The 144,179-nt window shown below is 35.2% G+C and overlaps 9 protein-coding genes across 9 annotated transcripts; 1 reads left to right on the top strand and 8 right to left on the bottom strand.

Moving 5' to 3' along the window:
- Nucleotides 1-16,088: 16,088 nt before the first annotated feature.
- LOC138309600 (E3 ubiquitin-protein ligase TRIM71-like) lies at nt 16,089-17,717 on the bottom strand. The gene has a single exon (XM_069250823.1). It carries the CDS (start codon nt 17,715-17,717, stop codon nt 16,089-16,091), a length of 1,629 nt encoding a protein of 542 aa, XP_069106924.1.
- A 725-nt stretch (nt 17,718-18,442) lies between these two features.
- On the bottom strand, nt 18,443-19,630 carry LOC138309599 (uncharacterized). Its single transcript, XM_069250822.1, has one exon. It carries the CDS (start codon nt 19,628-19,630, stop codon nt 18,443-18,445), a length of 1,188 nt encoding a protein of 395 aa, XP_069106923.1.
- A 10,691-nt stretch (nt 19,631-30,321) lies between these two features.
- LOC138309022 (E3 ubiquitin-protein ligase TRIM71-like) lies at nt 30,322-32,975 on the bottom strand. The gene has a single exon (XM_069250116.1). It carries the CDS (start codon nt 32,545-32,547, stop codon nt 30,961-30,963), a length of 1,587 nt encoding a protein of 528 aa, XP_069106217.1. The 5' UTR covers nt 32,548-32,975; the 3' UTR covers nt 30,322-30,960.
- Nucleotides 32,976-38,556: 5,581 nt separating this feature from the next.
- On the bottom strand, nt 38,557-42,244 carry LOC138308947 (uncharacterized). The gene has a single exon (XM_069250003.1). The coding sequence runs from the start codon at nt 41,846-41,848 to the stop codon at nt 40,259-40,261; it is 1,590 nt and encodes a 529-aa protein (XP_069106104.1). The 5' UTR covers nt 41,849-42,244; the 3' UTR covers nt 38,557-40,258.
- Nucleotides 42,245-50,513: 8,269 nt separating this feature from the next.
- LOC138309412 (uncharacterized) lies at nt 50,514-53,433 on the bottom strand. The gene is made up of 3 exons (XM_069250601.1): nt 53,264-53,433; nt 51,411-52,100; nt 50,514-51,124 (listed from the first exon to the last, which is right to left on the bottom strand). Exons 1-3 carry the CDS (start codon nt 53,270-53,272, stop codon nt 50,570-50,572), a joined length of 1,254 nt encoding a protein of 417 aa, XP_069106702.1. The 5' UTR covers nt 53,273-53,433; the 3' UTR covers nt 50,514-50,569.
- Nucleotides 53,434-55,803: 2,370 nt separating this feature from the next.
- On the bottom strand, nt 55,804-58,643 carry LOC138309598 (uncharacterized). Its single transcript, XM_069250821.1, has 3 exons — nt 58,635-58,643; nt 56,816-57,502; nt 55,804-56,532 (listed from the first exon to the last, which is right to left on the bottom strand). The coding sequence occupies exons 1-3, from the start codon at nt 58,641-58,643 to the stop codon at nt 55,978-55,980; spliced, it is 1,251 nt and encodes a 416-aa protein (XP_069106922.1). The 3' UTR covers nt 55,804-55,977.
- A 4,256-nt stretch (nt 58,644-62,899) lies between these two features.
- Nucleotides 62,900-77,256, bottom strand: LOC138308994 (glycoprotein 3-alpha-L-fucosyltransferase A-like). The gene is made up of 3 exons (XM_069250078.1): nt 77,098-77,256; nt 65,175-66,431; nt 62,900-64,522 (listed from the first exon to the last, which is right to left on the bottom strand). Exons 2-3 carry the CDS (start codon nt 66,354-66,356, stop codon nt 64,466-64,468), a joined length of 1,239 nt encoding a protein of 412 aa, XP_069106179.1. The 5' UTR covers nt 66,357-66,431; nt 77,098-77,256; the 3' UTR covers nt 62,900-64,465.
- A 9,913-nt stretch (nt 77,257-87,169) lies between these two features.
- Nucleotides 87,170-131,751, top strand: LOC138309208 (aquaporin-1-like). The gene is made up of 7 exons (XM_069250358.1): nt 87,170-87,278; nt 99,695-99,929; nt 115,212-115,399; nt 122,733-122,937; nt 123,334-123,414; nt 127,347-127,458; nt 127,777-131,751. Exons 2-7 carry the CDS (start codon nt 99,711-99,713, stop codon nt 127,875-127,877), a joined length of 906 nt encoding a protein of 301 aa, XP_069106459.1. The 5' UTR covers nt 87,170-87,278; nt 99,695-99,710; the 3' UTR covers nt 127,878-131,751.
- Nucleotides 131,752-133,563: 1,812 nt separating this feature from the next.
- On the bottom strand, nt 133,564-136,022 carry LOC138309737 (FMRFamide receptor-like). Its single transcript, XM_069250956.1, has one exon. It carries the CDS (start codon nt 136,020-136,022, stop codon nt 134,913-134,915), a length of 1,110 nt encoding a protein of 369 aa, XP_069107057.1. The 3' UTR covers nt 133,564-134,912.
- Between the last annotated feature and the right edge of the window lie 8,157 nt (nt 136,023-144,179).

The raw sequence follows: 144,179 nt of genomic DNA, 5'->3' as shown, positions 1-144,179 counted from the left end.
GTTTAAGTTTCTCTACTACTTTACCCTTCCTGTCGAGGAGAGTTAGTGTGTCCGAGAACTTGGTCCACGCCTTACCGTCAGTAGTAGGACATATAGAACTAATATCGCAAGGAGACCTCCACTTCTCCAGTATCTTGGTCTGAAGAAGTAGGTGATAACCCCGATTCGTCACTTCCTTCTCTGTACCGTCTGTACCCCTGTCTATATCAGACATATGTCGGTGAGCGTGCGGTCTCTCTTCCTTCTCTGATGCTGACTCTTGATTTTTACCGTCTGTACCCCTGTCTATATCTGACGTCTGTCGGTGAGTGGACAGTCCTTCTTCCTCGTGTGATCCAACAGTGAGATCACCTCCGGGACGTCCATGGCTCTGACATTTATATAAAGTCTTCATGTCCCCGAGAGCTTGTTCTAGATACCTCTGAGGGTCACTGTTAGGAGTGAAGCTAGCGATAGCAAAGTTTTAGGTGTGACAGGGAGGGAGACAGAAGAGTTTTTATCAAAGTCTTTATCATAGATTTGTATGTCAGAACCGCGCTGTAGTAATTCCTTACATTCCTCTACCTTCTGTTTGAGCTGATCGCTGTACATCTCCAGGTCCTGTTTGTAAGTGTGAAGTAACTTAGCGTTATCCTCCTCCATTTGTTGATTAAAGAGACAAAGTCTGGACTACTAGTAGGTCAAGATCACCTTTTATTTTTTGCGGTGTGTGTATTCAACTGTTCTGAAAGTTGTTCAAACACAATTGATATTTTCCTTCAGAGAATTATCAACAGAATTGATAAAACTCATCTATTTCCACAAGATCAACATTTTCAGTTTTGTCTATGAAGCTTCGAATGTCTTGTTTCTTCTCGAAAGTTAATTGATTGAGTTCCAATAAAAGATGACCGGCGTGTGTAGAAGATATGCATTTGATACATGCTGGTATCTCACATGTTTTACAGTAAAGATCCAGTTGTCTCCCTTATGATAAATACACGTTGATTGACCTGGAGGTCGCTGAGGAATCTGACCTTCATAGACGGGGGGGTCGCCATCTTTTAATGTTGAACTAACAGTCACTTTAATTAAGTGTCCGAATTAATTCCTTAAACATACCAGTTGTGGTCAAGGATAATCATAACAATGTAAATCCAGTGGTCATCATCATCGATATATTGTCTTATGTCATTCTTGTCCATTTACATAAATACACACAGGTCACACATAGATTACATACATGTATATCCATTGTAAAAACTGTCCATACAAAGAATGTTTATCTCCCGAAGTTAGATCAGCCAGACCCTCGACTGATGGACTGATCTATCAAACATGAGGACAATAAGTTCTTAACCAGGTATTTTAATACTTGCCGAACATCACATGACAATCACCAGAGATACGAATCCAATATGATCAGCTGATACAGATAACCTAGTTAGGAGATAAATATAAAATATATAGATAGAATAAAGGTATGATACAATGTCGTCTGATAACATAGGCATTAAAGTTCGTATTTTTTTAAGGACGCGCGTCATATTGAAATATCTGTCCAGCAAATGCAGATTACACACACATATAACAATTATTCCTTATATTTTACAATTCAATCGACTATTTCTTTTAAATGTATTGTTTCGATAAGATAATACTTCGTTTTCTCAACGTGATACGATTGATGTAACAGCCGGACAATTGATGGAATCCTGGAACAGCTGGCTCCAATTTGTGGCGGGAAATGTTGTCAAGTTCAGAAAGTAAACAAAATATAGTGCCACAATCACATTATCTTTTTCATTCTATTGATGCAATATTTCTCAATTTTTTTTTTCTGAAATTAAATATTTAAAATTTTCAATAAAATCAAATTATTTATATTGAAGACGTAAAAGATACAGGAACAATAGGCCAAATCTTTTTTTTTTGTGTTTTTTTTTTATTTTTGAAGTTTTCATTAGACATACATTTATATCATGACAAAACATATATGACACACCACACTACACATATACCCTCACTAAAGAGACTCACTCTAAATCTACACACACATATCATAGTCATTATACTTATATTTGTATACACATCCAACAGCCATTTACACATCACACACTCTTACTCCCCCTCAATACGCATGTAACATCTCATTAAATATATGTACACCTGTTAAACATCTCAGACTTATATATACTACAGAGAAATAGAAAGTATATATCAAAAATGTATATGTCTATATAACGCATCAACATGACCAACATCTACACATAATTACATGCACAAAAACGTACACTCCACACACCAATATTTCATACATATAGGATTTCACATAGAAATATACATTCACATTGTTCTACCTCTTTATACAACCAATATGTAACTATCTCACATACACACACGACACTCACATTCACACACACAGAGACATTCATTATACCATTAGAAACATGATTACAATAGAACATAATATGTCCCAATAAATTACCTACAAAGTTTAAACCTTCACACAAAAATAGTTTTTATAGACCACTTAGAAAATATAATATAAAAAGCATAATTTATTTTAATATATTGAAAATAAGTGATGTAGATTTTTGATATTTTTGTACTTTTTGGGATATAAATCATTGCATTATTGGACATAGTATGAGTATAACATTGATGAAAAAAAACACCAGAAAAAAAAATTTAAAAAAAAATTGACAAGCAACAAAAGTAAATAAATAAGTAAAAAATAAATAAAATAAAAATATAAAATTAAAAATAAAACAAAAATCAGGACATAAATAAAGTCATTGTGGGTTAGGAGAACTAAATAGAAAGAAAAAAGAGAAGATTCGAAAATATAAAGAAAAATGAAGGGGAGGGGGGGTTAAAAGAAGTAGAGGGAGGGGGGGGGGTGTTGGATGCACTGTGTATTATAATTTGGTTTAATGAAGGAACAGCATATTATCATAGATTATTGCAAAAAATCAGGGTTGACATTTTATACATAATATAAAGACATATGCATTTGACACACCATAGGGCGGCCAGTATACATATCGCTAGACAAACAAACCTTTTACCTATATACATAATATGCTAAATCTTTATGAGGCGGTAAATAATCAAATCAAATAAATTATTAAAGATCTAGTAAAGGTTTCCTTTTCTCCATTCCATCTCAAACATTTTTATCTTTTTTTCACTCTGATAAGATATATTATTAAATATTTTTGAACATTTATAATTATCTTTAATATTATTAATTAAGGCATTTATACTCAATGATTTTATAAAGACATCTTGTTTTGTACATATATTGTTTAATAATTATCAATATTTCATTATCAACCTTACTACATTTTTGTTCAACAATTCCAAAGGAGGAAAGTTTCTTTATTATAAGCAAATGGAATAAAAAGTACATCCAGCTAAGATTCAAATTGTTGTAATAATGTTTGAATCTCATTACACTCCCATAAACAGTGTATTTATTGATTCATTCTCCAAATTACAAAAAGTACACACATTGAACTAGGTATCAAGTTGATCTTAAATAGAAATGGATGTTTGTCACCAAAATATGATGATTAATTCTTGCCTGAAACCATATAAGCTTTGAGTTAAATTAGTAACTGTCTGAAAAAAAGGCAATTTATGATTTTTTTTCCATTTATTATCGTCAAAGTCAAACTCTCTATTCCATTTTGTAGTGCCAGTAGGCCTCGGTTGGTGTTACTAACATACAATTATAAAAGTCTTTACACCCTCATTGACTTTTAAGGACCAACTCTAAATTTAATGGTATAATAGGATTCACGGTAATGTTTTTTTTTTATTTTTATCAATATTTTTTAGATATTGTTTAATTGCCATTATCATTCCATGATATTGTAAGAAATTACAGTTAACATTAAACATTTGTGAAAAATTTTACAAAACATTTTCTTATCAAGGGTAGATATGAAGGTAGCCATATACATTAAAAAATGTCCCATTTTCAGAAAGGAATGAATTACATATTTGTACTGTATATAAATATATTGAACGCGACCGTAAGTTTTGTATGTATTTTTATCACATAATCCGCCTGATATCCAATGAAAATTGCCCGTGTATTGTTTTTTTGCATATGTTTTTGCATTGGCTGAAAAACCATTGTGGACGTCAGACAGAAACAATAAAAATGACGTCAGACAGAAAAAACGACGTGACGTCAGGATTACGATAACGGCGGGGACAAAATGGCAGCCTCTGCTTGATTTTTTGGAATACGTTTTGACGTGAAATTCTTTGTTTCATGTAGGTATTTGGAGTTATGATGATAAAAAGTATCTGTGATTTTGATCATTTCACATGAGATTTTGTTATAGTCGTCTCGAAGTTTTAATTTTATGCTCGTCAAGGCTCGCAAAAATAAAAACTTCTTAGACTCGTTTCATAACATCTCATATACAAATGAACACTCATGTAAAAGATCCTATATATTATATATCAAAATGACAAAAGAATGCTGACCTAAATAAATTTGTTTTATAATTCCTTACATAATATATACTAATAATAATTAAAAAATACTGTTAGAGGTATCTTCATGATTCCGAACTGTGTCCGAAATCAGAATGATTTTTTTAGTGTTCCATCAAAAGATTGTATTTTATAATTTTCTTACTTTCTGAGAAAATCAACTTTTTTATGTCCCTGTTCCCCCAATGCAAAAATTTACTTGGAAGGTCTATATCACTAAGGTGTTGATTCCGGTTGAAAACAAGCGTTCTGACGCCCTTCGAATTTTGCGAATGGGAAAAAACTCAACAAAAGTAGCGGAACAATATCAATAAACCAAATATTTTCAGCACTAATATCGAGATTAATCAGGCATAGAACTCGATACCAGATAATAAGAATTTCCTGGAACAGTTGCGATAGGAAAATATTACGATGTGAGTAAATAAATATTTTATTTCTTTACTCTTGTTACCATTTCTAAATTTGACGATTTAATCCCGAACATTCCAGTGACGTCACTTTTTAGTCCTCCCGGGTGATTCGACCTTGCAAGCTGACGTTTGGAAGGAATAAGCATTCATTTGTGGTATTATGGTGGCAATTTGCACTCATATACATCATAACATAGTTTAAAATAATAGTGTTACTTTATTTTGAAACGTTTCATTATTTGAATGTCACTTTGACAGTAGAATTTAGGCCTAGCTAGGCTACAATGAAAATCTTACAGCGTTTGTGGACACAATGCTTCGTTTAGTAGATGAAATTCATGAAATATTACACAAAAACATCATTAACATGCCTCTAAAACATATAATTAATGATTTGAATTGAATATTGTTTGAAATTGTGTGTAAAAAAATCTATTTTGAGTCTTTTGCCTTCGAAAACCGATGAAACAAGTCCAGGTACCATTACAGTTGGCCGAGGAGGATTGTCATGCGAGCATCATACATGCCATACCTCCCGGCGTGAGACAAAACCTCCCGGATACTTTTAAAAGCCTTTGATGTCTCACGGCAGGGAGAGTCTAAATGGCCCGATTTCAGCGTAAACTTCTTCTGTTTATGTTTTTTGGTTGCCACATATGTGTACATGCAAAGTGTTAATTTTAAGCACGAGAGTCAAACCACCCTGACCCCCTGACCAACACCCAAGTGGCCTAATTAGCAGCCTTGGGCTATTTCCAAGAGTGTTTTTGGTTTGTGGTGTCACTTTCAACTCACGTCTGTGTATTAAAGTTACGTAAACTGAAGTCAAGCAAGCCTATCGGCCGCCTAGAAAACAATCAGCTGAGGGCCTTTCAATAAATTTTATGACTGGCAAGTTAGGTAGTGAGCATACATTTACAACAAAACAAAAATATTGGATACAACTGTGAATGATTTACCTCACGTTTTTAATGTTAAAATAGGCCTATCTGTATTTGATGGATCGTCACAAACTTTGGCAATCGTAATGGCCGCCATTTTGGGTAATTGCATAATAGTATGATCCGGATTTTATAGAATTTACATTTTAAATATAATAGTATTATCTTTTTTAGAATTTCTGTGTGAATTTATTTTTAGAGAAAATAGTAATCATTAATTATAAAGAATTTATCAGATACAGTATTACTGAATTTAAATAAATAAAATTAAAAAGAAAATTTAGCTTTTTTTCTCTCATGACAGTATTAAAAATACATTTTTTGAATACTACTGTAACGATTTGTTGTTTTTTTTTAATATTAGTGCTTGTAACATTTAAGAACTCTGATCTAAGTTAATTATCCGTTATTGTGAATGATTATTAAAAAAGCCCAGTCTAATATTTCGAACAATAAAACTGCTCCAGAACTGGGTGTATATAGGGATGTGACTACTTTTGCAAAACCACACATTCCTTTATTTCAGTAAAATTCAATATGAATGCAGAATTTCATCATAAAAAAGCAGATATTTAATTTATTCATATATGTCGCGATATAACCTCCCTCTTTTGAGACCAATATCCCTCAAAGTCACAAATGATTATCAATGCTCCCCTCACCATCACCTAGAAAAATATGGCATGTATGTAAGCATCTATCGTTATTTTTTCTGGTTTTTTTAATCTTATTCATTAACTAAAAAGAGATCTTTGAAGACTTTTAAGACTATCTCTGTCAAAAGTTGGTTTCGGCAATTAGCATTTTTTTTTTATCATTTGAGTTGAATGCATCAAATCGGGATCTGTTCCCGACAATCGACTGTGCAAGTTTTGATAACATTCTAGGCCTACCTGTACATGGAGTCTGCAATTTTACGATGACATATCAGGCTAGGAAAGATCTAATCTAAAAAAGATTGTATTGTAGCCAATTTCTCATTGCATTATCGATAGTATAAGTTGTATATTTAACTTGATATTCCATGGTATAAAATATAAAAACCTGTCGTTTTCTCCGTGTCCCCGTAACACGAGCCTGTGCTTCGATAGCTATCGAGCCTGTGCTTCGTCTCGGCGAAATCTAACTCATTCCTCTCAGGGGTGTCTTCACCGACGTTCGAAGCATATCAGAGAAAAAAAACCAATAAAATAACAAACAAAGATTATCGTATATATCAGATATGCCAGGTATATTAAAGAACAACGAAAAAAACATTGTGATTTGTGATCAGTGTGTTATTATCCATTTTTTCACTTTCTTCATGCTGAAAACAACAGCTACATGCACATTACATTTACAATTTTTATTTTTTCCTATTAGGAAATACTCAATCATACATCGAAAAAAATTAACAATGTTATCTGCTTTCTTTCTTAAAAAAACAGAAATGATCAGTGAGAGATTCTCACTCACCCGGAGGGCAAATTTTTTTTCGTTTTTTTTTTTTTTTTTTTTTTTAATATATCATGCAAACATGCCTATTCAAAAACTATTCACAATATCTGGCGAGGGCTACCTGCTACATGTAGCTCTATTACTACAGAATAAATAATTATATATCTGAGGATTTACATCGGATATATACACGGTCAGTATCTTACAGTAGCTAGGCCAAGGACGTCACGTTGTCCTTGAATAGTCCTGTTAGTTTTATTTTGGTGTTGACACGGAAAGACGAGATGAACTTGACTCTGGAGAGTCTCCTTGAGAAATTAAAACAAATCATTTATTTCATTAGGCAAATAATAATTTTGAAAATTCCACATACCGCCTGCAAGGAACGTCCTAGGCCTATCGCTATAACTCGAGACAATACACTCGATCGTAGGTCTTTTTATTACATATGTATTAGTTATCATAGAATATACTGTAACTTTTCATCGATAACTGGTTTGATTCAGATATATCTGCCTTCGACAGGATATTTAGAATTATCAATATGTGGAAGGAAATGCAGGTGTACAAGATAAAAAAAACCCATCTAAACTGCTATTCCAGGACCGTGAAATGTAATATTGGTCACCTCAGCCCAAGCACAGGGGGCACGCAAATTATTCATATGTAAAATAATTGCTATGTACGTCGTCATGTACCCACATGACTATAAAAAAATTGCTGCGAAAAATGAATTATATATATATGTAGATATCGGTTAGCTTGTAATAATAATAATAAATAAGTAATAGACATTTATTTAGAGTCGATAACACTTTGAGTCAGTAGGACTCGTCTTCCAATGTTGGTCGACATAAAGAATACACAATATTTACAACATGGAATATATCATAGACAATACATAGAGGGAACAAGTTGCACGTGATACATGTATTATTATAATGGATATCACAGTCAGATTATCACAGAAAATAGTAAAAATTAAAAAGGCACTCATAAAGCTCATGTGCATAAATATATGGAAAAATAAAAAACACATCTTAATGCTAAAATTAGTGTCTAATATACATATATGCCAGATTAATGACAAAAGAATTAAAAATTAACAGTCAATATATGCTAATTATATATCATGTATTAAAATTGATTTTGTTGTGATTAATTAACGATAGTTTATTAAGACAGCCGGAAGATTAAAAGAACAAAAGTGCTGGATTTACTAAAAATGGGTATTAAGAAGCAAATGAAACAGAGTGATTTAATTGGGAGACATGATGAGGAAGTGTTTTTTTTTTGGCATTCGTATTTGAATTTGGAGAGTTTTAGTATTTTTTAGAAACACTTTTCTGGTAGATCCATTCCATAGTGATGGTCCACTATACTTAAATGAGCTCTTAAATTTTTCTGTTTTAAATCTTAGAGTAAATAAGTCTTTCCTTTCCTGAAGTGGCTGATCTAGTCTTCTTTTCATGAATAGATACTAAATAGAAGGTTACAATCTAAATAATTAGGAACTTTAAGTTAATAACTTTTAAACATAAGAATACTTCATTATATTTTACTCTTTTGCTAAAGGGATAGCCATTTTAATTTACAAGAAGTTCCTCACCTGATACATGCCTGTACTTATCCCTTCCCGAGGTGACACTAAGTCGACCTAAACTATCACATCGATATAGGAGAGTACAGAATTATGACATCAACATTTGTCTCTCTTTATACATATATTGTAATTGTAGAAAGTTTGACATTTAACCAGTCCAAAATTGACCATGAACAAATAATCCCTAAATTTCTTTCGGATACCAAAGGTGTATTTGACATTTTCATAGTACATCTTGGGCCTTGTGTAGGTATCCTGATATGCTGACCACGCCCACTGATGAGGAGGAGACGATTTTTATAACGGTTCCCTATATTTAGGTTACCACATACTGTCATAGATTGACAGTCAAAGGGATCAAATGATCCTGTCTGCTACCTGTTGGTGTTAGACATTGGTATATCACCCGTATATACAAAACCTTTTCCGTCTTTGATTGTCCATAGTAAGTGGAATTACATCTCCAGCGATTAACAACAGCGATGTTATGTGTAACGGGACACTCATACATCCTCCATGGGTCAAGTCACAAAACCGTCCTCAGTCTCTACAGTGGTCTGTACCAATTCACCGCTGGTGGTAATTTTGGAAGATTTTATTGTCCGTTCCTATGATGACGTGTTCACTGGCTGTAATACAGATGGACAGAGGTTCAGCAATTGGTACTAAATCTGGGTCTGTAGTCGTCCTGACTCCAGCTCTAGGATGTTTACACTTGCCACAGGCCACAGAGTGTTGGTTGTAGGAGAAAGGCTTATGTCACTTATCATGGTAGTCGTGTTTAACTTTCTCTTACTACTTTACCCTTCCTGTCGAGGAGAGTTAGTGTGTTACTGTAGATACTACAGGTCCAAGCCCGACCGTCAGTAGTAGGACAATATAGAACTGATATCACAAGGAGACCTCCCTCTTCCCCAGTACCTTAGTCTGAGGCAGTAGGTTATAACCCCGATTACGTATCTCCTCTTCTGTAGCGTCTGTACCCCTGTGAGCAGACGGTCCATTCTTCCTCAGTGTGATCTAAACAGTGAGAATCACCTCCGGGACGTCCCTGGCTCATGACATTCATATAAAGTCTCCATGTCTCCGAGAGCTTGTTCTAGATAACCTTTGAGGGTCACTGTTAGGAGTGAAGCTAGCGATAGCAAGTGTAGGTGTGACAGGGTGGGAGACAGAAGAGTTTTCATCAAAGTGTTTATTTTCATAGATTTGTATGTCAGAACCGCACTGTAGTAATTCCTTACATTTTCCTCTACCTTCTGTTTGAGCTGATCGCATGTACATCTCCCAGGTCCTGTTTGTAGGTGTGAAGTAACTTAGCGTTATCCTCCTCCATTTGTTGATAAAGAGACAAAGTCTGTGCTACTAGTAGGTCAAGATCACCCTTTAATTTTGCGGTTTGTGTTTTCAACTGTCCTGAAAGTTTTTCAAAGCAACTAACGTTTTCCTTCAGAGAATTATCAACAGAATTGATATACTCATCAATTTCCACAAGGTGAACATTTTCAGTTTTGTCTACGAAGCTTCGAATGTCTTGCTTCTTCTCGGAAGCAAATTCACTGAGTTCACATAAAAGATGACCCGCGTGGGTAGAAGATATGCATTTGATACATGCTGGTAGCTCACATGATTTTACAGAAAAAAATCCAGTTGTCTCCCATTGTGATGAATACACGTGGATTGACCGGGAGGTCGCTGAGGAATCTGACCTTCATGGAAGGAGGTCGCCATCTTGCTATGTTAAACTAACACTCGTCGACTAAATTGTCCTTATTAATCCTTAAACATACTCAGAACAGTTGTGGTCAAGGAGAATCAGGGCAATGTAAATCCAATGGTCATCATCATCGATCTATTGTCTTACGTCATATTGTCCATCTGCATAAATACACACAGGTCACATAGAATACATATATCCAGTGTAAATATGTACATACAAAGAAGTCTTTCCCTGTACACCTGTCCGGTCTTGTGTTGTCTGGTCGAACCATACCGACTTTAGATGTACATGTATATCTCCGGAAGTTAGACCAACTCTCGCCTGATGGGCTGACCTACCAAACCTGAGGACAATTAGTTGTTAACTTTGTCTTATATAGTTGTGTATTATCGATTTGACATGTGAACTCCGAAACTCATATGACAATCACTAGAGATACGAGTCCAATATAATTAGCTGATACAGATAACCGAGTTAGGAGATATATAAAATATATAGACAGAATAGAGGTATAAACAGTTTCGTCTGATAACATGGACATTAAAATTCGTATTTAATTGAAGTAATGATTGTTATTTTCTGTTGTTTACTGATGTATAAACTGCATTTGCTGGGCAGATATTTCAACATGACGCGCTCCATTTGAAATATATGTCCATCAAATGCAATTTATATACAGGTAAACAGCAAAAAATATCAATAAATACATATATTTACATTTTAATCGACTATTTTTTTAAATTTAATGTTCTGATAAAATAATACTTCGTTTTCTCAACGTTATACGATTTATGTAACAGCCAGTCAATTGATGGAATCCCGGAACAGCTGGCTCCAATTTTGCGGAAAATTTTGTCAAGTTCAGAAAGTAAACAAAATATAGTTCCACAATCACATGACCCTTTTCAGTCCATTGCTACAATATTTCTCAAACTTTTATTTCTGAAATATATTTAAAAAATTCAATACAATCAAATTATTTATATTAAAGACGTAAAAGATACAGGAACAATAGGCCAAATCTGATGCGCATTAACACTACTTGCGGAGTCAGTGTTCCGGTGTATGTATTCTTGCGCGACAACAGACTTCGTTTACACAAGTGTAAACGATTTCACAATTGGTAAGGTTATATAGCAAAGAAAAAACTGAAACGTAAATATTACAAAATGTATGTTAAGCGTTCAAATACAACGTATTTCTAAATACATGGGTATTAGGCATGTCTTTATTTCGTGGGTTTTAATCTTACTATTTCTATATTCATAGTATATCATTGTTGTAACTGTATTGTAATATGAGACGAAAAATGTTTTGAGTTTTCATCCTATCATATTTTCTATCACATACATATTTTCATCAGGGTTATTGCGAACGGAACATTAATAATTACGTAAATATATTTATTTGTTCGAATAAAAGAGACAAACTCATTATTGGTTCGAAATACTTTATTAGTGTATTAACTACAAAGGAGATTTTTTAAATGTAAACAGATGTATAACAAAATAATCCCATGTGGAGCAGTTGTCGGAAACTGGACGCTTGTCGGTGTTTTTTCACCGGGTACTCTGGGTTTCATCCATCATCAAACCTGGTACGTCCTTCAATAACCCTGGATACTAATAGGATTTTAAACTAAACAAACCAAATTCATCGACAAAACCTTCCCACAGAGCTTAGTGTTTACATGAGAAAATCTCAATCTCTATACAGTGGAACATTGAAGTTTTATTCAGGAGCGCTTTATTAGTAACACGTAAACTTATACATCTCTATATGTAGTTGTTGATGTCAGTCAGTATTTGGAATTACAAACGGGATCCGAATGAGGCAAGCTCTAGAATATCTGATGAGAGGAGGAGATTCACGACAGTCTAACCCGAGGCTTACCGAGGATAGCGATTCCCCCGTCCTACCCACAAGGTAGGGAACGATCCTTTTTCTGCCCCTGTGATTACCACAAAACACGTTAAACATAGCGCGACTTCAAAAAAAGGCAAATATTTCTTTTCATATAATGTATCAAATAGAGTTTTTAACCGGGTAAATGTCAATGAAATATGTGAAGACTTTCGATGATGATAAGGTCAGCACGCGCGTGAAGCACGAGCTCGGTAGCAAAGGTCCAATTGGACTGCACAGGTTAATGTTTACTTGCATATAACGTTTTACAACTTCTGGGTAATCACGCAAATATGTTCTACGCGTGCTGATTGTCTTGCCCTGGGTAAGACAGAGAAATTTTACCCTAATCGAAAATGCAGATATCTCTGTCCGATGGAGTAGAATAAAAGATCTTTTTCAAAATAGAGTTAATCCTGCTGGCTGAAAGAACCATTTCCTATTTGTGTCCTATTAAGAGTTTTTTTGCATATATGAACAGTTTTAGTAACATTCGGTCGTGTAAGATTTAAAGTGTCTATTCTGTCATTTATAATTTGTCTACACCTGGTCAGCCGAGTTCTCAGTCCACATTAGGAATGGTTATTGGACATTTTTTTCCTATGGTTGCTACAGTATTAGATATACAGTTAGACAGAACTATTATTACAACATCAACGTGATTCATCAATCAAATCAGTCAAATTCGTCACGTAACAATCCACTCACGTGTTGATAAGAGCATATATACCTGTAGCTTATTGTACTTGAACATTGTCAGTTCCGGGTTGTTACAGTAAATACTGATATCGAGATAATTTGACCTGGCGGCGCCTGGTACGATATATTTTATTCGGTTATCATATAACATGTCTCTTATTTACGGTTTTAGGAACATGGTGAACTGACATGAACAAAAATTAAATATGTTTTGTCGTAATTGTTTTGAATCAGTGTTCACTGTTTTAACTTTACTTTTCATGAAAAGTACCTACTGTTTACTACATAAGTAACACACAAATATACGCGATGTAATGTTTGTATGATATAACATGCAAATGCAGTTGATTTTCAAAGATACGATGGGACACCGTCGAACTGCTGTTTTAGCTGTAAGTTAGCCGTGTATCCTGGGCAAACTATCTGCGAATCAGCGAATCATCTCATAATGATATTTGCATGTATGGAAAGCTCTGACATCTACATAGAAAATAGCTTGGAAAGGAAGATAGTTTGATGGACAATTATTTTAGAACGATTCTTTGGGTCAAAGGAGCATCACCAACGAGGTTTTCCTTCAATATTATCTAAGATTCTTCCTCAGCAATTCTTGGCCCTTTCCAAAAATAATGATGTCGTCGCTGATGTTTCTGCTATTTGTAATTCCATTGAGGCAGTCGCGAAGAGCCGCTTGGGATTTCTCAAACGCAGACGAGTAAGCAAAAATGATCTGCGAAGGCGTACATGAAGGCGTACATGGGTGGTCAACGTTGAAAGATATGTTGATTCTGGAGCAAGTGTAATCCGATGCTATCCCGAGTTATGTCGAGTTTTGAGAAAACCATTCAAATCCATCAGACTGTCGTCAATGGTAGTGTTACTGTATATTTGTTTCATTTCGTGAGTGTAAAAGTTCGGAATTTACTGTTCAAAGTTACGTATTCGCGGTGGATTATTCTCTTTTATCTTTGGAAGCACCATCCATACGACAGGCTTCATTATGTAAAATAATGTTCTTGATTAAGGTTGCAAGACATACAATTTTGCGAATATGTATTATCAGTGAATTTAGCGACATCAAAATTATAGCGAAAATTAACAATTTGGGTATTTTTTTATACATATATCATAATAACACAAGAATGCTTAACTAAATAAATTTGTTTGATGTGCGCACGCATCTACCAAACACGTGATGTTAACCGTCATGGTCATTAATTGAACTACGTGTGTAGGAAGCCCGTATTAGGTTAAAAACAATTCAAATTATGAATTAAAAAATATTCTGTGAATCTCAATGTTTATGTTACATTGAAAAGTTATGATAATAACAATAAATATGTTACTGTAGAGTGAGTGTAATATGCACGTGTACACTAAAGATTATGTATTTCTAACTATTTAAACAAATCTGTATATTGTCTCAAAGCTGACATTGCAAGTAAAAAAGTATTTAATTGAGAGATTAAAAAGTACACTTGTATTTCAAGAATCGTTTATGAGACATCCCCCTGACGAGGTCAGCCATTTTTTTGTATTCTGCCGCTCTCACCGAACCCTATAGAAAGTGCGTGTATCACCTACTTATACGTAAACGGGACCCTTGTCTGTAAAGCTGTGATGGACTTGTTTTGGCAAGAAAACAGATCAACTTTTCTGAGGTGTCATTTAGATATTCCACAAAATGAAACTGAATAGAAATCCAAGTAATAATCCGTCCACATATCTCCGCGTATGTTATCGTACCTGATGTACTCGACTGGCCACGTGCACGCGAAAACTTGAATATTGAAGTATATTAGCTCATACTTCAATGTAAACTTATTAGCTGAGTACAGTATTTCCTTTCAGTTTGACAATGTTATCTGCTATTAGGAGTTCCGAGTTTGTTTACGTTATAATCAAAATGGATCTCGCACATGGAAAGAAGGTTTGTATTAATTCATCACTTTTATTCAACTATATAAATTAATGGTTCTTAATGAAACTTAAGTTGAGAAAATCTTGAATGTACTAACCATTTTATTCTGATGGCCCGACCTCAGGTTACACGTAAATACGTCTTTGGTAGATTGGACAGCGAGCGTTCGACTGATTGCACGTGTGTGTGGTTCAACGCACTTTATATAGTGGTCGGCCGGGGTGTCGTATCCCAGTAGAATAAAACAAAAATGGCGAATGCTCTACCTTAGAAACGCAGGAGGTTCATCTAGTAACGAATTTTGAGAAAAAAACTTTAATCTCAAACATTTACTGATCATAGATTTCAATCTTCATTTTATAACGTTTTATTCACTACTTCCTCAACATCAGGTTTGGATACAATGGAGGATACAAGTTCTGTAACTGGATTTAGTTATAATATCTTGGAACACATGTGAATCAGAAAATTTAAAGTCTGAGATGGCTGATTAGTGGTAATATGAGCTAGCCTTTTGGTTTATTGTTCACATGATAAAATCAAGAGATGAGTCGAAATCACTTCTTTTTATACCCTGGCTTGATACGGGTGTACATTGTTGTGCATACATTCTCGCATTTTCACGGATGGTAGGTAATGTGTCTCTGCTTACCTCTACAGGTGAAGAGCCTTTGTTACGTGTACCTGACGCCATTGTTAAAACAATTGATGTGTCACTCGCCTAAAGGCTCATGGTATATCAAATTATTGAACTCGTTTGATAAATTTCATATCACATAGCCACTCATGTAAGATCCTCTACATGTCATATTTTCTTCATCACAGAACTACGACTATAAACATCTGATTTCTCGTCGTCCTCTACAGACTCATCGTCGTCCTCTGCAGACTCATCGTCGTCCTCTATACACTAACCGTCGACCTATACTCATCACATCGATATAGAGTCACAGAATTATGACATCACACATTTGTCCTCTTTATACATATCGTCGTCCTCTTTATACATATCGTTGTATTGTAGAAGTTTGACTTTGTTCAATCCAAACACTGACCACAGAACTCCATGCCTGTCGATACCAACAGCCCATGTATAGTGGTCATCCTTGTGTATAATCCTGATAAACTGACCACGCCCATTGATGAGGAGGAGACGTTTGTTGTTACATTCCCCTATAACAATGTTACCCGTACTGTCATAGACCACATCCATGGGGTGAAATGATCTGTCCCTTTGTGTTGGTGTATAGACATCTGGTATATCACCCGTATATAGAAATAGTTTTTGGAGATCACTGTCCATAATAACAACATCACGCCAGTGATTAACAACAGCGATGTTATGTGTAACTGGACACTCAGACATCCTCCATGGCGAATTCACAAACTCCTCAGTCTTTGCAGTGGACTGTACTAAATCACCACTGGTGGTGAATTTGGAGATTTTATTGTCCGTTCCTATGATGACGTGTTCACTGGCTGTAATACAGATGGACAGAGGTTCAGCATTGGTACTAAATCTGGTCTGTAGTCGTCCTGACTCCAGCTCTAGGATGTTACACTTGCTACAGGCCCACAAAGTGTTGGTTATAGGAGAAAGGCTTATGTCATTTATCTTGGTGTCGTGTTTAACTTTCTCTACTACTTTACCCTTCCTGTCGAGGAGAGTTAGTGTGTTACTGTAGATATAACAGGTCCAAGCCCGACCGTCAGTAGTAGGACATATATTACTAATATCGCAAGGAGATCTCCACTTCTCCAGTATCTTGGTCTGAGGAAGTAGATGATAACGACGATTACACATTTCCTCTTCTGTACCGTCTGTACCCCTGTCTATATCTGACGTCTGTCGGTGAGTGGACAGTCCTTCTTCCTCGTGTGATCCAACAGTGAGATCACCTCCGGGACGTCCATGGCTCTGACATTTATATAAAGTCTTCATGTCCCCGAGAGCTTGTTCTAGATACCTCTGAGGGTCACTGTTAGGAGTGAAGCTAGCGATAGCAAGTGTAGGTGTGACAGGGAGGGGGACAGAAGAGTTTTCATCAAAGTCTTTATCATAGATTTGTATGTCAGAACCGCGCTGTAGTGATTCCTTACATTCCTCTACCTTCTGTTTGAGCTGATCGCTGTACATCTCCAGGTCCTGTTTGTAAGTGTGAAGTAACTTAGCGTTATCCTCCTCCATTTGTTGATTAAGAGACAAAGTCTGGGATACTAGTAGGTCAAGTTCCTCCTTTATTTTTGCAGTTTGTGTTTTCAACTGCCCTGAAAGTTTTTCAAAGCAATTTATGTTTTCCTTCAGAGCATTATCAACAGAATTGATATACTCATCATCAATTTCCACAAGGTCAACATTTTCAGTTTTGTCTATGAAGCTTCGAATGTCTTGTTTCTTCTCGGAAGTAAATTCACTGAGTTCACATAAAAGATGACCTGCGTGGGAAGAAGATATGCATTTGATACATGCCGGTACCTCACATGTTTTACAGTAAAGATCAAGTTGTCTCTCCTTGTGATGAATACACGTGGATTGACCTGGAGATCGCTGAGGAATTTGACCTTTACAGACAGAGGTCGCCATGTTGTAACGTCAATCTAACAGTTACTGTACTTAATTGTCCGAATTAATCATTAAACATACTCAGAACAGTTGTGGTCAAGGAGAATCAGGACAATGTAAATCCAGTGGTCATCATCATCGATCTGTTGTCTTACGTCATATTGTCCATCTACATAAATACACACAGGTCACACATAAAATCTAGATTGAATATATCCAGTTTAAAGATGTCCATACAAAGAAGTCTTTTCCTGTTTACTAACACCCGTCTGGTCTTGTGTTATCTGGTAGAATCATACCGACTTTAGACGTATATCTCCTTGAGTTACTGGTCGTATATACCCGTGTATTATCGATTTGACATTTGATATCAAACCCTGAACCTCACATGACAATCACCTGAGATACGAGTCCAATATGACCAGCTGATAAGATAACCGAGTTTGGAGATAAACATAAAGTATATATAGACTGTGTACAGGTATACTACAAGGTCGTCTGATAGCATGGACACCTTAAGTTCGTATTTTACGTCAACAAAATCGTTCAGTTGTGTCTGATATGCAGCTGATACAGATTGAAATGTGTGTTCATCCATGATTATAGGATAATTGTTTGTAGCGATTTCAACATTTCTTTAATCCGTAGTTTCGCATCAACAACAGACAGTGAAATGATGTTATGTTTAAAACTGGTGTGACACATCCAGTCATGGCATCCTCCATGGCGAAGTCACAAACCGTCCCTCAGTTTCTGGCGACAGTGGTCTGTACCAATTCACCGCTGGTGGTGAATTTGGAGATTTTATTGTCCATTCCTATGATGACGTGTTCACTGGCTGTAATACAAATGGACAGAGGTTCAGCATTGGTACTAAATCTGGTCTGTAGTCGTCCTGACTCCAGCTCTTGGATGTTACACTTGCCACAGGCCCACAGAGTGTTGGTTGTAGGAGAAAGGCTTATGTCACTTATCTTGGTGTCGTGTTTAACTTCCACTACTACTTTACCCTTCCAGTCGAGGAGAGTTAGTGTGTCCAAGAACTGGGTCCACGCCTTACCGTCTGTAGTAGGACATATAGAACTAATATCGCAAGGAGATCTCCATTTCTCCAGTATCTTGGTCTGAAGAAGTAGGTGATAGTCCCGATTCGTCACTTCCCTCTCTGTACCGACTATACCCATGTCTAGAACAGAAATCTGTCGGTGAGTGGGCGGTCCATCTTCCCCGTGTGATTTAACAGTGAGATCACCTCCGGGACGTCCATGGCTCTGACATTCATATAAAGTCTTCATGTCTCCGAGAGCTTGTTCTAGATACCTCTGAGGGTCACTGTTAGGAGTGAAGCTAGCGATAGCAAGTGTAGGTGTGACAGGGAGGGAGACAGAAGAGGTGACATCACAGTCTGTATCATAGATTTGTATGTCTGAACCGCGCTGTAGTAATTCCTTACATTCCTCTACCTTCTGTTTGAGCTGTTCGCTGTACATCTCCAGGTCCTGTTTGTAGGTGTGAAGTAACTTAGCGTTATCCTCCTCCATTTGTTGATAAAGAGACAAAGTATGGGCTACTAGTAGGTCAAGATCACCCTTTAATTTTGCGGTTTGTGTTTTCAACTGTGCTGAAAGTTTTTCAAAGCAACTTATGTTTTCCTTCAGAGAATTATCAACAGAATTGATATACTCATCAATTTCCACAAGGTGAACATTTTCAGTTTTGTCTACGAAGCTTCGAATGTCTTGCTTCTTCTCGGAAGCAAATTCACTGAGTTCACATAAAAGATGACTCGCGTGGGTAGAAGATATGCATTTGATACATGCTGGTAGCTCACATGTTTTACAGAAAAAATCCAGTTGTCTCCCATTGTGATGAATACACGTGGATTGACCTGGAGGTCGCTGAGGAATCTGACCTTCATGGAAGGAGGTCGCCATCTTGCTATGTTAAACTAACACTCGTCGACTAAATTTTCCGAATTAATCCTTAAACATACTCAGAACAGTTGTGGTCAAGGAGAATCAGGGCAATGTAAATCCAATGGTCATCATCATCGATCTATTGTCCTTACGTCATACTTGTCCATCTAAACAAATACACACAGGTCAGATATAGATTACATATATCTAGTTGTTAAGAATGTACATACAAAGAAGTCTTTCCCTGTACACCTGTCCGGTATTGTGTTGTCTGGTCGAACCATACCGACTTTAGATGTATATCTTCTGAAGTTAGACCAACTCTCGCCTGATGGGCTGACCTACCAAACCTGAGGACAATTAGTTGTTAACTTTGTCTTATATAGTTGTGTATTATCGATTTGACATGTGAACTCCGAAACTCATATGACAATCACTAGAGATACGAAGGTCCAATATAATTAGCTGATAACAGATAACCGAGTTAGGAGATATATAAAATATATAGACAGAATAGAGGTGTGTAAACAGTTTCGTCTGATAACATGGACATTAAAATTCGTATTTAATTGAAGTAATGATTGTTATTTTCTGTTGTTTACTGATGTATAAACTGCATTTGCTGGGCAGATATTTCAACATGACGCGCTCCATTTGAAATATATGTCCATCAAATGCAATTTATATACAGGTAAACAGCAAAAAAATATCAATAAATACATATATTTACATTTTAATCGACTATTTTTTTAAATTTAATGTTCTGATAAAATAATACTTCGTTTTCTCAACGTTATACGATTTATGTAACAGCCAGTCAATTGATGGAATCCCGGAACAGCTGGCTCCAATTTGGCGGAAAATGTTGTCAAGTTCAGAAAGTAAACAAAATATAGTTCCATAATCACATTACCCTTTTCAGTCCATTGCTACAATATTTCTCAAACTTTTATTTCTGAAATATATTTAAAAAATTCAATACAATCAAATTATTTATATTGAAGACGTAAAAGATACAGGAACAATAGGCCAAATCTGATGCGCATTAACACTACTTGCGGAGTCAGTGTTCCGGTGTATGTATTCTTGCGCGACAACAGACTTCGTTTACACAAGTGTAAACGATTTCACAATTGGTAAGGTTATATAGCAAAGAAAAAAACTGAAACGTAAATATCACAAAATGTATGTTAAGCGTTCAAATACAACGTATTTCTAAATACATGGGTATTACGCATGTCTTTATTTCGTGGGTTTTAATCTTACTATTTCTATATTCATAGTATATCATTGTTGTAACTGTATCTTAATATGAGACGAAAGTTGTTTTGAGTTTTCATCCTATCATATTTTCTATCACATACATATTTTCATCAGGGTTATTGCGAATGGAACATTAATAATTACGTAAATATATTTATTTGTTTATTATTAAATGTAATGAACGACATAGTAATCCCATCGATTTAACCTTGATCCACTCTTTGGAGGCAGGACGTGTTAGTTGTGAAGCGCTTCTGAAGGAACTTCAATGTCCCACTATATAGAGACAGGGGAATCCCTACCCGAGGATGAGATTCACGACTATCTAACCCGAGGCTTACCGAGAGGAGAGATACATATAATCTTTCCCTACCTTAAGGTTAGTACAGGGGAATCCCTACCCGAGGATGAGATTCACGACTATCTAACCCGAGGCTTACCGATAGGAGAGATATATAAATCTTTCCCTACCTTAAGGTTAGGTCAGGGGAAATGCAGATATCTCTGTCCGATGGAGTAGAATAAAAGATCTTTTTCAAAATAGAGTTAATCCTGCTGGCTGAGAGAACCATTTTCTATTTCAAACATATCAAGAGTTTTATGCATACATGAAGAGTTTTAGTTCTCAGCCTACACTAGAAATGGTTATTGGACGTTTTTTTACTATTGTTGCTACAGTATTAGACATACAGTTAGACAGAACTATTATTATAACATCAACGTGATTCATCAATCAAATCAGTCAAATTCGTCACGTGACAATCCACTCACGTGGTGATCAGAGCATATATACCTGTAGCATATTGTACTTGAACATTGTCAGTTCGGGGTGGTTACAGTAAATACTGATATCGATATCATTTGACCTGGCGGCGCGTGGTACGATATATTTTATTCGGTTATCATATAACATGTCTGTTATTTACGGTTTTAGGAACATGGTGAACGGACATGAACAATAATTAAATGTTTGTTTTCGTAATTGTTTTGAATCAGTGTTCTCTGTTTTAACTTGTCTTTTCATGAAAAGTACCCAAATGTTTACTACAGAAATAACACACAAATACACACGATTTAATGTTAGCCGTGCATCCTGGGCAAACTTTCTTCCTATGGAATCTATGGTCTATATAGATACCAGAGCCTTGAAAAGAATCATCTCATAATGATCTTTGCATCAAAGATCTAGATCTGGCATATATATAGGAAATAGATCGATAGGAAGACAGTTTAGTGCGCAAATATTTTAGAACTATTCTTTTGGTCAAAGCAGCATCACCAACGAGGTTTTCCTTCAATATTATCTAAGATTCTTCCTCAGCAATTCTTGGCCCTTTCCAAAAATAATGATGTCGTCGCTGATGTCTCTGCTATTTGTAATTCCATTGAGGCAGTCGCGAAGAGCCGCTTGGGATTTCTCAAACGCAGACGAGTAAGCAAAAATGATCTGCGAAGGCGTACATGAATGCGTACATGGGTGGTCAACGGTGAAAGATATGTTGATTCTGGAGCAAGTGTAATCCGATGCTATCCCGAGTTATGTCGAGTTTTGAGAAAAGCATTCAAATCCATCAGACTGTCGTCAATGGTAGTGTTACTGTATATTTGTTTCATTTCGTGAGTGTAAAAGTTCGGATTTACTGTTCAAAGTTACGTATTCGCGCGTGGATTATTCTCTTTTATCTTTGGAAGCACCACATCCATACGACAGGCTTCATTATGTAAAATAATGATCTTGATTAAGTTCGCAAGACATATAATTTTGCGAATATGTATCATCAGTGAATTTAGCGACATCAACATTTCAGCGAAAATTAACAACTTTGGGTTCTGGGGCACAATTTGTGAAACTCGCGGTGTACGGCTATCAGCAGTTAAAATGATGCCTAGGTTCTCTAAACGCCTCTACTGTCTTCCTCATGTGGAAGAACATTCACCTATGAGATTGATTTATGTTGGACATACTTATCGATATGAATTTTTACTTATCTATCTTGCCAATTTCTTCCAAACAGTTCTAGTATTCCTAATAGAGACAGTCTCAGATTTTTGAAACAACACAAATGATTACAGTGGTAGAAGGCGCAGCTATGTTTGGCTAGGCGATTGGGTGCCGTAGATCGTGAGTTCGAGGCCCGGATAGGGCACGAGTCAATAAACTGTCATGCGTTGTTAAATTGTGTTTCTTTGATACTTAATATTTACTAAACACAATGTATCATATGCACTATATGTTGTTGATCCAAAGATATACAGTAAAGTTGGACAATTCCTATTACCGAGTGGTTCATGATAATCAGAGGAAGATGTGTAATATGTGCCATTCATTAGAACATGTTTTCAGGGACTGTCCTCAATTTTCCTGCTTTAAATGCAATGGCCAGGGTCACTATGCACGGAATTGTATAACCCCTCCGTGTACTCGATGTGGAACGGTTCGTGCGGACTGTCGATGTGACGAGGTATTGTCTTTATGCGAGAGATGTGGTGAGCGTGACTCTCATTGCACGTGTACAGATGGGGGTAGTGAAGATGAGGGTGAGATGGACTACTTATGTGACACATGCGGCAATTTTATTTGCACATGTGAATCTAGGTCTAGCGAGGCTGATGATGACGGTGACGACGAGGATGACGAAGATGATGGCGATGGCGATGGCGATGGCGATGATGATGAAAATGATGATGTTGATGTTAATAATGTCGGTGATGACAATAACGGTGGCGACATTAGCCCTACGAACGACATATGCATGTCGGGGAATGTTATCGCGACAATGGATGACGTATCCGAGGTACCCGATACACAGACTGATGAGGTCATGGAACTTTCTCCAATAGCATGTGATTCGCGGACCAATGTTCTTGATAGTATGATGAATGATGGGGAGGAGGGATCTCAAAGTATGGAGAACCCCTCTCCCCCACATGATAATGATACATGTATGAGTACGACGGAGAACTGGGCGGTTGTTCTAGCTAAGAAAAAGCGTAAATGTAAAACAGCTGCAGTATCTTCTCCGTGTAAGAGAGGGAAAATTGAGACAAACAAACATAAATGTTAAAAATGGATTTGTTTATATATTTTTGTTTACTTCTCCTAATGTTTAGTTTATATTCATTTAACTGCAACGGACTTAGAGATGTAGATAAAGTATTAAAAGTTTTTTCTATGTTTGAAGAAAAAGGTGCAGACTTAGTTATGCTACAGGAGACCTTTTGGTCTGATACGTATATCAGCCAAATCAAAGATAAATGGAATGGCAAAATTATTTATTCTAATAGTGATACATGCAATCAAGGAGTGGCTATATTGATTAAGAATGAAATTAAAGATTGTGTAGTAAGTAGTGATTCAATTATAGATGGTAGGTTACTAAGAGTAACGGTGAAACTAGATGAGCGTGTTTTTAATTTATTTAATGTGTATGCTCCAAATAAAAACAGCGATAGATTAATATTTTTTGATGCGGTTTTAAATGAGTTACAGAAAGGTTATGAAAACATTATTGTGGCTGGTGATTTTAATACAACATTAAATCGATTAGACAGATCTGGTTTAACCAAACACTGTGATGATTTTTGCGTTTTAAAACTTAAGAGTGTTATGAATGATTTTAACTTATGTGATATATGGAGAAATAGAAATCGTGATAGTTCTGTTTTTTCTCGTAAGCAAATGAGGAATGAGAGTTTCTCTCAAAGTCGAATTGATTATTTTCTTATTGATAAACAATTATCGGAAAATGTACGTAATGTTTATTATAATGATACCTCTTTTAGTGATCACGGTATTGTGAATATGCAATTAGATTTAAGTTGTGTGGAGCGAGGCCCGGGTGTCTGGGTTTTGAACAATCAACTTCTATTTGAAAATGACTATGTTGTTAAAATACAAGATATCATTTTAAAAGCAAAAAGTGATGATTTATACACGACAGAAACACTTGTCTGGTGGGATAACCTTAAATATAAAATAAAGAAAACATCTCAGTTATTTGGAAAGGAGAGACAAAAATTAAAGGGTGCTGAATTTTTTCGACTTCAGAAACGTTTGGCAGATATTTCAAGTAAAATTGTTGGTTCTAATGATAAGTGCCTTATGAGGAAATATCAAGAATTGAAAATGGAATTGGAGCGCCTAGAGGAGGAAAAATGTAAAGGCGCGGTGTTACGTTCTAAGGCTAAATGGGCGATTGAGAGTGACCGTAATACTGCACATTTTTTGAGACTAGAGAAACACAGACAAAGTTTAAAAGTAATTAAAGAGCTTGAAAAAGATAACGGACAGATCATATCTGACACAGATTTAATTATGGATGAAGTTTACAATTTTTATAAAAATCTCTATTCATGTGTTAATATTGATGATAGCGTGATAGATGATTTTTTACAATGTATAGATAAGAAACTATCTGGTTTTGATAAAAAATGTTTGGATTCTTTGATAACCGATGAGGAAGTTCAAGCTGCTTTTGAAAGGAATGTCTAGCAATAAAAGTCCGGGACAAGATGGTTTGACGGTGGAATTTTATTGTAAATTTTATGATATTTTAGGTGATGTTTTTCTTCGTATTTTTTCTGAAATTGAACGTAGCGGGGAACTTTCGAAGACTATGAAACTTGGTGTCATTAGTCTAGTTTTTAAAATAAAGGGAATCGAAATAAGCTTAAAAATTGGAGACCTATAAGTCTTCTCAATGTTGACTACAAAATTTTAGCACGAATTATGTCGAATAGGTTGAAAAGTGTTTTACCAAGCATTATCTCCCCTTACCAAAGCTGTTGTATTGTTGGGCGGGATATAGCCGATAACATTTCATGTATACGTGATGTGATCGATCTTGCTGAATGTGATAAATTGGAGGGTTATATACTAAAAATTGATCAGGAAAAAGCTTTTGATAGGGTAAGCCATTACTATCTTGAAAAAGTTTTATTAAAGTTTGGATTTGGAGAGCGCTTTATCAAGTGGGTAAACATTTTTTACAATGGGATTCACAGTAGCGTGAAATGTAATGGTTTTTTAACTAAATACTTCCCTATTCTGAATTCAGTCAGGCAGGGATGCCCAATCTCTGCGATGCTGTACGTTTTGACAGCTGAACCTTTAGGCCAAATGATTTTGAAAAGGGATGATATTGAAGGGATTAAAATACCTATGTCTGGCAGAGAAGCTAAGGTTTTTCAGCATGCGGATGACACAACGTTAACTCTATCAAATAAATCTTCTATTAATGGGGTATTTGATGTATTAGAAAAATATGGTAAAGTTTCCGGGGCCAAAGTTAATATTGAAAAGTCAGAGGTGATGTGTATTGGGTGTGGCATTTTATCAGCAGAAGAGGCAAAGAGTTTCCAAGTCAAAATCCTGAATAAAACAATACTCATACTTGGTGTATATCTGGGTCCAGATTATAAAGTTTGTGAATCACTGAACTGGGAATGTAAAATTAATTCTATGCGTACGATTTTGACGTCGTGGTCTCAGAGATATTTAACAATCCAGGGCCGGGCTACAGTTATTTCCTCCTTGTTACTTTCAAAATGTTGGCATGTATTGTCTGCTGCTACTATATCTGAATTACACAAAGTTCAGATAAAAGAAATGTGCTTGAAATTTCTCTGGAACAATGGTAAACATTTTGTTTCGTATAAAACTATCATAGGCCTGAAAGGTAAAGGTGGTTTGCAGTTTCCCGACATTGATTTGAAATTGAAATCTTTCAGAATTAAATTTGCATTTAGATTTTTGAACAATGACGATATATTATGGAAAAATACCGGAAAATATTTCCTATCTTTAGTTGGGAAAATGAAATTAGGTTTATCTTGTTTTAACTGCAATTTCAAGCGTTCGCAGTTAAATAATATACCGATTTTTTATCAAGAAATGTTGCTTGCTTGGGTGCATATATTTAATTTTCTTAAATTTGAGGAGAAAAGTGATTATATGTATAGCCAGCCTGTATTTTTTAACCCGCTGTTTCAATTTTGTGGAAAAGAACTGAACAGTAGTGTGTTTATTCAAGCGGGTCTTGTCTATGTGAAAGATTTTACTTACGAGGTACTTCCAAGTTTACTTCCAATAGAATCCATTGTTGAATTAGTCCATGAATATAATCCAGATATCCCAAGAAAGAATATAATCACCGAGTATGTGAAGGTAATCCATAGTTTTCCTGATAAAGTCCTCACAAGTATTCTCAATTACTGTTATGAAAAAACATGTGCCGTAGATCCCGTTGTTACGCTACAAAGGCCTGACGGCGCGCGCGTGTCACCACGATCCACACGTGATATTTATGCGGTACTGTTGAGTGGGACATTCGTTGCACCTGTTGCCCTACAGTTTTGGGGAAGTAGGTTTCCGGATGATCAGGTCGAGCGCGTATTTGGTATAATCCATGCCCCAAATTATCCAGTCGAAGTAGCGGAAGTGCATTTTAAGGTTGCTCATAATTCTATATTCACGCGCGACAAATTATTTAGATGTGGAATTTCGGATACGGATGTATGTCCTGTCTGTAAACAGGCATCGGAAACGTTATGGCACTTGTTTTTAGATTGTCCCAAATTAAATGAATTTTATGTGTTTTTTAATGATTTTGTCAAAAAGTTTTTTTCTGGTACTAGTGATGAAAACAGAAATGGTATAGACTGGCATCGTTTGATATTGCTTGGATTTTATGAGAAGTGGAAGAATGTAAATCATCATGTAGTTAACTTTACCTTAAGTGTTGCCAGATTTTGTGTTTTTAAAAGAAGGAATATTGTCATGTGCAATGAAGGAAATGTGGATATTATCAATTTTTTCAAATTCACGTTCAAACGTTTTGTTCGATATATTTTTCATTATTTTATAAGTACGCATAAAAGAGCTTTTTTCATAAAGTATTTCATCTCTTCAAATGATATTATCGTACTAGACGACTGTGATATTCAAATTATTTTTTAAAACTATTTACGAAGTTGTGAGTCCTATGATTATGTATTGCCTGTATTTACAGTATTAGTGCAGATGTTTTTATGATTATTTTTATTTGTTTGTTTTGTGAGGAACCTCGGGGGACCCAACCCCCGGGGCCCTATTGACGGAAAAAATAAAATTATTTTTATCCTTGAAAAAAAAAAAGAAGAAGGCGCAGCTATGTTTGGCTAGGCGATTGGATGCCGTAGATCGCGAGTTCGAGGCCCGGATAGGGCACGAGTTAATAAATTGTCATGCTTTGTTAAATTGTGTTTCTTTTATATTTAATATTTACTATACACAATGTATCATATGTACTATGTGTTGTTGATCCAAAGATTTAATTTGACCATTTCCACAGTGATCATGTCAACATGTCGAACCGACTATCACTTCGTCATAGAAACATCCTTTTTGAGGGACGTGGATGTGGCGCAGTGGTAGAAGGCGCAGCTATGTTTGGCTAGGCGATTGGGTGCCGTAGATCGTGAGTTCGCAACCCAGATAGGGCACGAGTCAATAAATAGACATGCTTTGTTAAAATGTGTTTCTTTGATATTTTTTGATTGTTATTTTTTATACATATATCATAATAACACAAGAATGCTTAACTAAATAAATTTGTTTGATGTGCGCACGCATCTATCAAACACGTGATGTTAATCGTCATGCTCTTAGTTACAAAATATCATACGTGTGTAGGAAGCCCGTATTACATGTAGGTTAGAAACATATATAAAGTGTATGTGCTTAAACAATTCACCTTATGAATTAAACAAATGTTCTATGAATCTCAATGTTTATGTTGCATCGAAAAGTTATGATAATAACAATAAATATGTTACTATAGAGTGAGTGTAATGTGCACGTGTACACTAAAGATTATGTATTTCGAACTTTTTACAATTTATACAAATCTGTAAATTGTCTCAAATGACATTGCAAGGTAAAAAGTATTAAATTGAGATTAAAAAAGTACACTTGTATTTCAAGAATCGTTTATGAGACATCCCCCTGACGAGGTCAGCCATTTTTTTGTATTTTGCTGCTCTCACCGAACCCTATAGAAAGTGCGTGTATCACCTACTTATATGTAAACGGAACTCCTGTCTGTAAAGCTGTGATGGACCTGTTTTGGCAAGAAAACAGATCAACATTTCTGAGCTGTCATTTAGATATTCCACAAAATGAAACTGAATAGAAATCCAAGTAATAATCCGTCCACATATCTCCGCGTATATTATCGTACCCGATGTACTCGACTAGCCACGTGCACGCAAAAACTTGGTGAATATTGAAGTATATTAGCTCATAATTGGCAAAGTTTTGGATCTAGCTGACAAAATTTTTAAATGTAAACTTGTCAGGTGAGTGCAGTATTTACTTTCAGTTTGACAATGTTATCTGCTATTAGGAGTTCTTTTACTTTACTTTAGGAGTTTGGTTACGTTATAATCAAAATGGATCTCGCACATGGAAAGAAGATATGTAATTAATTCATCACTTTTTATTCAAATGTGTAAATATATGGTCCTTGGAAACTTTAGTTGAGAAAATCTTGAATGTACTAACCATTTTATTCTGATGGCCCGACCTCAGGTTACACGTAAATACGTCTTTGGTAGATTGGACAGCGAGCGTTCGACTGATTGCACGTGTGTGTGGTTCAACGCACTTTATATAGTGGTCGGCCGGGGTGTCGTATGGAAGCAGAATAAAACAAAAATGGCGAATGATCTACCTTAGAAACGCAAGAGGTTCATCTAGTATCGAATTTTGAGAAAAAACTTTAATCTCAAACATTTACTGATCATCGATTAAATCTTAGCGTCATTTTATTATACAATTATCAACCTATTTTCAGGTGGATACGGGGAGATATCAACCCGAGTAAGTGATATATTCCGAGGCCGGAGTTTTATTATATGACACTTACATGATATTAACCCGGCTCTTCAAAATAGCTACAAAAATCAGGATGATATTTGCGAACGTTCTGTTTACAAAAACAGTTACATGTAGTAGATAGTAAATATCCAAAGAGGTATATCCAAATGCTTCTTGCTAACAGTGTACACTGGTAGAACCGGAATAGTTTAGCCCGTCTGGCATTCTTGAACGTTTTCCATAAATTGAAGTTCGCAGTTGATCACCGTTGATCGCAGTAAACTTTCTGCCTTCCGCGATATGTGTTGCCGACTATAATAATGACGTCACAATAAATTATCCTGACGTCATTGAATGAGGAAAACTCCCGTTACACTATATTTGGGTACGACTCGACGTCAAAGGTGATTATAAGGGAGTTTTCCTCGATCTATTTTTGACACGGGTTACTGGACTCGCGAGAGGTATCTGGACTGAGTCCAGTAGCCTCGCGTGCTTTTCGCCGCCGATTTCGGGGTTGATAACGCAGTTAATGAATACTTCTGAGAAACGTATGGGCCAATCAAAAATACAGCAAAAACACTGGTCATATAATAAAAGGTTTTATTCACTACTTCCTCAACAACAGGTTTAGATACAATGGAGGATACAAGTTCTGTAGCTGGATTTAGTTATAATATCTTGGAACACATGTGAATCAGAAAATTTAAAGTCTGAAATGGCTGATTAGAGGTAATATGAGCTAGCCTTTTGGTTTCTTGTTCACATGATAAAATCAAGAGTCGAAATCAGTTCTTTTTATACCCTGGTCTGATACGGGTGTACATTGTTGTGCATACATTCTCGCATTTTCACGGATGATAGGTAATGTGTCTCTGCTTACCTCTACATGTGAAGGGTCTTTGTTACGAGTACCTGACGCCATCGTTAAAACAATTGATATGTCACTCGCCTAAAGGCTCATGGTATATCAAATTATTGAACTCGTTTGATAAATTTCATGTCACATAGCCACTCATGTAAGATCCTCTGTATATAATATTTTCTTCATCACAGAACTACGACTATAAACATCTGATTTCTAGTCGTCCTCTGCAGACTCATCGTCGTCCTCTGCAGACTCATCGTCGTCCTCTACAGACTCATCGTCGTCCTCTACAGACTCATCGTCGTCCTCTATACACTAACCGTCGACCTATACTCATCACATCGATATAGAGTCACAGAATTATGACATCACACATTTTTTGTCCTCTTGATACTCATCGTCGTCCTCTTTATACATATCGTTGTATTGTAGAAGTTTGACTTTGTTCAATCCAAACACTGACCACAGAACTCCATGTCTGTCGATACCAACAGCCCATGTATAGTGGTCATCCTTATGTATAATCCTGATAAACTGACCACGCCCACTGATGAGGACGAGACGATTTTTATAACGGTCACCTATAACCAGGTTACCCGTACTGTCATAGACCACATCATCAGGATAAAATTGTTCATCTGGTATATCAACCGTATATACAACTAGTTTCTGGAGATCATTGTCCGTGATGACAACATCACATCCGTCATTAACAACAGCGATGTTATGTGTAACAGGACACTCAGACATCCTCAATGGACAAGTCACAAACCGTCCTTCAGTCTCTACAGTGGTCTGTACCAACTCACCGCTGGTGGTAAATTTGGAGATTTTATTGTCCGTTCCTATGATGACGTGTTCACTGGCTGTAATACAGATGGACAGAGGTTCATCATTGGTACTAAATCTTGTCTGTAGTCGTCCTGACTCCAGCTCTAGGATGTTACACTTGCCACAGGCCCACAGAGTGTTGGTTGTAGGAGAAAGGCTTATGTCACTTATCTTGGTGTCGTGTTTAACTTTCTCTACTACTTTACCCTTCCTGTCGAGGAGAGTTAGTGTGTTACTGTAGATACTACAGGTCCAAGCCCGACCGTCAGTAGTAGGACATATAGAACTAATTAAACAAGGAGACCTCCACTTCTCCAGTATCTTGGTCTGAGGAAGTAGGTTATAACCCCGATTACACATCTCCTCTTCTGTAACGTCTGTACCCCTGTGAGCAGACGGTCCATCTTCCCCGTGTGATCTAACAGTGAGATCACCTCCGGGACGTCCATGGCTCTGACATTCATATAAAGTCTCCATGTCTCCGAGAGCTTGTTCTAGATACCTCTGAGGGTCACTGTTAGGAGTGAAGCTAGCGATAGCAAGTTTAGGTGTGACAGGGAGGGAAACAGAAGAGGTGACATCATAGTCTGTATCATAGATTTGTATGTCAGAACCGAGCTGTAGTAATTCCTTACATTCCTCTACCTTCTGTTTGAGCAGTTCGCTGTACATCTCCAGGTCCTGTTTGTAAGTGTGAAGTAACTTAGCGTTATCCTCCTCCATTTGTTGATAAAGAGACAAAGTCTGGGATACTAGTAGGTCAAGTTCCTCCTTTATTTTTGCAGTTTGTGTTTTCAACTGCCCTGAAAGTTTTTCAAAGCAATTTATGTTTTCCTTCAGAGCATTATCAACAGAATTGATATACTCATCAATTTCCACAAGGTCAACATTTTCAGTTTTGTCTATGAAGCTTCGAATGTCTTGTTTCTTCTCGGAAGTAAATTCACTGAGTTCACATAAAAGATGACCTGCGTGGGAAGAAGATATGCATTTGATACATGCCGGTACCTCACATGTTTTACAGTAAAGATCAAGTTGTCTCTCCTTGTGATGAATACACGTGGATTGACCTGGAGATCGCTGAGGAATTTGACCTTTACAGACAGAGGTCGCCATGTTGTAACGTCAATCTAACAGTTACTGTACTTAATTGTCCGAATTAATCCTTAAACATACTCAGAACAGTTGTGGTCAAGGAGAATCAGGACAATGTAAATCCAGTGGTCATCATCATCGATCTGTTGTCTTACGTCATATTGTCCATCTACATAAATACACACAGGTTACACATAGATAACATATATCCAGTGTAAAGATGTCCATACAAATAAGTCTTTTTCTGTAGATTAACACTCGTCTGGTCTTGTGTTGTCTGGTGGAACAGCTCCATACCGACTTCAGACGTATATCTGCTTGAGTTAGACCAGCCAGACTCACACCTGATGGACTGATCTTCCAAACCTGAGAATAATTAGCTATTTACTGGTCTTATTTAACTGTGTATTATCGGTGCGACGTGCGATATCAAACTCCGAACCTCACATGACAATCACCTGAGGTACGAGTCCAATATGATCAGCTGATACAGATAACCGAGTTTGGAGATAAATGTAAAGTATGTAGACTGTGTACAGGTATACTACAAGGTCGTCTGATAGCATGGACACTAAAGTTCGTATTTTACGTCAACATGTATGTTAATCGTTCAATGTTTATTTCATGATTATAGGATAATTCTTTGGTAACGATTTCGAAAGTTGTGTTTTTAATCAGCCTACGTAGTTTCTGCAGTTATTACATGCTATTTTTTGTTTTGGTCTATAAGTGACAGTTAAATGAATATCATTGCATAGTTGGTCTGACCAGATTTCGAAAACATGTTTCTGTGTGATTTCTTGTCTTGTATAACATCCATAGCGTCATGGCAGTGTCAGCGGAGGTGACATGTTATTTGGTCGGGGATTCCTTTTAAATAATGGTAACGCAAAATAGTTCCAAAGTAGCGCTTGTGTTACGTATTATGATTGGTTTATATATTTAGACATAAAACGCCGATTCCCTTGTCTGGTGACCCCATGTATAAACGGAGAGTAGTGGAGTCTAGACATTGGGTTTCCGAGGGTGGTTTCAGCTAAAAACATAAAGAATATCTTAAGATGTGAACGGAAACTCAGTAAAATATAAAGAGAAAGAGAAACAGATATTTCTTTTCTATAAGTTAATCGTCTCTTATTCATTAAACATTCCTACAGATCATGTTCCAAGCGTGATTGAATATCAATATTTAAACAACAGTTATTTGGACGGACACAGAGAAAACTTGAATTTATTCAGCGCTTTACAAGTACAAATGTAATAAATCCTGTCTCAAACGAGTGGAAGGTTTTATCGATGGGATTACTATATCGATCATTACACTTTTCTGTAGTCTTCATTACGTTATATATGTCTAAATCCCATGTAATTGTTTATGACCGTCATTATTTGGTATAACAAAATGAATCTTCGTGACACAAGCTTTAAAATATCAAATGAGGACAGATAGTAAAAGATCAATTCCAAAATTAAGTTAAACTGGCAGAGAGAACGATTCCTTATTCCTTTCTTTTACAAAGATTTGCTCGTATACCTGAATATGTTTTAGTAATTGTCGTGTGATATTTCAAATGAGTTTTCTGTATTTCATAAATTTGGCCGGCAGAGATATAATCCATGTTGGAAATGATTATTGGACGTTAATTTTTCACCTAATCTTACTTCAGTAATAGACAGATGTAAAAAGTCTGTGAATATTCAGTGAAGTTCGTCATGTGACAATCCGTTCGTGTATAGATAAAAGCACATATTTGCACTTGCGCATTATCAGTTCGGACACTAGGGAAAGAAAATACATTTTTTCAAAGTCGCAATTTCTTGCATCATTTGATAAGTAGCTAAATAGATGATTAGTACAACAGCTTTTCTGGTTTATGTTGTAAGCTCACAGGCTTCGTTATATACACCCCACCTCAATTAAATAAAGAGAAAACAAGTGACTTGATACATTGTATCCTTGCAGCTATCCGGTTCCCATTTACGAATTACAAGAGAAAGAACTCGATTGCACCAGTGATGCATGCCAACAACGTACGCTTTTAAAGAGATCCTTTTCATGACTGCTTATATCAGACAAGATATCTTGATTCATTTTCCAAATCTACACTTTCAATTTGTTTCCTTGCTTTTATTGCATTACCAGATATATATCATATAGACACTAGTTAACATATAATGACAGAGAATATTATTTGGTGACAAAAATATTAACAAACCCTGTAAACTTTTTAAACTGAAATGTATTATTGTTTTGCATATTTGCCAAAATTTACAAGCATCAAAAATCTACGAATCAACAGTAACTCTTAAGGTTAGACCCGATGCATACACACTTTTTACCAACTTAGTTATATATAAGTACACCTAAGGATTGATTTTATATAGACTTGAGTAAAAAAAAAATCTGTCAGAGATAGTTTTATGGTGCCTTGCCCTGTACTTGGAATTAGATGCCAAAACGAAAGTAGAAAGGTTCCGGAAATGTTCGCGGAATACAATCGGCTATTACCGTAGGGCTACGGAAAAAGTCGAGTGCTGTTGGTTATAATTTCAAGGGAAACGACTTCTATGGGAATAACTACAAGTTAAAAGGAATTAACAATAGAAATAATAAAACAGATGTATTTTTGTTGTTGTCTTTTAATAAAACTGGTGAAAACATAAGGTTTCAATTAGCTATTATTGGCCTTTAAGGTAAGTTTATTTCCAAACTACCTGAATTCGATTTGATAACCTACGCAAAAGGTCGCGCATAAGACTTTGCCGAGTACCGCCTGATAAAGCAAAACCCCATGATGACTACACGACTTTACCAATACATGTATGATTATATGAACACATAACTACACAAGAAGTTGTTTACTGTAGCTATATAATAAATATTTACATACTTATATAAATATACATACAAATATATATATTGTTTATAGGTCAATTTGGTCCAGACTACCACGCGTGTTTAATGACCTTACGTATGTGACATTCACTCGCATTTCTTCACTTGACATAAACATTTTCTTATCAAGGGTAGATATGAAGGTAGCCATATACATTTTCAAAATGTCCCATTTTTCAGAAAGGGAATGAATTACATATTTTGTACTGTATAGAAATATATTGAACGCGACCGTAAGTTTTGTATGTATTTTTATCACATAATCCGCCTGATATCCAATGAAATTGCCCGTGTATTGTTTTTGCATATGTTTTGCATTGGCTGAAAAACCATTGTGACGTCAGACAGAAACAATAAAATGACGTCAGGAAAAACGACGTGACGTCAGGATTACGATAACGGCGGGACAAAATGGCAGCCTCTGCTTGATTTTTTGGAATACGTTTTGACGTGAAATTCTTTGTTATGTAGGTATTTGGAGTTATGTGATAAAAAGTATCTGTGATTTTGATCATTTCACATGAGATTTTGTTATAGTCGTCTCGAAGTTTTAATTTTTTGCTCGTCAAGGCTCGCAAAAATAAAAACTTCTTAGACTCGTTTCATAACATCTCATATGAAATGAACACTCATGTAAGATCCTTTATATATATACATGTATCAATATGACAAAAGAATGCTGACCTAAATAAATGTGTTTATAATTCCTTACATAATATATACTAATAATAATAAAAAATACTGTTAGAGGTATCTTCATGATTCCAACTGTTCCGAAATCAGAATGATTTTTTTAGTGTTCCAGCAAAATTATTGTATTTTATTTTTCTTACTTTCTGAGAAAATCAACTTTTTATGTCCCTGTTCCCCCAATGCAAAAATTTACTTGGAAGGTCTTTATCACTAAGGTGTTGATTCCGGTTGAAAACAAGCGTTCTGACGCCCTTCGAATTTGCGAATTCAAACTCAACAAAAGTAGCGGAACAATATCAATAAACCAGATATTTTCAGCACTAATATCGAGATTAATCAGGCATAGAACTCGATACCAGATAATAAGAATTTCCTGGAACAGTTGCGATAGGAAATATTACGATGTGAGTAAATAAATATTTTATTTCTTTACTCTTGTTACCATTTCTAAATTTGACGATTTAATCCCGAACATTCCAGTGACGTCACTTTTTAGTCCTCCCGGGTGATTCGACCTTGCAAGCTGACGTTTGGAAGGAATAAGCATTCATTTGTGGTATTATGGTGGCAATTTGCACTCATATACATCATAACATAGTTTAAAATAATAGTGTTACTTTATTTTGAAACGTTTCATTATTTGAATGTCACTTTGACAGTAGAATTTAGGCCTAGCTAGGCTACAATGAAAATCTTACAGCGTTTGTGGACACAATGCTTCGTTTAGTAGATGAAATTCATGAAATATTACACAAAAACATCATTAACATGCCTCTAAAACATATAATTAATGATTTGAATTGAATATGTTTGAAATTGTGTGTAAAAAATCTATTTTGGTCTTTTGCCGTCGAAAACCGATGAAACCGCGGTACCACTGGCCGGGTTGCGAGCATCATACATGCCATACCTCCCGGCGTGAGACAAAACCTCCCGTATTTTAAAGCCTTTGATTGTCTCACGGCAGGTGAGTCTAAATTCCCGATTTCTATAAACCCCTCTGTTTTATTTTCGTTGCCACATATGTGTACATGCTAGGTTAATTTTAGCACGAGAGTAACCACTCCCTGACCCCCTGACCAACACCCAAGTGGCCCTAATTAGCAGCCTTGGGCTATTTCCACCTTGGCTTGTGGTGTCACTTTCACTCACGTCTGTGTATTAAAGTTACGTAAACTGAAGTCAAGCAGCCTATCGGCCGCCTAGAAAACAATCAGCTGGCCTTTCAATAAATTTTATGACTACAGCTAGTGAGCATTACAACAAAACAAATATTGGATACAACTGTGAATGATTTACTCACGTTTTTAATGTTAAATAGGCCTATCTGTATTTGATGGATGTCACAAACTTGGCAATCGTAATGGCCGCCATTTTGGGTAATTGTAATAGATGATCCGGATTTTATAGAATTTCCGGATTTCCTAATAGTATTATTTTTTTTAGAATTTCTGTGTGAATTTATTTTTAGAAAAAAAATATATTAATTATAAAGAATTATCAGTAGTAACTGAATTTAAATAAATAAAATTAAAAAGAAATTTACCTTTTTTCTCTCTCAGATTAAATTACATTTTGAATACTACTGTAACGATTGTTTTTTTTTTAATTTAGTGCTTGTAAATTTAAGAACTCTATCTAAGTTAATTATCCGTTATTGTGAATGATTATTAAAAAGCCCAGTCTAATATTTCGAACAATAAAACTGCTCCAGAACTGGGTGTATATAGGGATGTGACTACTTTTACAAAACCACACATTCCTTTATTTCAGTAAAATTCAATATGAATGCAGAATTTCATCATAAAAAAGCAGATATTTAATTTATTCATATATGTCGCGCGTATACCTCCCTCTTTTGAGACCAAAATCCCTCAAAATGGTTATCAATCTCCCTCACCACCCCTAGAAAAATATGGCATGTATGGAGCATCTATCGTTATTTTTTCGTGTTTTTTTTTCTTATTCATTAAAAAAGAGATCTTTGAAGACTTAAGACTATCTCTAGTCAAAAAGGTTTCGGCAATAGCATTCATTTTTTTTATATTTGAGTTGAATGCATCAAATCGGATCTGTTCCCGACATCGACTGTGCATTGTATAACATTAGGCCTACCTGTACATGGTCTGCAGTTTACGATGCATACGCAGTAGAAAGATATAATCTAAAAAAGATTGTATTGTACAATTTCTCATTGCATATAGTTGTATATTTAACTTTGATATTCCATGGTATAAAATAAAAACTGTCGTTTTCTCCGTGTCCCCGTAACACGAGCCTGTGCTTCGTCGAGCCTGTGCTTCGTCTCGGCGAAATCTAACTCATTCCTCTCAGGGGTGTCTTCACCGACGTTCGAGCATATCAGAAAAAAACCAATAAAATAACAAACAAAGATTATCGTATATCATATGCCAGGTATATTAAAGAACAACAAAAAAACATTGTGATTTGTGATCAGTGTGTTATTATCATTTTTTCACTTCTCTTCATGCTGAAACAACAGCTACATGCACATTACATTTACAATTTTTTTTTTCCTATTAGGAAATACTCAATCATACATCATCAAAAAAATAACAATGTTATCTGCTTCTTTTTAAAAAAAATCACTTTCGATTCTCACCACCGGCGGCAATTTTTTTTCGTTTTTTTTTTTTTTTATTTAATATATCATGCAAACATGCCTATTCAAACTATTCACAATATCTGGCGAGGGCTACCTGTACATGTAGCTCTATTACTACAGAATAAATAATTATATATCTGAGGATTTACATCGGATATATACATTGTCAGTATCTTACAGTAGCTAGGCCAAGGACGTGTCCTTGAATAGGCCTGTTAGTTTTATTTTGGTGTTGACACGGAAAGACGAGATGACTCCTGTCTCTTGGAAATTAAAACAAATCATTTATTTCATCTAGGCAAATAATAATTTGAAAATTCCACATACCGCCTGCAAGGAGACGTCCTAGGCCTATCGCTACCCACAATACACTCGATCGTGGTCTTATACATATGTATTATGTAACTTTTCATCGATAATTTGATTCAGATATATCTGCCTTCGACAGTTATATTTAGAATTATCAATTTGTGGAAGGAAAGTGTGTACAAGATAAAAACAACCCATCTCAACTGCTATTCCAGGACCGTGAAATGTAATATTGGTCACCTCAGCCCAAGCACAGGGGCACGCAAATTATTCATTATGTAAAATAATTGCTATGTCCGTCATGTCCACATGACTAAAAATTGCGAAAAATGAATTATATATTATGTAGATATCGGTTAGCTTGTAATAATAATAATAATAGTAATAGACTTTATTTAGAGTCGATAACACTTTGAGTCAGAGACTCGTCTTCCAAGTGGTCGACATAAAAATACACAATATTTACAACATGGAATATATCATAGACAATACATATTACAGTGCTACATGTATTATTATAATGGATATCACAGTCAGATTATCACAGAAAATAGTAAAAATTAAAAAGGCACTCATAAAGCTCATGGTGCATAAATATATGGAAAAATAAAAAACACATCTTAATGAATTAGTGTCTAATATACATATATGCCAATATGACAAAAGAATAAAAATTAACAGCATATATGCTATTATAGCATGTATTAAAATTGATTTTGTGTGATTAATTAACGATAGTTTATTAAGACGATAAAAGAACAAAAAGTGCTGGGTTTACTAAAAATAGGTATTAAGAAGCAAATGAAACAGTGATTATTGGGAGACATGGAGGAAGTGTTTTTGGCATTCGTATTTGAATTTGGGGAGTTTAGTATTTTTAGAAACACTTTCTGGTAGATCATTCCATAGTGATGGTCCACTATACTTAAATGAGCTCTTAAATTTTTCTGTTTTAAATCTAGGTAATAAGTATTTCCCTGAAGTGGCTGATCTAGTCTTCTTTTCATGAATATTGGATACTAAATTGTTACAATCTAAATAATTAGGACATAATTTGTTAATAACTTTAAACATAAGAATACATTCATTATATTTTACTCTTTTGCTAAAAGATAGCCATTTTAATTTACAAAGAAGTTCCTCACCTGATACGTGAGGTGACACTAACCGTCGACCTATACTCATCACATCGATATAGAGTCACAGAATTATGACATCACACATTTGTCCTCTTTATACATATCGTTGTATTGTAGAAGTTTGACATAGTCCAATCCAAACACTGACCACAGAACTCCCTGCCTGTCGATACCAACAGCCCATGTAAAGTAGTCATCCTTGTGTATAATCCTGATAAATTGACCACTCCCACTGATGAGGAGGAGACGATTTTGATAACGGTTCCCTATAACCAGGTTACCTGTACTGTCATAGACCACATCCTCGGGATCAAATGATCTGTCCCCTGCTGTTGGTGTATAGCCATCTGGTATATCACCCGTATATACAACTAGTTTCTGAAGATCCTTGTCCATGATGACAACATTTCTCCGGCGATTAACAACAGCGATGTTATGTGTAACAGGACACTCAGACATCCTACATGGCCTAGTCACAAACTGTCCCTCAGTTGCTACAGTGGTCTGTACCAACTCACCGCTGGTGGTGAATTTTGCGATTTTATTGTCCATTCCTATGATGACGTGTTCACTTGCTGTAACACAGATGGACAGAGGTTCAGTATTGGTACTAAATCTGGTCTGTAGTCGCCCTGACTCCAGCTCTAGGATGTTACAATTGCCACAGGCCCACAGAGTGTTGGTTGTAGGAGAAAGGCTTATGTCACTTATCTTGGTGTCGTGTTTAACTTTCTCTACTACTTCACCCTTCCTGTCGAGAAGAGTTATTAGTGTGTTACTGTAGATACTACAGGTCCAAGCCCGACCGTCAGTAGTAGGACATATAGAACTGATATCACAAGGAGCCTTCCACTTCTCCAGTATCTTGGTCTTAGGAAGTAGATGATAACCCCGACTACACATTTTCTCTTCTGTAGCGTCTGTACCCCTGTGAGCAGACGGTCCATCTTTCCCATGTGATCTAACAGTGAGATCACCTCGGGGACGTCTATGGCTCTGACATTTATGTAAAGTCTTCATGTCCCCGAGAGCTTGTTCTAGATACCTCTGAGGGTCACTGTTAGGAGTGAAGCTAGCGATTGCAAGTGTAGGTGTGACAGGGAGGGGGACAGAAGAGTTTTCATCAAAGTCTTTATCATAGATTTGTATGTCAGAACCGCGCTGTAGTGATTTCTTACATTCCTCTACCTTCTGTTTGAGCTGATCGCTGTACATCTCCAGGTCCTGTTTGTAGGTGTGAAGTAACTTAGAGTTATTCTCCTCCATTTGTTGATAAAGAGACAAAGTCTTGGCTACTAGTAGGTCAAGATCACCCTTTAATTTTGCGGTTTGTGTTTTCAACTGTACTGAAAGTTTTTCAAAGCAACTAACGTTTTCCTTCAGAGAATTATCAACAGAATTGATATACTCATCAATTTCTACAAGGTAAACATTTTCAGTTTTGTCTATGAAGCTTCGAATGTCTTGTTTCTTCTCGGAAGTAAATGTACTGAGTTCAGAAAAAAGATGACCCGCGTGGGTAGAAGATATGCATTTGATACATGCTGGTACCTCACATTTTTTACAGTAAAGATCCAGTTGTTTCCCCTTGTGATGAATACACGTGGATTGACCTGGAGGTCGCTGAGGAATTTGACCTTTACAGACGGAGGTCGCCATGTTGTAATGTCAATCTAACAGTTACTGTTACTGAATCAGGACAATGTAAATCCAGTGGTCATCATCATCGATCTGTTGTCTTACGTCATATTGTCCATCTACACAAATACACACAGGTCACACATAGATATATCATATCATATATCCAGTGTAAAGATGTCCATACAAATAAGTCCTTTCCTGTGATTAACACCCGTCCGGTCTTGTGTTGTCTGGTGGAATACCTCCATACCGACCTCAGACGTATATCTCCTTAAGTTAGACCAGCCAGACTCACACCTGATGGACTGATCTTCCAAACCTGAGGATAATTAGCTATTTACTGGTCTTATATAACTGTGTATTATCGGTGCGACTTGCGATATCAAACTCCGAACCTCACATGACAATCACCTGAGGTACGAGTCCAATATGATCCGCTGATACAGATAACCGAGTTTGGAGATAAATGTAAAGTATGTAGACTGTGCACAGGTATACTACAAGGTCGTCTGATAGCATGGATGGGTACTAAAGTTCGTATTTTACGTAAACATGTATGTTAATCGTTCAAACTTATCAACCCGGGACATCTACAATTCACGGTTATAAGGATGATCATCATATTTACTTATTTAGACCACACCGTTGTAGTAACTATATTTAATTTAAAACGAAATTGAAAAAAAAACATTTCAGCTTATCAGGTTTTTGCGTAAAGATAATAAAACTTCAAAAAACAATAGACATAATTTAACAAAAAACCGTTGAAGCTAAAAGATAAAGAATATCTTAGATGTGAATGGAAACTCAGTAAAATATAAAGGAAAATATAAAAAGATATTTCTTTTCTTTTCTTTTCGTTACTCGTCTCTGTTTCATTTTCGTTGACAAAACATTCTGTGAACCAAACGTGATAAAATGTCAATATCTAAACAATAATTATTTTGACGGACACAGAGGAAGATTGAATTTATTCAGAAGCGCTTTACAAGTACAAATGTAACACATCCTGTCTCAAAAGAGCGGAAGCTTTTATCCACGGGATTACTATGTCGATCATTTCACTTTTCTGTAGTCTTCATTAACTTATACATTTCGAAAGCCCGTGTAATTGTTGTTTTCCACCATTATTTGGTATTACAAAAGGAATCTTCGTGACACAAGCTTTTAAATATTAAATGAGGACAAATCAAAAGATCAAGTCAAACATTTAGTTAAACTTGCAGAGAGAACGATTTCTTATTCCTTTCTTTAGTTAATGTGGCAGAGAGACCGATTTTTTATTCCTTTCTTTAGTTAATGTGGCAGAGAGAACGATTTCTTATTCCTTTCTTTAGTTAATGTGGCAGAGAGAACGATTTCTTATTCCTTTCTTCAGTTAATGTGGCAGAGAGAACGATTTCTTATTCCTGTCTTTAGTTAATGTGGCAGAGAGAACGATTTCTTATTCCTTTCTTTAGTTAATGTGGCAGAGAGAACGATTTCTTATTCCTTTCTTTAGTTAATGTGGCAGAGAGAACGATTTCTTATTCCTTTCTTTAGTTAATGTGGCAGAGAGAACGATTTCTTATTCCTTTCTTTAGTTAATGTGGCAGAGAGAACGATTTCTTATTCCTTTCTTTAGTTAATGTGGCAGAGAGAACGATTTCTTATTCCTTTCTATAGTTAATGTGGCAGAGAGAACGATTTCTTATTCCTTTCTTTAGTTAATGTTAATGTGGCAGAGAGAACGATTTCTTATTCATTTCTTTAGTTATTACTTTCTATAGTTAATGTGGCAGAGAGAACGATTTCTTATTCCTTTCTTTAGTTATTCCTTTCTATAGTTAATGTGGCAGAGAAAACGATTTCTTATTCCTTTCTTCAGTTAATGTGGCAGAGAGAACGATTTCTTATTCCTTTCTTTAGTTAATGTGGCAGAGAGAACGATTTCTTATTCCTTTCTTTAGTTAATGTGGCAGAGAGAGACGATTTCTTATTCCTTTCTTTATTAGTTTTCTTTTCTTTCTTTAATGTGGCAGAGAGAACGATTTCTTTATTCCTTTCTTTAGTTAATGTGGCAGAGAGAACGATTTCTTATTCCTTTCTTTATTTAATGTGGCAGAGAGAACGATTTATTATTCCTTTCTGTAGTTAATGTGGCAGAGAGAACGATTTCTTATTCCTTTCTATAGCTAATGTGGCAGAGAGAACGATTTCGTATTCCTTTCTTTAGTTGATGTGGCAGAGAGAACGATTTCTTATTCCTTTCTTTAGTTAATGTGGCAGAGAGAACGATTTCTTATTCCTTTCTATAGTTAATGTGGCAGAGAGAACGATTTCGTATTCCTTTCTTTAGTTATGTGGCAGAGAGAACGATTTCTTATTCCTTTCTTTAGTTAATGTGGCAGAGAGAACGATTTCTTATTCTTTCTTAGTTAATGTGGCAGAGAGAACGATTTCTTATTCCTTCTTAGTTTAATGTGGCAGAGAGAACGATTTCTTATTCCTTTCTTTAGTTAATGTGGCAGAGAGAACGATTTCTTATTCCTTTCTTTAGTTAATGTGGCAGAGAGAACGATTTCTTATTCCTTTCTTTAGTTAATGTGGCAGAGAGAACGATTTCTTATTCCTTTCTTTAGTTAATGTGGCAGAGAGAACGATTTCTTATTCCTTTCTATAGTTAATGTGGCAGAGAGAACGATTTCTTATTCCTTTCTTTAGTTAATGTGGCAGAGAGAACGATTTCTTATTCCTTTCTTTAGTTAATGTGGCAGAGAGAACGATTTCTTATTCCTTTCTTTAGTTAATGTGGCAGAGAGAATTTTTTCTTAGTTAATGTGGCAGAGAGAACGATTTCTTATTCCTTTCTATAGTTAATGTGGCAGAGAGAACGATTTCTTATTCCTTTCTTTTAATGTGGCAGAGAGAACGATTTTATTCTAGTTAATGTGGCAGAGAGAACGATTTCTTATTCCTTTCTTTAGTTAATGTGGCAGAGAGAACGATTTCTTATTCCTTTCTTTAGTTAATGTGGCAGAGAGAACGATTTCTTATTCCTTTCTTTAGTTAATGTGGCAGAGAGAACGATTTTTATTCCTTCTTTAGTTATTGGTGAAGAACGATTTCTTATTCCTTTCTATAGTTAATGTGGACAGAGAGAACGATTTCTTATTCCTTTCTTTAGTTAATGTGGCAGAGAGAACGATTTCTTATTCCTTTCTTTAGTTAATGTGGCAGAGAGAACGATTTCTTATTCCTGTCTTTAGTTAATGTGGCAGAGAGAACGATTTCTTATTCCTTTCTATAGTTAATGTGGCAGAGAGAACGATTTCTTATTCTTTTCTATAGTTAATTTGGCAGAGAGAAAGATTTCTTATTCCTTTCTATAGTTAATGTGGCTGAGAGAACGATTTCTTATTCCTTTCTTTAGTTAATGTGGCAGAAAAAAAAACTATTTCTTATTCCTTTCTATAGTTAAAGTGGCAGAGAGAACGATTTCTTATTCCTTTCTATAGTTAATGTGGCAGAGAGAACGATTTCCTTTTCCTTTCTTTAGTAAATGTGGCAGAGAGAACGATTTCTTATTCCTTTCTTTAGTTAATGTGGCAGAGAGAACGATTTCTTATCCCTTTCTTTAGTAACACGTAACACCTTTGGCTAAACTTTGGCTGAACTCTGCATCAAAGGAAGCTAGTATTAGCTTGTATAGATGCCTCTTGATTGTCATGGCTGGTTGTGGTGGCGGTTGTCCCTTAGTGGATAACTTCACTACTTAATGTTATTTTTTTCGGTGTGACGTACAGGTAAAAAGTTTGCGTGATATAACATGGTTTATCCTGGTCAAAGATACACTGGGTATCTGTTGGTCTCGTTTTACAGTAGGTCAAAGATACACCGTGTATCTATTGGTTTCGTGATGACAGTAAATACTGATATCGAGGTAGTCTGACCTGACGGAGACTGGTACGACATATTTTATTCGGTTATCGTATAACATACAGTTGGTAGTAGACTAAAGGTTACACATTGTGCACACGGTGTGAACTACGAGTGGACACGGAGTGCACGAGGTTTAGACTACAGGTAGACACGGAGTGCACGAGGTTTAGACTACAGGTAGACACGGAGTGCACAAGATTTAGACTACAGGTAGACACGGAGTGCACAAGATTTAGACTACAGGTAGACACGGAGTGCACTACGTGTGAACACGGTGTCCACTACAGGTGGACATCGTGTCCAGGTAAAATGTCCACTACATCCAGACCACAGACAGACTAGATGATTTGCCACAGAAATATGAGAAAATATGTATTGATTCTGCAGTCTATATGGACTTTGACAGATAGAAATAGTTAATGCGATCAGAAACATAATATTCATTGCAACATAAAAATTGCCGTTAATTACTGCAAATCATTCGTTATGTAATGTTTATTTGAATAGATACATATAAAGTAAAATGTATCAATATATATTATCAAATAATTTAATTTATAAATAAGGACGTTAATTATAGAATTTATAAAAGCAAATTAACTGCGTTGCAAATTAACTGTGTACGGTAAACCACATACCGGTTATGTCTCACCAATTGATAGTTCCCAGTAAAAACTGTTTTTCTTAGCTATCGATAAGTAGTTTAAAGATGAAATTCTTTTTCGTACGCATAAAGTGATGAACCTTGCGTGGAGTAAGATTTTTAGTATAAGCAAATCGTCGCCAAAAAGATATTTTGATCGGCAAATTATTTTGATTAAAAAGAATATATTGATGGGCATAATAAAAGCAAGGACATATAAACATAAACAAATTAAATTCTTCATAAAATGTTTAACTATGTATGTATGAAATATAGTTTTCTAAACGGCAAGGTGCGCGAAATAGTTTGTATACGATACGTTCACACATTTTGCTACATGGAACCTGGCGCGTTTGCAAAGCATTGGGGAAAGAGATAATTCGTCCATAGCCGTTTGGAATTAAGAAATTACACTTTATTAATCAAGCGATTGAGAACATGTTAAGAACGCAATGGGGCTGTGGGCTGTCGTGAGCATCACAATGTCTCAATGGACGATCGCTAAATTCAAACAGACAGAATTCAAATAAAATCAACTTTACCAATTTAAACTGTAGATTATACGTTGTGATTAGATTTCTGAATCTGTCGATAGGTGATTCATTGAGAAACCTTGTATTTGACAATAACAATATTGCTGAACTTCTTTTACAAACGCTGAGTTATAATGAACAAGTATATCATATTAATGTATCGATCCATACATGTTAGTATATTGTTACTAGAATTTGACTGCTTGAAGGTAGACCTCCTAGGCTAGGACTGCAGTTGCCGATGGTCACTTGGACTTCATACTGTTCCATCAACCACACGGTATGATAATCTAAATTACCTAACATTGGCCAGAGTGGGGCCAGGTGCCTGGGCCTTCTTTGGGCACCCTTCAATATGTTCAGTCAAGTGTATCACAGACTATATAGCTAACAACACCTGTATACATGTAGTACCTTATCCCAACCCAAGGAGGTCCATTTATAGCATGCTGTACTTAGGTGGCAGCCTCTCTACATACATACATTGTACTCATCACACAAATACGTACAGTTATACAACAATGCTAGTCAATAGGGATATGTGTTTTAACTGGTATTGCATTTTAATTTATTTGTTAATGAAGCTTTATATATTAAAATTAAAAATAATCTAAATACCAAGTGTATAGTTAACTGAAACATTTATTTCAAGATTATTGGAATATCATATCTCATTCAATATTTTTTATTAATTTAATTTGTACCGGTATTGCCCAAATACGTATTGCATATTGCATTTCCTACACGAGAGGAGGTAGATGACATTGCTGGATTTGCACGTCAGGTTCTGTCGGATGTTGTATGCTCTGTTGTTGATAGCACATTCAAATGTGTCTGTGGATGCTGTGTATGGACACATCATGCACCGTTTATTGTTGCATGTCTGGAATGAACCCGTTTGTGCAGTAGGAGCAAGAGGAGGAAGTTTGCTGCTCACTACAAGGTCTTTTACATGTTTTGGTCTGCGGTAGACTAGTAGCGGTGGCTCTAGGAAAATACGCCTAAATTTTGTTGATGACTCAATGATTTTCCAGTGGTTCCTAAGGATAGAAGGGAGATGTGGTAAGTTAGGATGGAATGTTACAACACAGGGAACACGTTGAGTGGCAGTTCTGGTTTGGTATATGAGGAGATTGGCTCTATCTAAATTCGTATCCAACATACTTACGTTTGATTGGATCCCGTGTCATCTGGAAAATCCTGTTGATATTACTTCTTTGGCCTTTCAATGATAGAAAAGAGATAACCAAGATTTTTATGAGCATGAGATCAGGTTTTGGCCATTGAGCCAATATCCAGCAAAGTTAAGAAAATAAATCGTTTTTCAAACCTCATATTGATCCAATAAGAACCTTTTTGCAGAGGATTCAGGTCCATCGATGTTTTTGGCTCTAACTATACAGTTTTTGCTTTAATTATACTTTACACTACAAAATGTACCAGTTCAATAGCTGGCTAATGTAATGGAATATGACACATAAAACTAAATAGTTTGTCATCAAGTATTATCAATCAAACATTTAACATTTTCAATAAATTAAGAAGTAGAGCACAGCGCGCGATTCGCTATGCATTTGTTTTTCTCAACGACCGGCCATCAGGGGAAACTGGATCAACTACCAGTGAGTTGGTAGGTGGTGAGATTGAACTATGATAAGTGATGCTGAATGGGTATGTGTGGAAGGAACTAGAGAGAGGGTGTCTTGTGGTGGCTGATGGTGACAATTAAAAGGAACAGAGACGGAAGTGTCAATGGGTAACAAAATACAGTCATACGATTTGTAATGTGTTGACTATTTTGAAAATATCACAGTATTTATCATCATGTTGTTGTTGGTTCTCTTGCTGATGCTTGGTCGTTGTACAACACGTGTGCTATGAACATTTATTTCTTTGCAAATGGTTTTGTTCAGGCACGAACTAAATTATTTTCTGAAAGCATCTCCAATACTAAAAGTGTCCATAAATGCAGGGACAAGAATCCTGACTTTTAGTATTTATTTGAATTATATACTCATTGTAAAAAATATCAAAAGCTGAGTCGTAGAAATTTGAACCGGTTTCCTGGGCACGGCACCATAAAACTATTCTCAGACAAATATTTTACTCAAGTATATGGTTTTACATAGACTTGAGTAAAAAATTAGTTTGGGAAAGTTTGATAGTGCCGCGACCGGAATTGTTTGACGAGACAAGTTGCTTTGGTGGGGATTCGGCAGGTAATAGCATTGCCTTCGCATTGTTCAACCGTGACTGCGCCCTGGAATAACAATTTACATGCTATCATATAAATCTACCTTTCTAAAACCTATGTAGTCAGTACATATTAAATCTATTTCTGAAAATTATCGTTGAAAACGAAGCTCAAAAGTCTGAGCTTACATCGTCTCCGACTTATCATCACTTCACCCTGATATTAGAATATTCAATATACTGTACACATAATTATATTTATTATACTGTACATTTTTATTTATGGAAATCATTATTTGTGAGGAAAGGGCTTTCCATGTTGTGTAAACTTGTGCCTAAATTTAACAATAAGAATTTGTCTGAATCAAATAATATGTTACGTTTTTATTGTTGTTGATGTTTTCATTATTGACGGGAATTTAAATATCGCAAGAAATTGTATGTTATAAATTATATGTAATAGTTATGCGATAAATATAATCTTATACCTGTGGCTACGCAATCTGAAGTTTAGCATATACTCTTTAGTCTAAATCCTTTACAATATCTTATTCTAGATAAAATACCAAATTATTGAACTCGGTCCACTTAGGAAGGTAATAAGTTGTTGGCAGTGACATCCGCTCAAGCCGGTATTTAGGATAACATTGGAGTTACCGGTCAGTGACGGTCCACTCAAGCCGGTATTTAGGATAAGATTTGAGTTGCTGGGCAGTGACGGTCCATCCATGCGGTATTTAGGGTGACATTGGAGTTGCCGGTCAGTGACGGTCCACCCAGGTGGTATTTAGGGTGACATTGGAGTTGCCGGTCAGTGACGGTCCACCCAGGTGGTATTTAGGGTGACATTTTAGTTGCTGGGCGGTCAACTCCACGTTGTACTTGAGACTACATTAGCAATGCCGGGCAGTGTAATAAATAAAACTGGATCCGGAAATGAAAAAATGGTCAATGTACAGTAGATTTGTAAAATTCAGCAAAATAAAGCGCGAATACTTTTATAAATTAAGGTACATGTATAGATCCACAATAGTCTCATGGCAATAATTTATATATTTTCGAATACATATACTAAAAATAGTCCAGGTTTTGTTTGTCTGGCATTCTCCTACAACCACTAACATAGGATCTTCGGAAAATTGCAAATAGCGATTTTGAATGGTGATTATGGAGGGTTTTCAGGGTTCAACTCTTGGGCCACTCATGTTGAACCAGATATTTCTTTATATAGTATCAGTATGCAAAGATATTTACACAAAACTAACAAAACGTACATGATATTCCAAACAAGGTCGTTATAAGAAAATTAAAGTTTATTTATTAAAACAAAAAATAATAGATATGAAAAAATGAATAAATAAGTCTAAAATATTTCATATAAAAGATTCAATATTCTTAGTTTGTTCTTTTGACAAACTTGACATGGGTATTTTGTTCTTCCGTTTGCATCTAAAGCCCAATCTTTACGTGGCGTTTGCGGTCTGTGTGTGTCCTGTCTTTTCTCATCCTCTCTTTAACATTGACCTTGACCTTTGCTCTGACCTTGGCCTCTAACTTGAGTCGTTCCTGTCTCTCCTCCCCTTGCTTTACTGCAAGTACAACCTCCAGTTTTCGTCGAACGACTTTCATGTTTTCCAAAGTAATGAATTTGATATTCCCGATAGTTGCAGCCGCCTCGTTTAACTTTGTCGGGGTTAAGGTCGGGATGACCTTTGACCTTTTGATGCTCGTTGGTAGACCATCCTCGTTGTTGACGTCAACGATGCTGTTGTCACAAAGTCTGACTCGACATAACAACGGCGTGACTTTTGGATTTTCAATACATGGCATGGATTGGTCCGTTTTCTTTACAACACGGAATTTACTGTAGAGGGCGCGCTTATCAACTCTAGGTACACTGGTGAGCTGGTCGTTGTGTTGTTTAGTCTCAGTTTCGTCAGGGCACTTCCGCTTGCGTGACCCGCTATCGTGTTGTTCCTGAGCTTGCTGTACGGCATTGATGTTCTGTAAAATACAAAGTTTTAAAATACTTCTTCAGAAAAAGAAAATGAAGATTATTTGCGGAATAATAAAACCGACATGAAGTCTGATTAAGACAAAATTTTCTTTTTTAATCATACTATCATTGCGTTACTGTCTGTCGAATAAAAAATATGTTCAAAAATTACAGTTGGGCCATTCTACTCTCCATCGAGCATAGTGTAGTCTGCCAGTGAATTAAACGACAATTGAAATGATAGCACAGATGAATTTGCCATCAAAAGGCAAAAAGACAAAAATCAGAATTTACCTGCGATTGAGAAGTTTGATGTTGGTAAGGCTGTTTATAGTTCACGTTGTCCCATTTGTCCTGCCCTGTAAGTTGAACATTACATTGACCTTTGACACCACGAGACATGCCTTGCCCTTGTGACGCGTTCCCGCCTTTCTGTGTATCCATGTTGTCTGTCCATGTTGCATTTCCGCGATACATCGGGACTTCAGTGTCATTTCTCAAACTAATGGTAGTAGCGTTTACCAATGTTCTGTTGCCTTGACGACAGCTTCCATAAACTACTGTCGAATTGCGAACAGGGTACGAGTCTTTGGTGTTGTCGACGTTATAGATATTTGGGTAAAACAGTCCAGATTTGTTCCAGTAGTACTGGTCTGTGTCCAGTGACGTTTGTTTGTCCGTGTGACATCCTAACACGCCGTTCTGACTGTGTGTGATATTGGTCTGTTTGACACCGCGGTACCACGGTGCCTCCACTCCGCCGGTGACTTGACCACAGTGTGACAATTGCGTGTATCCGTGATGTATGTTGGCATCGTTCCAACTGTAGGTGTTCGGGAGGTACGGCTCAGTTCCAATGTTGGTACAGTTCACGGTTCCGGTTTTCCAGCCATCACTCCCTCCATTAGTTAACACTCTACCATGATAATGTCCTTCATCGTTGTAAACCTCGTGATATTGGCTGACCAGATAGTGATGAGTATTCTGTTGTAAGAAAGAAAATACCTCAGTTAATGGCTTACATGTAAGTGATCAATAATAGAGAATATAAATTACTGGTGGTCCTTATAACCGAAGGATTAAAATTATCTACGCTATATAGAAGAATAATTCTAAAACTGTCATAGCTAACGGCATTTGAAGTCTAGTATGTAACTTATATAAACGCCGGATTCACAGCAGGTATTCAAAAGGTGGGTATATATACATGACATGGGTTTAGGATCAAACACTTTTTAATCACCAAATATGGCTATGGTCATCAGCCAGGGTGTACAATGTATATGCAACAAAATCGGTTGAAGAAGCGAAGATACTGAAAAGCTTCGCTTCGAAACGAAAATGGCACAAAGTTTGCTCAATCATTATCACTTTCAAATTTGTAATTACTTTAAACGGTGAGTGATTTTTCCCATTGCGTCTTTTAGCCCCGAACAGACAAAAATTAACCATTTCTGTATATCATGTTTTCGAGGCGAAAAGACGAAAAATAAAACACGAAAAGACGAAATTGATGCACGCTAATTAGCAGCTTAATTTTACGTCTTTTCGCCTTCAAAAATTAACAAACCTTATAAATTCTGTATTTTCGGGACGAAAAGATGAAAATTAACAAGCCTTAAATTCTGTCCTTTCCGAATGAAAGGACGAAAAGGCGAGATTTTTATGGTACTAATAAGCGTGTATCACTTTCGTATTTTCGTGTTTGACTCTTCGTCTTTTTGGGACGAAAAGACAAAATTTAAGGTTTGTGAATTTTCATCTTTTAGTTTCGTCTTTTTACCCCAAAAAGGCAAGAGTTAAGTTATTCAATTTTCGTCTTTTTTGAGGCGAAAAAAAGAAAAGACGAAATGGCACAAATCAACTACAATACTATATATAATAAGTGAATTATTTATCTTGTATTATCGTTGTTCATACAGTCAAGTTTAGCTTGCATGTATAGTAATTTCCAACCTATTGTGTAAAACACATTAAAAATCATCGAAATGCTGATAAACTACAATTCTTTCTAAAATCTAAATGTACATACATTTTGTATAATGTACATCGATAACTGTGTTCTTAACTTGAAACCTTGTTTTACAACAATTATTTATGAAAAACAAATCATGCAGGATGACCAATTCTGTCAGCCCATTACATACCTTTTCCATATCGTTAAGGTGACAAGACGCAGTATGTTCAACACAATTCTGGGATGCTTTCTGTAAATATATGCTCACGTTGTTTGATCTCTTTCAGAGTTTTCTGTGACTTTTATGCTGCTCCGAAAAGCGCGCTGCAGTAAGTTACATTGGTTGCCGGTGTAACTACGTCTGACGTCGTATAGTCACCAAGTCACGTGACATTAGATTTGATATTATGACGTCATGTCTTTGTTTCGCATGATTCCCAGATACACCGGGGCAAATCGTACAAACCGGGCTATGCTATTTACGCATACAAATCAATGTATATGTCCTAAATTGGTGCATTCAATCTAACACACTTTTATACAGGTTTCACATTTGCATAAATTTAACATGTCTTTTTGCCCCCCCCCCCCTCCCCATTTTCGCCGACTGAAATGTTCTAGAAATGCATATTTGAAAGAAAAAAGGGTCCTCCTGCACATTTTTCGTTCTTCATTCTAAAAAATTTTCCGCTGCGCGACGCATTTCCTAAAACGTTTCAGCACATAATGTCCAAACTTTTAATAGTAGATATTCAATACACATGAACTACACTGAAAATGTCCATTAAGGGATTCTACGTACTACATTTGTATTTCAAAAAATGTCTCTTAAAAGATTACTTTGTTTATATGTCTTAGCAAGACAATTATTTCATTATTATATTGAGTTACAAAACAATGTGCCGATGGTGTGAAGCCGGTATGTTCAGATCGAGCAGGGTTGCACAATAATATGACGACACAATTAGTACAATTATGACTTCTAAATGCAGGGAACTTTAAATCGAAAAATTACCATGGTAAGAACGCTTTAAAATCATTAAAATACATCGTGAAACTCATCTCAGCCATTCTAATTCGTAATTCTTTTCCCGGGGAAGACCCCCGGACCCCCCAAACACCAAAATCTCGCGCCTTCGGGCGCTCGTAAATTCATCTAATATTTGGAAAGGTAGGGGGTTTACAAAATATTGAGGACCTTTGCCCCCCGATTACGTTTCATCTTCCTACGCCACTGTTAATGTTATACCTATATCGAAACAGGCTCCTTTCCGCTATCACGACATTGATGTTTGGGTTTAATCTGTGTTCAGGTAAAAACAATATCTAGAGGGGTGTAACAACAAATTAGATTTTTTCGCAATAAGAACAAAAAAAAATTTGGTAACATGGTTTTTACAGGCTCACCAAACCACAAAATGTAGCGGGCAACGGGAGATAGGGAATTAATTTTCAAGTCTTTACTCGCTTGGCTGGGAGAATATTCATGACAAAACACGTTGCCGCCAGCTTCCGTCTTTTATTCTCTTCTATTTTCAACTAACTTACAAAACAAGACTTCCGGTTCATCCAAATTCCGGATTAAATAATATAACATGGAAGGGAGATAACTCGTACGACCTTATTACATAAGCATCCGCTTAGCCATTCCATAACCACAGTGTATGAACGGAAGTGTATCGTCACTTGTGAGTATCGAAGCGGGATGAATGAAAACAGGCACGGTAAAACACCAAATATCGGCATTATTCGTAACTACAAATATGTGTAACATTATTCATGAACATGATTTTGAAAATAATGTTAGCAATAGATAAGAATCAAAGTGTAATCACTGAATTACGATCAAAACTGCGATGTGTTTTCGGAGGAAATTGCGTTTCCCCCGTTTTTCCTGAAATATTAGTTATAATTGTAACTTATATGAGTAATTTGATTATTTATTTATTTACAGTTTCTTTATTCTACATCATTCGTAATTAGAAAGCGGCTAAAACATATCTTAAAATATGCATACACGAAATAGTTTTGTATAGTCGCCTGTTACTTTACTGTATAGTCGCTTGTTTTAATTCAAAAAATTACTGTATAGTCACTTGCGGAAATCTATCATTACAAATCGCTAATATTTTTGATTTAAGTAATTTTCAAGCAAAAGGAACTTACATATGATATCGTTTAGGCCGCAGGATGTGTTCAGCATTGAGAAACATATAAACAAAAAGTGGAAAGTTGCGTAAATCTAGTTTTTTATGATTTGATTCATGGAAAGCTCACTTTTTTGATCACGTGATTCCCGGGTGACAACGATATCAAATATGTACACACCAATCCATAGAGACGGACCACTCCAGGCGGTATTTAGTAATGAAACCGGATCCGGAAATGAAGAAATAGTCAGTGTACAGTAGATTTGTAAAATTCAGCAAAATAAAGCGCGAATACTTTTATAAATTAACGTACATGTATAGATCCACAATAGTCTCATGGCAATACTTTATATATTTTCGAATACATGTATAAAAAAAGGTTTGTCTGGCATTCTTCTACAGCTCATTTACATGGGATCCTCGGAAAATTGCAAAGAGCGATTTTGAATGGTGATTATGGGTGGTTTTCAGGGTTCAACTCTTGGGCCACTCGTGTTGAACCAGAAGAGTTTTTATATTTATTATGATATTTCTTTATATAGTATCAGTATGCAAAGATATTTACACAAAACTAACAAAACATACATGATATTCTAAACAAGGTCGTTATAAAAAAATTAAAGTATATTTATTAAAACAAAAAAAAATTAAAAATATAAAAAAAAACATGAATAAATAAGTCTGAAATAGTTCATTTAAAAGATCAAATATTTTTAGTTTGTTCTTCTGACAAATTTTGTTGCTCCGTTTGCATCTAAAGTCCAATCTTTACGTGGCGTTTGCGGTCAGTGTGTGTCCTGTCTTTTCTCATCCTTTCTTTAACATTGACCTTCACCTTTGCTCTGACCTTGGCCTCTAACTTGAGTCGTTCCTGCCTCTCCTTTCCTTGCTTTACAGCAAGTACAACCTCCAGTTTTCGTCGAACGACTTTCATGTTTTCCAAAGTAATGAATTTGATATTACAGATAGTTGCAGCCGCCTCGTTTGACTTTGTCGGGGTCAAGGTCGGGATGACCTTTGACCTTTTGGTGTTCGTTGGTAGACCATCATCGTTGTTGACGTCAACGATGCTGTTGTCGTCAAGTTTGACTCGACATAACAACGGCGTGACTTTTGGACTTTCTATACATGGCGTGGATTTGTCCGTTTTCTTTACTACACGGAATTTACTGTAGAGGGCGCGCTTATCAACTGTAGGTACACTGGTGAGCTGGTCCCTGTGTTGTTTAGCCTCAGTTTCGTCAGAGCACTTCCGCTTGCGTGACACGGTATCTTGTTGTTCCTGACCTTGTTGTACGGCATTGATGTTCTGTAAAATACAAAGTGTTAAAATATTTCTCCAGAAAATGAAAAAAAAATAATTTGCGGAATAATAAAATCGACATGAAGTCTGATTGCGACAAAATTTTCTTTTTTAATCAAGCTATCATTGCGTTACTGTCTGTCAAAGAAAAAATATATTCAAAAAATACAGTTGGGCCATTCTGCTCTTCATCGAGCATAGTGTAGTCTGCCAGAGAATTAAACGACAATTGAAATGACAGCACAAATCAATTTGTCATCAAAAGTTTAAGACAAAAATCAGAATTTACCTGCGATTGAGAAGTTCGATGTTGGTAAGGCTGTTTAAAGTTCACGTTGTCCCATTTGTCCTGCCCTGTAAGTTGAACATTACATTGACCTTTGACACCACGAGACATGCCTTGCCCTTGTGACGCGTTCCCGCCTTTCTGTGTATCCATGTTGTCTGACCATGTGGCATTTCCGCGATACATCTGGACTTCAGTGTCATTTCTCAAACTAATGGTATCGTTTACCAATGATCTGTTGCCTTGACGACAGCTTCCATAAACTGATGTCGAATTGAGAAAAGGGTACGATTCTTTGGTGTTGTTGACGTCATAGATATTTTGGTACAACAGTCCAGATTTGTTCCAGTAGTACTGGTCTGTGTCCATTGACATTTGGTTGTCCGGGTGCCATCCTAACACGCCGTTCTGACGGTGTGTGACATTGGTATGTTTGACACCGTGGTACCACGGCGCCTCCACTCCTCCAGTGACTTGACCACAATGTGATAATTGCGTGTATCCGTGATACATGTTGGTATTATTCCAACTGTAGGTGTTCGGGAGGTACGGCTCAGTTCCAATGTTGGTACAGTTCACGGTTCCGGTTTTCCAGCCATCACTCCCTCCATTAGTTAACACTCTACCATGATAATTTCCTTCATCTTTGTAAACCTCGTGATACTGGCTGACCAGATAGTGATGATTATTCTGTTGTAAGAAACATAATACCTCAGTTATTTTTTTCACTGATTGATAATAGATAGGAATTAATGGTGTTCTTTTACATATATATAAACGCAGGATAAAAATTATCTACTCTATATAGAAGAATAACTCTAAAACTGTCATAGCTAACGGCATTTGAAGTCTAGTATATAACTTATATAAACGCCGAATTCACAGCAGGTATTAAAACGGTGGGTATATATACATGACATGGGTTTAGGATGAAACACTTTTTAATCACCAAATATGACTATGGTCATCAGCCAGGGTGTGTATGCAACAAAATCGGTTGAAGAAGCGAAGATACTGAAAAGCTTCGCTTCGAAACGAAAATGGCACAAAGTTTGCTCAATCATTATCACTTCCAAATTTGTAATTACTTTAAACGGTGGGTGATTTTTGCCATTACGTCTTTTCGCCCCGAACAGACAAAAATTAACCATTTCTGTATATCGTGTTTTCGAGGCGAAAAGACGAAAAATAAAACACGAAAAGACGAAATTGATGCACGCTAATTAGCTGCTTAATTTTTCGTCTTTCCTTCTTCAAAAATCAACAAACCTTAAATTCTGTATTGTCGGGACGAAAATACGAAAATCAACAAACCTTATATTCTGTCCTTTCCGAACGAAAGGACGAAAAGGCAAGATTTTTATGGTACTAATTAGTGTGCATCACTTTCGTATTTTCGTGTTTGACTCTTCGTCTTTTTGGGACGAAAAGACAAAATTTAAGGTTTGTGAATCTTCGTCTTTTAGTTTCGTCTTTTCGCCCCGAAAAGTCGAGAGTTTAGTTATTAATTTTTCGTCTTTCGAGGCGAAAAGACGGAAAGACAAAATAGCACAAACCAACTACCGTACTATATATAATAAGTGAATTATTTATCTTGTGTTATAGTGGTTCATACAGTAAAGTTTAGCTTGCAGGTATAGTAATTTCCAACCGATTGTGTAAAACATATTACAAATCATCGAAATGCTGATAAACTAAAGTTCTATCTAAAATCTTAATGTACATCGATAACTGTGTCCTTAACTTGAAACCTTGTTTTACAACAATTATTTATGAAAAACAAATCATGCAGGATGACCAATTCTGTCAGCCCAGTACATACCTTTTCCATATTGTTAAGGTGACAAGACGCAGTATGTTCAACACAAGTCTGGGATGCTTTCTGTAAATATATGCTCACGTTGTTGGATCTATTTGAGAGTTTTATGAGACTTTTCATGCTGCTCCGAAAAGCGCGCTGCAGTAAGTTACACTGGTTGCCGATGTAACTACGTCTGACGTCATAGTCACCAAGTCACGTGACATTAGATTTGATATTATGACGTCATGTCTTTGTTTCGCATGATTCCCAGGTACACCGGGACAAATCGTACAAACCGGGCTACGCTATTCACGCTCGTGGAAACACTTTTCTTACATTGAAAAATGTTGTCTAGGGGAGCTTACGTGATCAGTATTTGTTCGGTGTTCAACTCACGGCCAAGAATCCAACTATATAAGTTACCCACGGAACAGTAGTGTTTCACCAATGCTTAGAAAGTAAATTAATGTTTTATTGTATGAAACTTTTTTCTGTCCCCGGTAAGGAAGCAGTGTACAGTAATACCGATTATTAAGCAGAAAACCCATGTTTTAATATATGCATAAAAATCAAATGTATATGTCCTAGATTGGTGAATTCAATCTAAACACTTTTATACAGGCTTCACATTTGAAAAAATGGGATCGAAATAAATGGTTTAGAGGGGATTTGAATGTGCGTGTAAGACGGAAAAACTCAATACTGTAGCAGCAGAAATTGATAGCCGCGGCACGAGGTAAAATAGCTCAAAAGTTTAATGTTATACCTATGTCTAAATAGGCTCTTTTCCGCTATCACGACATTGATGTTTGGTTTTAATCTCTTTTCAGGTAAAAACAAAATCTAGAGGCGTGTAATTCCAATTTTTTGGCAATTTACAGGCTCATCAAACCACCAAATGTAGCGGGCAACGGGGGAAAGGAAATTTATTTTCAGATCTTTACTCCATCTTTCATCTTTATTCTCTTCTTTTTTCAACTAACTTACAAAACAAGACTTCCGGTTCATCCAAATTCAGGATTACATATATACATGCAAGGGAGATAACTCGTACGACCTTATTACATAATTATCCGCTTAGCCATACCATAACAATAATACAAATGTTGTGTAGATTAAAATATATATACTTTCATACAGGTATTATTTAAGGTGTAAAAGCTGTGTGTACATAATTAAATCCTGCACTTTATTTTGCCGAATTTTTAAAATCTTCTGTTCACTTACTCTGCAGTTAGCAGACCATATAAGATACCCGTAGGTGGAAATCATGCGTGTTTTTTTAATTTTATATTTCATGAGAATTTCACTGTAACGATTTGTCGCTAAAACATTTGATATTTGAATATGGACATTTAACTAATTAGCTTCCGAAAAGCATATGTCGGCCTGTAAGAGAGCCGAAAATCGGGATCATATATTGCTTGTTTTGAATAAAGCGCCTTCAATCACCGCCATGTTCAGAACCTTCGAATCGTGTCGGAATTCTGAATGGTATCACGTGACTAACGTCGACACGACCAGCACGAACTAGCGCACGTGTGTTTGTTCCACAACAAATCCCCTAGAAGTCAGAGATGTCGACAATGGTGGTCTTGATTTAAATACAAGATGTTAAAATTTAATGTGAATAGTACGTCAAAGTGAACTGGACTTTTTTCCACACACAGCCTAAAGACTTTATAAGTTAACAAGTTTCCTTTAGTCGGACACAATCGATACCATTTTACTGACCAGAATGTCTATTGACTACGCTGCCAACAATAACAGATTTGACATGAATAAACATCAGAAGGTGAAAACAAACGTATTTACTTGTATCAACTCTTGGGTTGCTCGTTTTTCAGCTCCATAGCTACAATACACGGGTCAAGTATTGCAAACAACACAATGCCATCAATGACATTTTCTAATGTATGGTAATTTATTATTATTGCTTTGTTATGCTAGCATTGTATGAAGTTTGATTTAAACATATTTTATTGTGTAATTTTTATATACAATGGGATTGGGCACAAGTTTTCCAACTTATATGAAGCCCTCTCCCTACAGAATTATAATCAATTATATAACAAAGAATACAAAAATGGCAAAATATACATATTTAAGATTTTAGAGAGAGAGAGAGAGAGAGAGGGAGAAAGAGAGAGGGAGAGAGAGAGAGAGAGAGAGAGAGAGAGAGAGAGAGGGAGAGGGAGAGAGAGTTTATTTTAATAAATGTATATAATTACTTAATTTATTGAAGTCTATGTATTTGTGATCACTCCCGATGCTGACGACTGAAGTTGTACTGATCGCTGTTCTTGTCTCGCTGCTTTACTTAAAGTTCATCACATCCCGTGCCTTGGTATCTTTCTCCTGTCAATCTGTTGCTTTCTTAATTACGTTTCTCTTCGTTCGCCAGCATCGGAAGGATATTAAGAAACATTTTTTTATTACATGTAGTTCAAAAATATTATAAATAGGAAACGTAAAGGAGGAGGGAGGGGGTTAAAACCTATTACATTCAGTTATATACTGTTGAGTCCTTTTATATAGTATATAGGCCTAGTACACATGTATACACAACAGACTTTCTCACAACCTACGTTACAAGTCCCTGTGTTCCGTACCACTACATATACGGACGGAGACTAATAGAGTCAACCATCTTATAGACGTCGTCTTAGAATCATCGAGACAATAAAAAGATTGAAATAAATATTACACAGGGATATATACATATCTCAAGAATCAATTAAAAAAACATGAGTTGAGTTATTTTTAATATTTTACCCCTGTGACCTTGAAACCATTAAAGGTCAAAATTATTCATTTCAGCCAATCTAGTTATTCGTAACATAGGAAATTTCAATATCCTGAATCCATGTCTGTGACGGACGTCTTTTGCGGACAGATTGATTAAAGGCCCACTACCTTTACGTAATGGCTTTTGGTTTATAAAATTGGAATGTAAAAACGATAGTGAAAATGTTGTAGATTAGCTAAAGTCATTATGTAGTAGCTTAATTAGCGTTAATACTACACTTATCATCACCTTCTGAACAATTTGATTGAAATATATGAAAAGTTAATTTCCCAATAAGGCGGGTCGAGTTTTGTTTCCCGCCGTCGTTCTATTTACCGCGCGTTATCCAGTTTCCTACGGTGTATTATTTAAGGATTAAAGTTTCTTTCTGGTGGTTCTATCGAAGGATAAAGTTGAGTAGGGTATCGATATTTGGAATGGACCGCGAAGCGGTCCATGAAACAAATATCGATACCCTATTCAACTTTATCCTTCGATAGAACCACCAGAAAGAAACTTTAATCCTTAAATAATACACCCATGTACAGCTGCGTGGGACTTGTCAAAAGACAAGAAAACATGCCAGTTCATTTATTTTACAAATATTGTTATAGTGTATACATTTTCATCGATTTCACCGGAAATTAAAATCAAGATCAGGATGTTTTGTTTATATTTTGTACATTTAAAAAATGTTTTCTGTGTAATTTTTTTTATAAAGACATGATGGTACAGAGTAATTTTCATCATGCTTGAACTTTATTGTAAATTTTATCTCAAAGCTAGTTTTATGCGTCGTTCAATCATCATTTTGTTTAATATTTGCGGTCATATATATGTATATATCATTATTATCTTTACGAGAGAAGACGGATTATAAGTTTACAACTTGTGTCTAATCCTATTTGTATATAACGTGCAAATAAAATATGTTTAAATCAAATAAAGTCTTGTCGTGCCTGAAATCACCCTGATATGACATTCTCGACAAAGTATTGTTACATCTCAGATTGATCCCAAATTATGATGGCTACCTTGATACAAAATCTGATAAATTTTCTATAGGACTATTGCCAAGGTAGCAACATTGTAAATGATCGTTAAGGCCCTTGGGCCTCTAGGTTTTTTTTTCACAAAATGTGTCTTTCGTCAACGATTTCAGCTTTTGTGGTCAAGTAGGGAACTGTTGATTTAATGCATCTAAAGATATGTGCGTTAGTTGACAATCATTGCGCCAAACGGCAAAACAGCGAAATTAATCTTCACTATTGAATATTACACAGATAATCTTGTATTTGTTTGTTGTTGTAACCGCATTTAGGCCATCGAAATAAATGATCTAATGTTATGATTGTTTTAGAGAAAATTTTATTTTTTTGTTTCGAAAAAGTAGTGGGCCTTTAAAGGGGGACATAGAATAGACGTGGCTCTGTTTATTTGTCATTTGGGCATATAATGTATAAATATTTCGCCAGAGTATTGATAAAGAAAACATAGCTTTTGGTATCAAATTTAATTTTGAACAAACTACAAAACAAAAATAATCTCATCGTTAACATATTAATTTGAAGTGATTTCAATTCATCTTGAAATTCATCCGCTAGCGGCGCGGAGGGATAACGCCTAAACACTTCACAACCCGCTTCAATTCATCCACGATATTCCAGGGGTTACTACCACTGTCATCATATCCATCCCTGGACTATCTCAAAGTAAAGCTTAAGACAGTTCAGGAGAAAGAAATAACCAATTAGAAACTTACTTTGAAGCTTCAAAGCCACAAATCTAACCAAAATGTACCTTTATTAGATTCTTTGGATGAAAAGACCAAATTAACGGTTCATCTGATGTCGAAGACAAAGTCTTCAGTTTCGCTATGATATAGGTCAGGGATGGATATTTCGACAGTAATAGTAGCCCCTGGAATTTCGAGGATGCCCTTCCTAGGAAGATATAATTATTTGAGCAGTTCATCTCAAGGAAGTAAAGCACTCACGGAAAATTATCACAATAACTTAATTTGGATTATGTCTTGAGTTGGTAAATGTCTTAAACCATTCTTCCTGAGGAAGTAGACTTTAGCAAATTACATGCACACATGCACCCATATCATCCATGTTGAATTCAGTTACATGCACACATTTCACCCATGTTGAACTTAGATACATACAGACATTTCACCCATGTTGAATTTAGTTACAGTACATACACACATTTCACCCATGTTGAACTTAGATACATACACACAAATCATCCTTGTTGAACTTAGATACATACACACAAATCATCCTTGTTGAATTTAGATACACACACACATTTCATCCATATTGAACTTAGTTACATAAATTTCTCCCATGTTGAACTATGTTTCATGCACACATATCACCCATATTGAATTTAGTTACATACATACATTTCACCCATGTTGAACTAAGTTACATACACACATATCACCCATGTTGAACTAAGTTACATGCACACATATCACCCATGTTGAACTTTGTTACATACATACATTTCACCCATGTTGAACTAAGTTACATACACACATTTCATCAATGTTGAACTTAGATACACACACATATTTCACCATGTTGAACTATGTTACATGCACACATATCACCCATGTTGAATTTAGTTATATACAAACATATCCTCCATGTTGAACTAAGTTCCTTGCACACATTTCACCCATGTTGAACTAAGTTACATGCACACATTTCACCCATGTTGAACTAAGTTACATACACACATTTCACCCATAGTGGATAGGTATTCAATTATTCGACCATCCGTCTACAGAAACAAATCTTGAGCAGATCATTCGAAGATAGCACAATTTCCAATGAGCAATATCCCCGGCGCGAGTCAATTCTTGACACCATGGATATTTCGGGAGGAAACATCCTCAGAGCGTGTCGATATCTTGCATATATTGCGGCGGAAATCCAATATCTGGAACGAGTCTAACCTTGGCACTTTGTGGAAACCTGTATTCGGCTAAGAGGCAGGTGAGTGTGACATATACATGACCTTGGGTCCAAAGGTCATTTTGAAGAAAACGTCACCAGCCGAGGTCAAATAAGAATCTGTCCCAATGTCGCTTTAAAACACCAGTTACCTAGACAAACAAAAACGACAACGATCAATTCATGTTTGAAGAGAAATTTACTCTATCATTGATTCGTATATTTCATCATATTTGATTATGACTTTGTAAACGAGGTTTATCCAAGATTGAATAATACTACAATATTTTTATCATTCATTCCCATTGATTACATGTACAATGGTGGCAAAGATCGTATGTGTAAAAACATCGTAACGGTGGACTGGAGCGGGAACAAATTTGGCAAGGCATTGATACATGTCATCATCTTGGGTATGAAGGCAATGATATTGTTAATGTTTTGTTTTTGTAGCGGTTTGATAGATAATTTATAGTCAACTGCTAAGTGTAATAGTCATGTAAGTAAGGAGAACTTCCCTTGTATAGGGTTTGTATATTTTGGGAGACTGTGGTATGGTAATATTGTAATTGTTGCGCCATTACCAATGAAGCATACCACCAAAGATACCAAGAAGCATACCTACCTTGACATATTATACTGACAACAGAAAAGTGAATCTTAAGAATACCCGGGAATTAGTTTTGACTGTTGACCCATTAAGACGGACTGTTGACCCATTAAGACGAACTGTTGATTGATTAAAACTGTTGACAAGATTAAGTCTGCTGTTAATAAAGTAAGACATGAATAGGATTTACTCACCGACCACTTGTTGCACGAATCTGTCCTAATCCATTTATTTGGATCCACAATCGTCTGCGCTTCCCTCGGTGTGTGAAGGGCATCACACAAATGTTCAAACGGGAACCACATGTGGTGACCACCAAAAACCTTATAATTTAATTTCCATGAAAAATATTCATTATAAAGTGTGTCGTTGTTATTTAGAAGGTTAAGATATTCACCGAGTTCCTTAGCGCTAGTAAAGTCATATACGTTAATGAATGCTTTAGGAGGTGCTTCAATAACCTGATCCCGTTTCCAGTTGACTATGGGAATGGCATTTCTTGATAGACTATTCCAGAATTTTTCAGTCACGTAGTCCTTGCAGTTGGCATTTTCAAAAGCAATACGAAATTTATAAGTAGCGTTATAACAAATAGCATTAGGTGTACGAGGACAAATCTTATTGCCACACTTCCCGAAATAATCAATATCAACATATTTTTCCAACTCTCGCATGTGACGATACCTCTGTGCGTCATCCGGACAATCACTTATAACTGCTGCCACCATCTTTGTTTTTCCCTTACTGAAGTCCTTCCCGCGGAATTTTAACGCTGCTTCCGTTTTCTCTTTCGGTGTTAATGGTACGAACGCGCCGTAAGGTCCGTGGACGGTGGAATCACGCCTGTACGTCATCGTCCAGTTAAAGGCATTTTTCCAGTTTATGCCGGTGTAATGTAAATGAGGCGGTGCTTCCGCGTTGTACATGATCCAGACCTGGTCCGGACGTCTATATCCGGGCACTTTCTCCCACAGCCATAAATCCAAGTAATGGAAGATAATGGCGTCGGCACTGGCTAGTTCACTCCGGTTTGTAGTAACTGAACACCGATGTTTACTCTTGTTCATAAACTCAGCTATGTTATCCGCCCATGAACCAAGGAAAAATGTCGTCCACGCTAACACTTTCTTTGTAGTTTTATTAACGAAGTTTGTTTGATTAAACTTTATAATATTGTCTTCACAGTTTGAAGTTTGGCATCCGCCGTCGTAAAATACGGAAGACACGGTGGTGAGTGAATTTCCTCCCCGTAAAAAACCATACATCCCTATGTAGATGAAACAGATTACTCCAAGCCCAGTCACCAAATACCGCCGTGGAAGAGGTTCGAATTTACACGAGGACATGGACTGACGAAGGTCGCTGATCAGAGTCATTGTTATGGGTTTTTTTTCTCTGGGTTACCAAGACGCTTGATGTGTAATAACCGTCATGGTATTATGCCATCTTATCTGGAAAAGAGAAGAAACAAGTATTAGGAATGTAATAATAGTTTTCCTTCCATTAAGCATTTTATTGGGAAGATGTCGAACTGAACATTGAGTTAGACGAGAAATATTTACATTGAAGGGAAAATTCAGTGAGGTTAATTCTGATAAAACCATGAAGCGAAATATAACATAAAAATATTGTTCAACATACCTTATGAAAAAAAAAAAACTATTGAAATTTCAAATGGTATAGCTATACGATAAAGCAAGAGCGATATAGGTAGTTCTTGGCGAAAGTGTTTCACTCCACTGGCGTGGACCAGGGTTCGGCATACAAGACGTCGGATCACAATTTGAACAGTTCACAAACTATGTATGACTGTTCCGTGATCATTGGACTGCAATGGTGACGTCATAATGATAATGACGTCAAAATAACCAGAGCAATGCCAACTTTCTTTGGTAAGGCTACACATTAGTGTTGCAATAAAAATGTTAGGCCTATTACGGCGGTTTTGAGGTCCCAAAACGACGTGGGTAATGTAACCGTCAATTAGTACCCTTCCGGTGATTGTGACGTCATCTTTTACGTGAATAATATGACGTCATAATCATCGGAAGGTGGGATTAATCGACGGTAAATGATTGTACTAGACACACGTCATTATGGGATCATTATGGTGATCTCGAACCCTCCCTCCGTTGGTGACCGTTATATATTTTATGGTCATCAAAGATGGATGCCGGCGAAATCGCTAAGTTTCGGTTTTTTGGCTGATTTTTAATGGTTTAAGATGACGTTGAAAGTTTTTCATTGCTCTTCAAAGGAAGAGTTTAACCAGCTGTGTCTGAAAATCATATCGTAATCTTATTACTCGAAAGCCATTCAATAACCTTTACTTATTCCACCCTGATTATATTGGTTGGATATGCGATGCAATAATTAAAAAGTATTTCGTCGTGTTAACATTGTTGGAATGCGGTCAACCATGCGCTACAACGGGTCAAGATCCCGAGAACAATTGAACTGTAATTATGACATTACCACTCACCGTTTGTACGTGTAGCTAGCTGTGTGCTGAAGTTTGAGAAAACATAGATAAGGATGCTCGCAGGAATTATAATCCATTTTATCCTTGTGAAGCAGACATATTCCGTGTGGTATATATTAGGCCTAATTAATGCTTTTTTCGTCATGATATTAATTAATCATTGGTGAGGACAATGTAAACACTGACACAGAGACGGACGTATCTCCGGACGGTCTATCGGTCGGTGGTTAATGTCGAGAACTGAGATGTTGGAGATAACGATATGGGAGTTACTGGATTAGAAAATTACAGAGTAATTCTAGAACAAACCCAGTCACCTGACTCAACAGACACTTAAATGACTGATGGTGTCAACATTGTCCCTGAGCGATATTTGACATTTGAGTTTCAGGTTTCGTTTTCACGAACACGTGTGTAACATTTGCTTCACGGTGTATGGATGGAAGTGTGAAAAGTATTTTTAATTCCATAGTTATGAGTCTAAATAGCGAAACTCGGTCACTTGCTGAGACAAATGAAAGGCTGGGTAATGGACTTTTTCATTTCTATCTTTTTTATACGTATTTGTTGCCATTTTAAGATATAAATGGCGTTATAATTAGAAATTTGAACCACCAGGGAGTTGATATGTTGATCATCAGCAAAGAATTGAGACCCTTACCGATTTATCCTCATTTGAGACACTCTGTCTAGATTTCATTGCTTTTGAAAGTGACATTACAGCTTTGTTAACTATGTCAACTTAACAATATAAAAAACATAAATATTTATCAATGGGCATAATATGTATTTCACAGTATTTTGAACATGCTGGAATATATCCGTTAAAACTCTGTTTAAAATTGGCGCTGTATTATGGGCCCGCGATACGCCGGCAATCCGGAAAACTCATAATCCGGACGTAAAGGTCAGGGAACGTATTTCCGTAACGTTATTTATACTCATTAGTCCGGAAATTCGGATTCCGAATCCAGAACTCCTTTTTGGAAACGGAATGTTGTTTTTATTAATAAATTCCCACAATTATCCGGACGGATTAGGCTTGGAACGAAGGTGTCCGGATTATCGAGGGTCCACTGTAGATGTTTGTGAGGACACTGTATGGTCGCTTGTTAAAAGAGGAAATTAAGCCGCTGATAAAAGGCTCTAACACTACCACAGTATTAACTATTTGCCAATTGATTATATAGACATAAACGGATTCACATGAACATGCATTTTGTTTGTGTTATGGTGATATAACACAAAGTTCTAAGTGTAATCTTAACACGGTTAATGATGAAATACACTCAAATTTTTGTGTTATATCTCCATAACAAAAAAATTTAAACCTTATAATACAATCTACTACAACATAGATAACCTTTTCAAAATTCTAAATTCATATTGGACTTTTTTTCTGTGAAATCATTAAGCCGTTATATCAGCCAATCAGATTTGACGTTACAAACGGCGACACGTTTCCTTAATGAGTTGATAAAGTGCATTTTTAAACCAATGAAAATGCTCGCAAAATTGAATTTGTACATACATGCATACGAAGAAAATGCACAAAGAATGCATCATGTTGTGGTAGTAGATATACCTTCTGTTTCATGATCAAGTCATCATTTTAAAAATTCTGGGAAGTAGGAGAAAATAATTCCTTGGTGAATCATCAAAGAAAATACTAACTACTTCACTTAAAAAATTTCAAATCGATATATCCGAAAGGACAATTGAATGTAACAGACGGTCTAAGGGGCCGCGGTGCGAGTGGTTAAGATGTCCCGACATATTACCACAAGCCCTCCACCTCTGGGTCGCAAGTTCGAAATCCATGTGGGGCAGTTGCCAGGTACTGACCGCTGGGCGGTGGTTTTTCTCCGGGTTCTCCTGCTTTCCTCCACCAACAAACCTGGCACGTCCTTAAATGACCCTGGCTGTTGATAGGACGTTAAACTAATAAATCAAAGTGCCCATTAAACACCACCAAAAGGCACGTACCACGCGTACACGTCTAGTATCTAGTGTTAGTACGGGTTAGGGTACACGAGGGCATATATTTGTGAAAATGTACAAGTTGTTCTCAATGTATACTATATATTATCGAGAGAAATATTCTTTTGTAGCATCTCAATATGCTTTTACTTGGTAATGAAAATTAACGTAACGATACAAGCTCCGAACTATCCAATTCCTACCTGTACACGATTCTATTGGAGTCAGCCATAGAGGTGTCACCAGATTGTAATTACAGTACGTAATGTTTACAATGTTTTACGTGTACACTCAACAAAACTTGTCCGATAATCAAGATGATTTTGGGGAATCTTTTTATCTTTTATTTTCCCATAAAATAACATTAGAATAAATAATCGCTTTTGAAAAAATGGTTATTTTATTTTAATACATGTAAATATTTTTGTATGCGGAGCGAGATCCCTCCTGGGTGAGGACAATTTAGTTGGGGAGGTTGACCCAAAAACGGGCCAACTCGACATTTTTTATCCAAGTACAGATGTTTGTATTAAATATTTGTTGCGTTGCCACACATGTACAAATACATCGATCTCTAATAAATGTTCAAGCTGTGAGAATAAAATATTTGTACTGCGAAAAAAATGACTTTAAGACAGAATAATCTCAAACCAAAGTGAAAGTGACGAAGCATATACGCTGCCGTTTGTGAAATCGAACGATTAAGTTGGATTATTATCTTTTGACCACATATTAATTTAGAAAATGACACTCACTAAAATATCTACAGTTATGTCATGAAACATTGTACAACAATGCATAATCTGTTATTTCGAATATTGGCAATAAGTGATGTTTTATACCAAACCAACTTGTTTACTACGGTATCTTCTAAACTTCTCGCTTCGATACTCTTCATTCCACAGCCAGCACGTCCGTCCATACACTATAGGTCACAAACTTTAAAAGTCATTTTAAGAAGTCCCCGCTCAATATATGGACCATAGTAACCTGATATTACTATATTGTATGTGTACCCACTTAACTTTTTTGAGCGTGACGGGAGATAACCTCTTATTTTGACAATGAATACTGTTTAAGACATTTGAAACGTCCACAATTTCTATAGTATTTACTTTCGTATGCGAACAGGTATTCAGTATTTTCGAAAAATGAGACATCAGGGAACACTGGTTTGATTGTTATAAGAACGAAATGAATGTAAATTACTTTATATTTGCACTCAAACATAAGGTACATATACAAAGCATTATAATCTTCAATGTCGTCGATTGTCTATACATTACGTGACACAAACTCAACACAAATCGAAATATTCATTAAATTCGGTCAATGCGCCGGGTCATAATTTAGAACGTTAAATATAAGGTAAGAATGATTTAATCGGATAGGCCTACACAAATCGTTTTACTAAAGGGGGAAATGTAAAAGTCAAAAGACTAATACTCTGAGATTTACATAAACAATATATACGTATATAAATGAAATTACTGAACTCTATACTATGCTACCCGAAAATCCCCTACTTCATTGAATGTCATCTAATAAAAATGTCACCCAGTATATGCATCTGTCCATTTCCTGGAAGCAAATTTTAAAAAATTGTATCAAATTATATGCATATGTATAATATTATGATCATACATTATTGTTTAGCTAAAGTATAGAGAGTGCTTACAAAATCTCTGTAGTCATTTATTAATATTTTCTTTCTTTAATATTTTTTGTGTTGTATTTATTTTATTTTCCAAAAGTTCTTTTTTCCAAACATGTATAAAATACAAATACGCAAAACTTCCATTATCAACCCATATTGTATTTTGTTTTACTTGGATAAGTATCAATTTAAATTAAATTACTGGAAGCCAACCAGTAGTCATAACTAAACAGTAGTTGTGATTGTGTTCATATTTTCCTGTGCGTCAAGATTTCCGAATGTCTAAAGCTGCAGGCGAATACTTCATGATCACCCTACCTGGCACGAAATTTTTTAACCAATAGTATACATATATATATATATATATAAATATGTATTATTGGTTAAAAATTTTCGTGTTCCTGTGTTCATGGTGGAAAAATAATGTGTTTCGTTGTATGCAAACAAATATTTCCCCCGCAAATCACGACTACTGGAAGGGCCCCAGTATAGTGGAAAATGAGTATAGAGTCAGAAAAATACATAACTTATTTTGTATCCATAATAACACAAAAGTACTTTCCTCAATTAATCTTAACTTTTTTCTCATATACATTAGAGACTTACAAGTATTATGTAGAGACTTAAATTTCTTTTTATCTTGATAATTTCAAAACGTTTTAATCACCCCGGTTTACATAATAATAAACAGATAAACAATAATTAAATGGAAAAAGAAAACGGAATTTCATATCCGGAAAATTACATAAGGGGCATAACTCTTACGACATTATAGAAATAATGTATACACAAGTATTAGCTTGTGTTAGTGCAAGGTAGCCAGGTCTAGTGCAGACGAACAGTTTTAATAATACTTTTGCTTCCAACAAATTAAAAAGGGTTTTATGCAAATATTGCTAAGCTCAGAGAAAAGGCAAAGAAAATATTGAACTTAATCTAATATTCTATGGTCCGTTTTCATTCCGCTTTTAGTATGTACTGTCATCCCGCATTTAAGTATGTTCAGTTGTCTGATTATTAATGGTACACGATGGTGATCTAAATTTAATAAGAAATGTAAAAGTAATGTCTCGAACATGGTATACTACTACAGATGTATTTGTTCCATCTGAAAATGTAACCAGATTTAATTAAAATGCCCGATTAATTTCTAGAAAATCCATATTCAGAATACTTTTACCACGAATGCTTGTTCTACACCGAAATCTAATTAACGGATGCAAGCGCACATGTGACTATGCTTTATCAGGAAGATGGCGTCCGAATCCGGACAGATTAAAGTCTGTTTCCGTAATTCGTTTTAATATTACTTCAACAGGCAGTGCTTGTAACACACCGAACATCCTTCTGATTCAAGCGTTCTTGCTACATGGCTATCCTGCAAGATGACGTGATTTGCATCCGATTCTAACTGCTACGCCTCAAGCGGCGTAGCAACAACGATAAGCCATCCATTTAATATAATCTAATTGCACACACATTACATTGTTTCTGTGTTGGCTATGCCTTCTTTGTTAATACAAATAGTATTGCACAAAAATTATTTGTATAACTTGTATGATATATTGTATAATATTTCTGTGAATTACAATGCGTGTGAACTTGTGTGTTTAACCTGCAATAAGCGACTAGTTATGAAGAACGAACATTTGCAGTATTTTATTTGTTATTCGTGTTATCTTTTCCCCTTATTTAGTAATTTCTGTTATGAAAGCAAACAATACATTTCAGAAAACGAGACAGATCGATAGATCTGTGTAAATATTTAAATTCTACAAATCGATTTGTCATGTTGAAGGCGTGTTTGGTTCACAGTGTTTGTCAGTCGAATGCGCCCATTGACAATCTGTGAATGAACACATTTAGAAATTTGTAGTGAAACAAAGACACATACGCGGATATTTTGCTTCGGATCGGATGTCATTGGATCTAAATATGCAGGGGAGATTTAGGTTAAATTATATTGGATTTAGATGTTTTGTATTCTACTCTCTGTAAAATACGACATTAGCGCCACCTAACGGAAGGAATTAATGCTAACAAAGGGAGGTAATGAGTCTACGCGTTAGTTCGATCTCCTGTTTGATTCCAAGCATTCAATTAGTATGACCAAACTGCAATGTAGTGTCACAAGTCATTACTTCTCAAAGTGAACATGGTTTGAATACTCTGATATCTCGAAAGCTTTGCTTTAGTTTGTTGACTTCGAATTAAGGGGGTTCGACTCTATTTACTTGTTTTATTATTTATATAAAACGAGGAGTATAAAACGACCCGCGTTATACATTGTGCATGTGCAGATAAACAATTGACCTCAGTGACCTTTCTATTTGGATTTATTTCAAGAAGCGTATTTCTGTTTCTCTCTGACCCTCTTAAAGGCGCACTACCTTTCCAAAACGGCTTTTAACTTTTAAAACGGGAATGTAGAACGAGATGGATAATTTTGTAGAATCCGGAAATGTAGTGGGCCTTTAACGTAGAAGATTATATATATTATCTTATGTGGGGGCGCGCTGTTTTTAACTCTGAACGACAGAAAATAGAAATCGTACGTTTAAGTTATAATGTTTTTATCCTTAAATCAGTGCTTTTCTCACATTTAATTAACAGTAGCTATTTCGAACCATCACGACAAACGCTCGGTGATCGTGTTTTCTTGGTCTTAAAGAGACGTGTTATAAACATTAGGATGGGTCTAACATTGACTGTGAAATCTGAGACAATGAAATATATGGAGTGTACAACAGACTACACAAACTAGCATGGTCGCCAAGTCGCCATATTGGGGCAGAATTTCTTATTTCATACTTATTTGTTTGTTAATTTATATTTTTTTCTCTTAAAGACAATCAATGTTTGCAAACACAACTTCGTAAAGAATAGCACAGCATAACCCGAAAATGTTAGATTTTAAGAAATCCTTTTAATTTGTCTATCATTGTTGATAGTTATCAGCTTCGCTTTATACTGAATCCTTTTTGGGTGGGAATAGAAATTTGGACTCCATGATAATTCAATCGCGCAGACTTTCATGTTTAGCAATCTGATTAAATTCAGATCACTCATATATGGTGGCATATGTCTGCCATCGTGTCATTTTAGGTCACGTTACGGTAACTCAGCTCTGTCGAGATAATCATGTCTGACAGTCGAGTTATCATACTAGTTATTGAGATATCCATGTCTGCCAGTCGAGTTATCATACCACTTGTTGAGATATTTATGTCGGAATGTCGACCTATACCTTGAAAAACAAATAGTTAATTACCAGGAGTATAGTCCGCCGACATAATATAACTCAACTTTCATACAATGTACAGCGAATGATTTACTCACTTCTCTATTTCCTGACCGACTTCCTTCACATATTCCTTTAATTTGTACTGACAAAACAAGAAGAGCTTTTAACATGTTATTTATAACCAAAAGTTACCAATATTTAGAGAATTATACTAATTTAACACAGACAAATAATTACTGTATGCAACATAAGGAGTGTATAGAATGTCTCCTTGATTTTTTTATCAATACCAAATAACTGATTTTTAACTGCAGTTCTGTAATCATGTGTTTTAAAGGCCAACTACCTTTCCGAAGTCAAATTCAAAGGTTTCTTAAAGCATTAATAACATAAGAAAATACACATCGATGACCTTAGATGAGGAAATAACACCAAATATATGCAAGATTTAATTTCCTGCGTAAAATTTGATAACTGTATAGTCATTTCGCTGTTTTGCCGTCCGGCGCAACGATAGTCAACTACCGCGCGGTATTTAGGACGACGGCGGGAAACATTAGACGACCCGCGTTATGAAAATGAAATGAACGGTAAGTAAATGACATTTGCGCCTCTACAAAATTATCGATCTCGTTTTAAATTCCATTGACAAAAATAAAAGCTGTTTCGGAAAGGCAGTGGACCTTAAGGTTTTGTATTGAAAGTTTCTGAATACAAATGGTTGTGGAAATAACATATTAGATGAACAAGTTCGTGACTTTTCCTGTAGTGTATATACATGTAGATGTATAGCTACCCTCTTTATCTGTGGATTGCCTGGATGATTTCAAATGCATTTATAATGGGCACATACACATGGACAGGTTTGAATTGGGACGAGGTTTTGACGTCTTTTGACTCGACGCCTACATTTGTAAGTAAAGGTGATTGAATGATTGACTACATGTATAATTCTGATAAGTCCTGAAGTTAGGATCACAGCATAACATGATATTAATGTTCCCGCACATTGCGTTAGATCTGTATAGTGTGTTGTATTCTTTGTGAGTTTTCTATCGTTTTTACTGACATTCTACCAATAGCTAAGGTTCGATGACTTCTCCTTGTCAGACACACATTTAATATTGTGATTTGAACGGCCGATATCTTTACTAATCACTGAACCGTCCAGACAACCATTTAATGAACTTAGACCTATGGCGACTACGTTTTGTATAGAGTTAAAGGATATTAGGAGTAAATAGGGAGGGGTGGCGGTGAGGGTGGGGAGGGTTTAGGGATGAGGAGGTCATCAAGCACACGGCTGACAATATACCATATTATAAATATAAATGTAAGCAGCTTTCCTACCACAACAAACGTAGCCCGAATCATTTATTTCCCAGAGGCACCAACTTTGAACAAAAACATACAGTAAAAGACTAAGCGGTTTGTATATAGGGCCGCTTTCGTTTATTCGGAACAACCGGTTCGACCGTTTGTAAAAATAATTATTTCAAGTATACATCCTGACAGACCTGCAGTTTATGATACAGGCCTGTGATCAGGGCTTTGTCAAAGCTCGTCTGAAAATAATATAGAATCACCAGGTCCGTCTTTAATTCATAAAACGAACAACTAGGTTCAACCAGTCATAGCACATAATCGAAAACGGCCTAGGTTTGTCTCTTTAAATCTTCCTGTTAGACAAAATAGGTATAGAATTGGAAGTGGCGTAAATCCGAATCGGTTAATCTTTAGACTAATATTTACATAAGTTTCGGTATGGAAGCTATAACGGTCTAGTTTCTGACCAACATCGTCTATACGTTTTGTTGAACATTGTTTGTGGCGATATAATAGAGGTTTAAAGCCCAATATGTTTAATTAAGCCATGCGTGCTTATAGGGGAGATAAAAAAATAGCACCTGACAATGTGTAGATCGTAATTATAACAGTTCTCGCAGACTTTGTTTAATGTGGTTACGTAATTGCACGAAACGCAGAATACAACAAAAACGTTTACGAGTGTTCTTCCATTTTTTTCTTCAATGCTTTCTGAAAGTGCCTGTTCACTGTAAATAGTCAGTGAATGCATGGACTCCGAGATGATTTATCTGTCTAAATCCCTCAGTTTGGCTTAAATGTCCACAGCGGATCAATTATAACAAGCTACGGTTTGTAAAACTGGCGGTATCGTGAAAATAATCTGGAGTTTACCGTCGAAGAAGAGATTTTGTATACATTAGAATACAAGTCCGTTTTGTTTGATCTAAAACTCTGTAATTACAGGAAATATACCTTTCTTAACGCATCCTGGATATTCCAAGAGTTACTTTCACTGTACAGTGATAGTAACCCCTGTAGTATATCGAGAATATGATGAACTAATACATGAATTGAATGTTATGAAATATTGAAACTATTAATTATTGCTAATATGCCAATAAATCAGTGATAATTTAATAACAACCTGTGATTATCACGTGATGATACGCGGTGAGTGCATGTTCATATAATAATCTATAAATGCACTATTTCATAAAAAATATGGTAATGTAATATTCACAATCAAAATTATGGTCTGTATGTAGTTTGAGCTCTCCAAAACAAAACTAGTGGACATTTGTAGCATGATTTGTCGCCAGAGCTCGAGGCGGTCAATGTCCCGATATGGATTTATAATTTCCCTGGCCACGATTGAGACTTACACACCAAAGAAATTATATATAAATGTTCAATGATTTCAGTAAAATAAACGTTAGATTGACTTACCGTTATGCTGTGTCGTGTATATCCATATTAAGCCATTCCGTGACTGTCCAATCACCTAGAAACGCGAGGAAAACAAACAGTGTTTTTTTTAAAGTGAGGACAATTCAGTTCTGCCATACCACGCGGTACGGTACTAGTGTCAGCGGTACCACGCGTGACTATATTTAAACATCAATACAGTTATGACTATGCGTTACATACGGGTGGGCAGTCCTGGTCAGGTTTGAACAAGCTTGTACAAACGCCACTGCCCAGCACTCCGAGGTCAATATTAATAATGGTATTGGTCGGATATGATCTGTGGACCATGCTAAGACCTCTGGCTGAGATTAACTATATACATTATAATGACTATTGATAGGAATACCGGAATTAAATACTAGAAACTCTACACACTGACGCGGGATGTCGATTTCATAGAACAAAAGAGTAGTGAAAGTTACAATGTGTACGTACATACACGGGGTAGATTGGGTACATATACAATTTGAAGGTAACAGTTATGCCCGATACTCAAGGGGTTCCGATCACTTACGATATCAACACCCCTGGACCATCTCATGATAGTAAAACTATAGACAACCCTGGGGGGAAATTGGAACCAATCACAGGCCCGGAAAGATTTTATTTGAAGACTGCAGAGAGAGCGATGCCCAACTTCAAAGCATAATTTTTTAAACCAACAGTATTGTAAGATACGTCACTGGTGTATAGAGCCCGTATATTAAACAACAAATCACGGTTGTTGTTTTTTTGGTTTTTTTTAAATAGGTCCGTTTTTCTCTACCGAAGAGTTTATATCCTTGATACTATAATTGATATATATGTGTATACAGTTGGTAAAAAAAATCATGCCAGGTCCCTGTGGTCCAGGGGTGAAGAGATCGTAAGTGATTGGAACATCTGGAGTATCGAGGTTGGGTAATAATAGTAAAGTATGTCCTGTATCTATAGAACGATATTACAGTGGCGTAGGAAGATGAAACGTAATGGGGGGCAAAGGTCCTCAATATTTTGTAACCCCCCCTCCCGCCGCCGCACCTACAGGAGGAGATTAATTCAACTCCCAACCATATATGTTTTATGTACATTTTTCATATATCAGTAAATTTAATCCTTGTACACATTTATAGACAGTGGGGTCGCTATAAAAGGATATTAACGAATACGCAAATTGGCCAGATTAGCGTGTGAGCGCCGAAGGCGCGAGATTTTAGTGTTTTAGGTGTCTGAGGGTGACCCCCGGAAAAAATATAGTAATTTAGAATGGCTGAGATGAGTTTTACAATGTATTTTGATGATTTTGCGAGCGCCCGAAAGCGCGGGATTTTGGTGTTTGGGGGGTCCGGGGCCTCCTCTAGGAAAAATATTACGATTTAGAATAGCTAAATGAGTTTTGATGAATTTGCGAGCGCCCGAAAAGCGCGAGATTTGGTGTTTGGGGGGTCCGGGTGTCTACCCTTGAAAAAAAATACGGTTTAGAATGGCTGAGATGAGTTTTACGATGTATTTTAATGATTATAAAGCGTTCTTAACATGGTAATTTTTCTATTTAAAACTGCTTGCATTTAGAAATGATAATTGTGTCGTCAAAACATTATGCAACCCTACTCGATCTGAATACACCGGCTTCACACCATCGGCACATGGTTGTGTAACATAAAAAATGAATTAATATTGTCTTGCTAAGACATAAACGAATTGATCTTTTAAGAGAATTTTTTTTAGGTAGTACATAAAATCCTTTGATGGACATTTTTAGTCTAGTTCTGTGTATTGAATTTTGACTAGGCCTATTTAAGGTTTGACATTATGTGCTTGAACGTTTTAGGAAATACGCCGCGCAGCGGAAAATTTTCTAGAATGAAGTACGAAAAATGTGCAGGAGGACCCTTTTTTCTTTCAAATAAACATTTTTAGAAAATTTCAGTCGGCGAAAATGGGGGGGGGGCAAAAAGACATGTTTGCCCCCCCCCCCCCCTGGGGAACGGGGGGGCAGTTGCCCCCCCCCCCCCCCCCCCCCCCGCTTCCTACGCCCCTGTATTAGTGCGCAGATATGATATTGGGTACACGTTGCTAAATGAATGATGGTAAACATTTCAAAGTTATATGTATTATTCAAGCCAGTGATTTAAAAGTGAAATCTTATTCAAACTGATGCAAATGAATGATGCACCAAGTATGTACATGAATACATTTTTATACGTCCTTAGTGCAAACCATCAATAATCAGTTACAGACATTCTGATCAAAAACTAAAATAATGAAATACATATGTATTCGACTAGAACGAATAAATGGACCCGGCCGGTGCTACTATAACTTTCGTAAAGACACCATTATCTGTCTAAAAGTCTTTTGAGCTACAATATAGCTAGTATTCAACCAAAGTTTGTTATTTTTACAGTAGCAAACACACACACATAATGATTAGTCACACATATACTATATAGATTCTACAATAAAATAAAACATGTACACATATAGTTTTTAATAGCAGAGCGATGCATACAGTACTAATATTGTCTCACTTATAAATCCTTGATATAATGTACATAGTCACAACTTGACAATACATAATTGCTAATAACAAAGTAATGTGAAATTGAATCAAGTAATTTAATTAATTAATTTAATTTAAAGTTGTCTATTCAATAATTTAATTAATGTGTAGCGGGGCTCATACATTTTTTCGTGTCTGCGAGTTAAACAGAGGTCAGTCAGGGCAGCAAATAAAACAAATACCTCACTCTTCAAGTCAAATTCTTTTTCTTCACGTAGATACATCTGAAAACGACATTTCGTCACAACATGCACATGTATGTAAGTATATATTGTGTGTTATTTGGACGAACTGACTACAAAAAATGAATAATAATAATTCTGACAGCTCCTGCTAATTGGTTAGTTGCCTTTAAGAAAATTAAGTTGTAATTTGATTGGTCAGTTTGAAAAAATAACCATCAGAGCATGATCTCATATGAGATGTTGCCCGATCCTTTATGAGACGCAGTAAGAACAAGGATTTAAATTTTAAATACAATTTTGAAGTTTACGAAAAAGCCCCGCAAACAAGATCTGGGATCTTTTAAATTTTCTCAGTTGCCCGCCATCGCGTTAAAAGGGCCACTACTTTTCTGAAACGGCTTTTAATTTTTAAAGTGGGAATGAAAAACGAGATCGATAATTTTGTAGAGTCACAAAAGTTATTAACTTACCGATAATACTACACGTATCATCACCTTTTGAACAATTTTATTAAAATAAATAAAAAGTTAATTTTCATAACGCGGGTCGTTTTATGTTTCCCGCCGTCGTCCTAAATACCGCGCGGTAAGTGACTATATCTGCGCCAGACGGCAAAACGGCGAAATGACTCTCCACTGTTATCATATAATACGCATGTAATCTTGCATATGTTTGGTGTTGTAACCTCATCTTAGGCCATTGGTATATATTTTCTGATGTTATTAATGTATTTTAAGAAACCTGTATGTTTTGCTCCGGAAAGGTAGTGGGCCTTTAACGGGTTTTTGATAAAAAAAAAGATTCCACAAGGATCTGAGAATTAGTTACAGATTATATAATCGTTGACCAGCCGGAGTGCCCTAAGACCATTTTTAGACGTTTTAGAGGTCTAGATAAAAAAGCAATAAAAATCATACTCTTGTGGACTTGTTATAGCCGGCTGTGTTGTTTTTGATAGGTATTTAATTTGAGTTGTCTCCCTTATACCGCCACCATCCCAGGACGATCGCCATCGCTCTACCCACAGGGCGCTATTCTATTTATCTGCCACTCAGATTGCATTTATATCCCATATAAATGCAATCTAACAATCCTTTAATTGTTAAATATTTTCATTAGTAACACTTCGACAAGACATAAATAACTTAGTATTTAGTCTCAGTGGAAAGGGAGGTAACTAGTACGTGCGCAAACATGAAACGTTACCACGTCGGTAGCAGTCATAGAAATGAGTCGTAGCTACAAAATGTACATTAATAAATAAATATATATGTATATTAATGAATAAATAAATTATTGATAAAATAAATAAATTATTGATGAAATAAATAAATGAATTAAATAAATAAATAAAATAGATAAATAAATGAATAAACAAAATGTCTGCAAAAACCGACATAAAACAAAAGACATAAAGACAATCAAGATACCAAATGTTCAGTTTCCTCTCCCAAACCAGAAGCGAGAAAGGAAAACAAAGGAAAAAATTTCACAGAAAATAAATGGCTAAGAACCACACCTTGCTTGACCTCAATGCTTAGTTAAAATAACACTAATTTTATTGTTAGTCTCACATCCCTGTCAACCCCAGATGTAAATTCCTGTTATAGATACCTGTTAAAGATTAAATTGGGAATAAGAGGATGAGCATAACCATAAGTCGTGGTCATTTCCTTGTATGTGATCAGAAATGGCTTTTCGTAGCTTTCTTTTCGATGTAAATATTTTTTAGAGATTCTTAAAGTGAACAGTCGGGCAAGGATGGCTAAAGTCGGTAAAAATGGTGTGAATGTGTCCAGTATAATTTCTTATGAAATGGAAAAATAAAATCTCTCGTCAAAATCTGTCTGCGTACGAAGAAATTAATTTAAAGTATGGAAATTCTAAAACGTCCTCCCGGCTCACTATGTCCGTGGTTACATTTCCACGCAGCCTCGCTTTCAATGCTTTCAACTTTTCTTTACTTTAATGGTCAGAACTGGGAAACTAAGCAGAACTTGACCGTCGTATTAATATGTGAGAACTTTTGGAAGGCCAATGAACGCATTTAGACTGGTTTTCTTTGCCCGACTATTCACTTTAAAGAAACAAACAACTGATTTGGTTTGAGAAGTTTAACGTCCTAATAACAGGCAGGGTCAGAAAAGACGTGCTAGGCTTAGGAGGCGGAAAAAAATCGGAATTCCCGGAGAAAAACTAAAGCTAGGGTTTAGTATGGATTGTATATTTATATAGTCGTTCCTGCAACAATAACGATTTAATTGCAAACCCAGAATAACATAGCATCTGGTTTAAATGATTTGAGTGATGATGTTAATGATGTAAATGAGTTACCCCTTAGTATCAACTCGGTTACAGGTGGGTTGTTGTTTGCTTTTCGGCGGCATGCTTCAGTGGTAAAGCACTATAAAAAGGGCAACAGTTCCACTATACAAGAAGACACAACACGAATATACCGCAGTATCCCAAAACACGCACCTCGCACTTCTTACACGCTACACACCGCATACGTGGGAGGCCGTCCTACGACACTTGTTGTTAATAGGACGTAAATTTAATCAAACAAACAAACAAACAAACAAATGAAATAAAAAGAAAGTATATGACCGGTAGGGTGTCCTGCTTTTTGTCTTCGACGGCGTGTTTCATTGAAATAGCACTATCAAAAGGCCACAAAGGTTTCCATTTATTTGACTGAAGGCAAAACCTTAGAAGGCTCAGCCAGATGATGACGTCACTAAACAGGAATGGGTATCAATGCATGTTAATCTGACAACAAAAAGTTAATGGAGATTACATAAAGCGAAGCCAAACCCAGCTTTTTGTGATATAACTTCCTGGGGTTGATAAATCACCGTACCCACCTAAAACAGGTTGATATTTGTATATTATTATGTGGCTGTGTGTTTTGCTCGTTCCTGATTGGCTGAAAATACATTTTCATGCCATTAAAAATATCCACCAGAAAATTCAAACTATGCATTGTGACGTCATCCCAGGTTGATATAAGATTCAAAAAATAAAAAGTCGTGCCAAAATATAGAAATCTTGAATTATGACGTTATTTTCTATGGCGTCATAATCACGTTCAGGATTCAATCAGACGTACAATGTAGAATGGATTAGTATAATTCTCTCTGCTAGGCTGCGCTCATTAATGCGATAATAATTTACAATGTTTACAATTTCCTATTGTATAGCAGGTTAGAGGTCAGCGAATTCAAAACAAAAAAATAAATAAAATAGATGTTGATACTTTTCCGCAAAAATATGCAAACGCCATTTTAAAAAGGGATACCCCATGAACGTTTTAAATATTATCTAATCAAATTGCCAAGGTCGATAGCCCTGATCTGTCATTGTACATGTATTTTCGGAGTGAAGCCTAGCGGTGAGTAGAAAAACTACGGTAGACAACTCAGTCTACCATATGACGTAGATCGTACCAAAGCATAGCGAAAAGAAAATTTCCGAATTCCGTAATACGATAATATGCAGTGACGTCATATGTGATAACAATATTTATAGACCGACACGTGACCCACTTCTGACTAATCAGACGAGATTTTACATACACAAAATAAAAACAAAACTATTTATTATTCAACACACATGTGCAACTATTAGATGAAAACGTACACGTAAACAATTCAGTCGCGCACGAGCGGACCGCCCCACATGCCTAAGAATATGCTTTAACGATTTCTATCAGATCTAAATATGTAAAACACACAATATATCGAGGAATGATGACAAAAATTACCACAGTCACCTATCTGTGCATCTCGATCCAGATTTGGGACAGTCTATTTTCATCACGTTCGCAAGCGTAGGGAGCATATCACTGGGGATTAGCAGTGACGTAATTGTGATAGGATACTGAGGGTATCGTACTGACTGTGGTCTTCTGTGTGACTGTCCTAACACAAGTTATAGATACATACGTTCTTATGCAGTGCGTTCTTACTTAGCGTTTCAGAGGGTATCATATACCGACTGTATTTAACAGTAACCCTAACCCTAAACTTAACACAAGAAAGTTATAGATACATGTGTTTTGATGCAGTGCGTTCTTACTGAGCGTTTCAGAGGGTATCATATACCAACTGTATTTAACACTAACCCTTACCCTAAACTTAACACAAGAAAGTTATAGATATGTTTTGGAAGGTATCGTACCAATCAAGGAAAAGTATACAGTTATTTCAGGTTGTTCCATAGAGATTGAATGTCTTTTTGTAATTTACATAGCGGCTATGAATAACAAGCTGCAATGTATATACATAGTACATATCCCGTGGAGTGCTACTCGGAAGATATGTAGATAGCTTCTGCTATTCATAGATGCTTTGAAAATAAGAAAAATATATTCAATCCATATATTTACATTAGAATAATTTATGAAAATAAAAATTATTGAAAGGTTATTATATTACGTTCAAAATTATGACACCTGATTAATGAAACAGCTGGATGACAAAATCGTTCCACAACGTCGCGTTTTCAAACTTCCGCCTTCCGGTCGACCTTTTTTTTTTTTTTTTTTTTGCAAATGACAAACTTTATTTAAGGATTAACTTGAATATATTTTTTATGTTATGGAGATATAACACAAAAAAATCTGAGTGTACTCTAAATAAACCGCGAAGCGGTTTATGATGAGAGTACACTCAGATTTTTGTGTTATATCTCCATAACATAAAAAATATATTCAAATTAATCCTTATAATTCAATTTACTAAAGATAATCTCTTCAATATTCAAAAATCATTTTGGGACTCTTTTGTCTATGAAATCATTACGCCGTCATCTTAGCCAATCAGAAGCAACGTTATAAATGGCGACGCCATTTTTTCCTTTATGGGCTGATAAAGTAAATTTTTAAGCCAATGAAAATGCTCGTAACAAGCAAAATTGAATTATTGACTTATTACAGTAAACCTTAGTTGATTCTATATCAAGAAACAACACATAAAAGATTATACATTAAAATATAGTGGGGACTATTTTCATTGATATGAAACTGGCGCATTGTTTGAAATCAGCTGATCGATGCACGAGAATCGTTGTATTCATAGTGTATTCATAGTGTTTTCATAGGCAAATGTTTGTTTTCGTCAGTTGTTTGATTCATATAGTGAGGAAACACTCAGAATATAAATATATTGGTATATTTTTAGTTTATGATAATGAGGACGCATTGACATTCTTAGTGTTACCGTCACCTTATCATACCGGGGACGACTGTTATTGTCTAATGGCTGTCAATTCACACCTCGTTATAGTTGTAGCACGCTTCCTACCTCGACCGCCACCCACTCTAGATAGATTTTGTACCTACAGGACCAGTGATCACACACATTGTCGTATTTGCTGGTTGTCTCTACATGTGTGGCTTTAGAATTGTACCTGCTGCCTCTATTGCATGATCGCAAAAGGCGATTAAATTGTGGATATTATCTTTTCTCTTCTTCCCAAGCTGCTTCAGGAATGGCTTTAGAATTGTACCTGCTGCCTCTATTGCATGGTCGTAAAAGGCGATCAAATTGAGGATATTATCTTTTATCTTCTTCCTAAGCGCTTCAGGTATGGCTTTAGAATTGTACCTGCTGCATCTATTGCATGGTCGTAAAAGGCGACTTAATTTAGGATCTTAATATGTCTCTTCATAACGTCTCTCTTGACCCCATCTTACTTAAGCTTGTCGAGTACGCCGTTAGGATTGTACCTGCTGCCCCTATTGCATGGTCGTAAAAGGCGACCTAATTTAAGATCTTATCTTGTCTCTTCATTATATCTGTCGTTTTCCTTCCTAACGTTTCACTCGACACCGCCTCATTTTTTTCATCTTCACTTGTGCGCTCGTGAGGAAGGCTCATGGTTCTGTCCCCGGGCCAAGACACACCATAGTTGATAATTTTTGTTGTTTCTGCTCCTGCTTAACGCTCAACATAAATAGAGTGGGACGACTGGTTCGCCCGTTGTCAGTATAATGTGACTAGGTGAGTGTGTTTAATTGATTTCTCTTGCAGTATGCTGCAGTGAGATAGCATTATAGACATTGCAACATGATGCACGATGGGAGGCCGTCATCGAATGACCACGGATGATGATAGGACCTTAAAAATAAAATCAAAGCAAATGAAAGTATCTGCTGTTATTATTGAGATGGGCTCGGGCGACGTGTACAGTACAATTTCTTGTTCAGAGGGTTACTATATATATTACGTGACGGAAAATGATGATATCCGATTTATAAATACATAATGCATAATTCGTTGATGTATATATTCACGTCGTTGTGTGATAAAAAGATGCGATTTTTCAATTTTGTAAAGACATTGTAGCATGATCTCTCAATGTTTGGACATTGTTAACTTGATAATGCAATTCCTCGACCTGTTATATATTTCATGAAGTCATAGATTACAGCATTAAAATGTTTTGTTAAAAATATGATTACTTTGCTTATTCAGTATGTATGTGGCTTATTAGGCTTATTGAGGTAACAAAACAGTTGTTTCATTTCATGTCATGTCAGTCAACGGTGTGAACACTTTCCCCTCAGTTTTGGGACTAACGTATAAACTGTTTACCTCGGTCTCTGGCCTCGCGAAACAATTCTCAGGAAAAGAGTTTTGACTTGACTGAAATGATATGAAAGAACTGTAATATTCCCTCTCGGTATCACGATAGATTGTAGTACAGTCTGTATTTCCTCTCGATATCTCGATACATTGTAATACAGTCTGTATTTCCTCTCGATATCTCGATAGTTTGTAAAACAGTCTGTATTTCCTCTCGATATCTCGACACATTGTAATACAGTCTGTATTTCCTTCGATATCTCGATACATTGCAATATAGTCTATATTTCCTCTCGATATCTCGATAGTTTTTAATTTTTAATGCAGTCTGTATTTCCTTTCGAAATCTCGATAGTTTGTAATGCAGTCTGTATTTCCTCTCGAAGTCTCGATATATTGTAGTACAGTCTGTATTTCCTCTCGAAATCTCGATATATTGTAGTACAGTCTGTATTTCCTCTCGAAATCTCGATAGATCATCTCCCATTATATTCACCTGACAACCCTGGTTATGTGAAACAGTTCCCTTGTTTTATAATTGAATAACAGTATATTGAAATTATACTTCCCATGCTTTATTGACATTTAACTTGGCCTTTGGTTTTGGTTTTATAGCCCCAATCATCATTAATTTTGAGATCTATACAGGTTTCCCTGTTGGAGCCTCTAGCTCACGAGATGCAGCCGTAGTATATATACCTTTAGTTTACCTGTACTCCTAAGGTAAATAGATTTACTGCCCATCTGTGTTTGTGGCAGGCAGTGCTACCAATACGTCAGGTGTACAGGTAGACAAAGGTACCGGGGTTTCCTAAGCCACATTCTTCGTGGAACTGAACACACAAGGTAAGTGAAAATGAAGAGGTGCTGAGATGTTAACGAGAAATATTGATATTTTCTTTAATGCTTTAATAACGATATAGATTTGTTTGCGAAATAACAAAATTGCAGTCTCAAGCCTTTGTTTAGGTAATTTTATAGATGTGAAATTAGAGGCTTATTTTTTCATTTTATTTTAATTGCAGCAATTATTTTCGCAACATTACAAAATTAAATTGACTAACCCTTGATTCAGTCAACTGCTTTTTTTTCAATATGAGATTAGAAACTATATATAATTTTTTTAATAAATGTTTTAATAACACATTTTTGGGGAAAATACAAAATTAGAGCCATACATCATTATTTCAGTCCACGTTTATTTTTTTAATGTGAGCTGAATGTATTTATCTATTATAATGATTTAAAAACAATAATTTTGTACGGCGAAATTACAAAACTACAGCGTCAAGCCTTTTTTTCAATCAATTCTTAATTACATGAATCTGAAATTATATATTTGTATTCGTTACCAAAAAGAACAAATTCCATATTCCGTTTTAATAATGTGATAATGCTCCAGAATGAAAAGTTATAGTTAAAGAAATCACAGGATTTTTTTTTTATTAATTATCTGTTTATAATCTCACACTTTGTCCTAGACCGTCTTCAGAAATGCAAAAGCGGGTGGAAATATTAGATATAATGGTATCACATTGATAACAACAGACTTTTATCATGATTTCATGGTGAGAGAAATCAGAAATGTTTTCCTACATATTGACATTATTTTATCGTATTATATTTTCAAATAACTTTGCATCAAACTTGCATGAACTCCATTAACGATAAGAGAGTTGATCGGTCTGGGAAGTGAATTTCGGAGAAAACCAGTTACACTTAAACGATTTGCAATGCGTATTTTGTGATTATAATTTAAGGGTACAAATATTATAAAATTTAGTTTTTGCAAGGATTGGGGAGTTTCATGAAGTATCATATGAGATAACGTAAGAGTATAGAGTATGGAGACGTAAAGTAGAAACTTGTAGAACCACCGCAATGTTTCGTTCGTTCCTGTCTCCTTCTCATGGTTACAGACATGAATGTATTTTCAAGAAATAAAACGCAAAAAAAAAAAAAAAAAAAAAAAAAAAAAAAGAAAAAGAAAAAAAAATTATCCCTCCCTCCAAAAAATAGCAAAAAACCCCAACAACAACAACAACAAAAACAGAGAGTAAAAAGCATAATCGGTCTGAAATTTGATTTTGGCACCTAAACATAAAAATACACATAAACATCTAACCTAATACCGTGAAATGTGAAGGATTCCCCCGTGAAATGTGAAGGATGAAATGTGAAGGATTCCCCCGTGAAATGTGAAGGATTCCCCCGTGAAATCATTGCGCCGTTGCATCAAAGAATCAGAAAGAATTCTACAAACAGTGACCTCGTTTTTACGCCATGAACAATCTAACGTATTTTTTTAGTCAATAAAGTAGCTTGTCTCAAGACAATCTAATTAAAATTAGACTTAAAATTCTGCTCAACATTCCGTTCCACTTCGATGCTCTACGATACGCTCCAATACCAGATCTAACAACTCCCCGTTCCGGGTCACCTCAGCATGACCCGGTATGGTTAGCCAATCAGCGTGTCGCACATGAAATATTCTTTGTGATCGATTCTGTTGGAAGACATAGAAGAATACTAGAGCGTCCCAATGTATCTCGTTTCAATGCCAGGTTAGATGGAGGTGTTAGATCTAGTATTGTAGTGTACCGTAGTGGAGTCGAATAATTAGTCCATGAGATAAGACTCAAGCAAATACAATTTCCATGATTTGAGTGGAGCGAATTAGACAGAAATCATTTTCCCTTGTGTTGCGAACTTTCTCATAGGTGGCATCATGATGTATACACGTGCAGTTGGCAGCGTTAGGTACAACGTGTGTCATTCAGCAAGGGTAGGCCATAGGCGACACACGTGGTCTAGAGATTAAATAATTGCTTATTTATATTAATTTTTTTTTTAAAAAGATAATAAACATGTATGCAGGATTTATTGGTTTGCATTTCATAATCCTTATGAATCTCCCAGTGGGGAATGTGGATACGACGTGAATTAATGAGAGTTTGAGTTTCAATATTTGTAAAATGTGTCGGCCTATACCTATAGCTACTTATCAATAAATATAAATAAAGTTCATTGATACCAGAGGTAAAGTTTTTTCCTGTGAGAAGTGATGCAGTGTTTAAGGAAGATTAAATTATTGTGACGTCACGTGCTATATTTCACTTATCACATCTAAAGCTCAACATGTACAATATAAGCATACTCGCTGGATTGGAGATGGATGTACAGAAACAGTTATAACATTTGTCTATGCTAATCGTGACTTTGTTCATGTAGAAAACACCAAATGGGGACAGAGCAGACGTGAAAACTGGCATTTTATTTTGTAATTATATTTACGCGTGTGGAACCCTCGATGATTATAAAGTCAGTTATACAATGGTTCTAGACACCTTTATTTCTGGATTTTTACCTCATTCTTAATATTTTAAAAGCAGGAATATATTTACTGCACAATAAAACAAAGATTGTTAAATGACATGCTAGATAAAAAGTCATTTATCACTTAAAATGGGATCGTACTGGTTTTTGTCTTCTAGGAAACGCGTGATGCAGTTTGATTAAAGATGCTCAACCGCCGACAGAACCTAAATGATATTCATTATTTGAACAATAATTGGTGTATTATCGTGTATATATATATGTCTAATTTACACAAAACATTATATAAATAATTCATTTTGCTGTTGGTGCATGCGCAATCAGTACTTCATTCCATATAGGATATAGTGTAACGGAATTTTTTCGGGATGCAATTAATTATTTTTCATCTTTTTGACTTGAAGTAAAATTAGAAGCTCAAACTTTTCAATGGTGGTTAAGTAAGTAACTTTTGTAACTGAAAAAAAATACTAAATAGTCTTTTCCTGTTTTTGATAGTGAAAAAATACCATTTGTCGGCGGTGGAGCATCTTTAAAATACACTGAAATTATAACGACCAGTCGATGTCCAGAAAAGGTCATGTCGAGATGACCCCAATGACTATCATACGATGATCCAACCAATCCGAAATCGTGTTTTATATTTTGTTTATAGATACACCAACAACGATTTATAAAGTGATATTTGGTTGGCTTATCCAAAGATCATCTCTTGACCTCTTGACTTTTAAATATTCTGTTTTACGTGTTATCAAGTTGTAAATAGAGCATCGTAGTAGTCAGACATGTTAAACTTAAATACTACAAAAATATTATTTTCCGCATATTTTGGGGACAAGTCAAAATCGCGAAAACTCGTCGCTGCGAAAAAGTGCAAATAATGTATAAAGAATCGCGAAGTTAAAACGAGGCAAATTAATGCGAAAGTAATTAGCCAATTAAATGGGTTGGTTTACAGCTAGTACGAGGACCTTCGTAAAATCGATCTCGTATAACTGGAACACTAATTAATTCGAAGTATTTGTTGGTCCCAAATCTCGAATTGTGTTTCTGAAAGTCCCGTCGATTTCGAGGTACAAATATAACAAGGTTTCACTACATTTACTTAGCAATGGTTAAAACCTATTTTGAAATTTTTCACTATTCTGAAATAATCAAATAGTAGTGTTGATTTTTCTCCGAGTACTACAGTTTTCATGCATATCCTAAACCCGGAACGTCCTTAAATGAACCTATCTGTTTAAAATACGATAAAAATGATAAACACAAACCCGCTAAGTCTCGTTTATCAAAGTAGACACATATTTTACATCGATATGCTAAAGTGGTAAAACATAATTGCATATCGCCTTTAATAAGATCACTTACAGCTCCACGCTGGTGTTATCAAAGAAATTACCAATATTGAGTTTGAATCGATGTAGTTGCTAAGGTTATTTATAATCTTTCTCGCGTTTTCTATGCGGCCTTGTCGGTGAGTTATCTAGATAACAATATCACTTGTGATCCATTAGAGGTTGAGATCCGTGCTTTGAGCTTATGGTGTTTACTGCGGTTTTCTGAGTGATGTTATGTAGGACTAGTTATAATATAATCCTCATATTCAATGATAAATTCAGCCAGATCCATACACAAATTATAACTCACGTTAACACTAAATATTGTTTGAAACAAACATTTTTTTTGGAAAGTTGCTTTATCCTTTTTAAAAATTACAAACATTTAATATGTTAGAGTTGGATAGATTAAAAAAAGGTGTAATTTTTTAACTACATGTATACTTTTAAAGTATACTTTTTATACTATTAAAGATAAACATCTAGATCTATATTCAGGTGCAATTATATCATGGGACGAATGCTTGCATCTCTGTGACAAGGTTTGTTGGCATATTTGTTTATTTGGCAGTAAGTGATACAGAGGAGTAAGGCGATCACTGCCAAACCTTGATACGTGTAAAGCACGGAGTCCAGAGATCATGTTACAACTCTTCTGTATCAGAAACATAGAAACTTTACAAGCAAAGTGCAAAAGTAAAATGTGACGATAGTATTAAAACAGGAGAGTTTGCAAATACGGTTTACGGGCTAGACGAAGCTTTGAGACCCAATTATTCGTCACTGTTTGCTACAGCTGAGGGGTTAGATTTCTACAACATCCGAGGACCAACACTCTCTTAGGTAAAGATTTTCCTGTAAGGAAGAATCCAGCAGTCACGGTAGAGGGAAATATGTATGACAAAGTCCCAGTAGTCAGTGGGGTCCCCCAGTTGACTTGTCGTTGATCACTTCCTTTATTGCTTTTCTTCAACGACCTCTCAAACACCATCATATTATTTAATCGATAGAATACACTGATATTGGGAAAAATGTTAAAAAGTTGGCGGAGAACAGCAAAATAAGGCATGGAGTTCAACCCAGACGATGTGTAGCGTCTCGAGGGTCATTTCGAATAGGAAGATTATCAAAGCATCATCTCACAGGACACCTAATAAATAAGATCTCCATAAGTAAAATATGTACTTCATACTGGTTTGACCTAATATAGAGTACTGTCGATCACTATGGACCCGCACGTGAGAAAAAATGTAGTCCAACTAAAAAGTGCTACAAAGGAGAGCGTCCCGTTTCACCACCAACATATCTAGAGATCATAAAAGCAGCAGCGTATCTAATACATGCAGACTCTACAATTGGAGACATTAAAGTATAGAAGAATAAGTAGGCCATCATGCTTGATAATAGTACACTATAAAATCGATATATCAGCCTCAATATACTCGATACCATCAACACCTTCCAATTGCAAAAAAGCTCTCTTTTCTCTTTTTATATCAAATTTTCTAAAATGTTTTTGGTAATGTCTTTTATTCTACTATACCATTTAGAAATTTGTTAACATAATTACGATTTGGCTTCATGACGATTAGGAGTCACAGTATACTGAGCTATTGTGAGTTATACTGAGCTATCGTGAGTTATACTGAGCTATTGTGAGTTATACTGAGCTATTGTGAGTTATACTGAGCTATTGTAAGTTACACTGAGCTATTGTGAGTTATACTGAGCTTTTGTGAGTTATACTGAGCTATCGTGAGTTATACTGAGCTATTGTAAGTTATACCGAGCTATTGTAAGTTATACCGAGCTATTGTAAGTTACACTGAGCTATTGTGAGTTATACTGAGCTATTGTAAGTTATACTGAGCTATTGTAAGTTATACTGAGCTATCGTGAGTTATACTGAGCTATTGTAAGTTATACCGAGCTATTGTAAGTCACACTGAGCTATTGTGAGTTATACTGAGCTATCGTGAGTTATACTGAGCTATTGTAAGTTATACTGAGCTATTGTAAGTTATACCGAGCTATTGTAAGTTATACCGAGCTATTGTAAGTTACACTGAGCTATTGTGAGTTATACTGAGCTATTGTAAGTTATGCTGAGCTATTGTAAGTTACACTGAGCTATTGTGAGTTATACTGGGCTATTGTAAGTTATACTGAGCTATTGTGAGTTATACCGAGCTATTGTAAGTTATACTGAGCTATTTAAGTTATGCTGAGCTATTGTGAGTTATACTGAGCTATTGTGAGTTATACCGAGCTATTGTAAGTTATACCGAGCTATTGTAAGTTATACCGAGCTATTGTAAGTTATACCGAGCTATTGTAAGTTATACTGAGCTATTGTAAGTTATGCTGAGCTATTGTAAGTTACACTGAGCTATTGTAAGTTATACCGAGCTATTGTAAGTTATACCGAGCTATTGTAAGTTATACCGAGCTATTGTAAGTTATACTGAGCTATTGTGAGTTATACTGAGCTATTGTAAGTTATACTGAGCTATTGTAAGTTATGCTGAGCTATTGTAAGTTACACTGAGCTATTGTGAGTTATACTGGGCTATTGTAAGTTATACTGAGCTATTGTGAGTTATACCGAGCTATTGTAAGTTATACTGAGCTATTTAAGTTATGCTGAGCTATTGTGAGTTATACCGAGCTATTGTAAGTTATACCGAGCTATTGTAAGTTATACTGAGCTATTGTAAGTTATACTGAGCTATTGTAAGTTATACTGAGCTATTGTAAGTTATGCTGAGCTATTGTGAGTTATACCGAGCTATTGTAAGTTATACCGAGCTATTGTAAGTTACACTGAGCTATTGTAAGTTATACCGAGCTACTGTAAGTTATACTGAGCTATTGTAAGTTATACTGAGCTATTGTAAGTTATACCGAGCTATTGTGAGTTATACCAAGCTATTGTAAGTTATACCGAGCTATTGTAAGTTATACTGAGCTATTGTAAGTTATACTGAGCTATTGTAAGTTATACTGAGCTATTGTAAGTTATACCGAGCTATTGTAAGTTATACCGAGCTATTGTAAGTTATACTGAGCTATTGTAAGTTATACTGAGCTATTGTGAGTTATACCGAGCTATTGTAAGTTATACTGAGCTATTGTAAGTTATGCTGAGCTATTGTGAATTATACCGAGCTATTGTAAGTTATACTGTTGTGAGTTATACTGAGCTTTTGTGAGCTATACTGAGTCAATTAGCTGAGCTCATTTACTATTAAGGATATGACCATAGTTATCCTTAATTACTGTAGAAGTTGAAACACTTGCGATGTGTGCGAAGTTTTCGATCATCACTGTCATTTATTTCCTCGGAACTTCTCCATACGTTCACATTTCCACATGCAAATACATGCAATTTAAGTAGCACAGCAAAAAAGAAAAAAATATATGTATATAAATAATAAAAAATACAGATTTACAGTAAGTAAATGATTTATTCGCCTAAATCATGCGTTACGTTTTAGGGCTGGGGTTATAAAAAATCTAGATATGTTTGAATGCCTAAGGTAGATAAAACACAGCTTACGTTCTAATTTAACACACGATTTCTTCATGATATATTCCGTTTAATATTTAAATAATGTTGGTAAAGAGGTCATGGCTTTTTATCTATGTCCGTGTTACGCATGGTGGCAAAAATGTACGTAAAACGCATGGTAAACATACGTTTAACGCATATGAATTCATGGTGAGGTCCAGACTGCTAACCTCTTGATATTCCATCTGTCCATAAATACGAAAATCTACACAAAGTATACGGAATGATATTTGCTATTTATAAAACAACACAGTTCTGTAATGTTTTTGATAAATTTATTTTCAGCTGAAAGTCGACGAGGTAAGTAACATACCGTTTCGTATGATGAGATAGTAAGGCCGAGATGAAGCAATTTATAACCACACTCGATCTAAATTAAATTATTTGTCTTTTTAACGAGTAAGCAGTAAAATTTATAAATATTACTTTTTTACAGTAAATATGCGGAAACATTGTTGATGACCTCGGGGCTATTTATATCTTAAACACAAAAAAATGTTTTTGCATGTACATATTTGCCTGTGGCAGACATCGTATTGTTTTACGCTTACAATGATATGTAAACTTTAAACACAGATGATTAGCAAAACAAGTATCTTTTTTTTTCTTTACTTTACACGAATTAATTCGCATAGCATATAAATGAATATACATTTGTATTTTGACAACGTCAATGAACAAACACGAAAGATTGCTTTTATATACATGTATAGAAATATTTGATTATTACACACAGCGGGCTGCTGACTTAACGAATCACCAATGCGCTTCAGGGTTAAATTAATGTCGTCCATTTGTAAAAGGTTTTTATTCAACAAGGACATGGATCAGTAGGTTTAACGTCGATTAATATTTAAGCTGTCTATACAGAATCTGATATAATGATAGATATTTTTTGTCGATGTCTCGAGCTTTATAGCAGTAATAACAATCAACACCCAGACACATGTTTAAGCACCATCTCCCTACATTTTTTTCATTTTTGTTTCCAATTCTAACACACTTTTACTACATTTAATACTATCTAACGTTTATCTCCCTGAACTAGCATCTGAAGAAAAAAACTAAAGAAAAAATTATCATTCGTCAGCGATGGAGCATGTCGCTAAATATTTTTTACAGTAAATATAATATTATGGCCTAGAATGCTATACACTGTTTCTGAACTCATATGGAATCATTTATCATATGAAACTAAGAATACCAAAGACAGAGTCTCATTCCAGGATGTTCTTTAAACATTAAAGAAAATGACACTGGCAAAATGTGAAATAAACATCAATGAAAAATTAGGCTCATGCACTTCAGGTTGGTGTTTTCTAAACCGAGTTACAGAGAAAAAAAAATCTAAAAAGTAAATAAACAAGGCAATATAGTTGAGGATGTCGTTAATTAATTCTCAACTTTTTAGCGTACGCCATATTCTGATCCGAGATAACTATATAGGAATACCAAAGAACGATTTACATGTAGGTATGTTCTTAAAACATTACAGAGAAAGACAGAGACAAAATCTAAAAAAAAAAAGACATAGAAAAAATTAAAAAAAAATATAGGTTTATGCATTTCAGGGTGGTGTTCCCTGAACCGGATTACAGGGAGAAAAATTAAAAAAAAAATTAATGAAAAACATAGGCTCACACATTTCAGGATAGTGTTCCTTAAAGCGTATTACAGGGGCAAAATAAAAGAAATACATTATTGAAAAAACTTACGCTGATAAATTTCAGGATAGTATTCCCTAAAGCGTATTACAGAGACAAAATATAAACAATAAAATAAAAACGAGATAGTGCAGGATGTCGTTAATTACATGTAATTTAAGCGGATTGATAAGACGATAGGCAAATTAAAAATTTGTTTTTGTGCTTTTTGTTTGAAATTTGCCAAATCAGAATGTCCTGCTGATTGATAAATATCCGTTATGAAAAAAGTGTCGTAAAAGCATTCCGGTATCAAGAACAAACTATCAGCGTATTTTCTTGTTCTAAAATTTTAAACATTTTAACGTACGCTACAGTGTGATGCGAGATAACTATATATCCGTATCTGACGTCCACCGTGGCATTCACGAGCGAATTTTAAATTTGTGTGAATGCCTATATCAAATACGTCTATAGCCATCCAAAGTTCACTGAGTACAACCAGCTTTATGGTTTTTTTCAATTCTGTTTAATCCCATCTTGTACATCAACCCGGATTAAATTGAATCATTCTTCCACTTCATACATTCTGTGTTAACTCTACCATCTGCGTCGGTCACATAAGACTTTATCACGATTTTCTCTATTACAACTCTGTTCGACATAGATACATTGTAAACATTCCCAATGTGAAATATATCCCGATATAGATACATTGTAAACATTACCAATGTGAAATATATCCCGATATAGATACATTGAACACATTACCAATGTGAAATATATTCCGTTTTGAATTTGTCAATTGCGTTTCGTGTGCTTTACCTGTTATTCTATTCATCAGATATTGTGAGGGTGGAGTCGACTGATATGTAATGATGTTTTACGATTGGGCGATACTTTATAACAGTGACATTTGGTGCAAAAAGTTTATGGTATGGAATGTAAAGAAATCTGATTGCTGATTCTTTGGCCTGGAAATATTGCGAAGTTGTTAAGCTGAATTATGAGAAAATGCTGTACATTAAGGTTGTTTACTGAAGTATTTTTAACGCGTGTGTAATAATGACCTGTGCATGTTGTATTCTTTAACATTCATTATTCACGATTTTTCATGGTGTTACAATTGTTTCACCCATCAGCAATTGAACAGAAAAAAATCTTTAGACCTGCCGATTTTTATGAATTCAACAGATTCACGAAAGCAAAATTCCTAATCTGGTCAATTTCAGGTTAAGAAAGTTTACCTGTGTAAGTGTAATGATTGACGGTCATATTGAAGTCTTTTGCATGTAATAAATCGTCATATAGGAAAGAAGGCAAGCTTTCGTCGTCGACCGATGGATACGGAAAGAGTCTTCCTTGTTTTAATTTTCTTTGTGTGTAATTAACACTACTTCTCCTTGTTGTCTGTTTATACTTACCGAGCGCTGCTTTATCCCAAACGGAAAGTAATCTTAAGCTTACACGTATTAAAAATAGCATAGGAGATAACCATTTAATCAAACATAGTGAATTTTATATTTCTGTATCAAACTATCAATATTTGATGTTCGAAAATGAGTTATATCAAAGAAGTGCGAAGTCTCTGTTGAGACGGAAAATAGTTTAAATCTTATTATTCTTTTAGCGTAGTAAGCGGATAGAGGAATAAGAAAAATAGCGGTAACAGAACACATATGAAAAATAAGACCTGTTCATCGTGATAATTACACGCATTATAAATGATTTTGAAACAATAAATAAATAAATAATTGATAATCAGTTTGAGTGGTCGAATGCTATATGATACACTGTGCATATTGGAGATTATTTGAGACTTACAGAAAAAAGCTTTGTATATTTCAGACCTCAAGATCCTGAAATAATCTTAAGTCTGAAACTTTCTCAGCGTTGATATTGCAGATGTTGTTACAAAAAAAGTAAGGTAATTTTTGATCGGCTAACTGAAGGAAAACCTTACATATATGTGTAGTTTGCTTTATCATCCTGGAGCAATTCTACCAGCGACTGAATGAAATATATTAAGGTCCTAAAGATAATCGTGTGTGTATATTTTAGAATCCACAAAATTTAAAAAAAAAAAAAAAAAAAAAAACATGTACGTCGAAATTTCGGAGTTATACAACTGGATTAATTCTTGAAAATATCGTCAAATTCTGTCAATCTATCAATTTACTAAAATACCATTAGCATAATGGGATGAAAGGTCATGTGCACACAATATCATGTGTTTGCTTTTTCTACATATTTGAATACTATATAATGCTATTACAGTGATCTCAATACGCATCTGGGCGTTGAAGGGAGCAGGACGTTTAGCAAGTTTATTTATTTTTTGTTCTCATTGTCTTATGTCTTTGTAAATTCGGATCCGGTAAATACCAGTGCTTCTACTACATTCTACACTACTACACCAAGAAACATAATGGCGTGGTTATTTGCTGACGGAAATATGCACTGAACCCTATGACTTGCAAAACTGAAATGTACAATTTTTGCATATTTTGCCATATTTTGGGTGGTCGTTATCACGTATTTGACTGTCACTTGGGTGGTCGTTATGAACAGGTTTGACTCTCCCTTGAGTGGTCGTTATGGACAGGTTTGACTGTCCCTTGGCAGGTCGTTATAAACAGGTTTGACTGTCCCTTCGGTGGTGTTTATAGACAGGTTTGACTGTCCCTTGAGTGGTCGTTATGGACAGGTTTGACTGTCCCTTGGCAGGTCGTTAAAAACAGGTTTGGCTGTCTATTGGGTGGTCGTTATAGACAGGTTTGACTGTCCCTTAGGTTGTCGTTATAGACAGGTTTGACTGCCCCTTGGGTTGTTGTTATAGACATATTTGACTGTACCTTGGTGGTTGTTATAGACAGGTTTGACTGTACCTTGGGTTGTCTTTATATACAGGTTTGACTGTCTCTCGGGTGGTAGCTATAGACAGGTTTGACTTTCTCTCGGGTGGTAGTTATAGACAGGTTTGACAGTCCCTGGGGTGGTCGTTATGGACAGGTTTGACTGTGCCTTGGTGGTCGTTAAAGACATGTTTGACTGTACCTTGGGTTGTCTTTATATACAGGTTTGACTGTCTCTCGGGTGGTAGTTATAGACAGGTTTGACTGTCTCTCGGGTGGTCGTTATAGACAGGTTTGACTGTCTCTCGGGTGGTCGTTATAGACAGGTTTGATTGTCTCTCGGGTGGTCGTTATAGACAGGTTTGACTGTCTCTCGGGTAGTCGTTATAGACAGGTGGTTGTCGTTATAGACAAGTTTGACTGTCTCTCGGGTGCTCGTTATAGACAGGTTTGATTGTCTCTCGGGTGGTCGTTATAGACAGGTTTGACTGTATATGTAATATTGTATTTTGTTTTTCAGGATAAAACATAAAAACATGGAGGCGTATGTGCACCAGATCAGTAACAAGCTCTCGGACATCCGGGCACCGAAAGAACCGGAAACCAAGCCGTTACAATTCGGGGAATTAAAACTATGGACATTCTGGCGTGCAGTTTTAGCAGAATTCATCGGTACAATGATTTTCGTTTTCCTTGGATGCATGTCGGCACTTCCACTCCGGACACATACACCGCTTGACCACGACCCTGTCAAGGTAGGTCAAAGGTTATATGTTAAAGAAGTTTGGCTTCATCGACTTGTCGTGTGTTCCCTTTTCATTTGTACTGAATAGAGGTGGCGCCATTTTATGAGTGTCTTTGGGTTTGTTTTCAAATATTGCAGCATTAATATTGAAGATACGCTTCGAATTAAAAAATGTTTTCTATCTTAAGAACATAATGAATAAAGAAGCAATATGTAAATACTATCAATAATTAATCAACGAAATAAAAAATATCTTTATGTCGAAAAAAATCGATGACAAATGAAATAATATCGGATCAGCCATCTTGGATCTAAGTGGTACACAAAACGGAACACTTTTTTCGATTCGACTAGTACATCGCGTTCCATTACATATTTGTACTGGTACAGCGGTGCGAACACATAAATGGAATAGACGGTATAACCTATACATAATATAACTTCAAATTTAATTTATTTATAACATTTTTGTGTCTTTGTCATTGTTTTGATCAAAATGATAATGACAAATTACACCAAATAGAAGGTTCCTAAAATAGAGCGCTTTGATCAACCTAACCAGTTCACTATAATGGAACACTTACATATCTCAAACTAAATTCTTTTTATGATGGTGTCTTAAAGGTAGTATGCACACAGTAAAACCTGATGTTAAATAGAATTTTGACTCGCACATACATCTATGTTGCTCACGATATCTTGTAGAAAGACAAAAAATTAAAAATAATATTTAAGTAATACTATCGCGCGATGATCCCTTAAATATACCATGTATGTAAACAAGGTTTACTTCTGAATTGTATATACATGGATTTGTTGTGGAAATGTGTGACGATGTGATGCTATATTTTCATACTTATAAGCTAAGACTTGTCTCTGATTATAATCACTTTTAACTACAAACATTGAATAGAGAGCCGAGAGTGTTTATTTGTGAAACATAAGAACAAATGCAGGAGTCAGGCATTCGATAACATTTTACAAATGTATTACAAATGTGTTCCATTTTCAACATGATAGTATCTCGTTTGTGACTCATGTGATTTTAGACAATAATCGAAAAAGACAAAACGTTTTTTGTACTCTTTGTCTTAACCTCCGATGTGAATTTCAAGTAATAGACGTCAAAGCTCCGACCGATTTATAAACACTTATGATACAAACTTTCATACCCGTAATAGCCAGGATGCGTTCTCGATGTTATAAGCGGCCTTTTTTTGCATTTTCCGTGACTAATGTAGAGCGACGGTCGTTAGCGCCCGCCTGGCTTCGTTACCACCACATTGGTAATATCTTAAAAGGTGTGTTTACAGCTAAACTAATCGATCAACAGAAATAACAATCCACTTTCTACGCGAAGACAGCATCCGTAGATACTGATCTCGTCTAGTTTCATTCCGACAAGGTCTTCGTGTTAATCCGCAATCAGTTAGTTAGTCCCACTTAATACACAGTTGATAATAATCGATTAAACAAAATCAATGACATAGTTAGACAAAGTTCTGTGGCAAGACTAACACTCATCCATTTAATAACGTGATCGGTGATGAACAGAGATGAGGCTGAATTACAGTAAAACATGGTTAAAACGAATATCTTGGGACCAACAAAATTATAGAAAAACACGGTTAAAACGAATCTCAGGGGACTAATAAAATTATAAATTTTAATAAAAAATATGAACCTTTATTGGTCAAGAAATTGTTTACGTCATAATCCTGCATTTGTTGAAAGCGTGCTCTATATAAATATTCCGGATACACCCGAGCTTTTGGAGACATTGGAATAGTTTTACTAGAGCATTGAGTGCATACAATTTCATTAAAGTTCAATATATTGCAATCCTGTCTGATTGATATTTATAATAAAGCATAGTTATTCATTTTAGTTGCAGAGATGAAAAAATACGATTTTGTCTGCATTTCGTTCAAATCGATGTAAACTCGTTTACATTGTAGATCATGATGATTTAAATATTTATATTGAAGTCCGGGAGTGGGTTTTAATTAATTCTAATACAGGATTATAAAGAGGAGCGAAGATAAAAAGTAGCATTTCTTTGTTAAAGATAAAATCGATACAACCATCCCTTCCTATACCCGAGTTTCTCATGGGTCCGTCACAATGATCGTCGTAATATATTTCCATATTTCCCTTTCAATGAAATTCGATCTGATTAGAATGCAGATCCTCGCTATGCACTTCATAACACATATTGTGTGTATATAGCGAGGATCGGTATGTTAATCAGATTACGTGAAGTAATGGACATTCCTACTGTATAACCAGGTAAAGGCACGGAATCAAACTTTCCAGGAATTTCTTTTTCAAGAAATGTTTTCTGTTGATAATAAAATGGCGATTTGTCTTTTTTTTCTATAGGAGTCGCATCACCGAGTTATTATTTAAAGATGTCTAAAGATAATAACGCTATCCGTCCATTTCTGAGTCGCGAGTTCGAATCTCATGTTGGACAGTTAACCAGGTATTGACCGTTGGTCGATAGTTTTTCTCTGGCTGTCCTCCACCATCTAAACTTGACATGTCCTTAAAGGACTGTTAATAAGACAAACAAATCTTATGTATAACGCTTTTACAGTTTCTTATCAAATTTATGACCGATTTTTTCATCCATTCCATTTTCTGCGAAAATATCCTCCTCGCAAAAAAACCCTCAGATTTACGGTAAATATATCTACTATTTACATGTCTGTTTCATAAGAAAAAGCTCAGAGTACACAAGCATTAAGTTGTTTCATGGCCATAAATAGATAAGCATTGGATTACAAATCAGTTAACGTAATTCACTCGTACAATACAGTCAAACCTGTTTACAATGACCACTCAAGAGAACTAGTGACCTTTACAAAAATATCTTAAAATTGACCATTTATGACCCGGAGAAAGTTGTCTTACTTAGCATATGTTCGTTATACAACATCGACAGCCAAGGCAATATTTACTATATTTTGTTATCGAGTAAGTGCAAGGTACCCAATCGTTATGTTCTTTACGATTATCTAACAAATATGGTTAATTAAATTCTCGCTGTCTTGATTCCCCAATCTTGAAGCATGTCCTGCCATACTACTTTGGACGACTGTCTAAATCTCAGACATGACCTCTGGCTGTTTTGTTTGCTCTTGCCAATATCAGGCATATAGCTTGAATTGAACTAAGGTCATTTAGATCAAACTAATTTGGTCAATAATAGCCGTCAATTACAATTCTGAGTTTGTTAGCGGAAGGTCAGCAATCGATGGATATTAAGTAGAGATGGGGACCACATGTCTACTGACTTCTTTATGACGGTCAATCCATGTGTAATATTGACATATTTATAAATATACGCATCCTCAAAATATGTGAATTACCCTGTGGACAAACATAGCACACGTCGGTGAGCTGGGGTAATTTTATTGCTACATTGTAGTAGGGAAGCTACCATTCATTGTTAATATAACTAATGTACAGTTGTGTTATATACAGGAGTAAAATTTCAATTGATTCGCGGTGAAGACAATTTCGGTGAACATAGATACCATAAATGACCATAACAGGGCGGAAATTTTGACATGCTATTTTTACTTCTGTAATCCATTGAAAACCATAGGCTTTTATCAATTAAGCTGTGCAAATCATCCACACAGACAGACAAACATATATAATACTTAAGAAAGTTAACATTGAAATATACATTTCATACATGCATAATCACTTTACAACTTACAAATAACTGTAAAAATGTGAAACAAAATTGTGGATCTCAACTTGGTGTCATGGTCTGACTGGGTGTACTCATTTCATTGCACTGTAGATGTTATTCATTGTAATGGCTTTTGGCAGTTCTGCCAAAATCAGTTTCAGCTCTTATTTGTACTTTTAAATTAAAACCTAAGCAACTAAAGTACTGTTATTCCCAAGATGTTGATAACTTTTGGTATGAATAACATACGGAAAACTCTTCTTGATTCGTGAGTATGAAAAATACGGAATATATACAAAAAATGTACCAATTATACCGAACACGATTAAAGTGAATTATTGAAGGGCAATACCTATGGATATATAGAAATTAAACTTATTATGAAATAATCGTTTCCATAAATAATGAGCCCCGTGTATTCATCTAATGTACACGAGTTAGTCGCGAACCGGAAGTGAACTAAAATACCTTCAGTGTTGGAAATATTCCTTTTATTTACAAATTTTAATTCCACTGCATTCCATTGTTGACTTACGAGCTCGAGATCCATATGTGATGTTTGACAGTTACTGATCGCTTTCGGTGTTTTTTCGCCGGGAATTCAATCTCCAAGTGTCCCTGTTCTAAAGCCTAATACAAATGAAAGTTCTTATTATGTAAAAATGTTGCTTTTGACTTTCAGTTAGATCCGGGAAATAATGCCAAAAAATTTCCACAAAAGAAACATTCTTTAGAAAATATTCTGCTAGAAAATTTTAATAAACACATTTAAATACATCATTGACATTATTTCAACAATCATTATGTCATTAACGTTTCAATCTAATGTAGAAAAAATATTCCAAACATGAACTTTTACTTCAATGTATACTTATAAAGTAATTAAACTGCTGTTTCTGGCTTATCTAAAGGTGTGTCAAATATTCGCATGAACTGTTTCGTTTAAAATTTAAAAAAAAATCATGCATCACAAAACAATTTGTTTTGTTTAAGACATGTGTACAAATTTTAGTAAACTTGACACTGACAAACCCAAAGGGAATTTCCGGTGCTACAAAATTCTTCAAATATTCCCCTTCAGTATCTGGTTTTCTTGTCTACTATATAATATACACGTCTTTCTAAAGTAATGATTATTAGAATCGTAAAATAATATATCAAATATAATTCAAACAAATGATAAACATGTAAACAAAAAATCCCGTCAACCTTACAAGGCTTTTGTATCTGTGCTATTTCCGCGTGTACTGCGCATGTACCGATCTGTCATTGCTCTACTTTCATTTACTTACAGTGACACGGATTGGTACATATATCATGACCCTATGTCTTCATAAAATGTTAAAATACGTCTCCTCTTTCTAAAATATATATATTGAACTAAAGTTATGCTTCCTAAAGTTAGTTTAAAGATGCTTCACCGGTGACAGAGCATAAATGATATTCATCATTCGAACAATAATTTGTGTTTAATCGTGTATGTATATGCCTAATTAACACAAAAAATAATATAAAATAATTTATTTCGCCTTTGGTGCATGCGCAATCAGTACTTCATTTCATATAGAATATAGTGCCACGGATTTTTTTGGGGATGCGATTAATTATTTTTCATATCTTTAACTTGAAGTAAAATTAGAAGCTCAAATTTTTAGATGGTGGTAATGGGGTAAAGTAAGTAACTTTTGTAACAGATGAAAAATACTAAATCGTCTGCTCCTGTTTTTGATAGTGAAAAAATACTATTTGTCAACGGTGGAGCATCTTTTCATTTGTCAGCGGTGGAACATCTTTGAATAATTATTGCGAGTAAGTACAATTACGATACAATAATTCAGGGGATGAAAAGAGATTTGGTAATAAGCAAATACAATAGAGCCCAATACATAGATGTACAATACAAATAGACGTATTATACAAGGGTCATATTAACCGAGTTAAGATAAAGTATTGCTTATACGCATAATGTACCAGGCCCTCTATACAATACAAATAGACGTATTATATAAGGGTCACAGTAACCAAATTAAGATAAAATATTGTTTATATACTAGATTATATCTATATTGACAGTCTGACATGGAACTGGAGAATCACACAAGTAGAAAATTCCAGTTTTTATCTCACTACTATTACTAGGGTAATGATACTGCAATACATATTATATCATAGTCAAAGTTGACGGATAGTCAAAACAGCAGGCGCCGAAACCTTTTGTATTTGGTTCATTAAATCTATGTATCTTAAATACCAATCTTGATCGTTGTGCACTATCAATAACATTTAATTGAAAATACGCTGTATTTTAAATGTCATTTCACCAAAGTGTTAACTTCTATCGAGCTTAACATTTAATACAGCGTATGATTGACAGATGTCTACAGACCGTTGATGTGTGCAATGGAATAAGGCAAATGTAGCACTTCATTATGTCTTATACAGTATCATATCATTACTAGTCCTCGACCTCTAGTTTGCAAGTCAGAAACCAACAAGTGGCATGCGCAGTTGCTAGTCACTAACCGTATTTCGGTGGTTATTCTATTGGGACTCCGGTTTCCTTAATCTTCTTAAAATAGCAATACTTAAACTACCACGACCTATAGAAAAAAATGAGAATTTTTTGTTTATTGTGATTAAAATGGCATACATTTGGATTTTTTTTATCTTATATGTTCTTTCTTATTTTCTTTTTACCTTATAATCCTGAATATAAACAAATTATTTTTATTCATTTTTAGAATGAAAAAAATCTGGTGAAAGGAGTTAATTGTTTACTAATTTCGTATAGGGAAAAACAGTTATAACATGTACGTTTCTGGGTCACTTTGGGAGTGTCAGCGATATCATAATTATTTGTTAAAGAAAAACGATGATGTCGGTAAACAATCTTAAAATGTTATAATACAAATTACAACATAGACACCGCCTATGTACTATGGAGAGTTTGACCTCAATTGTGCTCTATATAACAGCTGTTTACCTGGCGTACTGAGCTGGTCAAATAGCTTCTTTGTGATTGATCATTTACAATTTAACCTTCGTTCAAGGACATTACTTTTTTCTGTACATTGATCAACCTTGTACGACATTGTGTAAAGTATTGTGATTGATCATGTATTAACAATTTAACCTTCGTTCAGGGAAACAGTTTTGTTTTTCTCTTCACTGACCGGCTATGTTGAAATGGATGTAAACCATTGTAAAACATGAAAATATTTTTTAATGTGTTCTAATGTTTCTTTACAACACACAGCGTCACAATGTTCCCTGTAAGATCTAAAGCGAGGAATGTGATCAAAGAGGTCAAGTGTTGTAAATATATTTCACAACAAATAATATGACTTGTGTCTATGGTAATCGTGACCTTTCATCTCTTTACCTTGAAGATTTCATAACTAGAAAAAACTTTTTCGGCCAGCAATAATATTGAATTTTATTGAAATATTTTTCTTATTATATTTTGTTCACAAAGCTTGAAAGTAAAGAATCATTTGCATTTGTATTAGTTTTCACATCAATTTTTTAAAATCAATATTTTAGTTAACAAATAAAGATAAAGTATAGTAAATATACAAATAAGGATATCTAAAGATGGGTTTCCCCGTATTGCGATCAATTTTGGTTTTCCACAAACATAAAATTTTATCTACAACTGATTTACATTACATGCTATGGATTGTATCGGTGATGAACATAGCAGTAATGCATGGTAAAGTAACACAGGGTTTAACTGATAATTTACTACAAGTTAATTACAATGTATTTAGTATAAAGAATGAGTTTGAACTAGTTCTAATACAGGAAGATATACATCTTCTAACATAATATTATAAAGCTCTTCTATATGTAGAAATGAAGGATAAGGATATTCTACCCGAGGGTCACAAAATGTTGTAGAACCGGAGGCTTGTCGAGGATAGAACATCCTTATCCTTCAAAGTATTAAAAGTATTTTTCCTTTTATACCTTGACGTTTTATCGCCATTTTATTAGTATAATTTTCCGCCATTATGAAAGCCATTCAAAAGAAAACGGGACTGCATGTCAATACTCCATACATTAAATTTCGTGATATTTTCAACTCAGTTGCCGTTGTTTGCATCTTTTAATGCAAATCCAGCCTAGTTTCTGAAAAATTGTGAAATTTGTTCTTAAAAATAGTAATTTTGTTAACGCTGTGACGTCACGAGGCTTTATTGCATTGGTAGCCATGCAATACAGCCTCAGGCAACATGAGTATATTGCCCTACACCAAGCATTATTACACTGTAGGTATGAGAGGAAATAATATCTTATTTTCTAAAAAAAACTAAATTATATGAGTATCGGGATAACCAATTGCCTTAATCATAATAAGAACGTCATTATATAGGGAACTAATGCCTAAATCATTAAATAACCATGAACGCTATGAGTGTCGTAAAACCACGATAAAAACCGAATTATATGATAAAACAGAAACATTATTAATGCTTTCGGGTGCCTCCGTCATATCTACATCTTTGTCTGATTTATTATGCATCAGTAAAAGATACGATAAAATTTAATAAATCCTTCAGCACAACATACATGTATTACACAAACCAAATAGTAAATTAGGCCAAGTAGTTTTTCCATCTATGTACACAGTCGTCTAGACTATCCTATCGCCATCCATGTTAATAACACTGGAGTAAGCGGAAATAAATCCACTTAAGTACATTACAATTTACAATGTACTTCAAAACACTAGCAACTGGCCAATATGGGTTGCGCCATCCGTGTCATAGGTGGAAATATGGCTAGCTGGGAACGTTTCTACATAACATCATAAAATTGGGATATTGGATTTATATATATATTTCCGCGAGAAGATTATTGAAAAGAGATTTATTCGCCAGGTAGTCCTGCAATAGTAAACAAACAAATAAATATAGGTCGGTGCTTAGGCTGTAGTTTTATTTTACGTAATGGGGCAGATTCATGTTTGTGTAAACAATTGTAAACTAGTTTTTGTTTGGTATTTGAACAATGAAATATATGGATGTAAACTCACCTATGCTCACGATGTAAGGTGACCTGGTAATTTATGAATCCTGTCAGATACCGACGATGTGTGGGTCGGGATATGTATCGTAATTCTTGTGTAAGGGCTGGTATACTTAACAGATATCTTAGTTAACTTGGTAGCTTGTATTTATTTTTTTGTACAGCATATGTAAAATATTGATGGTGTCCTCATCGATCGAAATTTGTTGGTATATTTGTCCCGAAAATGAAATAAAACAATGTATAGACCTAGAACAATACCATTCCATGCATCACGTGTATCTATATATAGCTAGTAAATACTTTATTTGTGAGCTTACCTTTTTGAGTATTTTCGAGATATCATTATTTCTTGAGTGCTTCTGAAATGAACAGAGACAATTGTAACAGGAGAGGAGAAAATGTAGCGGCCAAACCGTGATTCGAACCCGGGATCCTCAGAACACTAGCCGAGTGCTCTACCGACTGAGCTACCTGGTCACCGATGATCAACCCAGTCCAATCCCGCTACATAATACAATTACCATAAAAATCAAATTTATATTTGCAATGACTGTTTTTCGTCTTTTCTTGCACTTTGTCATTTTCATGAAAATGGAGTTTCGCTATTTACATTTTAAAACCTATAATGAACTGTAAAATGAAACGTTTCCATGGCTTTTTCCTTTTCGTAAATTTTGTCGCCTATGAATTCCGCAGGCGAAAAAAAAGTTAATCAACAGTATGTGAACGGTGTATCATATTTAAGCATGTCATGCAACAATTTAGCGTTTATGCTCAGTAGTCAAAAATTCGTATTTACGCCAAAGGGGTACGAGGTCAGCCATTAGTTCTAGTGTCACTAAACGTGTCCAGGTCTTCTGTTTCCTGTAACATATGTGTCTGTATCGACACCAGTGAACTGACCAGTGGTCAAAACAACAGATGTTCGGCGAACTTGAGCATTAATCATCTGTCCGCACAAATTCGAAATATGGGTTAAACAATGTTGCTCAAGTGTATTTTTGTACAATAACAAATAAAAAAGCATTCAAATGTAAGACCGTACTGACAAGACTACAAACATTTCGTTAAAGGCCCACTTTTTTCCAAAACGACTTTTAATTTTCAAAATGGGAATATAAAACGAGACTGATAATGTTGTAGAGTTGCGAAAGTTATAAGCCTACCGTTTTTTTTTTTTTCATTCAATTTTTTTTATTGATTTTCATGAACATGTTATTACACAGAACAAGGAATACAATTCATCACAATACCAATAATATGTCTTACATTTCAATTTTGTATATATGCAATAAGTAACAATTGGACATACACATTTACACAAACCCTACAAGACCAACATTTCATCTATTTACAATACGTGAATTGTCAAAGAGACAATTAAATTTCAATGTTTTCTTTTTCAAACAAGGCATGCCATCCTCCCATCTTATAAGGAATTTTGTATATTCATTTTTAGATTTATACATAACCTTTTCCGCCTCATAATACTTACATATATGTAATTTAAGTACTTCAAAACATACATAAATTTTCTTAATTCTACGGTGATAAACATATTTTTTGAAAAGTAATGACATTATATTAAACATATTGTTATGTAGCCTACCCTTAATTAAATGTTATTTTTCATAACGCTGAAAGTCCAATGTTTGATACCATCGTGCTAATTACCGCTCGTTAATTGACTATAACTGCGTCAGACAGTAAATCCGCTAAATCTCCACTGTTGCTATAAATCACGCAGGCCATTTAACATCTGTTCGGTGATGTAATCTCATCCTAGACTATCGATACATATTTATTTCTTATGTTATTATTTTTTTAAGAAACTTAATTATTTATATTTTTTTCCGGAAAGTCAATGGGTCTTTAATTACATCACTGTTTACAATAACTAGAAGGAAACGATGTTAAAAAGATTGGTGTTTTTGTAATTGTCTATTTGTTATCTTCTAAACTACATAAAATGATTGATGGGAAATACCGAATATACACGCCTACAGTCTCTTGATCACAGTACATTTCAAAAGACAACAGCACAACAAGGGGAAATGAGTGTTCATTTAGATTTTATGAAGAGATTTGTTGTAATTTGTGAGCCTTGGCGCATTTAGAAGATTAGAAAAAAGAAAATAATACAATCCCATATGAATTCGCCTTTTACGATCATGAAACGGGACAGCAGGTGGGAATCTAACGTACTGTATGCTTACCGTCAATTGTAGTAAAGTGATGTTGTTAAAAACCTCATCAAACATGTAGTTCTAAAGTCTCTGCGGTTGACTTGGTATGAAATCATTTAGATGCGCGATGCTACTGGCGTTTTATACAGATATAACGATGCTACTGGCGATTTATACAGATTTAAACAATTACTCAAATGAAGAGACGTGTAACTCGTAGTGTATGATTTTTCAGAAGCACTCATGATGTTTGATAAGGTTTTTAACAACATCAGTTTATTACAATCCCAGATGAATTCATCTTTTACGATCATGCAAAAGGACTGCAGGTGTGAATCTAACGTTCTACGTGCTTACCGTCAAATGTAGTAAAGTGATGTTGTTAAAAACCTTATCAAACATGTAGTTCTAAAGTGTCTGTGACTGGCGATATACATATATAAATAAACCGTTACTCAAATGAGAGACGTGTATTTCTGAGTGTCTGTTTTTGCAGCAGCACTCATGACCCGATCAGATTAATTAATAGCTTAATAGGAAGTACGAAAACGATCTACATCACACACAGAGTAACTAGGTATTATTTATAGACCCATGTGAGTTAATGACCGTCTTCTTGGGAGAAAAATCAATTGTTCGTGCTCTTGGTAAGTGCCTAGAATAGGGACACGTGACTGATGAATACATTAAGTGATCTCATTTGTAAAAATCTAACTACATCAAATCCTGCCTAAGTACCAACTCTGTATACCGGTCCCCTGTTTCTTATGGTGCAAAAAGATCAAATTTCATTACAAATAATGGTATCAATAAATCATAACAACTAAATCATAGAAATCATATCCTTTTTATCCCTACCATAAAGGAATTTATTTTGTTTGTAACGTCGCTTTTGATTGGCGGATACAACATGTTACGTCACTTTTAATTGGCTAATACAACGCTGTAACGTCGATTTTGATTGACTGATACAACGCTGTAACGTCGATTTTGATCGGCTGATATAATGCTGTAATGATTTCAAAGAAAAAAAACTCCACTTTAGATTTGTATTGTTGAAATCAATATTTATAGCAGATTGAGTATCAACGATTGATTTGAATTGATTTTTATGTTATGGCTGTCCAACACATAAACTGAGTGTACTATCATAATAAACCGTTTATTTAGAATTCACTCACAATTTTGTGTTATGTCTCGGTTACACACAAAATATATTCAAGTACACGTTAATACTTAAATATTTACTCAGAATTGCAGTTATAAAAGATTGGTGGATCTTCACTTTCCTTGAAATATTTTTTTTATAAAGCTAACACTACCTAGGTGACTGTAAATACATCTAAGCTGTTTCCTTGACTAAAGACAGGTATTTATCATCGCCATGGTTTCGTCACGTGCGCACGTGTCCTGATTCTGATAATTAAAAACTGTCTGCGATGTTGCTGCTATAGTTATTGATTTTATAAGTTGTTTGACACTGTAGAACACAACATTGACGATCAAAAGTGTGATACAGAAACTATATTGGATCGCAGGTAAACAAAGACGAGGCGATTAGTAAATAGATTGATAAACTGCAAATGTATCATTCTAGGATTAAAAAGACAATTTTGATATATATTCACTATCGTGTAACCATCATCAGAGATAACAACTATATTTCTGGATAAATAGAGAGATGCAAAATTCATTAAATATAAATGGCTTATCATTGTTCCCTGTATACCGCTTCAATTTCGCGTATACACTATCTAGCGTCTTCGCTTTTTTCAATATATTCAGGAACACAATAGCTCCTATTGATAATAAAGTTCATACAAACATCGTATCTTCTATTGTGTCATTCGCGAAACATTTAAATTCGCAAGTGTTAATAAGAAATCTGCTGCCACCATTACAAAGAAGGCTTAATATCATTTTAATGATACCGTAACCTTTCCTAAACTGTCTTTATAAAAAAAAAAAGCACTACGATTTTATTTAACGTTACACGTCGCATTAATTTTTCAGTTAAACGTTCAAACATATCAAGAATTAACGGTCGCTAGCTGTCAATCAATTTGCCCGGGTAACGCCAGTGAATTAGCATTTTGTAGTTTGTGTATTACAACATTTGCTACGATATTGAATTAATACACATTTGTCCATGGTATTTTTTATCGCAGACCGACACTGCCAAAGTTTACGACAATTGTAGCTTCTCTCGTTATAACTGGTAGGTAATAAATCGAGAAAGTTATTTTTGTATAAAAAAACAACAATCAAAAAAAATTTGACGGCCTGATGTTTTTATGGTAATTCAAAGTACTTTTAGAGTACTTTATTTGAAGTGTTTATTTTCAAACATTCTAAGTACGAATGAAGAAGAATTATGTATATTTTAAACAAAAAAAAAGTTTTTCTTCAATACTGTAGATATGACAAATTGGATAAAAGCACCATATAATGTACAATTACAACATTAGATGTGACAAATTCAACCATTCTGATTGTTGCAAATGACCTAGTAATAACTTTTTTTTTTTTTTTTTTTTTTTACAAAACTACGTGATCAAAATACTGATAGTTTTAATTGGATTTGAAAAAGCCTAACTAGAATTGTACAACGTATTAGGAATATTTGAAGATAATAAACCAGGACTTGATGTTTTTGTAAAACCTATATTGATACAATTGTATTCTTTATGTTTATTGTGTGGGAGGTTGGGGCGGGGGCTCCTACTCACCAAACCGCTTACACAAGACTCATCACATTCATCTTATATTATAGACATCACAAAAACAATAACACAAAATTAACTCAAGATTTCATAAGTCTATTTCTAATACGAGATGGAGAAAAAAAACCGCGGATTCACACAGTTTGCAAACAAAATTTCTTTCATAGCCCGAAAAAGATAAAAAAAAAAGTGAAATAACTTCTTAAAAAAATAAAATAAAAACATAAACATATAGTCAACTAGCATGTGGAGATATTACATATCCTTAAAACTTATCCCTCGAAATGAGTAAGTTGTTAACCTTCTGTAATAATCATTAGGCTAATTAATGGTTTCGTTTAATTACCTGCGTTCGTTAATACTATAGAAATGATTCTGTGTTTACGTCACCACAGACAAATTACACAAGACTCAAGTAATTATGTGAAACAAAATTTCTTTCATAGCCCGAAGAAGATAAAAAAACCCAACCGAAATAACTTCTTAAAAAATAAAATAAGAACATAAGCATATAGTCAACTAGCATGTGATGATATTACATATCCTTAAAACTTATCCCTCGAAAAGAGTAAGTTGTAGTAAACCTTCTGTAATAATCATTACGCTAATTAATGGTTTCGTTTGATTATCTACGTTCGTTAATACTATAGAGACGATTCTGTGTTTACGTCACCACAGACAAATTACACAAGAATTGTGTGAAACGAATCGTCGCTTATATGAATGTCTACACTGAATTAGACAACTAAAACACTTCCAGAAGAATCACTATTGGGGCGTATAAAGAATATTTTAAGCATGATTTAAAAGAAACTGTTTGATGAAAAAGATTACAATTTTTCTTATCATTTTTGTCGTGCGTTCCATTTGCGGGTTCGATCTACAAATCTGCGGTTTCTGTAGAGGAACGCAATCAATTTACCAGCCAAGTCGACCCTTTACAAGTAATTCGTTTCTTGAAGAGTACCAATTGGATTCAAGATGGCGACCCGATGTATTACATTTGTCATCCTTTTTTAAGATTTTTTTCGAAGCGTATCTTTCATATGGGTGCCACCTTATTGGAAAACCAAAAACGCGTTCCATTAGGCGATGCCATATTAATTCAGTACAGCTACAATATGCAAATGGATTATACGTCTTGCATGAAATACTACTTTCATAACTTAAAAACGATTGCAAACCAGAAAAGTTATATTGTTCAAGAGTGGAACTTTAATCTAATTTCAGTGAAAGATACTCTCAGAGACGTTGACCCCGTTCACATTTTACACATAACGGGCAAACTAGCAAATAATTGCTCATTTCTTTTCAAAAGAAATATCGTATTTATCATATGCAGAAAAGGGGCTCATCGCCTCTTTTTCTTACCTATTACCATAGTCCCTCAAACTAGGTGCATTTTCGATGTATTTTGATAGACAGAAAAAATACTTATGGGCCTGTTGGTGAACTACAATGTGAAGTAGATAGTGCTATGGGCGCATTAATGAGTCAAGTTGAAAATAACATCTTGTTATATATATGTGTTTTTCATTGTTTTACTGGAAAATAAAATCGATTTCAAGAAATCGCTCTGGGCGGTTCTGTAACAACACCTTCGAACGACAAATCCTAAAAAGCATTTTGGGTTTACTTTCCAGATTTCGTTCGCGTTCGGACTGTCTATCATGGCGCTGATCCAGATGTTTGGCCACGTGTCCGGGGGTCACTTCAACCCATCCGTGTCGGTGGGTTTGGCAGTGGGAAACATTATAACACCCGTACGGGCTATACTGTATACGGTCGCACAGACGGCCGGGGCTATCGTAGGCGGCTTCATACTGAAAGGGTAAGTCAGACATTCCAGGGGTTACTATCATTGTCGATCAGAGAGCGGGTGTATCATCGGAGGGTTCATATTGAAGGGCTAAGTCAGACACCCTAGGGGATACTATCACTGTCGCTCAGACAGCTGGGTACAATATATCATCGGAGGATTCATATTGAAGTGATAAGTAAGACTGCAGCCTTATAACGTTATAGCGTTCCTACTGAAAAAGAAAATGGACGTTTCTCGCAGTGCCGAGAAAGCGGTAGTTTACTAGAACAATGTGTTGGTAACAACGGTCACCGTCTCCAGTCAACCCGATCCCCAGTGGTCGCGAGATGATTTGATATAGGGGTAGGGTTAATATTCAGAAAAAAAACTTGCGTCCGCCATTTTTTAGTCTACTGGGTTTAATTACGTTAATTTTGATTGGTCGGAACGACGTTGAAAGTTTGACGCATTTGACCAAAAAGTACAGCTTTTAACGCGTTAAACATAAAAAATGTTTAACATTCATTCAAACTTTTAAAATTTAACGCGTTAAATACATTCCAACGCGTTAAAATATGTCGTTTTTAAAATGAGCGGCTACGAGAAACATGTCTGTAGATTTGTTGATATTAGGACTTGACATCACTCACTCTACTTCACTACATAGTGTACGTAATAAAAATGTCACACGGATAAAGACAAGATGACAATTGTGCAATTCGAATGAAATATCACTCCCTTCGGACGGTGACTTCATGGGGTATCGATCTACGTTGTCTCGTGTTTAGATATACTGCAACACTCTTACATTTATATATTAATACTGTTATCCAAATCTCTTTAGCGGCGACTGAATTTCATGATTCCATACTCAAAACCAATTCGCTGAGATAAGCTTTCGTGATTTAAAAAACCACTACCTTTGCGAAACTGCTTTTGATTTTCAAAATAGAATTGTCAAACGACTTCGATAATTTTATAGTGTCGTAAAGTTAATAAACTACCGTTAATACTACACTTATCATCACCTTCTGAACAATTTGATTAAATTAAATTAAATGTAAATTTTCATAACGCGGGTCGTCTTATGTTTCCCGCCGTCGTCCTAAATATCGCGCTGTAGATGACTGTCACTGCGCCAGGAGGCAAAACAGCGAAATGAATCTCCACTGTTATCATGTTTGGTGTTGTTATCTCATGTTAGGCCATCGATATATATTTTCTGATATTAATAATATTTTTAAGAAACCTTTATGTTTTGCTCCGGAGAGGTACTGGGCCTTAAATCAATTAGATTAAGATGCCTTCCAATATGAATAAGGTGGATAATAATTCGCGGAGATAAAAATTTCGCGAATTTACTTTGATCGTGAAAATCGCGAAAGTAAATCACACGCGAAAGACAGTATGGTATGTAGTTCAATCGGGAACCTTCGGCACTTTCCGTAAACGAAGAATGTCCGAGGAGTTCCGATTGGTATCTAGTTATCTTGTGTTTGTTCGATATCAAAGTTTGGTAAATCACTACATAAGACATTGGTGTGCGTTGTCCCTGTGGATATGTTACTGTACGCTTTAGTGAGATAGCTTTATATCCAAATTACACCTCCAGTCACGTCGCGACTACAATTTTTTGGGTTTTATTCAGAAATAAGTAAAATCGATTGGTTGTGTATCCAATTTTAAAGACGTAAATGACTTTAAGAGGGCTAAGAACCGCTCCATGCTTTCCACCAACATGGAGTAGAAAGCATAAAGAGAGATGTAGAACGACTAGACCTTAACTTTGGTTTGTTTAGTTTTACGTCCTATTAACAGCCAGGGTCATGTAAGGACGCGCCAGGTTTGTTGGTGGAGGAAAGCCGGAGTACCCGGAGAAAAACCACCGGCCAGCGGTCAGTACCTGGCAACTGCCCCACATGGGATTCGAACCCGCATCCCAGAGGTGGAGGGCTTGTGGTAATATGTCGGGACATCTTAACCACTCGGCCACCGCGGCCCCAGAGACCTTAACTAACGTATATTACAGTTCATATTGTTATGAATTTAAATCACGGACTATATAAGTAGCAATAAATTGTTAAAAATCAGATGTTTCTTAGTAATGTGTTGTGCAGTAAATAAAATTAATTTTCTACGCTTTTTACGTTCTAAAAGAGTTTCTAGACCGGTTTTAAAATATTTATTTTCAAAGACGGTAATAAGTCGAGCAGTCTCTCGCTGAGTCAAAGTTATCTGATTCAAAATTATTTGACTGTTCCCACACATCAATAATATATTTCCACACTTCACAAGTATATGCGTGGATCTAAAAGATAATACATATTGTAGACGTATATAATAGAGCGTTTATTCAGGTATTAAGAAAGTGTTTCAATTTCCGAAATACATTTATCTTACCTGACAACCAACAACTACATGTAAGAAAGTCAAACTGCTATGGCCATCACATGCAGTCTTGTCCCGGCCTGTCGAGGAAAAAACATATGTTTCGAAGATTAAGTATATTGTGAAGAAGTCTATCAGAAGTGCTAAAAGTACCTACTGAGGATACGTCGATGAAGATTTTCTTGAATTTTTGTTTAAATTATAGTCGTTTTCTCAGGTTTACCAATTTCTCGTATTCACCTACACAAAGTCAATATTTTTATAATCTTACTGCTGCGTTACACAAAAAATATATTGTAATCTTCAGTTTGGAGGAAATAAAGACTGTTATTATAGGGTGCATTACGCGGGAAAACCGCCGTCAACAAAACGAGACTAAGCTTCGTTACAAAGTCACTCTGAAAACTCTATAATGTACTGATACATAGCCAAACCACAGTAACAACAACATGTGCAATAGAAATAAATTTCAATTCTACTTTCAGTTTCTCATTTGATCTTTGGTAAACCAGATGGGCAATATCAGGCTATAAACTTCAATGTGGTCAAGCGTATGAATATTTAACGTTTCCGCCGCGTCACTGACAATGTATACAATGTATACTTACGCCTATTCGTAACGGCAAACAATTTAGATTGTAATTATAAAGTAGTGCGGTCTTTGAAATCAAGTAGTACTATTATCGTGTGGACAAAATAACATGTATTGAAAAACATCATCGCATAGTTTTTATTTGTTCGCTTGTTTCAAACCGTTTTGTGTTGAACTATATTCAGATGCTGATGCTATGGCTGTTCCGTTTATTGGATTTTGTTTCGTTAACACTAGAGCAAGCGGGAAATTCAAAAGATATACGTGTGTATTTTTGAATTGATTTTTTACTTGAACATTTTTTATTTGCAATGATTACAATGGAAAAAGGATTGGGCACAAGTTAAAAAACTTACCCGTTCCAGTTATTTTTTAATATACAAGCAATTTGTCAATGAAATGGAAATAAATATTCATGACGTCCTGGTCATACAGTTGTATAAATCCCACTTGTCACATGACATCCTGAAGTACATAAAATTAAATACAAATTCTAAAATGAATCAATGACATGTGAGTGTATCTGACGTCCCAGCCAATCAGATGTACGTAGTACGCGTCGTGGTTTATAATGATCATTTAAGGCCCACTACCTTTCCGGAGTAAAATATAAAGGGTTCTTAAAAACAATAATAACATCAGAAAATATATACCCATGGCATATGCAAGATATCCTGCGTAATATATAAAAACAGTGTAGAGTCATTTCGCTGTTTTGTCGTCTGGCGCAGCGATAGCCAACTACCGCGCGGTATTTAGGACGACGGCGGGAAACATAAGACGACCCACGTTTTGAAAATTAACATTTTATTTTTTTTAATTGATTTTTTTCATAAAATGATGATAAGTGTAGCATTAACGGCAAGTTGATAACTTTTGCGACTCTACAAAATTATCAATCTCGTTTTAGATTCCCATTTTAAAACTAAAAGCCGTTTCGGAAAGGTACTGGACTTTTAAACGTTTTACCAATAACAGCCCTGTAGCTTAGGAGTAATTGACCATGCCGCCACGGTAGAGGAATTTTTTAATTTGTGATTTTATCATTTTGAATAAATCACAAAATAAAATATGCATCTGTATTCACTTCTTCGCCTTGCCTTACAGGTTGTTTTAGTAACGAGATGGCGTAAAATCACTCTCTCTCGGTAGATAGTACGACCTAATGAAGTGATGACTGAGATAGAGTGGCTATAGCGTGCCCTCAAAATTAAGATAAATTGAATAGATATATTTTATGTGTTATGTGCCATTACCTAGATGTTACGTCAAAAGATAGTTACATTTTGTTAAAAGAAATTCATAACTTTAATTAGGTCATGCCGATCGAGCAGGGCCCCTTAGGCAATTCATAATCAAGTTCCGGTTGAGTAAAACAGGACACGTATTTATATTTTTCAGACCGCAGACTTTAAAAACTTTTTAAAAAAGATTTATCAATAAGATAACGCATTTTCATGGTAAACTCGTGTCTAACCCGTTTTATTATCTCAGATTTTAATAATTGACAGTTTTCCGCGTTCCGGTACCGGTTCTCATGAATGTATTTCACATTTTTGTGTGTCGCGATTACAATTTTACATAATCATCAAAATCTGAAAATGGGTTTCATTTCTTTTGATTTTTTGTTTATATGTAGCGCTTGCAACATTATAAGGATCATTTATTACAAATATAACTAATTTTAAACTTTTCTTACAAACGTTTTTACATTTGTGTATTATACCTTTGTTAAATAAGACTGTAAAACGAATTTGATTAGTTATTTAGTTACTTAATCATTTTATATTGACAACTCATATGTTTATTTTCTTAACACGGATCGTCTCATATTTTCCTCCGTCGTCCTAATTGCCGCGCAGTAGAGAAATAATCATTACATGTACGGCATGCGGTAAAACAGCGGACTCTCGCATTGGCTTGTTACTGTGTTAAGATGTTAAAATTGTTAATAACAAACTGTTACATTTTTGGTTTGGCCTATTGAAGAATGATGATGACGAAACAATACAATTAAAATTGTACAATGGCGTATAAAATTTCAAATTGAATAGATAAGATAAAATAGAAACATTCCCCCTTTTTGCTACAATAAACGGGGACCATGTTTTCATATGATGTTGAACAATATATATGTATATACTTTCCAACATGAGATTCGAACTCGCGACTCAAGATGCACGGATAGCGTTAATATCTTTAAACATCTTTAAATAATACTCGGTGATGCGACCCCTATACAAAAAAAACACAAATCGCCATTTTGTTATCAACAGAAAACATTTCTTGAGATAGAAATTCGGGGAAAGTTTGATTCCGTACCTTTACCTGGTTATACAGTAGGAATGTCCATTACTTCACGTAATCTGATTAACATACCGATCCTCGCTATATACACACAATATGTGTTATGAAGTGCATAGCGAGGATCTGCATTCTAATCAGATCGAATTTCATTTAAAGTGAAATTTGGAAATATATTACGACGATCATTGTGACGGACCCATGAGAAACTCGGGTATAGGAAGGGATGGTTGTATCGATTTTATCTTTAACAAAGAAATGCTACTTTTTATCTTCGCTTCTCTTTATAATCCTGTATTAGAATTAATTAAAACCCACTTCCGAACTTCAATATAAATATTTAAATCATCATTATCTACAATGTAAACGAGTTTATATCGATTTGAATGAAATGGAGACAAAATCGTATTTTTTTCCATCTCTGCGACTAAAATGAATAACTATGCTTTATTATAAATATCAATAAGACAGGATTGCAATATATTGAACTTTAATGAAATTGTATGCACTCATTGCTCTAGTAAAACTATTCCAGTGTCTCCAAAAGCTCGGGTGTATCCGGGGCACGCTTACAAAGAATGCAGGATTATGATGTAAACAATTTCTTGATCAATCAAGGTTCATATTTTTAATTTAATTTCATAAATTAATTAGTCCCCTGAGATTCGTTTTAATCGTGTTTTTCTATAATTTTGGTGGTCCCAAGATATTCGTTTTAACCATGTTTTACTGTAATTCAGCCTCATCTCTGTTCATCACCGATCACGTTATTAAATGGATGAGTGTTAGATTTGCCACAAAACTTTGTCTATCTATGTCATTGATTTTGTTTAATCGATTATTATCAACTATGTGTTAAGTGGGACTAACTAACTGATTGCGGATTAACACGAAGACCTTGTCGGAATGAAACTAGACGAGATCAGTATCTACGGATGCTGTCTTCACGTAAAAAGTGGATTGTTATTTCTGTAGATCGATTGGTTTAGCTGTAAATCATTATGATCCATAATGTAAATGAGTTTACATCGATTTGAACGAAATGCAGACAAAGTGGTATTTTTCATCTCTGTGACTAAAATGAATAACCATGCTATATTCTTAATATCAATAAGGCAGGATTGATATTTCTTTCATACCTACGGGTGTACATGTAATACTGGCTGGTCTAGGGCAATATACTCATGTCGCCTGAGGCTGTATTGAATATAGCTACCTATGCAATAAAGCCTCGTGACGTCACGGCGTCAACAAAATCTCCATTTCCCCGGTAAAATTTTATTTCTTTTTCTCACAAATATGACTAGTTTTACTATAAAAGATGTATGGAAAATTGATTTTCAAAAATATCACGTAATTTTTCATGTATGGAAAATTGATTTTCAGTCGTTGATTTCTTCGAATTTATTTCAAAATGGCGGGTTATTATAGTTGTAAAATTGCAATAAAACGTCGAGGTATGAAAGAAAAATACTCTTTCATATGTGGATATGAAGGATAGGGATATTCTACCCTCGGGATCACAAAATGTGTGCAAAACCCTCGGCAAGCCTCGGGTATTACAAAATTTTGTGATCCTTGGGAATAATATCCCTATCCTTCATATCCACATATGAAAGAGTCTTATAGTTTTACCTTGGGTATATTATAGGCAAATATTAAGAAATTGACATGGATTTTCATTTTTAGGCGAAAATGTGCCAAAACATGGTTTTTCTTTTTTTTTTTTTTTTTTTTTTTTTTTTTTATAGAAACGGTCTTGGGAAATAAATAAAATTAATTAGCATTTGTAAGAATACAATAGTTTGGTATTTTGGTCTATCGTGAGACAAAAGACATCAACATGATTGAGACTACATTCGCCCTAATATTAAAGAAATCACTATTTTCTCTATTTTTTATTTTCGGTTATCAAATTTGCATAGATGGTACAATATCGGGGTGTGATAATGTTTTTTTTTAATATCTTGTGCTTATTTTGGTAGAATATTTTAAAAGTTATCCGCATACCCTTTATTTGAGTATGCGCGATTAATCAATACAGTACAAACCAATGGTTGTTTTCTCACGTTTTTGCAGGGTAACGCCTGATTCCGTTCATAGCAACCTTGGCCTTACTCAGTTGGACAATGAACTGACCACTGGTCAAGGGGTCGGAGTAGAAATTGTACTGACCTTCACACTTGTCTACGTGATCATCGCCACCACAGATTCAAACAGAGTGGACTTTGGGAGTGTGGCGGTAAAGATAGGCCTAACAGTAGCCACACTTCATCTGTCGGGGGTAAGAAGCTAATTAATTAAATGTTAAGTTTTCTGATTTGATTGAGATCTTTCGGGATAAAATAAACATAATTAACAAAACAAATTGATAACCTGTTATATAAAGACATATTCGTTACTTTCAAAATGATGTGCAGATTCCATGCCTTGTGAAATTAGTCATCCTGTTAAAGGAAGCGGTGGCCATTTTTATTAAAATACATCCATAGATACGAGTCTGGTGATCATTGAATATAAAATACGCACTGCGTGTCAGACTGGTCAACTTTGATAGTTCTCGTTGTTTATGTTTCAATGGCCATTTTCTTTGTCATCTTAGCATCGATATTAACAACAAATCAATCTGATAATTTTCGACTATGCAATTTTTCCTTAGATATTCGTGTTCTTCTTTCAGATCCACCTGACTGGGGCCAGTATGAACCCGTCCCGATCTCTCGGTATCGCTGTAGCATCTAACAACTTCACAGATCAATGGGTAAGTCGTGGATCTCTGTATCAATAACGAAAGTAATTAAAACACGTTTTATTTTATCACAACCATATTGGAAATTATGAACAAAGTTTCGGAGATTTTACATGACATTTTCTAAGTTGCTCCATTTATATGTGGCCGTTATAAATTTATTGAAGATATAATGTGACCGGGTGGGGTGTGTTGCTTGGTGTCTTCGGCGGCATGCTTCAGTTATATAGCACTATAAAAAGGGCAACAGTTCCACTATACAAGAAGACACAACATGAGTATACCGCAGTCTCCCTAAACACTCACCTTGCACTTTGCACACGCTACACACTGTATACATGGGAGACTGTCCTTACACGACCCTGGCTGTTAAAAGGACGTCACAATAATCAAACAATCAAGAAAACAAAAGCTTACATTACACCGACAACGTTAAATCCTGTAAACTGACTTGCTTTCGTGTGCAATCAATTTTCACGGACTTTAGACATCGCAAAAAAAATTATCGTCGTGAAATCCTTTGTGCTAGAAACAAATGACTGTTCAATCGCCGTAAATAGGTACATGTAGGTATGGAAACGGAAAAATATGTTACTGTGATAAACGATGATTGCCTCTGTGGGTTCATGTGTTGTTTATTTCGAACATAGTACCGTACAGCAGCCCACCAAGATGGCTGGGACGGAAAGCATGGTCTTCAAGGGAGATAACTCTAATGTACAACTCAATGAATCTGTCGGCGCGTTCGTTTTACAATACGTATTACAGTTACCAAGAAGACAAGTTGGTATACAGTATAAGTTATTTAAAAAAGAAGCATTAAAAGGAAATGAACATGCTTCAAATGAACATGCTTCAAATTAAAAAAACGGACTCCATTGATCTACCGCAGCTCCATATGGTGTGCCACATCCAACTTAAAATATCTTAAAGATGCTCCACCGCCGACAGATCATAAATGATATTCATCATTTGAACAATAATTGGTGTTTAATTGTGAATATATATGCCTAATTAGCACAAAAACAATACAATATAATTAACTTCGCCTTTGGTGCATGCGCAATCAGTGCTTCATTCCATGTAGGATATAGTGCTACGGATTTTTTTCGGGATGCAATTAATTATTTTTCATATTTTTAACTTTAAGTTAAATCAGAAGCTCAAATTTTTCAATGGTGGTAATGGTGTAAAGTAAGTAACTTTTGTAACTGAAGAAAAATACTAAATCGTCTGCTCCTGTTTTTGATAGTGAAAAAAATACCATTTGTCAGCGGTAGAGCATCTTAAAATGCAAACTGTCGAAAACGCAAAGGTAATATCAATGAGATTCCATTCTATTTGTGTAGGATTGGTATGTGGGCGATAGGCTTCTATTATAAGACAATTCCGATTCCACCTGAACAAGGTATGTAAATTTTGTCCGTACCTTTCACCTAGCCGGGGGTTCAATCCCCGGCACGTGAAAAGGGTCACCGAACCGATCATGTGGGTTTTCTACGGGCTCTCCGGGTTCATCCCACTCTAAGACCTATCGCGTGCTTTTATCTGGGGAATACGAAGTAATTAACTTGTGTCGTAATCGATAATATTTTTTACGGGGAACTTCGAATTTAGGGACTGTCTTGAAGTGACACATTTAAATGATATCAACCCCTCTCCCAAAAGTCATAGGAAATACCACACGCGCTTGACAATGATAGCATTTTCATTTCAGTGTTCTTATTTTGCCTTCCCCGCGGATGTTTCTCAATTCCTAGTGTACTTAATAAAATCTAACTTGGATAGATATTAGAATACCTTGAATGAGCAGTTGGAACAGCTGGCTACAGCATCAATGACGTTAAAAAAACAAGTAAAGGGATATAACTCTGCCTTGTCAACCTCCCTTGACACTGATTAAATTCAGTTCCGTTCGAGAAATAAACTATTATATATTAATATAATACATTGACATTCGTGACATATGATTTTGCAGGGATGTAGGAATTTGGCATCTACACTTTACATTTAAATATGACTGTTACATGTTTACACGTGTTGCAAAAGTAGAAACAAATTTATATAGCATTTCTGTTTATTTCAATTAATGATGTGACTTACTATGATTTGAATTCACATATATGTATGTGGTACACAATCGGAAAATCACATTATGATGTTAATATAGCATATTACATTTATTTAAAGATTTTTTTTTCTTTTTTTTTTGTTGTTTACTGGTGTGTTCCATTTTCTGGAAAGTATTTTAGCTTTTGATCGATAATATTGAAGGTCAAGGTCATAGGCTAAACAAAAACTAAACATTAAAGAAAAAGAAAGTTTTTTTGTATCTGTTCGCTGTACCGTTCGCTCCACTGCATCTGTGTTTAGTTATTCAGGTAAAGGTGTATATATCCCGTGTTTCCTCATGCAATGATATCAAAAATGATGGCTTGGATATGGATTCGATACGAGGTGAAACATCAAATACAAAATTACCAAACAAAAGTTTTAAATATTGGAGCATGCTCTTAGTACATACATGTAAGTTGAAAAATGTTTAAGCACTAACTTTCAAAATTGCGAAGATACAGCACCTTGAAAATAAGGATGTGTCACCCTGTCTAACAGTTGAGTGTTCCCGCAACCTTGAAATTGTACATACGGTGTTGACTTTATGGACTAGTTTTTGCAATTCCCTGTGCTTTATGAAGTGTCATTATCTTACACGCATCTCTGAATACAGTAACTATTTGAGCAGCATAAAAATCATAAAGAATAATTTGAGGTATTTATGGTAAGATAATTCCCGTTATCTGCATAACGTATCTAAACTTAGCGAAATACATAATATAGGTGCACTCTAGGAGCATTATTTAGCAGTAATAAAAACATTTTTCTTCTGATGAATCAGACCGGAACATTTCTATGATAAGTCTGTAAGCAGTTTAAATATCTCTTACCTAAAAGAGACAATTAAGTGAGGCTAATTCTGTTACATAACCACGAGGCAAAATATGACATAAACATGTTCTACATTCCTTATGAAATATGTAATATAAAATATTGACAAATTCAATGACTTTATTAAGTATTTTAATTGTAACCGTTGAAATTCCAAATGGTATAGCAATACGATTAAGTATGTACAGTATGTACGATGTACCCATACCCGAGCCAAATTCACAAAAGTTTAACAGATACAATACATAACCACCGAGGAGTTGATTAATTTGGTTTTTAGACAAGAGCATGCGCCTGATAAGGTGAACACACTGCTGTAAGAGTTCTATTACTCAACGATCAAGGGCCAGGGTTTAGCATACAAGACGTTCGACGACAATGGATGTGTGATGGCGGACAGCGAGCGAGCTTGAACGATTCACACACATTTCACCACCATGGACTTTTTTGGCATATCACAGTAAAACAACCCATCTGACTGCCATTATAACTGGATTATTTCCGATATACGTGCAAATTTTAATGTTCTTTTGGACTGAATTGTCGCTTTATATAGTATATTATGTAATATACGTTGTACAAGGGAAACAAAGGCTGTTTCATTGATGATCGGAATTTTGATACTACAATAAAAATCTCCACAACCCCACAAAAGTACAATACCAAATACACAGAGGTGACGAACTAGCTCTCCACACCATGGTTACGCTGCATGGCGTCACGTTTCGTCGGAAATTCCGGTTCAAAAGTTTAGTGCGCGCAACTTTTCCTACCCTAGTGGTTGACATGGAAACCTCACACGGCTATATCTGGTTATAGACCAGCGGATATTTGGATATATGTATCGTTGACCCGTATGTTAATAAATTTACTCTGTAGTTTGTTCTATTCGAATTTCGATACATCCCCTACACTCGTGCGTCATCAATGCACCAGGCTGAAAATTAGCGAAATGAATCTTCACTGCTAATTGTTTACATTTCTGCTTCTTTTGACAGGTATACTGGGTAGGACCACTGATTGGTGGGTCATTGTCGGCACTCCTCTACAAATTCCTATTCAATCCCTATAAGGGGTTGATCAGTATGGACGAAGCAATTCAAAAATTATGTAAGTTTATTTACATTGTTTGGAGACACATTTAGGTATTCTCGTTTTGTTCACATGTTTTACCTATCAGTTAAAAATTGTAAGTTTCAAATATACATAAAAATGACATAAAATAATTAATCTATTTTGCTTTTGTTAAAATATTAATTAAGTATACGTAATGAAATAACGTATATACTGCAAAAAAACCCAACTTATTTAGGAGAAATTTTAGGAAAATATTCCCAAAATTATTTTTGAATTAAGTTTATAGAACATTTAAACAGTTTTGTAGATAAAAATAACATATTTATAACTATAATTTTCTTTGACCTATAGCGGAAGACGGTAACCTGATTTGTATTCCCCGAGATTACTTCAAGGCAGATGTGCAACGAAATGGTGGTGATCCAGTCGAAAAGCTATCGATGAATTTGTAATTAGGTCATGTGTCATACACTGGGATTTGTTAACACCTTCATCCCCTGAAATGTCATAATGAACTGGTCCAGTGTTTGATTAAGAAGAGTCTACGTGTGTTTTCAGGGGTAAACGTGAAAAACAATTCATCATGTACTCAGTGGGGTTATGCAGTCTACCTATTTAACCGTTGAACTTTTTGTACTCACCACATTTAATGGTATGGACGGGTTATTTATGTAGCATGTAACGTTATTTACCACATAATCCGCCTGATATTCAATAATTTCATCCATGTGATATATTAACATACATGTATGTCACTAGTGTAATATATTTATTTAAGTGGCTATGTCGGATAGAAAATCCGTTGTGACGTCATGACAGACATATTAATTGTGATTGAAATTTTATGAAACGGGTCTTTAATTCTTGCTCATCAAGGCTCGCAAAAATAAAATTAAAACTTTTAAGAATCCTTCCATAAAATTTCATTTACAAGTTTTTTTATTCCTCTATATAATTGCTATGACATTTATTAGAGTTCACAACTTTTCATTATATTAACTATGATATTCACACATAAGTTTAATATATTGAGTGCATTAAATCGTCGGTTACCATGCATCCATAATACTCTATAATGGAACGAGATCGACTGCTGGATAAAATGTTGGCCATGACTGTTTTGGTCCATGAACAGCTGTTTAAAGGTGATTTCAAAATGTGATATGTTTGATAATCTATTTCGATGCACTAAATATATATATTTTTTAATGCAATTTTATTATATTGCTTTTGTAAAACGTATGCCTCTTCTCTTCAATGGTAAAATTGACTTCAGTTCTCTTAAAAATATTCATTAAGTTCTAAGCCTTTTATGGCCTTTTTTTCGCCTTTTAACTTCAGATTTACTAATCTAGTTGCTTTTGCTGCAAACATCAACAGTATGGTTGTATGATCATCTTAGACAGTGTTGTATCCTCTAACAAAAACATTTGATTACGCAATTCTTTATCATGTAATATTTTTGGATAATTAATAGTGTATCAGGTTAGCTTCAAATTAGTACGACGTTGAAAAATAAGGCATTTCTGAAATTTAAATTTTTTTAAGAACTGCAATTGTTTGAATAACGGATCCGAGTCAGTCGTTAAATTTAAAAACTGTTCTCAATTTTAACATTAGAAATCAAGAGATGTAATTAAACTGCTTACCTCATTATTAAAAGTTAGAAAATTTTAATCCATGAAATATACATTATGTATTGATTAATGCTTAAAAATATAAAAAAAAAATAAATATTACATTACGTTTGTCCATAACAGATAAGGCTATAGTTATGTGTTTTTCTGTTTTGCGTCCGCGTGCTGGTTGGATTTAGGTCTCTCGAGTAAAAAAAAAAAAAAAAAAACCCAAACAAACAAACAAATACAAACATTTCCGATCTGAAAATAAAAGATGTGTGTAACAGGGTAAGTAATGTTTCCTACAATATCCATATATATACAATATATAAAGAGAAAACTCTTTTCTTAATTTGATCAATTGAAATGAAATAACGTGTAGAAAAATATACAAAAATCAGTATCAATTTGAACCCCAGAAAACCTTGAATTCCTTAGCAAAACATTGTGTTTATTTTCTTGTGTGTGTTTCTTGCCTTGCTGGATGGTAGGTTTAAGAAAATGAAAATGACGCAAAAAAAAACCAACCCCTATAGCCTTATCTCAGCTATCACAGCGAAATCTGATTAATTATTGAACATAACTAAATTAACTTGAAATTTAGTTTTAATTGATTTACTTATATTTCATTGTGATGAAGTAATACTTCTATTCTCGGTGGTAGAAATATTTAATCATACCATAATGCATTTCTAACCCTTTTTAATGTTGTTTCCTATTTTCGGTGCGTGAAAAAATGATTGTGTGTTGTGCTTCTGCCTAAGCGTTCTCATATCGTTGATATTTAGCGGTTGTTAAATTGAGTTGAGATCCTTACAATTATAAATATATGAGAAGTAGAGGGAAATTATTTGCTAAATATAAATATTTCTCTTTGGAAATTTTACGCTCAGGTAAGGGGAGACAACAGCAAGTGTGTGATTAGAAATGGAAAAAGAGGTTTGATTTTATTTTAACTTGACATTTTGCTTTACGACTGTCTATCCAAAAATGCTATTTAGCTATTTTTTTGTGTCCAAAAACAATTACAAGTTACACAGCCAATATTTCCGAACCTGAAATTGAACTGAAACTAAGCTGAATTTTGGGTCGAGATTTCTTGACCTGGAATTCAAGTAGATTTCTTGACCTGAAATTCAGGTTAGGAAAATATTGGTTGTGTATGCTATATCGATTATGTTTTATGAGAGTTACCTCCCTTCCAATCCGGCATTGGTCAATGGTAAGATGCTCCACCGCCGACAGAGCATAAATGATGTTCATTATTTGAACAGTAATTGGTGTTTAATCGTGTATATATATGTCTAATTAACACGAAAAATGATATAAAATATTTTATTTTGCCTTTGGTGCAAGCGCAATCAGTACTTCATTCCATATAGGATATAGTGGCACGGAATTTTTTCGGGATGCAATTAATTATTTTTTTTATATTTTGAACTTGAAGTAAAATTAGAAGCTCAAACTGTTGAATGGTGGTAATGGTGTAAAGTAAGTAACTTTTGTAACTGAAGAAAAATACTAAATCGTCTGCTCCTGTTTTTAATAGTGAAAAATTACTATTTGTCAGCGGTGGAGCGTCTTTAAAAAACGAATCCTATAGGGATTTTTCATTCTCAATTTGACTTCTCTAATTAATATAGTGAATATCGCTTAAATATGATTATTTTGTGACGTCACGCTTCTGTAAATGAAGCACAAAAATTGGAAAGGATCTCAAACAAAGCTCCCGGCAACGTAATTTTTCACCTTTAACATTGTGTTTGACCCTCCTTGTTCCAGCAAAACAGATACCGAAGAAACCCTGTATAAGTGTTCCTACTCTGTAAACAATAGCGGATCATATTGTTCGGATTAATTATGCTGTATTGTTTTTATAAAACACATCAGTGCCATATTCTATTGTTATTTAGCATGTATTGGTTCAACCAATGTTACAATATTGTTATATATTATTATATTATATATTTTCTTGTTTAATGACGTAATGATATAGTTGATATAATTTTATACATAAATGTGATTATAGTTTTCGGTTTTCTTACGGAGAGCCAAAATATAAAGAATTTTTATCTCCATTGGCGCACAATTTTCCAAAAAACAAATTACACACATTATACATATATTTCAAACGGTTGTTGGTACATTAACGACACTTTCTTTCTTTCATTTGACAGTTTTGTTTTTATCCATCTTTTGTTTACGTAATTAAGCGATGCTACTGACGAGCAAACGTCAATGTTTTTGAGGGGTTTGACTCGATTCCTTAAATATTAAGGAATTTCTGAACGCACGGCCCTCCGTTTAGAACTCAATCTTAAGAAAAATAATAAATCGTTTACGATTTGCATAGTAAATGTCCCTCTGCATTGCACGTGTAATGATAATGCCATGTGTATATTGTTATAAAATTATTATAGTGTTGCGTTGCTGCAGTGATTGTAATCTGTAGTTGCAGATCACAGAGTTATCTGCCCTTGCGGGTAGGTATTGATTGTGACATCATGTGTTTGCGAGCATAGCGTCATATGTTTCCGGAGAAAGCGACATGAATTGCGCTCACAAAATAATAACGTAAAAAAGATACCTACTCGCAAGGGAGTTTTTAACCTCTGTAATATACAAAGACGAGACATTGCGTCAGAAAACATTATTATATGACTAATGTATTTACATACAAAGAAAGATTAAATAACTTTGATACAGATTCTGTGTTCGTTAATTTTTATCTTCCATCTGGTTAAAGGCCCACTACCTTTCAGGAGCAAAATTCAAAGATTTCTTAAAACATTAATACCATCAGAAAACATATATCAATGACTTTACGATGAGGTAATAACACCAAACATATTCAAGATTTCCTGTGTAATATATGATAACATTGGAAAGCCATGTCGCTGTTTCCTTCTGGCGCAGTGATAGTAAATTACAGTGCGGTATCTAGAACGACCGTTGGGAAAAAAAGACGACCCGTGTTATGAAAATTATCATGTTATTTATTTTACTTATTTTTAATGAGTGCAGTATAAACAGTATGTTAATAACTTTTGCGACTCTACAAAATTATCTATCTCGTTTTAAATTCCCATTTAAAAAAAAATTATAAGCCGTTTCGGAAAGGTAGTGGACCTTTATGAGAAATAACAAACACATTCAGTTTAAAGGAATGTGGATGCCTTGGGTTTTTTTACCCCACATTTTTTCAGTGTTAAGAAATTAAGTTGGTGTATTCGAAATGTTTAGTACATCCTTTATTCAAATGTAATTGAAGTTTTCTAATATTGCTGCTTTAGTTGCCTTATTAACCATACGAAATGTGTATCAATTAAGTCAATTTTCAAAAATGATATGTCTATTGTTGATACTATTGTCTAAGAAACAATACAGTACAACCTTGAACAAATTTAATACTGAGAACATATGAACACTTTGGATACACCTGTCGAAGAAATTTACTGTTCAAGGATGCGCTCTATGGTTTCTAGATGTAAAACTAGGCATACAATGGACAAGATTGACAAAATGTCCACGTTATGAGGGTCAATGTATATTTATGATGGTAACCATAGCAACTACAGATGCCTTGAACTCGATCACAGATGTAAGGTTTGAAAATTTGACGGATTTGGGAGGCACAAAGGTCACAAAGGTCACAAAAGTCATTAACCATACATACAATATAGTTATTTGAGATCAAATATCAGTTCTAAAAAATGTTTTGTTTTGGTAACAGCAGCTATATATCTGGCCTCAAGATCATGTAACAATCTCTAAGACTAAAACAATCTTTAATTTTGTAAAGGACAGATGACGTTACAAAAAACAACGTCATTTTTTATTATCTAAGCAAAAACGTAAGTCAAACACTGTTTCATGACCTGAAGCCTGGTATTACTTAATTGGGTGATGTCTACATTTGTATAAAAAAATAATTTAAAAGATTTATAATTTTTACCATAATAACTACAGTTAAACATGTTTTAGCGACCACCACTGTGTAAAGACTAAATAAGACCGTTTTCTATGAGTCCTAATTGACCAATTCCAACATGGCTATAAAGTCATATTGTCTTGACTGCTTGGGTGGTCTTTATGGACAAAGATCGATTCTTGAATATTCTATAAGCAGTCAGGATCATTTAAAGCTGATAATGCAAGTTAAAATTAATACTTTATTATGTTTTTAATCTCAAATGCTTACATTTAAACTTGCATTGTCAGCTTTAAGGATGGTCTTCCGTGTGTGAAATGTGGCGAGGCGTGTGAATGTCTGTATGGTTTTGGAGGCTGTCGTATTTTTGTGTTCTATCTCCTTGTAACATTTTGGACGCTTGTCTTTTTTATAGTGCTCTCTAACTGAAGCATAACGCTAGAGATATCAAATATCACACCCATCTTGTCACAATATACATGTACTGGCAATGGGCGAACCAGTTTTCCAACGTCCATTCTATTCAGCGCAAACGGGAGGATCAGATTTGACTGCTTGATTAATTTTGTTGGGGTTTGGTTAAATTTCTGTAAGTGTGAGAACAAACTTAGAAATAACAAAGTAATAACGGTATTACATCAAACACGGTTCATATTTAATAACAGATTTGGTTATAAACAGCAACTTTATTGTTTTATTGACATAAAATAAACATAAATATTTTCAATGTGGAAATTTTCGTAAGCCTTAGTATAGCCACTTTTATTATCTCAAATATGAGGCAAAACAATCCATATCCTAATCAGTATCGATATTTAAGGCTGATGGTTAGGCTGACCAGATGACACAAATCACATTTCTGCTATACAAAGCGAATGTTTGATACAGTGTGTAACATGATTTACATAATTATAGACTTCATATACACTCGGTTACTGATGTTTGTCAATATCATACATATACTTAGTATCATAGAATGTTCTTAAACATAAGCACTTTTATCTATTATAATTAAATGATCACCTAGTGCTTGTACTCAAACACTATATTACACAGCATGACATTATTGATTTCATTTTGGGTGAATACAAGAAACTATTACGCCGAAGAGATGATAATTTCTATGGTTGAAGAACAAAGAAAATATGTTTTTCGAGAATAAGGAATTAATTCTCGTTCGAAAATAGGTTAATGACTATTTTTTATACATGTACATGTCATTGTGACAATATTTTTCTGATTAATTGAGCAGAAAATATCGTTTGTAGCATTTTTAGTTTACATCTGTAAATGTTTACACATTTGTTTTTACTGCTAACGTAATGATTTGACATAGAGATGTTTTAGCCTGCAAAACTAAGTAGTCATGTAATTAATCTTAGGCTAAAAACAACATATAGCTTCAGGGTAACATTGGCAAAAAGTAGGGTCGGTAGGTGGGAGGATTTTTTTTAGTGTCTTTCACCCTAAAATAATGGCCGGAACCGGAGTCTGAGATCGAAATCTCGACTTTTAATTTTTTTAGCAATTGTTTTGGCTTCATAGGAAATCGCTGTTGAATTTACGTGTTTCATATACATATGCATCGCTCTTAAATTTCAACTAAGCAAACCTTAAAATAGTAAAAACCTCCTTGTTTTTTTATCTGTACATTTACATTTTAACAAGTAAATTCTACTTTCAAAAGGCATGCACAATATCAACTTGTTCCAATTACATTTTTCAAACATTTACACAAAAAAAAAAAAAAAAAAAAAAAAAATGCAAAAGCACTCCTGACTAGTAGAAATATCTTTGGATAGTATGTCCGGTAACTTACATTGCTTTCGCTTCGTACTTATCTGTTTAAAGTCTTTTTCATGATAGCAAACAATCCCACAAATAATGAATTAATAAAGTTATATTTGTATCAAGGGAGGTAACTGCTCTTGCACACATCAGACTTTCTGACACAAAAGATTTTCTCTAGCAGAACCATCAGATACAACACTTCGTTTCGATCTGTAGGAAGACACTGATGTCACCGTGGTGCTATCCTTGGAGGAAGAGGACTTCCGAAAGGTATCAGAGGAACTCGAAAGAGATCGTCGTCTATCTCGTTCCCGTTTCCATTTACAAAATATACTCTGAAAAGTACGCCTGAATCTGCTACTGAAATACGAATAAAGTAAAAAGTTAACTGAGGAGTTAAATTCTACCAATAAGTTACATATATTCCCAGCTATGCGGAGACTATCGCCATGGGCTTGGGTATTACTGGCAGAAGCCTTGTACAGTAAGAGGACCGCCCAGGGCAGCTGGCAGATCAGAAATATAATCACCACTGATATCAACATGGTTGTCACTTTCTGTTGTTCAGTTGCTTGTCTTGTTGTTTCGCCGATTACGGACGAATTGGACAATGTCCGTCTGGTTTTATTTGCCTTCCACACTGACATAATCAGTATACTGTTGAAAACCGCCAGCAAAATAAGCGGAACGAAATTGAAGAATGCAACATACCACCAGAAATATCCTATTTGGTAACTGGAAGTGCTACCAAAATTTGTCGTCTGGCATTTCAGTACTGCTTTTCGATCTCCACCGACCTCCCCGATGTCGTTTATTTCCACGATTTCGAGTTCAAAGAATTCAGGAAATGTATTGATAAGCGAGATGATGAAGACAAGGATGACAGCCATCTTAGCCTTCCTTATAGTACACCATGCTTTTCCCTTCATGGGATGACAGACCCCAATGTATCGTTCCAAGGTGAAGGCCACTGTCAACCAAACCGCGGTATTCCCAAACAAATCCGAACACACACGACCGAATGGTATAGAATAGAAAATAAATTTTAACTGGTTTTTATTTTCACAGTTAAAAAACGATAACACGAACATAAAGACCAGATACATCGAATCACAAATCGCCAGAGCCATGAGATAAACATTTGTCGAACTTTTCATCTTCGGGCTCCTTAGAACAACAATGTTAAATATATTCCCAATGACACCGCAAGTCACTAAAACAGGCGCTAGGATATTTTGAGCAATAAATCGAGTCATCCGGAGTGACTCTGAAGTTACCATGACAACCTGGCCGGTATCATTTGCAGAATCCGGAAATGACGTAACTTGATTTTCAAAATGGTGAATTAGTGAATCCACTGTGCTTCCAGTATATAGGGCCTCCTCCATCTTCGAACTATTTTTATGGTAGACTAAAATTGGTGTTCTCGAGTCAGGGATTCGTCACAAAGGTATTAAACATCACTACTGAAAAGATAGAAACGTTAACATCATTATATATCTGAACAATATTTGCAATTGCATATGTTCCATATTCTGTATTGTTTCGGATATAGATGGAGATGACACAAGCTTAGTGGCAATAAGAGAAGAATATCTTCAAAATTAAATTATCATAATTGTTTTTCTTAGTTGCATTATCATATTTTTGCTTCCGTTTTCAATTCAAAAATGTGCAAGTAGAGAGTGTTTTTATTAATTTCTGACCAGACCAGAACACATTATTACATTCAACACAATATAAAATATATCACGGATAAATGTTAGATAAAAGAGAAACAGAAGAAAACATCCAACTACAAACTAATGGATGATTGTCTTTAAACGAGTTTTAAATGGTGCAATGAACAAACAAAACGTATCACTGTCAGACGCAGAAGTAATACCATTTTAACTAGATTGCATTCGGTTTAAGACACTGTACTTTCTATCATTAACTCTACTTCGCTGACAATAAAATTGATTGGAACGACTTGAACATAAATTACGACCAGGGGCTTAAATACAATTGGTTGACTAGGTAAGAACAATTGTAAGTACTGTTGACACAATTCAAAAGAAAGACCATGTCTTAAAATGTCCCCCAACTTTCCAAGTTAGGAAGATTTAAATATTTACAGATGTCAGCTTTAGACATAGTGTTGTAATTAATGTGGGCCTTGAAACATAAAAAATACAAACTATGAATTAAATATGTGTGGTAAGGAGGCCAGATGTGACAGCAGTATTCTAACTGACTCCTCACAAGAGTAATATACAGAGACATTACGCCTGCGTAAAACTTTTACATGTACGTTTTATAAAAACCGAGCATACAATAACGTTAAGAAACGGTACGATTGCTATGGGTACTAAAACGCAATGAAGCCGACAGTCACACACCCAAGTCTTTTTACACACGTTTCATTCGTTAGATTCACGCAATTCATTCTGTAGTTAAAATCCATGCATTTTTCTTGTTAGTACAAATGACCTGACAGCACTTTTTCAAGTTCACTTTCCACTCAAAACACCACTAAAACAGTCAGTCTATATCACTCTGTAGCTGGTCATACTCAAACGGCGATCTATCACACTTGAAAATTTCACTGTCGTCTGCAAAGGTTGTTTCAAAATAAAAGGCAGATCATTAATAAAAAAAACAAGGAAAAGTTTAGGACCAAGCATTAACCCTTGAGACACACTTGAAGTTACATCACACCAACTGGATGTTGCTCCATATAAAGTAGCAGGCTGGAATCTACCTTTTAGATTGGTTGTAAACGATTTTAAGATATTTCCTTCTACATCATAAGGTTTCAACTTGTGTAAGATCAATTTGCGGTTAACTTTGCCAAATGCCTTCGAAAAATCGGTATATACAGCAAGCAATTCAAGTTCAGAGATCTTGTCAGTAAAACATGCTAGGTTTCTAAAAGTTGGTATCTTGGGCATAAAACCATGCATGCTGCTCTTCACAGACGAGTGGGTTAATTAAATTTGAGAATTCATCAGCAAGTTTTTTCCAAAAACTTGAGATGAAATTGGAAGTACCGTAACGACACAGTCTGTGTTAAGTAACGTCGTTACGTTTACCTGATTAGAATGTAGGAATTACATTAGCTATTTTAAAAATAGTCGGGAAAATATCCCCTTTCAGTGAACTTAAAAAAATGTTATATAGTGGTCCATATAACTCTTCTGCACAGTCTTTAAACACAACACCAGAAATATTGTCGTAGACACAAGCCTTTTTTACATTTATCTGTTTAAACAAATTCATTTTGGCATATATTTTAGGAAGGTCACAATTGTCGTCAGCACAGAACACATTTTTTAAAAAACCGAGTAAAACATGTTTGAGGAATCGTTACTGTTGGAAGATGATGCGGAACTGTCAGAGACCGAGTTTGGGACTCCCCCTCCTTCTATTTACCTTTAACAAAACCTCAAAAACGTTTGGAATTGTCTTTTATAGAAAGTTCAAAATTTGATATGTAATTGGCTCCCTAGTTACTGATATAAGGTCATTGTCGTATCACGAAGGGAAGCGTCTTTTCCTTAGCTTTACCGTTCCTATCGAACTTGAAATGATGGTATCATACATTTTTTGAAGATCATGATCGACAGTTTCAGAATCAAAAATAAAACACCGTACGTACTTGAGAACATTCTTCACATGGATGAAAAGTCTGCACGTTTAAAGTTATACTGTTCGTATTTCCAACATCAGAAATCACGAAATTTCTTGTAATGGCGAGATCGCCGTAGTAGATTATTGCCGAACGGAAGTCGGAAAGTTCATGACCCGTCCTCGGAAGAGTTCGGAAAGACGTTACGTAGTTACGGTATATAAAAAGTAATCATATGAAGCTTTCGGGAACGACGTTACAAAAACTCCGATTTGTTTCACTAAATGGGACCAACATAGCGATGTTCAATATTTATTTGATTTTATCAAAAGTTTCCGAATCATTATCGCTCATCTTGACGTCGATAACGTCCTGTCTCTGCATAATTTACAGCAAGTTTTTTCAACACTTTTCTGTATCATGAAAAAAATGGGCAGATACGGATATTAGAAATTTAAATGACATGATGTGATGATCCTTTTGAAAGATCTATAATATCAAACTTGTCGCATAAATAATAATTTTGTATCTGAATAACAAACCAACGCTTCTCAGTGTTCAATATGGAATTTTATTCTTCACGTATTTTTCGTCTTTATCATATCCTGTTCTAAGTTTAAACCTGTTGAACCACTAGCCACTGTTATCATTTTTCATATAAAATGAAATGCTTCTAAGATCACCTTGAGCGAACAACCCCCGGTACCTGTTTTACGATGAACCGGAGTAACAGCGTACTATATAAATAATCCTCGTAACCTTACAAAACCGGAAGTTTATTATAGTTGGTGCACTAATGTCAAGGTCACCAGTAAAAAGTATTGAATGCAAGGTCAATAAATCAAATAACCAAAGAGAGGTCAAGGCTAAGGTGGATAATTACTTACATTGATGTTACTGTCTATTAATGAATGGAAGTGTTTCATAAAATAAACTTGTCAAGAAAAATCAATCTGTGAGAATGGATCTGTACATGACACACGATGCAGCAACTGTCAGCGGTTGAGGTGAAAGCAAATATAAATAAATGAATCGATTTGTTAAGTGCCTGTGTCTTTCAAACATTAATCTCCAACATAGTGTGACTCTGTATTGATTAAGAGATCGAAGGTTAAGGCTAGGGTAATTTGTAACAATTCTTTAGGTTGATCTCCTATATACGATGTCAATGGTCACCATCAATACCCTTTCCAGTGGGGGCGTTTTGAGAATGATAGAATACTGTGAAGTCGTGTTGGTTCTTTAATATCGGTTATTAAATGTGAGTTATTGGTTTGAAACATGTATTAAGTTACATATCTTCTCTTACTTTAGAAAAAATGAACGTTGAATGAGTTTGATGATATTGTCGCAAAAGTTATTAGTTTAAATGAAATTTTCTTATGATATTTTCTAATGTTATAATCATTTTTAAGAAACATTTGGTGGGCCTTTAAACGACACTGTTATATCCTTTTAACTGTTTAAGCTATACCTGTAACTTATCTGTCTTTCATTTGAAATTCCATATGACAAGATCCAGAGCTAGAATCACTAGACTCACGTGTAAATGTGATTATACGTTATTACTATACTTTTAATGTTATATCAACGTATTTGACGCGGTCAATCTGCCAGCATGGGTCATAATATCTAGAATTTATTTTACAAAAGATGCCTGACTGTGCTTCCCGCGGTTTATACTCCGTTGCGGGTAAAACTCCATTCGGAAGTCCTCGTGTATGCCTATAGGTTTGAGAAAATGTAAGAAATTCAAACATTTTTTTCGTTATATATTCTTCTTACGCGCTAATACACATAAAACATTTTTTTCATTCTTGTAATCTTATCATTTTGATTACCTTTTCAACACACAAAATAAAACCTTCCTGGCCATTCGTACAAAACAGCCTAGCACAACAACGTCACCAACTGATCCATTTCATGCGAAAGAATGGCTTTAGAATTAAAAGGAAAACGAAAAAAAAGCAAGCGAGTGAAGAGTTTGGTACATGTGTTGTGTTTTGTATCTAAGGTAAGAGTTCTGACACAAGAACCCGCTGTTACTTTGATGTCATAATTCTCACCTCTGAGAGCTTAAAAGTAAAAAGCGCAAGGGAGTTTTGCAATTCGAAGTGAATCATAAATTATCAGAGAGTTGAATGCCAACTCTCGGTGTAAAATTGGAAAATATACCTGGTAATCAGAAAATCTCTGTATACTGAATCTTTTTATCCTGTTTTTATATTTCATAAACAGTCAAGCAAATACATGAAATATTTTTTGAAAATATTAATATAAAGTCCATGATAGGGGGTTGTCTTCAAATACAAGAACATCTGAGAAAATAGTTATGTTTACAAATGTAGTAATAAGGCTGAACTAGTGCTTTGGTAATTTGATTTTGTTGATTATCCTTAACATCTTACCAATAGCCATGGTCATTTAAGGACGGACTTCAATATGTGCAATGTGTTAAGTGTGAATGACTGTATGTTTTGGTAGGCTGTGGTACATTAGTATTGAGTGTGAATGACTGTATGTTTTGGTAGGCTGTGGTACATTAGTGTTGAGTGTGAATGACTGTATGTTTTGGTAGGCTGCGGTACATTAGTGTTGAGTGTGAATGACTGTGTGTTTTGGTAGGCTGCGGTACATTAGTGTTGCGGTTCCTTGTACTACTTGACCACCGATGACGATATCATGTTTTCTGAATCCCCATTCCTGGTAGTGGCTGACGCCGAACAAATAACACATTATTTTATAGTTTTCTATCAATGATATGTCGGCTCTATTGATATCTGGTCTTAAACTAATGTGGTTATGATAGAATTGATGATGGGTGAGTGTTGATAGCCGATATCCACCCACGCGTGGTGAAAGTTCATATGTCTTTCCCAATAAATGTCACAAGTTACGACAGGCGCGTGTCAAATTCCAAAAATAAAACATTCCGATCAGTATAAAGAAATGTTAACTGAACAGACTGCCTGAAATGGCACCGCTGTACATTCGATCGGACAAAACACCATGCAGATAAGGCATTGAATGCTTCCGTGAACGTGATCCGATTTTAAGTCAGTTGTTTCAGTCCGCCTGAAAGAAAATATCGCCTCTGAAACAACAGAAATGTCACAAAAATGTTACGGTTTTGTTTCATATTACTCACGTTTTCTTCTGATCACCAAATAGTGTTATGGTCGTTCATTAGTGGTTCTTTTGAAAGGTTAACCTAGTGCTTAGGGAATGCTGGCTTATACGAAATCTGTTAAATCTGTAAACTAACTACCAGTGAGAACGAAATGATTGCTAGCGGGTTTGTACAGTAAAATACAGTAGACATATGGAGTTAAAGAAATCCAATTACCAGTAAAAGTAGGCCTACCTTAAGAACATAATGTTACTAGCTGTATAGTACAGTAAAGTCACAGACGAGATATGAAATTTTTGAAAAGTAATTAAGAGTAATAATAGTGTAGGAACGAAGTTTTTTTTCTAGCTGGTGTTTCTTTGTGTTTTTAAAGGTACATTAAAGTAATTTAAAAAAAAAACCAGATAACAAATAAACTTAGCTCATTAACGGACAATAATTTAATAGCCACCGGTCTTTACTATATTTAAACATCAATAAAATTTTGTTTGATATTTGTTTGTTTCTGCGAGATTGTAGAAGTTTAAAACTAAAGGAGAGATAATCTAGAATCCTAATTCTCCTGAAAAAAATCTTATAAGTAATGTAGGGTCTGGTGGTAAGGCTGAGAAATTGTAAAAATCAATCGTGCGAAACCATTTTAATTAAAAGTTTAATTGAAGTATGAGGTAGGATCAAAAAGATCAAATTGCCTGAACATAGATATTAGGTGAGAAAACCAAAATAACCCGATGTTACAAAATATGTCTCTGCAAAATTTGTAATTTTCTCATAGTACAACTGTTTATCCAGTGTATCTTTAGATTGTGTTCATTACCATTTTGATGCTGTAATGGCTGCAAAATGACTCCAGGAAACCGTAAAAGAACATAATGAAAAGCAAAAACGAAAGTTCCGTTAACAAATATTGATTTTGCTTTGCTATATTTTATTATATTTTTTATTATTTAGTGTGTATTTTTTACTGAACTCACTACATCGCCGATACGGTGTTGATAATGAAGAAATTAACACGTTTCCGAACGCAACATGCACTCGAATACATCGATAATTTGAAAATTAATGACACTCAAATATTGATAGTGTAACTACATTTTTACAACCTATTTGTTCTCTCAAAGTTAATTAGTGTATACATATTAGCAAAAATATTAGTGAAGAGGGGGAAAAAAGAAAATGATACCGAAGCAAAAATATGGTTTATATTTTCTAAAGCTGTAAAAAATTGAGAAAAATCTCCGTCATATAAACGATTACTCATGGTTTAAACTTTAATATTTACAAAACCAAATTAAAAGACGATATATGTATTTCTACATAATTTTAAATACACATGCAACTAGAAATCAGAGATACCGTAATGTTTCATCAGAAAATTCAAATGCCGGCTATTTGTTGATGTGGGGTATCTGTGAAAAGAAAAATCTGTGAAAAAACAATTGGAAAAGATGTCGGCTATACGTATGGAAGTAAATAGCGAGCTTACGCTCGCCTCAAGCAAGAATATTTTAAGTTAACTCATGTTCTTGCTTTTGAAGCATATTTTCAAACCAATTATATGTTTTTGTTAATTTCCCACGTCTTTGAACAGTTCTGAGGGTTTTTTGTTGTTCATGTGGAATTAGAATATCATAGACGCACATGTCATTACTGGTGCATACTACACTAACACTTCAAAGATTTTATATCGACGTATTTGGTGGTATCGACTGGTGGACAATCTGTCGATGTAAGATATGTGAAATTTATTTTACATCGTCACATATTATGCCTGATTTTGCATTTCTCATCTTCGTCTCGGTGCGGGTGTTACACAGGAAATGATGGTATCTAAATATGCAATAAGTATCACTGAACTATAGAACCCAAACGCGATATTTTGCTAAACTCTTACTCGAGGGTTGAAATATCCGTGTTCATTTGACACGACCATGTTTGATTATTTGTCTTCCATAATCAGTATAACATGAAATAAATAAAAGATTTTTTTATATATAAATCGCGCCACCATGACAAGAACGTCGTTATGTCTCAACATTGATGTACGCCGCAGGGTTATCCATGTGAAGTATTGGTGAAAATGACCTCCGTCTCAAGTTTATAATTATGATTTAATTCAGTATGTATATATTTAGGCACATTCAAATATTAGTTGATTGCATGGTTAGGCTAAGCATCCTATTAACAGCTAAATATATTAAATATATTTAAAAACGGTATCATCTATATACTATATAGTGTATGTGTGTGAGGGGGGGAGCTGATAGATGTCTGTGTTTTTGTAAGGCAAAGGCGTGTCATTGTTGTAGCAAAGTGAAGCTTTTATAGTGATATCTGACTAAAGCATGTCGCTAAAGACACCACGTATTATATTGAAAACGAGAAAACCAGTCGTCCCACTCCCTTTATGTTTTATAAGCAGTGGCTTCCTCACAAAGACCAACTGATGGCCAAAGTGAGGTGGTGTCAAGGGAGACGTAAAGAAGAAGAAATTGTAAGGTTTGAAAAAATAATCCTATTACAAAATCATTCATATGTATATATGTCTACTATTTTGCTTTCCATCAATGTCTTTTGAAAAAAAAAAGTAATTTTATTTTTATTTCTTTCTTTATTCAGGAAAGCGATGTCTGCAACCCTCTGGTGCCAGGCGTGGGATGTCAGATATCTTAA

The sequence above is a fragment of the Argopecten irradians genome, chromosome 15 (genome assembly GCF_041381155.1).
Source record: "Argopecten irradians isolate NY chromosome 15, Ai_NY, whole genome shotgun sequence".
Lineage (NCBI taxonomy): Eukaryota > Metazoa > Mollusca > Bivalvia > Pectinida > Pectinidae > Argopecten > Argopecten irradians.
This window is presented reverse-complemented; position numbering and strand designations above follow the sequence as displayed.

Excerpts from the sequence above, each read along its gene's own strand:
- LOC138309600 (XM_069250823.1), bottom strand. The coding sequence starts at position 17,717 with ATGGCGACCTCTGTCTGTAAAGGTCAAATTCCTCAGCGATCTCCAGGT.
- LOC138309599 (XM_069250822.1), bottom strand. The coding sequence starts at position 19,630 with ATGGCGACCTCCTTCCATGAAGGTCAGATTCCTCAGCGACCTCCAGGT.
- LOC138309022 (XM_069250116.1), bottom strand. The coding sequence starts at position 32,547 with ATGGCGACCTCTGTCTGTAAAGGTCAAATTCCTCAGCGATCTCCAGGT.
- LOC138308947 (XM_069250003.1), bottom strand. The coding sequence starts at position 41,848 with ATGGCGACCTCCGTCTGTAAAGGTCAAATTCCTCAGCGACCTCCAGGT.
- LOC138309412 (XM_069250601.1), bottom strand. Across the intron at positions 51,125-51,410 it reads ATCAAACTTCTCAATCGCAG|AACATCAATGCCGTACAGCA; the intron begins GTAAATTCTGAT and ends TGTATTTTACAG.
- LOC138309598 (XM_069250821.1), bottom strand. Across the intron at positions 56,533-56,815 it reads ATCGAACTTCTCAATCGCAG|AACATCAATGCCGTACAACA; the intron begins GTAAATTCTGAT and ends TGTATTTTACAG.
- LOC138308994 (XM_069250078.1), bottom strand. The coding sequence starts at position 66,356 with ATGACTCTGATCAGCGACCTTCGTCAGTCCATGTCCTCGTGTAAATTC. Across the intron at positions 64,523-65,174 it reads ATTCGTGCAACAAGTGGTCG|GTAACTGGTGTTTTAAAGCG; the intron begins GTGAGTAAATCC and ends TTGTTTGTCTAG.
- LOC138309208 (XM_069250358.1), top strand. The coding sequence starts at position 99,711 with ATGGAGGCGTATGTGCACCAGATCAGTAACAAGCTCTCGGACATCCGG. Across the intron at positions 99,930-115,211 it reads TTGACCACGACCCTGTCAAG|ATTTCGTTCGCGTTCGGACT; the intron begins GTAGGTCAAAGG and ends TTTACTTTCCAG. Across the intron at positions 115,400-122,732 it reads GGCGGCTTCATACTGAAAGG|GGTAACGCCTGATTCCGTTC; the intron begins GTAAGTCAGACA and ends ACGTTTTTGCAG.
- LOC138309737 (XM_069250956.1), bottom strand. The coding sequence starts at position 136,022 with ATGACTCGATTTATTGCTCAAAATATCCTAGCGCCTGTTTTAGTGACT.